Genomic DNA, 110,169 nt, shown 5'->3' with positions numbered 1-110,169 from the left:
TCACGTAGCTTCTTTTCAGGACACCCCAAAATACTGCAGAAAATGTATACATACTAAGATTCCTGTCACAGTCTCCTCTCCTCCATAATCACGAAGAAAAAGATTAGACAGTTATGTAGAATATAATAAAATAAGATAGGGTCCACCGCACACCTTGTGTTTCCCCCTTGCCCCTGGATGACCAGGTAATATTTGTTTGCTGTCATTGAACTTACGGGGAAGGTGGAGGCAATGACAGCGGGGCAGTCAGACAGTCAATTTTGTATTTACATTTGGTTGAGTTGTTAACTAACGTGAATTCAACCTGAAATCAACAAAACATTTCACAATTTCGTTGGATTTCCGTTCAAATTTACGTGAAAAAAAGAAGAAATTCCCAGTTGTCCACATTGATTCATTGATTCATCACATTGAATGTTTTGGTTGAAATGAAGTGGAAACAATGTTGATTTAACCAGGTTTGGGCAAAAACAACTTCTTCCAATTGGCTCATTCATCCCCCCTCTCCCCTGTAACTATTCCGCAGGTCATTGCTGTAAATGAGAATGTGTTCTCATTTAACTGGAGTGGCAAAATAAGGCTACGAAAGAAATATAATTGAAAGTGGAACCTATGTGTAAAATACATTGGATTTCCAAAGAGTCATCAATGTAGACTGTTGTTTTGAGGGTGAAATCTCAACCACAGGATTATGTCATCATGGTAACTCAATTTCAAAAGAGGCCAACCTTGTATAAAATATGTTTTTGTACCTTTAAAACAAAGTCAGATTTTCAATGTTATATCATCTATCAAAAAACAAACAATAGGCTGTGCAGCACCTCCTACTGGAGGTGTATATGTTAAAAATGTATAGGTTGGATTCAAGTCTCCATCTCAACCAAAAATACAAGTTAAAGAATAAGACTAAATACAAGTTAAAGAATAAGACTAAATCTGATCAAACTTTATTTAAAGTGGAATTTAGTTTTGCTTTGATTGAAATCATATTGATAACACAATGGAAAATCAACTAACTTTTGGCTGTCTTTTTGAGTGGGTGAATATAGGTTGTAATCACATTGAGCAATGTCTCAACCAAATATTACCTCATCATCCACATTGAAATGACGTAGTCAGACAGTCCTGAACTCCCTGAGTATAATCTTTGATTTTAAGTCTTACCAATTACATTAGACAGCTTTAACATTGTCCACTGTGTTCAACTAATTCTTAGAAACATTTCCTTGAAACAAAGAGGTATGTGTAAACTGAGAGTAAACCTCACATGTTGATGAAGTGTTGAAGGAAAGTGAAATGGGAGAAACGTGATCTTCACGTGGACATACATTAGACTCTGTAATCATATGGTAGCACAGTGCTCATAGTTTAAATAAATATATCCTTTGTTTCAAGCATAATTGAGCAAGCTGTAAGATTCCTCTATATGTCAAAGCCTGTCAAATATTATTGTGTCTTATATTGTATACATAGGTCTACAGGTGTTTGAAGTTGTTTGAGATTTAGGTTACATCGAGTAAATAGAGATTTTGATGTCACCTCCAACAAACAATCAACTGCACCCTTGACATGCAATCTACAGTTGAAATAGGAAGTTTACATGCACTTAGGTTGGAGTCATTAAAACTTGCTTTTCAACCACTCCACAAATGTTTTGAGTTTTGGCAAGTCGGTTAGGACATCTAATTTGTGCATGACACAATACATTTTTCCAACAATTGTTTACAGACAGATTATTTCACTTATAATTCACTGTATCACAATTCCAGTGGGTCAGAGGTTTACATACACTAAGTTGACTGTGCCTTTAAACAGCTTGGACAATTCCTGAAAATCATGTCATGGCTTTAGAAGCTTCTGATAGACTAATTGACATAATTTGAGTTAATTGGAGGTGTACCTGTGGATGTATTTCAAGGCCTACCTTAAAACTTAGTGCCTCTTTGCTTGACATCATTGGAAAATCAAAAGAAATCAGCCAAGACCTCAGAAAACAAATTGTAGACCTCAACACGTCTGGTTTATCCTTGGGAGCAATTTCCAAACACCTGAAGGTACCACGTTCATCTGTTCAAACAATAGAACGCAAGTATAAGCCCCATGTGACCAAGCAGCCGTCATACCGCTCAGTAAGGAGACGAGTTCTGTCTCCTAGACATGAACGTACTTTGGTGCGAAAAGTGAAAATCAATCCCAGAACAACAGCAAAGGATCTTGTGAAGATGCTGGAGGTATCTATATCTACAGTAAAACAAGTTCTATATCGACATAACCTGAAAGGCCACTCAGCAAGGAAGGAGCCACTGCTCCAAAACCGCCATAAAAAAGCAAGACTATAGTTTGCAACTGCACATGGTGACAAATATCGTACTTTTTGGAGAAATGTCCTCTGGTCTGATGAAACAAAAATAGAACTGTTTGGCCATAATTACCATCATTATGTTTGGAGGGAAAAGGGGGAGGCTTGCAAGCCGAGGAACACCATCCCAGCCGTGAAGCACAGGGGTGGCAGCATCTTGCTGTGGGGGTGCTTTTGCTGCAGGAGGGACGGCTGCACTATACAAAACACATGGCATCATGAGGACGGAAAATTATGTGGATATATTGAAGCAACATTTCAAGACATCAGTCAGGAAGTTAAAGATTGGTTGCAAATGGGTCTTCCAAATGGACAATGACCCCAAGCATACTTCCAAAGTTGTTGCAAAATGGATTAAGGACAACAAAGTCAAGGTATTAGAGTGGCCATCACAAAGCTCTGACCTCAATCCCATAGAACATTTGTGGGCAGAGCTGAAAAAATGTGTGCGAGCATGGAGGCCTACAAACCTGACTCAGTTACACCAGCTCTGTCAATAGGAATGGGCCAAAATTCGCCCAACGTATTGTGGGAAGCTTGTGGAAGGCTACCCGAAACGTTTGACCCAAGTTAAACAATTTAAAGGCAATGCTACCAAATACTAATTGAGTGTATGTAAACTTCTGACCTACGGGGAATGTGATGAAAAAAATAAAAGCTGAAATAAATCATTCTCTCTACTATTATTCTGACATTTCACATTCTTAAAATAAAGTGGTGATCCTAACTGACCTAAGACAGGGAATTTTTACTAGGATTGAATGCCAGGAATTGTGAAAAACTGAGTTTAAATGTATTTTGCTAAGGTGTACGTAAACCCCCAACTTCAACTGTACTGTACTTTATGTAAGAAGAACACCTAAACAGTGCATTCAGAAAGTATTCAGACCCCTTGACTTTTTCCACATTTTGTTACGTTACAGCCTTATTCTAAAATTGATTAAATACATTTTCCCTCATCTATGTATACATAATGACAAAGCAAAAACAGGTTTTTAGACATTTATGTAAATTTATAAGAAATAAAAAACACAAAAACCTTATTTACTTAAGTATTCAGACCCTTTGCTATAAGACCCGAAATTGAGCTCAAGTGCATCCTGTTTCCATTGATCATCCCTGAGATGTTTCTACAACTTGATTGGAGTCCACCTGTGGTAAATTTAATTGATTGGACATGATTTGGAAAGGCAAAAACCTGTCTATATAAGGTCCCACAGTTGACAGTGCATGTCAGAGCAAAAACCAAGCTATGAGGTTGAAGGAACTGTCTGTAGAGCAGGATAGTGTCGAGACACAGATCTGGGGAAGGGTACCAAATTATTTCTGCAGCATTGAAGGTCCCCAAGAACACAGTGGCTTCCATCATTCTTAAATGGAAAAAGTTTGGAACCTCCAAGACTCTTCCTAGAGCTGGCCACCCGGCCAAACTGAGCAATCGGGGGAGAAGGGCCTTGGTCAGGGAGGTGACCAAGAACCCTATGGTCACTTTGACAAAGCTCTGGAGTTCGTCTGTGGTGTCATGATGTTGCTCTGTTGGTGAGATTTATGACCCCCCATAAATACCTTTCCCCCTTTCTCTCTCTACGCTTCAGAATGGACTCTTGGAAAGCCCTTTGTTAACATAGAGAGAGTATGGTAACATCAAAAGGTTTGGAATGGAACAATCTTTATGTAATCCAACCAGTTGAAAATATCCATTGGTACTTAAAGAATATGATGACAGATCAGTTGGTGTCTAGGACATGATATCTGATGATAGGACGACATAAATTGTATCTTGGAAAGTCTACACATTGTAGTTATCAGATTCACATGGAATTGTTGTGCAATTTAATTATTTAAATGTTTAAATATGAAACTATTTGTGAAAAGATTCAATGTAATTTTAGCTTCTATATGAGATAATTGTTTTCATAAGTAAACTATGCTCGCTCAGTGGCCATGCCCAAATGAATAGACATTGGTTGAGAACTATGAAACGTCCTTCTCTCCCATGTGATAAAAGCCCATTGACGAAAGTCTACCTTGTGTTCCCGATGATGTGAGGACTAATGTCCATACGTTTAAAAGGGCTAATATCAACTACAACCTAACAAAATGAACTTGTGTTCCCTACGATGTGAAGACTGGTGTCCATGCATTTAAAAGGGCTAATTTCAATGTGGAGGTCACGATCGACAAGCTGGAAGGATGAATTTCGACTATAGCACGAGCATAGTATGGCAACTTGGTATGAACTTTGAACTCTTATTCACTAAAGAAGTGATACATCCTAGACTTCGAGTTATCAGCAGCAGCTGTAAACGTACGTGGTCTAGGAAAGGGGAGACAATTTCTTCAGAACGACAGGGTACTACAACATATCTGTTCTACCACAGAAACCTTCTTCAAAGGACAAGGGCGATCTCGGCTAGGCAAACCAGCCTTCCATCTTCGACCAATCTACCGAAGCGCAGCTCAGAGTAAATATATTTCTTGCATTTCCCTGTTTCAAATGGCCGGTTATTTAGAATGCATAAGATTCTGTTTTTACGATAGCATAGCTTCTCAAGGTCCAATAATGACCCAATCCTTTTGTTCCTCAGTCTTCCCGCTCTTTCATTCAAACCCAACCCCCTTTCTATGTGTAACCAGTCGTCATATTGGTTTCGTCCGCCAGGGACGTTTTGACATAATTAGTAATAAATGTCTGATCCATCCTGTGTACATGTAATTCTGTGTGATTATTTAGGTATTTAGTAAATAAATAATTCAACAAAATGTTGTATTGCTGATTGAACTTGTTAGCCAGGGTTCGTGAAGATAATCAAGAATTTTACGACGTTCAGATGAGACTGAATAAGGTGGCGATTAATAATTGACTGCTATTGATATCAAATATTACCAGATCTTTAAGAGTTTATTCGGAAGACAACAGCTCTATAAACATTATTCCGTGGTGCCCCAAATCCCTAGTTAATTACATTTACATGATTAGTTTAAACAGGTCATATTAATTACAGAGAATTGATTTGATAAAATAGCATGTCATAAATAATTTAATCCATAGTGAAGACACGACAGTGGAGATGGGAGAACCTTCCAGAAGGACAACCATCTCTGCAGCACTCCACGAATCAGGCCTTTGTGGTAGAGTAGTCACTCATCAGTAAAAGGCACATGACAGCCCATTTGGAGTTTGCCAACAGGCACCTAAAGGACTCTCAAACCATGAGAAACAAGATTCTCTGATCTGATTAAACCAAGATGGCCTGAAATCAAGCATCACGTCTGGAGGAAATATGGCATCATCACTATGGTGAAGCATGGTGGTGGCAGCATCGTGCTGTGGGGATGTTTTTCAACAGCAGGACCTGAGAGACTAGTCAGGATCGAGGGAAAGCTGAACGGAGCAAAGTACAGAGAGATCGTTGATGAAAACCTGCTCCAGAGCACTCAGGACCTCAGACTGGGGTGAAGGTTCACCTTCCAACAGGACAATGATCCTAAGCACACAGGCACGATAATGCAGGAGTGGCTTTGGGACAAGTAGCTTGTAGCGTCATACCCAAGAAGACTTAAGGCTGTAAATGCTGCCAAAGGTGCTTCAACAAAGTACTGTGTAAAAGGGTCTGAATACTTATGTAAATGTGAAAAAATATATAAAAATCAGTTTTTGCTTTGTCATTATGGATGTAGATTGATGACGGAAAATAACTATTTGATCAATTTTAGAATAAGGCTGTAACCTAACAAAATGTGGAAAAAGTCAAGGTGTCTGAATACTTTACGATTGCACTGTAGTATAAAGGAACAAAGATAAATCTATATACAGCATATGTACCTAAGCACAGTACATAGAAATACATACTCTTCTATTTACGATGGGAGATGACACATCTCTCTCTCCCAGGTCTACAGTGCCTTCAGAAAGCATTCACTACCCTTGACTTTTTCACATTGTGTTGTCTTACAACCTGTATTCAAAATGGATTAAATTGAGATTTTGTGTCACTGATCTATACACAATAACCCATAATGTTACAGTGGAATTTTGTTCATAGAACATTTTCGAAATGAATAAAAAATGAAAAGCTGAAATGTCTTGAGTCAATAATTATTCAACCCCTTTGTTATGTCAAGCCTAAATAAGTTCAGGAGTAAAAATGTGCTTAACAAATCACATAAAAAGTTGCATGGACTCATTGTGTGTTCAATAATAGTGGTAAAGAGTATTTTTGAATGACTACCCCATCTCTGTACCCCACACAGATAGTTATCTGTAATGGTCCCTCAAACTAGTAGTGAATTTCAAGCACAGACTCAACCAAAAAAAACAGGGAGGTTTTTCACTGCCTCGCAAAAGAAGGGCACCAATTGGGAGATGTGTAAAAAGATAAATGTAAAAAAGATGCCTAATATCCCTTTGAGCATGGTGAAGCTATTAATTAGGCTTTGGATGGTGTATCAATACACCAAGTCACTACAAAGATACAGGCTTCCTTCCTAACTCAGTTGCCGGAGAGGAAGGACTGCTCAGGGATTTTACCATGAGGCCTATGGGGATTGTAAAACAGTTACAGAGTTTAATGGTTGTGATATAAGAAAACTGAGAATGGATCAACAACATTGTAGTTACTCCACAATACGTACAAAATAAAAATATTCCAAAACATGCATCCTGTTTGCAACAAGGCACTTAAGTAATACTGCAAAAAATGTGGCAAAGAAATTCACTTTTTGTCCTGAATACAACACGTTATGTTTGGGGCAAATCCAACACGTCACTTCATATTTTTAAACATGGTGGTGGCTGTATCATGTTATTGGTATGCTTGTCATCGGCAAGGACCAGTTTTTTTAACCTAAAACACAAGGTCAAATCTACACTGGAGTTGCTTATCAACATGACATTGAATGTTCCTGAGTGGCCAAGTTACAGTTTTGACTTAACCCCCCTGTTGTGTTTGTTTCATGTTAATTAATTCTGTGTTCCCAAGACAAAATGACCGCCCCATTATAGCTGATTATAAATCCATAATAATACATATATTATCACCTAATGTTGAGTTATATCTTTTTATTAACTTAAGTTCTTGTGAACATTACAGGTTTTGAACTTCTATTTGCTATTTATGTCATGTAGGCCTCATTGACCTGAGCTCAAACTAATTTGAGTAAAAAAAGCATGACGTATGGATTATTTAGACTTTTATTTAACTATGCAAGTCAGTTAAGAACAAATTCTTATTTTCAATGACAGCCTAGGAACAGTGGGTTAAGCCCTTGTCAGTTCAGGGATCTGAACTTGCAACCTTTCATTTACAAATCCAACACTCTAACCACTAGTATACCTGCCGCCCCAAATACTCAGATGAAACATATTGTGCTATTTATCACAGACTACTTTGTGTCAAAGTTTAACAAGGACATTTGTTTTTAAACCATTTCAAATTTTTTAAATAGTGGCACAAAATAACATCTGTTGTGTTCCCAGTCAAAACTGACCGGTATGATTTTATTAGTAAAGAAAGGCCCATAACTACACATGAAAACCATATTGGGGAGGTTGCCCTCCTTTCCCCCGGCCTCCCTTTGCCAGAGCGAGAGGCCACAGTTCACAGACAAAGGTTTAAGGTTAGGGGGGCCTCCAGGTGCTCCGCCACCGCCGTCGCCGAAGGGCTGGTGAGACATTAAACCCCCACCTGCGCCGGGGAGCAGAGCGGTTGACTGGGTTCCCAGTGCCGCGTGAGGATACTGGGCGATACTCATTTTGTATTATATACCATATTACAAAATTAATGTCTGAACACATTAAAGAACAACAGTAACAATAACAATATTACTAACAATAACAAAAACCTAAAATGTTCACAATCTGTCAATCTGTCAATCATTGTGCTTAGGGTTACATTTTGGTTACATTTTGTGTTTTCTCATGCACATGTTGGACAATACGTGGTGGTTGCTGCATGTGCCTTGCAAATATATGCACTGCATTTATGGCACATAATGCTCGTTTTGACATCTCTTGGTGCATACAGATTGCACCTCTTCCTTTTGTCTCTTCTGTCTCTGGCGGCCGTAGATCTTGCTTCTGGCCCTTGTATATCTCTCACCAATCCAGCAGAGGATGGGGTTCGAGGAAGGTGTTGGTGCCTTTGAATGAGGGGTGCCACCATGGCTTTCCCCAACTCTTCTATGACGAATCTCCTCTTGAAGAATTTCCCCTGCTTCCAGCCTGGATTCACCTCCATCCACACCACAAACGCTTTGAAGGCCAGGATGTTGAAGAACACCACCAAGGGCCAATGTGCCGTCAACCTGTTACAAGAGTATGTCCCAGCAACCTGCAAAAGTGCATCAGTAATAAAATAATGAGTACATACAAGTGATTCTTCATGTCTTGCATTGTAACGTGAAAAATTCAAAGCGTTGTTTTCATTTATCACATTTAAAACATATTTACTTATTCAAATGAATAGAATTGACACCATATTGACACCATAACCTTTTCAAGGTTGTCAACTCCCCCTTTGTTCGTGTTGTAATCCAGGACAGCGTTGGGCTTCTTGTCCTCCCTGATACTCACAGCGGCATCCCTGTGCAGAGTTGTCATCAGGAGCACATTCTTCTTTCTTTCGGGCAGTAGGACACAAGAGAGTGTGTATCGGTGAAGGCAAATTTAGAGGATAAACGATCCATGTCCTTGGTAGTGAGTAAGGCAGGAGGCACCTCAGGCTTGTTCCTTCTGACCGTCCCCACCAAGGTCATTTTTTTGGGAGCAGCTCCTGGCCAAGAGCATACGAGGTGAATAAATTGTCACATGTTATGTTGTGCTCCTGGAGACCTACAGTCATTTCCAGGACCACCTGCTTCCCCTGGTTTCTTTCAGGAACACCGTCAGCAGGTTTCCCGGTGTAAACCTGCAAGTTCAAGGCATAACTTGTCTTGGCATCACATGCAGCTCATATCTTTATTCCATATTTAGACGGTTTGGTTGGCATGTACTGTTTGAATGGGCAGTGTCCCCTAAAAGCGACCAGACGCTCATCCTCTGTGACGTCTGGACTTGGGCCAAACCTCTCTGATCGCTGCCAGCTTGTCTTTTTGACGGCGGCCTGGTCTTGTATCACGGTTGTCAAAGTGAATCACCCGTGACAACACATGAAATGTCTGGAGTGACATAGTGGCATGAAAACTTGCCCTACCAGACTCTGCATCCCATACACTGGTGGTAGATTCTTTCTGGATCTATACACACCAGCCAAAATCAAGAGACCCACATATGCTTGGACGTCTGTTCGGTCTACCTCCTTCCAGTTGTCTTTGTAAATGTGTCTCCCCTCCAAGTTGGTCATGTTTATCACTATAGTTTCGATTGACTCTGTCAGGAACAGTTCGAAGCCGGATTTTATATCGTCAACCCGGGATATGGCGTATCTCGTTGGCCCTGGGGTCATCCTGATAACATTTTCAGTCGACAGCCGACCTCTCCTCTCAGGTGGGGATGAAGACCAGGACAAATTCCCATTCTTTGACCGGAATGTAACAACAACCTCAGCAGGGCCCTCTTCCTCATCACTGGATTGTTCCACATCGGTGGTCTCTTGGTCTGGATGATATTCTGTGTTGTCTTCAACCTCTGACACTTCCTTCTCTAATGCATCTTCACTGTTACTTTCCTGGCCTCTCTCCTCCTCACAAGTTTCATGATCAAAGATATGATCAAGAGCCTCACATACAGTATATTGTTTGGTCATTGTGCTGCCACAGAGTGAATTGTGAGCAAGGCCTCAAAATAGCTTTTACATACCAGAGCTGCGAGAAAAGTTCTATATATTATTAAAACAATGTTGCAGATTGTCTGATGAATGGGCATGTGCCTGAACTCAATTTATACACTAATTGTAGGATCACCCATTCATTTATAATGACCAGTCATTTTTGACCAGGTTCACCACAGGTGTACAAAAGTTAAATAAAACACCCAACATTTTATGAAAATCATCTAAATGTATTTTGTGTGTTCAGATGCCCTTTGTGGACAAAGTCATGGAACCTTATGACAACCAGATTAAATGAATTACATTTTCAGAGAGATCAATCGGTCCAATTAGACTGGAACACAACAGGAGGGTTAAATCGGTTTGAACATCTATGACAAGACTTGAAAATGGTTGTCTAGCAATGATCAACAACCAACTTGACAGAATTTGAAGAATAATTATTTTTTTTAAATGGGCAAATCCTGGTGTGGAAAGTTCTTAGAGACTAACCCAAAAAGATTCCCAGCTTGTAATCGCAGACAAAGGTCATTCTAACATGTAATGTCTCAGGGGCATGAATACTTATCTAATCAAGACAGTATATTCATTTTTTATTTTCTCATAAACGTTTGAATTTTTCTTCCACTTTGACATTACAGAGTATTTTAATGAGGATTAAATCCATTCTAATCCTACTTAACACAACAGAATGTGAACAAGGTGAAGGGGTGTGAATACTTTCTGAGTGCACTGTATGCTCTGTTTATCCTGTCATGCATTAAGTATAAATCTGCTTACAGGCCCCCTGAGGTATTAGAAAGATGCAAGACAGGTTTTACTTAGTCAACCGTCCTGGAGGTACAGTATATTACATGTCCGCAGTCATAACCACATACACAGAAGCACTGTGGGAGGAATGCTATAACTTCCCTTTGTAAACATCAGCCCATGTGACAAATTACTTTTTTGAGGATTGTGTGGATGTTTTTTGGGGCACAGGGGAGGGTAGTGTGTTTTTTCCCTAGTTTACATTCGCTATTTTGCAGGTTTTCCCATTTAATTATTCCATCATAGCCAACTTTTCCCCATCTGCTTTCATGTTCCTTGGCTATCAAAAGGTTTTCGTTCTTTCTTTATACACTAGCCTACGCCGTCTGTATTCATGTTAAACGTTTTCTGCATCAAGCCTCTGTCTGGGGTGAAAAGTAACTTTTTGAAAGTAGGCTCCAATGCTTAGAACCATATGATGTCTCAGATGTAGTTATTTCTCAACAGCGACAGTTTTGTTGCAAACAAGACACACTTTTTTGCCATCGGAGAAAGGTGGTGAGGTGAATGTAAGTGAGCTGATTGTTTTGAGCTAATAAAAAGTAGGGTAGGCGAACCGTTTTTCCCCAATCATCGCATAGAGAAATAAGACGTAAGCTACAAAACTAATTTACTAATTTACTAGAGACATTGGTGATTTTATCTAAATTATCATGTTATTGTCATTGAAAGTATTATGTACTAAACAGATGTGTTAAAATGGCTGTTTAAAACAGTGTAGGTCTATGAATTTGGCTGCTATGATATTATGTACTGGCCAGAAAAACGAATGTATTCAGTCATGTGAAATTACTAGAATTGCATTAAATAGATTTATTAAAGGCTTTTTTTCCCCGGAACCCGCAAATACTATGATAGATGCATGCAGATGATAATTCTTTCAATAAAGGTGATTTTCTTTCACCCCCTGATCGTAGTACTGAGGTAGGCATACTTTGTCACTGTTACTGTGGTCATAATCATTATTTTGAGTTGATTCAATGAATGGGGACTGTATGTAATTTTTTTCAAGCAGAAAGGGAGGGTAATGTGAAAATATTTTTCACATTGGGAAGGTGGGTGCATTTTGTTTCATAAATAGTCCCGTTAGAATAGGGCTTAAGTGGTGTGTGTTTGTAGGTTGAAGCTATTTTTCTTGCTCAACAAAGCCCCATAAGCTACTTCCAAATGAGATATTCATGAAAAATTTCCAGCCTAACCAGGCTTAGATAGTCTTTTATATGTGGACAACAAAACTGAACACAACCTGTCATCTAGTTAGTGCACAAAGAGAGTGAGTGGAAGGGTACCTTTTAAATTGGCCCTCCAGATCCTCCAAATCTGGCCCCAGGTAAGGGAGGGTCTACAGAGAACAGTGCCCCTGCACCTCAACACTGAAATCCCTGTGCATCATCCCTCTCACAACCCCAGGCAGGGCAGTCCGGTTGTGCCAGCTTTCAGCACAACCAGCTAGGGGAGTGTACAGTATCAATACTGTACATGGGTCGTTCCATGAAATTAGTGCCTTTTGCATTCCTTTGATATTTTAAGGGGGAAGAGGTGTGGTTGTGCCCTTTTCACAACTGTGTTGGTGTATGTGGACCATGGTAGATCCTTAGTGATGTGGATACTGAGGAACTTGAAGCTCTCTTGAAGCTAAGCTACAGTCCTGTCGATGTGAAAGGGGGAGTGCTCGGCCCTCCGTTTCCTGTAGTCCACGATCAGCTCCTTTGTCTTGCTGACGTTGAGGGAGAGGTTATTGTCCTGGCACTACACTGCCAGGTCTCTGACCTCCTCCCTATAGACTGTCTCATCGTTGTCGGTGATCAGGCCTACCACCGTTGTGTCGTCAGAAACCGTAATGATGGTGTTGGAGTCATACGCAGCCATGCAGTCGTGGTTGAACAGGGAGTACAAGAGGGGACTAAGCACGCACCCCTGAGGGGCCCCTGTGTTGAAGGTCAGCGTGGCGGATGTGTTGTTGCTTACCCTCATCACCTGGGGGTGGACCGTCAGGAAGTCCAGGATCCAGTTGAAGAGGGAAGAATTCAGTCCCAGGCTCATTAGCTTAGCGATGAGCTTGGAGGGTACTATGGTGTTGAAAGCTGATCTGTAGTCTATAAACAGCATTCACACATAAGTGAATCATGTCCAGGTGGGAAATCACATCATGTCCAGGTGGGAAAGGGCAGTATGGAGTGCAATAGAGGTAGCATTTCATGGCTACAGATGTGAGTGCTATGGGGCGATAGTCATTTAGACATGTTACCTTGGTGTTTTGGGGCACAGGCGGTCTGCTTGAAACATGTACAGTAGGTATACAGACTGGGTCTAGGAGAGGTTAAAATTGTCAGCGAAGACACTTGCCAGCTGGTTGGCACAAGCTCTGAGTATATGTGAATATCCAGACGAATGTTAACCGTACTCACATTGGCTATGTAGAGCGTGATCACACATTCATTCAGAACAGCTGGTGCTCTCATGCATGGTTCAGTGCTGCTTGCCTCAAAGCGAGCATAGAAGGCATTTAGCTCGTCTTGTAGGCTCAAGTCACTGAGCAGCTCGCGGCGGGGTTTCCCTTTGTAATCTGTGATAGTTTTCAAGCCCTGCCACATCCGACGAGAGTCAGAGCCGGTGTAGTAAGATTTGGTCTTAGTCCTCTATTGACACATTGCCTGTATGATGGTTCGTCTGAGGGCGTAGCGGGATTTCTTATAAGCGTCCGGATTAGTGTCCCTCTCCTTGAAAGCAGCAGCTCTAACCTTTAGCTCGATGAGGATGTTGCCTGTAATCCACGGCTTCTGCTTGGGATATGTACGGACACTGTGGGGACGACATTGTCAATGCACTTATTGATGAAGCCGATGACTGAGGTGGTATACTCCTCAATGCCATTGGATGAATCCCAAAACATATTCCAGTCTGTGCTAGCAAAATAGTCCTGTAGCGTAGCATTCCCGTCATCTGACTACTTCCGTATTGAACGAGTCACTGGTACTTCCTACTTTAGTTTTTGCTGTAAGAAGGAATCAGGAGGGTAGAATTATTGTTACATTGTTCAACTGAAATTGTTACTCTAGCAACATGTTTGCCGCAAATAGAATCCTTGTTGAACTCGCCTCAGATGTATGTCCTTGAACCAATTATTTGAAATGAGCACACATAAGAAGTTACAAGGATAACTAAACAATTGCTAATGGCAGCTTGCAGCACTCCGGTCGGCCTTCATCTAGAGTTACTCAAAGAAAGGTGGCGGCACTGAGCTAGCCTGCAACGTCACTTCCTCTGAATGTCATGTCTCATTGAGATACCACCTTAACTCACTTAATTTGACTTCAATGCGCTATTGAGTCTTCACATAGAATTGAATGGTGTCACGAGGGCGTCTGCTAAATGACTCAAATTAAGATTCTAAATATTAGCCAAAAACATCACATCCAGGTTGTATCACAACCGGCCGTGTTTGGGATTCCCATAGGGCGGCGTACAATTGGCCCAGCGTCGTCCGGGTTTGGTGATTTTATCTAAATAATTATGTTATTGTCATTGAAATGATTATGTACTAACCAGATGTGTTCAAAATGGTGTACAAAATAGTCATTGGTCTATGAATTGGGCTGCCCGCAGACTATTAGCTCAGAAAAACTGTGGTATAAAAAAATATATTCTGCTAATGTCTTTAGACATGTAAAATGACTGGAATTGCATGAAATATGTTTACAAAAGGCCTTTTGTCCGGGACCCGCAAATACGATGATAGATGAATGCAATGTAGTAATAAGGTAGACTTACTTTGTCACTGTTACTGTAGTCATAGTCATTATTTTGAGTTAATTCAATGAAATGGAACGGTATTGTAATATTTTTCAAGTACAAGGGGATGGTGATGTGAAAATATTTTGATCGTTGGGGAGGGGGGTGCATTTTCTTTATGACATCTCAAGTTGTGTTATTTAATAGTTTTGATGTCTTCACTATTATCTACAATGTAGAAAATAGTAATAAACCCTGGAATGAGTAGGTTAGTCCAAACATTTGACTGGTACTGAATATGGACAACAACATTTAACACACCTTTCAGCCTGTCATCTAGTAAGTGCACAAAGTGTTCAGTGAGGGGAAGGGTACCTTTTGAATTGGCCCTCCAGTTCCTCCAACCCTGGCCTCAGGTAAGGAAGGGTCTACAGAGAACAGTGCCCCTGCAGCTCCTCCAACCCTGGCCTCAGGTAAGGGAGGGTCTACAGAGAACAGTGCCCCTGCAGTTCCTCCAACCCTGGCCTCAGGTAAGGGAGGGTCTACAGAGAACAGTGCCCCTGCAGTTCCTCCAACCCTGGCCTCAGGTAAGGGAGGGTCTACAGAGAACAGTGCCCCTCAGGTAAGGGAGGGTCAGTTCCTCCAACCCTGGCCTCAGGTAAGGGAGGGTCTACAGAGAACAGTGCCCCTGCATTTCCTCCAACCCTGGCCTCAGGTAAGGGAGGGTCTACAGAGAACAGTGCCCCTGCATTTCCTCCAACCCTGGCCTCAGGTAAGGGAGGGTCTACAGCCAAATACACTTAAACTCAGTTTTTCACAATTTTTTTTTTTTATTTGTAATTTTACCTTTATTTAACTAGGCAAGTCAGTTAAGAACAAATTCTTATTTTCAATGACGGCCTAGGAACAGTGGGTTAACTGCCTGTTCAGGGGCAGAACGACAGATTTGTACCTTGTCATCTCGGGGATTCGAACTTGCAACCTTTCGGTTACTAGTCCAACGCTCTAACCACTAGGCTACCCTGCCGCCCCAAAATTCCTGACATTTAATCCTAGTAAAAATTCCCTGTTTTAGGTCAGTTAGGATAACCACTTTATTTTAACTAGTATTTGGTAGCATTGCCTTTAAATTGTTTAACTTGGGTCAAACATTTCGGGTAGCCTTCCACAAGCTTCCCACAATAATTTAGGTGAATTTTGGCCCATTGCTCCTGACAGAGCTGGTGTAACTGAGTCGGGTTTGTAGTCCTCCATGCTCACACACGCGTTTTCAGTTCTGCCCACAACTTTTCTATGGGATTGAGGTCAGGGCTTTGTGATGGCCACTCCAATACCTTGGCTGTGTTGTCCTTAAGCCATTTTGCCACAACTTTGGAAGTATGCTTGGGATCATTGTCCATTTGGAAGCTTTAACTTCCAGACTGTGCTTCACGGTTGGGATGGTGTTCTTCGGCTTGCAAGCCTCCCCCTTTTTCCTCAGAAGCTTCCATGACATCATTTTCTGGAATTTTCCAAGCTGTTTAAAGGCACAGTCCACTTAGTGTATGTAAACTTCTGACCCACTGGAATTGTGGTACAGTGAATTATAATTGAAATAATCTGTCTGCAAAACAATTGTTGGAAAAATGACTTGTGTCATGCACAAAGTAGATGTCCCAACCAACTTGCCAAAACTATAGTTTGTTAACAAGAAATTTGTGGAGTGGCTGAAAAATTTGTTTTAATGACTCCAACCTAAGTGTATGTAAACTTCCGACTGCAACTGCATATAGTTAAGCAAACTTTACAATGCATGTTGTTAACCTGCACATCAACTACATGAAGACGGTAAACAACAATTGGTTTCCGTTTCCCAATTGGTTTCCGTTTCCTGGATAACATCAATATGAGTAACATCAATATTGCTAAATGTTCTCTTTTTTTTTACAACAAAGGCAGACTCCACCTAACTTTGGCTTGTAATCCATGTCTGCAATAAACCTGAATGTGAACTGAATGTTTGTTTAATGTCTGACTGTCCATACCATAATTATTTTTTTAAATGTACATTCACACAAAGTCTTTCATGTGTATAGGTCTTTCGGGTGGCCCTACAAGGCCTTGTGTGGGGAGTGTTACATCTGGAGGTGCTTGACCTGAGATGTTTGGATCTTTTTGTTGAGGTGCAGCGTCCACCTCTGGGTTGTGTTCTGCACCCTGTTGGGTGTCAGCTAGGGGCTCTGTTTACTGGCTATGTGCTAGGCTCCTCAACAGTGGGAAAATCCCCTACTTCTCCACTTTTCCTCAGCTGTTCCTCCTGAACACTTGTCCCTGTTCTGTCTTCACCTCGTAGGACCTTTGCTCCACAGGTCTTACTGCTGTGGCCCACTGCCACCACTGTTTCTGTCCTGTGATTGGCTGAAATTTCACCCTGTCATTTTGTTTCAGCTTTGTGAGTTCCTTAGCAGAGGTATCATAGTATTTTGTCTATCTCTGCTGTATTTCTTTCAGATTTTCCTTCTGACAGTTTGTCATCACCGGTGTCAGCAGATTTTTACTCATTAATAGTAGTGTCTTTGTACGTCTTCCCATGAGCGCCATTGCAGGGCTGCTGTCTGTTCCTTGTGATGGTGTATTTCTGTGAACCAGCATGGCCAGTTATGGGTCAGCACCAGTGGAGTCTCCTCAGGGGAGGAAGGGGAGGACCGTCCTCCTCAGTGAATTTCATAAAAATGTGTAAAACATTTAAAAAGTTATCCTATTTAGATACAACTATACTAAATATGTTCACATTTCACCAAATAATTTATTAAAACACACTGTTTTGCAACGAAGGTCTACAGTAGCCTCAACTGCACTCTGTATGGTAGCACCATGGTTTAGCTCGAAGGACAGCTAGCTTCCATCCTCATCTTGGTACATTGACTTCAATACATAACCCTGGAGACTCTTGGTTCTCACCACCGTACATAGACTTACACAGTAATTATGACAACTTCCAGAGGACGTCCTCCAACCTATCAGAGCTCTTGCAGCATGAACTGACATGTTCTCCACCCAATCGAAGGATCAGATAATGACTCTAGTACTGAAAGCATAAGCTACAGCTAGCTAGCACTGCAGTGTATACAATGTGGTGAGTAATTGACTCAAGGAGAGAGAAAGACAACAGTTGAACAGTTTTCAACAAATTAATTTCTTCAAAAACGAGGCAAGCAAATGCAGCTGGCTAGTTTAGCCTATTCAAATACCCGGCTCAAACAGAGGGATGCTATGTTAGCTAGCTGGCTATGACTATCCAACACAACACTGGAACTCTTCCAAGTCTAGGTAAGCTTTTGGTTTTATTACTTTATTGCCACCTGGGGCATCTGTAGGCCAAGGCATCTGTCTGATGGCTATCACTTTTCCTGGATCCACTTTCAACCCATCGGATGTTACCAGGTGGCCAATGTAGGGCACTTCCTTCAGCCTGAGCTGCAGCATCTCCAGATTCATCTTGATATTGAGCTTCCTGCATCTGTCCAGGAGCATTATCAGGTTATTGTCATGGTCCAGAGTCACTGCTTCATGGTTGTCTCCTTCTCCCACAATCAAGATGTCATCTGCAATAATTTCAACTCCTGGAAGACCTTCCATATCCTGGTTCAATATAATCTGAAAGATCTCTGGGGGCTGGACTGATTCCCATTGGCATTCACAGCCACCTGTAGCATCTCATGGGAGTAGAGAACATGGTGAGACTCCTCATCTAGTTCCACATGCCAAAATCAGTTTTTTACATCGAAAACAGAGAACATGCATGCTCTGTTCAGGTTTGGCAGCACCTCTTCAATAGTGGATAGTGGGTAATGGCTCGTCTTGAGCGCCTTGTTGAGAGGTTTTGGATCAATACACAATCATAGTTTTCCAGATGGTTTCTGCACTACGATCAGGCTGCTAATCCAATCTGTGCTTTTTCAACTAATTTTATCGTCCTTCTTTTCTCTAGATCCCCAAGCTCCTCTTTGAGTGGTTTATATACTGGCACACTTTTCTTTGGCAGCTGGACAGGGTCCACTTGCTCATCCACTTCCAGCCTCAGTTTGCCGGGTCAGCATCCGTCTCCCTGGAAGTTATCAGCGTACTCCTGTTTTATTTGCTCTTTAGTCCAGGATCCTGTTATTTTCACGATGGCCAGGATGTTGTGATGCTGCACAGTAATCAACTCCATCGCCTGGATAGCATTACTGCCTAGAATGGGCCTGTGCACATTCTTGTTGACTACGAGGAACTCAACTCTGTAGGTTTTCTTATTGCGTGGATTGATCACTTTAAGAATGCACTTCCCCAGTGGCGTCAGTGTACTCTTGTTATACATCACCAATGGGCTCTAGGTGACTGTTTTTTGTGAGGTTTTCAGCGATAACATTGGCTCTCCGAGTGGCGAAGCAGTCTAACGCACTGCATCTCAGACTGCAGTCCCTGGTTTGAATCTAGGCTGTATCACATCCAGCCATGATTGTGAGTCCCATAGGGCGGCGCACAATTGGCCCAGTGTTGTCCGAGTTTGGCAGGGGTAGGCCGTCATTGTAAATAATAATTTGTTCTTTAAGTGACTTGTCTAGTTAAATAAAGGTTAAATTACAACTAGCGCTAGTTGACCAGCAAGGTTGCAAAGAGAACTGCATTGGGGTCTGTGATTTTCTCCTGTTGATGCAGGAGAACTTTGGCCCTAATGTGATGCAGAGAACATCCTCACCACTCTCTGAGTCTGCAGCTCTTCCAATCTGTATGCATTTCTCTAAACTGAGATCAGTCTCTCTGAGTAAGAGCCCTCTTAATGGGTCACATGTGCCACACACAATCCTGTCCCTGATATGAGAGTGTGTGATTACTCCAAAGTTGCAGGTTTCCACTAGAGTCCTCAATTTAGTGAGATATTTGTCTAAGCTCTCATCTTGGCAGTGACTGCGTATGAAAAAATTATATCTCTCAATTGTTAAATTTTTCTTGTGATCACAAAATGCATCCAGTGCTGCATTTACTTGATCAACAAAGAGATTGTATTTTGTACTGCCTGCACAGAGGGTCTTACACATCTCTACCTTTTCCCCCAATGAGATAATACAGTAGCTTAACTTTGTAGTGATCAGGTTTTTCTTCCATTGTAAGAGCCATGTACAAATGTAATTCCTCTTTCCATCTTTTCCAGGTCAGTGCTAAATTCTAATCATCAAAGGCAATTTTTCCCGGAGGTTTCAGTGCGTTTTCCATGGCCATTTATTTGTAGAATGGAACGTTAGCTTCTCACGAATCTGCTTGTGTCCAATAGCCAGTTAGCTTTTAGCACAGAGTCTCTCACAATAGCCAGGCAGCGTTGACGTTCGGTGCGATGACTAGCTTGTAAACGCGGCACTTTTCCAAACTGCCATCTGGGATGTATTGTTCATTTACATACATGAGATCCAGTTCATTTTGAGTACCGCTGCTACCATGTTTCAATATGCCTCGTGTTGTAGTCACGACAGACAAAGATATATAGTTAAACAAACTTTACTATGCATGTTGTGAACCAATACGTGAAGATGGTAGGTAAAGTAACCATTTCTATGTGTAACATCAACATGAGTACAATCAATATTGCTACGGCCTAGGTGTCTTTCTACTTCTCAAATAAGTTGGCCATAGCAAAAAAGATATGGAACTAATCAGGCTAAAGAATAAAACTTAACACAAAAAAGAAACCGAGGGTGCATTAGGAGAGAGTCATCATGTGTTTATTTTCTTTACTGTCTTTGTTCACTCCAAGAATACCAGTACAATGCCTACAGGCACCCGGAAACATGACCGAATACAAACAGTAGCTATTCTCTCCGAAATTGTTAGGTTAGCTGGTTATTACTGCATTGTCGGAATTAGATGTCTTGCTCCCAGACTAAACAACTTCTTTGCTCGCTTTGAGGAATATACAGTGCCACCGACATGGCCTGCTACCAAAACCTGCGGGCTCTCCTTCACCGCAGCCAACTTTAAACGTGTTAACCTTCGCAAGGCTTCTGGCCCAGACGGCATCCCTAGCCGCATCCTCAGAGCATGCGCAGACCAGCTGGCTGGTGTGTTTACGGACATATTCAATTCATCCCTATCCCAGTCTGCTGTTCCCACATGCTTCAAGAGGGCCACCATTGTTCCTGTTCCCAAGAAAGCTAAGGTAACTGAGCTAAATGACTGTCGCCTCGTAGCACTCACTTCTGTCATCATGAAGTGCTTTGAGAGACTAGTCAAGGATCATATCACCTCCACCCTACCTGACACCCTAGACCCACTCCAATTTGCTTACCGGCCCAATAAGTCCACAGATGATGCAATCACAATCACACTGCATACTGCCCTAACCCATCTGGACAAGAGGAATACCTATGATAGAATGCTGTTCATCGACTACAGCTCAGCATTTAACACCATAGTACCCTCCAAACTCGTCATTAAGCTCGAGACCCTGGGTCTCGACCCCGCCCTGTGCAGCTGGGTCCTGGACTTTCTGACTGGATGCCCCCAGGTGGTGAGGGTAGGAAACAACCCCGCTGATCCTCCACACTTGGGCCCCACAAGGGTGCGTTCTCAGCCCTCTCCTGTGCTCCCTATTCACCCATGACTGCTTGGCCATGCACGCCTCCAACTCAATCATCAAATTTGCAGACGACACCACAGATAGGGATTGATTGAATATGTCCGTAAACACACCAGCCAGCTGGTCTGCGCATGCTCTGAGGATGCGGCTAGGGATGCCGCTTTTTAAAAAATATATATTTTTAATTTTACCCCTTTTTCTCCCCAATTGGTATCCAATTGTTGTAGTAGCTACTATCTTGTCTCATCGCTACAACTCCCGTACGGGCTCGGAAGAGACGAAGGTTGAAATTCATGCGTCCTCCAATACACAATCCAACCAAGCCGCACTGCTTCTTAACACAGCGCGCATCCAACCCGGAAGCCAGCCGCACCAATGTGTCGGAAACACTGTGCACCTGGCCACCTTGGTTAGCGCGCACTGCGCCCGGCCCGCCGCAGGAGTCGCTGAAGCGAGATGAGACAAGGACACCCCTACCGACCAAGCCCTCCCTAACCCGGACGACGCTAGGCCAATTGTGCGTCGCCCCACGGACCTCCCGGTCGCGGCCGGTTACGACAGAGCCTGGGCGTGAACCCAGGGACTCTGATGGCACAGCTAGCGCTGCAGTACAGCGCCCTTAACCACTGAGCCACCCGGGAGGCCCACAGTGGTAGGCTTGATTACCAAAAACGACGAGACGGCCTATAGGGAGGAGGTGAGGGCCCTCGGAGTGTGGTGTCAGGAAAATAACCTCTCACTCAACAAAACAAAGGAGATGATCGTGGACTTCAGGAAACAGCAGAGGGATCACCCCCTGTCCACATCGACGGGACAGTAGTGGAGAAGGTGGAAAGTTTTAAGTTCCTCACATCACGGACAAACTGAAATGTTCCACCCACACAGACAGCGTGGTGAAGAAGGAGCAACTGTGCCTCAGGAGGCTGAAGCAATTTGGCTTGTCACCAAAAACACTTACCAACTTTTACAGATGCACAATCGAGAGAATCCTGTCTGGCTGTATCACCGCCTGCTACGGCAACTGCTCCGCCCACCACCGTCAGGCTCTCCAGAGGGTTGTGAGGTCTGCGCAACGCATCACTGGGGGCAAACTACCTGCCCTCCAGGACACCTACACCACCCGATGTCACAGGAAGGCCATAAAGATCATCAAGAACAACAACCACCCGAGCCACTGCCTGTTCACCCCGCTATCATCCAGAAGGCGAAGTCAGTACAGGTGCATCAAAGGTGGGACCGAGAGACTGAAAAACAGCTTCTATCTCAAGGCTATCAGACTGTTAAACAGCCATCACTAACATTGAGTGGCTGCTGCCAACATACTGACTCAAATCTCTAGCCACTTTAGAAATTACTAATCTTTACATTATTAATCTCATATGCATATACTATACTCTATACCATCTACTGCATCTTGCCAATGCCGTTCTGCCATCGCTCATCCATATATTTATATGTACATATTCTTATTCATTTCTTTACACTTGTGTGTAAAAGGTAGTTGTGAAATTGTTGGATTATTTGTTAGATATTACTGCACTGTCGGAACTAGAAGCACAAGCATTTTGCTACACTCGCATTAACATCTGCTCACCATGTGTATGTGACCAATAAAATTTGATTTGAATTTGATTTGATACATTTTGATGTGTACTTGCTCTCTCTATGTTGGTGTGTCTGATCCAGGGTCTGCATGTCTTGACCAATCAAATTCACGGAAATCACAAGTCGTGCAGTCCAGGCACAAAGCACAAGGCTCGCTCTCCACTTTCCTCAGATATTTATTTTGCAAGCCTGATAACACATCACTCCCGACAGACACAAGCAAAATCTCTTACATAAATGTAGCAGCCTATACACCTAAACATTAGCAATCACAACTTGTGAACTAGTTTACATGCTGCTGTGAGGTTTGTTGCTAACGTTACTTTGCTACTTGCCAACTTGACATTTTTTACTTTCTAAATTCTTAATAACCGTTTTATATTTTTATTTTTCCTTCGGTATACTTTTTTCATTCAACTTTTTTCACCTCGGACGCTATATCTGGACATGGTTCTACACGACCTCCACCAGATGAAGCTAAGTAGTAACATTAACATTATGCCTTCTAATTGCAGTCACTGTATTCATAATATACAGGAGAACTATCGCCTTATGGTGACTATAGCCATGCTGCAAGCCCAGCTACAGACACAATCGTTAGGCAAGGGTAATTTAACTGTAGGAAAGGATGAAACAGCGCCTGTGCCACCAATAAGTACAGATAGTAGTATATATCGTCTCGCAGAGTTCCCGCAGCCGGACAATTTTCTCATGGCTTCTGGAAGGAAATTCTGTTGGTAATGCTCAAGCGGTGTCACTCATTCAGCCGACAGAAACTTTCAGCCGGTTCTCCCCATTAACCAACGAGTCGGAGTCAGAGGCCGAGCCTTCTCTGGTCTCTCCTCAAAACGTTACAGGGTCTGAGCCACCAAAGCCTCCCACCATTAGCTCTGACAAACTGAAAACCCTAGTCATTGGCAACTCCATTACCCACAATATTAGAATTAAAAAGAATCATCAGCAATCATATACTGTTTACCAGGAGGCAAGGCTACCAACGTAAATGCTAATCTGAAGATGGTGCTGGCTAAGGCTAAAACTGCCGTGTGTGGACAGTATAGGGATATTGTTATCCACGTTGGCACCAACAATGTTAGGATGAAACAGTCAGAAGTCACCAAGCGCAACATAGCTTCAGTGTGTAAATCAGCTAAAATATGTGTCGGCATCGAGTAATTGTCTCTGGCCACCTCCCAGTTAGGGGGAGTGATGATCTCTACAGCAGAGTCTCACAACTCAATCGCTGGTTGAAAACTGTTTTCCTGCCCCTCCCAAAAGATAGAATTTGTAGATAATTGGCCCTTCTGGGACTCACCCACGAACAGAACCAAGCCTGACCTGCTGAGGATTGATGGACTCCCTCCTAGCTGGAGGGTTGCTCTCATCTTATCTATGAACATAGACATGGCTCTAACTCCTCTAGCTCCACAATGAGCTAGGGTACAGGTCAGGCAGCAGGCTGTTAGCCAGTCTGCCAGCTTAGTGGAGTCTGCCGCTTTCACAGTTAGTGTAGTCAGCTCAGCTATCCCAATTGAGACGGTGTCTGTGCCTCGATCTAGGTTGGGAAAATCTAAACATGGCGATGTTCGCCTTAGCAATCTCACTGGAATAAAAACCTCCTCCATTCCTGTCATTATTGAAAGAGATTGTGATATCTCACATCTCAAAATAGGGCTGCTTAATGTTAGATCCCTCACTTCCAAGGCAGTTATACTCAATGAAGTAATCACAGATCATAATCTTGATGTAATTGGCCTGACTGAAACATGGCTTAAGCCTGATTAATGTACTGTGTTAAATGAGGCCTCTCCCCCTGGTTACACTAGTGACCATATCCCTGCACATCCCGCAAAGGTGATAGCAAATTTCAATTTACTCCCCCCAAAAATGACAGCATTTTCATCTTTTGAGCTTCGAGTGATGAAATCTGCGCTGCCTACTCAATCACTTTTTATAGCTACTGTTTATAGGCCTCCTGGGTACAGGCCTACAGTGTTCCTCACTGAGTTCCCTGAATTCCTATCGGACCTTGTAGTCATGACAGACAATATTCAAATTGTTGGTGACTTTAATATTCACAAGGAAAAGTCCACAGACCCATCATCGACTCAGTGGGTTTTGTCCAACATGTCTCCGGACCTACTCACTGCCACAGTCATACTCTGGAACTAGTTTTGTACCGTGGAATAAATATTGTGAATATTAATGTTTTTCCTCATAATCCTGGACTATCGGACCACCAATTTAATACGTTTACAATGGCAACAAATAATCTGCTTAGACCCCAACCAAGGATCATCCAAAGCCGTGCTATAAATTCACAGACAACACAACATTCCAGACTCCCTCCACCTACCCAAGGACGTTGGAGTACAAAAATCGGGTTAACCACCGAACTGAGGAACTAAATGTAACCTTGCTTAATACCCTAGATGCAGTCACAACCCAAAAAACAAAAAACATTTGTCAAATGAAACTAGCTCCCTGGTATACAGAAAATACGCCCTGAAGCAAGCTTCCAGAAAATTGGAACGCAAGGGAGAGACTCAAGTTTTTAATCCAATATCTCTTGACACATTCATGATAATAATAATGGCCTCTAAACAATCATGCTGAAAACTGGACCCTATTCCAACTAAACTACTGAAAGAGCTGCTTCCTGTGCTTGGCCCTCCTATGTTGAACATAATAAGCAGCTCCCTATCCACCTGATGTGTACCAAACTCACTAAAAATGGCAGTAATAAAGCCTCTCTTGAAAAAGCCAAACCTTGACCCAGAAAATATAAAAAACTATTGGCCTGTATCGAATCTTCCATTCCTTTTAAATATATATTTTTTAATCTGTTGCGCAGCAACTCACTGCCTTCCTGAAGACAAACAATGAATCTGAAATGCTTCAGTCTGGTTTTAGACCCCATCATAGGACTGAGACTGCACTCGTAAATTACCTTTTAATGGCGTCAGACCAAGGCTTTGCATCTGTCCTCGTGCTCCTAGACCTTAGTGCTGCTTTTGACACCATCGATCATGACATACTTTTGGGGAGATTGGAAACCTAAATTGGTCTATACGGACAAGTTCTGGCCTGGTTTAGATCTTATCTGTTGGAAATATATCCGTTTGTCTCTGTGGATGGTTTGTCCTCTGACATCAACTGTAAGTTTCGGTGTTCCTCAAGGTTCTGTTTTAGGACCAATATTGTTTTCACTATATATTTTACTTCTTGCTGACGTCATTCGGAAACATAATGTTAACTTTCACTACTATGCGGGCAATACACAGCTTTACATTTCGATGAAACATGGTGAAGCCCCAAAATTGCCCTCCCTGGAATCCTATGTTTCAGTCATAAGGAATTGGATGGCGGCAAATGTTTTACTTTTAAACTCGGACAAAACATAGATGCTAGTTCTAGGTCCCAAAAAACAAAGAGATCTTCCTGTGACATCGGGTGGTGTAGGTGTCCTGGAGGGCAGGTAGTTTGCCCCCGTGGATGCGTGGGGCAGACCGCAGCAGACTTCTGGAGAGCCCTGCGGTTGCGGATGGTACAATTGCCATACCAGACGGTGATACAGCCCGACAGGATGCTCTCGATTGTGCATCTGTAAAAGTTTGTGAGGGTTTTAGGGGCCAAGCCAAATTTATTCAGCCTCCTGAGGTTAAAGAGGCGCTGTTGCACCTTTTTCACCACACTGTCTGTGTGGGTGGAACATTTCAGATCGTCAGTGATGTGTACGCCGAGGAACTTGAAGATTTCCACCTTCTCCATGGTGGTCCCATCGACGTGGATAGGGGTGTACTCCCTCTGCTGTTTCCTGAAGTCCACAATCAGCTCTTTTGTTTTGTTGACGTTGAGTGAAAGGTTATTTTCCTGGCAGCACTCTCCCAGTGCCCTCACCTCCTCCCTGTAGGCTGTCTCGTCATTGTTGGTAATCAGGCCTACTACTGTTGTGTTGTCTGCAAACTTGATGATTGAGTTGGAGGTGTGCATTGCCACACAGTCATGAGTGAACAGGGAGTACAGGAGGGGGCTGGGCACACACCCTCGTGGGGCCCCAGTGTTGAGGCTTAGCGAAGTGGAAGTGTTGTTTCCTACCTTCACCACCTGGGGGGCGGCCCGTCAGGAAGTCCAGGACCCAGTGGCACAGGGCGGGGTTCAGACCCAGGGCCCCGAGCTTAATGATGAGCTTGGAGGGTACTATGGTGTTGGGCTATAGTCAATAAACAGCATTCTTACATAGGTATTCCTCTTGTCCACTTGGGATAGGGCAGTGTGCAGTGAGATGGCGATTGCATCGTCTTTGGATCTATTGGGGCGGTATGAAAAAACCATGTGACCTGATTAGAAAAACTCTGGTCCCACCAAAGGCCATATTAAACCTAAATACAACAGGTTAATCACGTCATACCGTATAGCCTAAGGTCAGGTGTTTTGATAAGATCCTGGCTAGGTTACCAGATCCATGCATAACACCACGCACCTCCAGGAGTCAGGGTTTGAGCTTGGCATCCAGCAGGATGTTAAAGTCCAGGATCTCTGGAGCTGTGCCCTAGCTGGCTGGGGAAGCCTGTGCTGTATTTCTGCCTCAGGGTCGGGTGGGCCGTGATCAGGGTCTTAATGACCACATCTTCCCCGTCTGAAAAAGAGTGCCACCATGTCGTGGCCTCCAATATAGGTGCAGGTTTCGATTATAGGTGCAACTGTCCCAGAATCCCAGTAAGAGGACTGATAATGACCAGTTGGAGACATGGATACAATTCACACTTTATTGCCACAACAAAAAGATGGGTACACACACACACAGCAAACAAGAAGAGGAGACTAGTAGTAGGGTAAGTGTCCATGACATACACTGACCAGGTGAAAGATATGATCCCTTGTTGACATCACTTAAATCGACTTCAATCAGTGTAGATGAAGGGGAGGAGACAGGTTAAAGAAGGTTTGAGCCTTGAGACAATTGAGACATTGATTGTGTGTGTGTGCCATTTTGAGGGTGAATAGGCAAGACAAAAGTGCCTTTGAACAGGGTATGGTAGTAGGTGTCAGGTACACCGGTTTGAGTGTGTCAAGAACTGCAATGCTGCTGTGTTTTTCACGCTCAACAATTTCCATGTGTGTCAAGAATGGTCCACCAACCAACTTGACACAACTGTGGGAAGAATTGGAGTTAACATGGGTCAGCATCCCTCTGGAACGCTTTCGACACATTGTAGAGTCCATGCCCTCAAATAATTGAGGCTGTTATGAGGGCAAAAGGGGGTGCAACACAATAGTAGGAAGGTGTTCCTAATGTTTTGTACACTCAATGTATATTCCTATTTCCTACACATCAACTACCTTCACTGCAGGTACAGTAATCACATCACACTCAACTGACTTCCCAATCAGCAGGGCAGTTCATATGGATGAGCAGGTAGCCATGCCTTGCATGTCTTGGAATGGTTACCTTGGAGATGTAGTTCTGGCAGATGATGTGCTCCTCAGGGTTGATATCCCGGGGCTGATGGTTGATGTGATTCCCTTTGCCCTGGCAACCATTTTCGAGTTTGCAGATAAAGGTCTTTTGCTTCCACACTCTTACAGTAACCTTGAAATTCAATGTACCTGCAATGCAAGGGATGTTGTGTGGTTTCAAATTATTACATTTTATAGCTTATTGGTATTTAAGGCTTTAGTTCCTTCATAATATTTTCTTCAACCCTTGCACCCACAGTGTTGTGAACTTTGGTGCCTTTGGAAAATGTGTGTGTGTTTGCATGTGCGATTTACACAGTAGGCCAACATGCAGCTGTTCCACAGTCTCCCATGGTGAGCTTTTACCCTGCAAGGGGGCACCAGGTTTTGGGGAAGATGTTGTACTCTTTAGGGACGAGTCGAAGCATCCTGTTCATGTTCCTAGCCTGTAGATCCTTCCTGCAGATCTCATTCATCCCTGGGCAAAACTGGGACTCAGGTGTAGATGTAACACAGTAAATGTAAATCCGAGACACTTCATTAGTATGATATGTTACGTTTCGTATGGTATGTACATTTATTAATTTGTGGATGTCCATCGTCCATTTTGTATATGTTACAAATTACAATTCGTATGATATGTTACGAATTGTAATTTGTACAACATGTTATAAATTGCAATTCGTATGAAATGTTACATTCCAATTTGTTGTGGCTAATGTTAGTTAGGTGGCTAATGCGAATGTTAGCTAGGTGGCTAATGCGAATGTTAGCTAGGTGGCTAATGCGAATGTTAGCTAGGTGGCTAATGCGAATGTTAGTTAGGTGGTTAATGCGAATGTTAGCTAGGTGGCTAATGCGAATGTTAGCTAGGTGGCTAACGTTTGCTTTTTTTTAACCTTTATTTAACTAGGCAAGTCAATTGAGAACAAATTCTTGTTTACAATGATGGCCTACCAAGAAGCAAAGGGCCTTCTGCAGGGACGGGGGTTGGGATAAAACATGTAAAAAGTTAGACAAAACATACATCCCAACAAGAGAGACACCACAACACTACATAAAGAGGTACCTAAGACAACAACATAGCATGGCAGCAACACATGACAACAAAGCATTGTAGCAAAACAACATGACAACAACACGGTAGCAACACAACATAGCAGCAGCACGACAGGGGCTAAGCTAGGGGTTAGGGTTAGGGGTTAAGGTTAAAGTTAACTTTAGGGTTAGGAGTTAGGTTAGGGTTAGGGGAAGGGTTAGCTAATTAGCTAAGTAGTAGCTCAAAAGTAGTAAGTAATTGCAAAATGTAACTAATCATTCTTAATTCTAAGTATGAAAGAATAAAAATAAACATTTAAATGAACTGAATAAGAAATGTGTGAAAATGTATTGTTGCGTTTTTAGCATTATAAATTATCTTACCACACTTATACTTGCAGATTATGAGGTGAATTGCAAGTGGTCTGAAAATTGAAATAAACTGGTAAAGTGGCATTTGTGAATACTGTACCTTTCAGATGAATTAGTATATAGACAATCAATCACATTTATTCATAAAGCCCTTTTTACATCAGCAGATGTCACAACGTGATTTTACAGAAACCCAGCCTAAAACCCCAAAAAGCAAGCAATGCAGATGTAGAAAGGCAGGAACCTAAGAAGAAACCTAGAGAGGAATCTGGATCTGAGGGGTGGCAGGTCCTCTTCTGGCTGTGCCGGGTGGAGATTATAAGAGTACATGGCCATTAAGGCCAGATTGTTCTTCAAGATGTTCAAACATTCATAGATGACTAGCAGGGTCAAATAATAATTACAGTGTTTGTAGAGTGTGCAACAGGTCAGTACCTCAGGAGTAAATGTCAGTTGCATAGCCAAGCATTCAGAGGTTGAGAAAGCAGGTGCGAGAGAGAGAGAGTCAAAAACAGCAGGTCGGAACAAGGTAACATGTCCAGTGAGCAGGTCAGGGTTTCATAGCCACAGGCAGAACAGTTTAAACTGGAGCAGCAGCATGACTAGGTGGACTGGGGACAGCCAGGACTCAGGTCCTCTGGGAGGTTAGAGAGGGAGAGAGAGAGAGAATTAGAGGGAGCATACTTAAATTCACACAGGACCAGTGACGACTCGTCATTCAGGGCAGTTGGGGCAACAAAAAAATATATATTTATTCATTATTTTTTATTATTATTTTTTGTCTGTTTTGCATGTTATTTTGGCATTAATACGTGTCACATATCAGTTTGCAAACAATTTCAAATTAAAAAAATGATTGACTTGATAAAGCCGCATACGAACATGATCTCTTTTTTTGCTTTCTTGAGTAAGGCAGTTCCAAAATGCAGGTGTTTCAGACTAGCTCAGTGCTTTCTCTGGTGGTGTGGCAGCCTGTGGAAAATTCCTTAGTGTAGGGGTTGGTAATGTTCTCCAGTTGCGCCGTGATTGGCTCAGTGTTCTGTCACTCATGGGGACACTACGTCACCGCAAAATCTAAGGGTAGAGCAAAAAAATTCAAGCCCCTTGGGTGCTGCCATAAAGTTACATTAGAGTGCCCATCCAAGAGGGCTCAAGGCCATTGGCCACAGATAAAATGACATCAAATCACATAATATCAACCATAGCTTTGATTGGACTAATCATGTAAACATCATACTTCAAAATCTTAGCTAGCAAGCTAGCAGTCATCATCATGAATAAAGTCAACAATGTACTGGCAAATCCTTTTCAATCCTTGTCATATGAAGAGAAATTATAAAAAGAAATTATGGCCATTGGACATAAACATTATACAACAAGTTGGAAATCGCAAATCCTTCAGAATCCAGAATCAATCGGAAACCAAAAACGTACTTTCCACAACTTCCAAGGAACCAAAATGTGCAGGCTTGGAAACCAGATACAGTATTTTGGGAACTTGACTTGCATATTCCAATAAACATTCCAGTTGAGCACAAATTAAGTAGGCCTACATTAACAGTCACGCTGATTTTCTTCAGGTAGCATGTTTAAAAGTTCCTCAAATTTGCAGGATTAAATGTTATAGTTGGGTTTTTCAAAACTGAAAAATGTGATTCTGATCCTCCGTATAGGGATTTGGATCTGGTAATCCAATCTGCCCTTTAGTCAGGATCAAATGTCTTTATTGCATTTTTCAAAGGTGATTAGGATAGCTTTCATGCCGAAAATCGGGATTATCTTGGTCCTACTGGAAGGGTGGATTTAGAAAGGCGAATGAAAGAATGTATAAAAAATGTATATACCTTGTCACCTTAGTTACATTGAAATGTCTTGTTTGTATGTAATGTACTTGAAAGCAAAGGTTCATTATGTTAAATTGACCGCAATATAGGTATGTGGTCAGTTGCTATATTGAGAAGTGTCAAATAAAGGTTTGTACTTACATATTATTTTTACCTTTATTCATGTAGTTTACTCTTCTCTGTTTCCTTATGACAGAGTAGAAGTAGTACCATAACCTGTCTAGTAGATAGCAAGGTGTAGGCCTGTTCAAAGCCCTGAAAATCCAGATTCTGTGATCTTGATGGTGTGGTATCTGGATCAGAATGATCCTTTCTGACGTCTTTATAACAGCCAGATCGATCTGATCCTGGATTGCAAAAACGAGGTTTACAGAATCCGGATCATTCTGATCCAGATGTGAAGTTTCGAAAAACTGAGCCCAGAGCACAGATTCGATTCTGATTTGGATGGTGCCAGTGGGAGCCAGGATCGGCCTGTGGAAAGGAACGGTTGAGCCTGGGAATAAATAAACTGTGCCCGAATTCCAAAGGGTTCACGTTGGCCACCATCATTATTCTACAGGGTTCACCTGTGAATCTATTTTCATTGGGGTCCCCAGCTTGATGAATGGCTGTAGGTTTAGGTTCGATTTGCTTTATAGTCCTACTCATCTCAAACAGGATTTCTTCTGAAGTTGTACGGCTTGGCATCAAAGTCTTGTTTGGTGCTGAATTTTTTCCCCCCGGTTTTCTTTGAGCAACATACCGACACAGGTAAGAGTCTGTGTCTACAAGTTCATGCAAGGTGATGTCAGAACAGCCCTCTGTGCATCCTGTCAGTCCAACCAGCTTTTAAAGTTGTGTCAAACTTTGACTGTGTGGCCGTTATGTCAAACACCAGCCTGTAAACCTAATAATAATGGTTATGGACAAAATAGGCTATATTGGTACTGGCTACATTCACAACATGACACTGATATTCTCTTCTAGCTTGCATATGACATTAAAGTCAGGTTTGTTTTTGGTAGCAAATCAGCATATCCCCTGCCATACCGTCCACAATGCACACACACACTACCGTGTCTGGTGCAAAACGGCATCCAAGTGCCACTTAATGTTGCTGTGTCCCATTAATTTAACCTCTAGAGGGCACTCACACCTCAGCAATTCATGCAATGGGAGCTTTGAGTCAGGAGTTTAGACATAGTTAAGACATACACCACTGTAGCTCCCACAACTCATTACTTATCCTGACACCCACAGTACCAGTACATAAATGAAAACACCACACACATAGTGTGTGTGGATGTGTTTGTGTGTGTTTGGAGGGCTGTGTTACACATGATGTCCCACATACAGTACGACAGTCCATTCGTTATGAAACACTCTTGGTGTTTAAAAACACAGGACTAAATATGGCTAAGTGAATGGGCCTCAACTACTGTTGTTGATGTTGTGTTCTTCATGCTGTGATTTATAGCACTACTGAAGACAGGGGAATTATATTAGCTTTAGCTAATCTAGGGGATAAATACACATATTCCTCTCTCAATAGTTGTCTTCTGGTGGAAATGAACAAGCTATCCGAGCTGGAAAATATGAACATATGAACCACCCCACGAACTACTTCACTGTGTCATTTCCCAGTAAGATCCAGTTTCACGGTGGTGAAAATTGTTGGTTGATGTGTCACCATGTTGAATAGTGCTCTAAACCATTGTCTGTGATAAAGAAAGGACATTCAGTTTGACATATAATGTTGTATTTATACCCAATTCAAAATACCTGTTGTGGTTAAATGTATGGAGTATGAATAAGCAGAACATGAGGAGGGGAGGGTAGAGGATCGGTAAATGAGGAGCAAAGGGAGTTATATCACAATAGTTCAAGTTGTACAGTTACAGGGTTGGATAACAGATGTGGTTTAGCATGTTTCTTTATCGGTATATACAGTATACTCCTCTCCTCCCATAAGCACAGAAAGATACAGAGCCTTCAGAAAGTATTCATACCCCTTCCACATTTTGTTGTGTTACAACCTGAATATATATGTTTTTTCTCACCTGTCTACACACAATACCTCATAATGACAAAGTGAAAACATGTTTTAGAAATGTTTGCACATTTATAAATACAGAAATATCTTAATTTACATAAGTAATCACACCCCTGAGTCAATACATGTTAGAATCACCTTTGGCAGCGATTACAGCTATGAGTCTTTCTGGGTAAATCTCTAAGAGCTTTGCACAACTGCATTGCACAATATATGCACAATGTTCTTAAAAAAATTCTTCAAGCTCTGTCAAGTTGGTTGTTGATCATTGCTAGACAGACATTTTCAAGTCTTGCTGTAGATTTTCAAGCCGATTTAAGTCAAAACTGTAACTAGGCCACTTAGGAACATTCAATGCAGTCTTAGTAAGCAACTCCAGTGTATATTTGGCCTTGTGTTTTAGGTTATTGTCCTGCTGAATGTTGCATTTTTTCCCCAGTGTCTGTTGGAAAGCAGAATGAACCAAGTTTCCTCTAGGATTTTTCCTGTGCTTAGCTCTATTTTGTTTATTTTTATCCACCCAAATAACGACCTAGTCCTTGCTGATGACAAAAATACGAATAACAAGATGCAGCCACGACCATGCTTTAAAGTATGAAGAGTGGTACTCAGTGATGTGGCGTGTTGAATTTGCCCAAAACAGGACAAAAATGTGTTTTTTTAGGCAGTTTTACTTTAGTGCCTTATTGCAAACAGGATGTGTGTTTTGGAATATTTGTATTCTGTTCTTCCTTATTTTCATTCTATCCTATCACAGCTATTAAACTCTGTAACTGTTTTAAAGTCACCATTGGCCTCATGGTGAAATCCCTGATCGGTTTACGTCATCTCCGGCAATTTAATTTGGAAGGACTCCTGTATCTTTGTAGTGACTGGGTGTATTGATACACCATCCAAAGTGTAATTATTACCATCACCAGGCTCAAAGGGATATTCAATGTCTGCTTATGTTATTTTTTACCCGTCTACCAATAGGTGAAATTCACTTGTGTAGGGTACAGATATGACATCATAGTCATAATACAAAATCATGTTAAATACTATTACTGCACACAGAGTGAGTCCATGCAACTTTTTATGTGACTTGTTAAGCACATTTTTATTTAGGCTTGTCATAATAAATCGGTTGAATACTAACTGACAAAATTCATTTGTATTAATTTGTAAACATTTCTAAAAACAAAGTCCACTTTGACATTATGGGGTATTGTGTGTAGGCAAGTGGAACAAAATCTTGTATCATCCCATTTTAAATTCAAGCTGTAACACAACAAAAGGTGGATAAAGTAAAGGGCTGTGAATACTTTCTGAAGGCCCTGTACATGTGCAGAAGCACGATGTGCGCAGACTCACTCACTGATACACAACATGACCAGAAGTATGTGGACATCTGCTCTTCGAACATCTCATTGACATATCATGGGCATTAATATGTAGTTGCCTCCACTACTCTGGGAAGACTTTCCACTAGATGTTGGATCATTCCTGCAGGGACCGTCTTCCATTCAGCCACAAGAGCATCAGTGAGGTCCACACTGATCTCGACAAACCATTTCTATATGGACCCCGCTTTGTGCACAGGATGTTGTCAAGCTGAAACAGGAAGAGAGCCTTCCCCAAACTATTGCCACAAAGTTGGAAGCACAGAATCATCTAGAATGTCATTGTATGCTGTAGCATTAATATTTCCATTCACTGGAACTATGGGGCATAGCCTGAGCCATGAAAAACAGCACCAGACCACGATTCCTCCTCCACCAAACTTTACAATCGGCACTATACATTTGGGGAGGTAGCGTTCTCTTGGCATCCGCCAAAACCAAATTCGTCCGTCGGACTGCCAGATGGTGAAGCGTGATTCATCACTCCAGCCGACACTTGGCATTGCCCATGGTGATCTTAGGCTTGTGTGTGGCTGCTGGGCCATGGAAACCCATTTCATGAAGCTCCCGACAAACAGTTTTTGTGCTGACGTTGCTTCCAGAGGCAGTTTGGAACTCGGTAGTGAGTTTTGCAACCAAGGACAGATGATTTTGTCGCGCTTCAGCACTCGGCGGTCCCATCTGAGCCGTTGTTGCTCCTAGACAATTCCACTTCACAATAACAGCACTTACAGTTGACCGGGGCAGCTCTAGCAGGGCAGAAGTTTGACAAACTGACTTGTTGGAAAGGTGGCATCCTATGAAGGTGCTACGTTGAAAGTCACTGAGCTCTTCAGTAAGGCCATTCTACTGCCAATGTTTGTCTATGGAGATTGCATGGCTGTGTCCTAGATTTTGTATACCTGTCAGCAATGGGTGTTGCTGAAATAGCCGAATCCACTAATTTGAAGGGTTGTCGACGTACTTTTGTATATACAGTGTAGTTGCATACAGTACCAGTCATAAGTTTGGACACGCCTACTCATTCCAGGTTTTTTTTTTTTATCCTATTTTCTACATTGTAGAATAATACAGATATAAAAACTATGAAATAACACATATGGAATCATGTGGTAACCAGAAAAGTCTTAAACAAATCCAAATATATTTTATATTAGAGATTCTTCAAAGTAGCCACCCTTTCCCTTGATGACAGCTTTGCACACTCTTGGCATTATCTCAATCAGGTTCAAAAGGCCTGGGATGCATTTCAATTAATAGGTGTGCCTTTGTAAAGATAATTTGTGGAATTTCTTTCCTTCCTAATATGTTTGAGCCAATTAGTGTTGTGACAAGGTAGAGTGGGGTATACAGAAAATAGCCCTATTTGGTAAAAGACCAAGTCCATATTATGGCAAGAACAGCTCAAATAAGCAAAGAGAAACAACAGTCCATCGTTACTTTTAAGACATGGTCAGTCAATCCAGAAAATTTGAAGAACTAAAAGTTTATTCAAGTGCAGTCACAAAGACCATCAAGCCCTATGATGAAACTGGCTCTCATGAGGACCGCCGCGGGAAAGGAAGACCCAGAGTTACCTCTGCTGCATAGGATAAGTTCATTCGAATGCACCTCAGATTGCAGCCCAAATAAATGCCTCACAAGTAACAGACACATCTCAACATCAACTGTTCAGAGGAGACTGCGTGAATCAGGCCTTCATTGTCGAAATGCTGCAAGGAAACCACTACTACAGGACACCAATAAGAAGAAGAGACTTTCTTGAGCCAAAAAACATGCGCAATGGACATTAGACCGGTGGAAATCTGTCTTTAGGTCTGATGAGTCCAAATGTGCGATGACCCCAAACACACCTCCAGGCTGTGTAATGGCTATTTGACCAAGAAGGAGAGACCTGACCTCCATAATCACCCGACCTCAACCCAATTGAGATGGTTTGGGATGAGTCGGACCGCAGAGTGAAGGAAAAGCAGCCAACAAGTGCTCCTTCAAGACTGTTGGAAAAGCATTCCAGGTGAAGCTAGTTGAGAGAATGCCAAGAGTGTGCAAAGCTGTCATCAAGAAAAAGGGTGGCTACTTTGAAGAATCTCTAATATAAAATGTTGAACACTTATTTGGTTACTACATGATTCCATGTGTAATTTCATAGTTGTTATGTCTTCACGATTATTCTACAATGTAGAAAATAGTAAAAAATAAAATCCTTGAATGAGTAGGTGTGTCCAAACTTTTGACTGGTACTGTATATTTACAGATGTATTCGTAGTCTTATGTTTCTCTGAATCTGTTGGTTTTGGCTGTGCTTTCTCAGTCTTCTTCCTCTCTTCTCTCTCTTCCCTCTTCTTCTCCTAGATATATATCAACAGTACTAGTGTTTTTATGTTCTTTCTCAGAATACTTACACATCTTTTTTGAACAATCTAAACCTCATTTATACTTACAGCTGGAGTCGGAAGTTTACATACACTTAGGTTGGAGTCATTAAAACCCGTTTTTCACTCCACAAATTTCTTGTTAACAAACTATAGTTTTGGCAAGTCAGTTAGGACATCTACTTTGTGCGTGACACACGTCATTGTTCCTACAATTGTTTACAGACAGATTATTTCACTTATAATTCACTGTATCACAATTCCGGTGGGTCAGAAGTTTACATACACTAAGTTGACTGTGCCTTTAAACAGCTTGGAAAATTCCAGAAAATTATTTCATGGCTTTAGAAGCTTCTGATAGGCTAATTGAAATCATTTGAGTCAATTGGAGCTGTACCTGTGGATGTATTTAAAGGCCTACCTTCAAACTCATTGCCTCTTTGCTTGATATCATGGGAAAATCAAAAGAAATCAAGACCTCAGAAAAACAATTGTAGACCTCCACAAGTCTGGTTCATCCTTGGGGGGGCAATTTCCAAACGCCTGAAGGTACCTCGTTTATCTGTACAAACAATAGTACGCAATTATAAACACCATGGGAACACGTAGCCATCATACCGCTCAGGAAGAAGACGCATTCTGTCTCCTAGGAGGAATGGGCCATAATCCACCCAATTTATTGTGGGAAGCTTGTGGAAGGCTACCTGAAAAGTTTGATCCAAGTTAAAAGACAATGCTACCAAATACTAATTGTGTGTATGTACACTTCTGACCCACTGGGAATGTGATGAAAGAAATAAAAGCTGAAATAAATCATTCTCTCTACTATTATTCTGACATTTCACATTCTTAAAATAAAGTGGTGATCCTAACTGACCTAAAATTGGGAATTTTTACTAGGATTAAATGTCAGGAATTGAGAAAACTGAGTTTAAATGTATTTGGCTAAGGTGTATGTGAACTTCTGACTTCAACTGTACATAGGGGAACATCTATAACCATGTGTCATAGTATATCAACAAACAAACCTTAAGTGTCTGAACAGTGCAGAAACAGCTCTGAGCAAACCTCTGCCACTGCACCTGTTTATCAAACAAGCACTGGACAACAAGCTATCACAAGACATCAGACAGAATCACCCAGACATACCCGAGATATCCAAATTCATACCATAGAGTAGACATACCCAAAACATAACATAGACAGCCATTATGTAAACCGAGTTTAGCCACCATGTTGAAACCAAACGTTTCATGAGGATAGCAGTCTAATTTGGAACCTACTCATATAAAACCACAACCAACATAGATAGATACACATCTGAGCTGCATTTCATTCTAAGAAGTTGTCTCCCCTCTCCTTCTGCTCTGGTTCAGCCTCTGCACAGATCAAAGATGACTGGGTAGGTCTAAACAATAGCTTCACCTACTTTCACCTATCCAGTCCTATCAGATCTGTGAGTATCTGAGTGAATCAAGACAGCAGCTTCGCAGCCATGACCCCTGACCCCCTGGTCCTCATGACCTCATCGTGCGTATGTTCCTGTACTGGCAGAGCAGCAGCTGTCTGAAGGTGTTCTTGAAGGTGGTGTTGCACAGGGCGTAGCAGGCCGGGTTGACGGTACTGTTGATGTAGCACAGCCAGTAGCCAATGGTCCACAGCGAGTTGGGGATGCAGCTGGAGCAGAAGGTGTTGATGAGCACCATCACATTGTAAGGTGTCCACGTGGCCACGAACGCCACCAGAATGGCCATGATGGTGCGCGTCACCTTCTTCTCCCGGGACGGAGGGCCCTTTTTCTTCTTCGTCTTCCTCTTGGGGCTCTGCTTGGAGTTCGTCTTTGTCACCTGGAGACAGAAAAGTGATCGATTTTTTTATCAGTATGAATGCATTTTTTTTCATGATTCTACATTCTCCCCTACCACGTAAAATATCTTGTGCTTTTTGATTATGGTTATAAGTATACACTTAGTATACAAAACATTAGGAACACATACCTAATATTGAGTTAGGTTGAGGACTACAAGGTATCGAAAGGGTTCCACAGGGATGCTGGCCCATGTTGACTAATGCTTCCCACAGTTGTATCAAGTTGGCTGGATGTCCTTTGGGTGGTGGACCATTCTTGATACACAAGGGAAACTGTTGAGCGTGAAAAACCCAGTAGCGGTGTAGTTCTTGACACAAACCAGTGCACCTGGCAACTACTTCCATAACCCTTTCAAATGCACTTCAATCTTTTGTCTTGCCCATTCACCTTCTGAATGGCACACATACACAATCCATGTCTCAATTGTCTCAAGGCTTAAAAATCCCTCTTTAACCTGTCTCTTCACTTTCATCTACACTAATTGAAGTGGATTAAAGTGACATAAATAAGGGACCATAGCTTTCACCTGGATTCACCTGGTCAGTCTATGTCATGGAAACAGCTGGTGTTCTTAATGTTTTGTATACTCAGTGTATATATCTTTTCACTTTACACATACTTCATATTATTATTTAATGGAAGTTGCTGTCTATTCTGTTGTGCATTGTGTATATATATATATATATCAACACCTTTAACAGCGTCCGTGTCACCAGGCTATGTTTCTCTGTTGCAGGGGTGTAATCTGTGTTGCTGTGCGTGGCTTTGTATGTCTCTCCCTCAGGCCGGGAGTTGCTTCTGATACAGGAGAGTTTGGGCCCACAGCCTTTGGCCTGGTTCTGATAGCAACACCGCGTCTGGCTGGATTTGGCCTCACCGTTTGACCCCTTCTGTGATAGGCCAGGCTCTTTCTTTTGATTGGATGATGAGGCAAGGTTGCTGACTGTTGTGGTAGAGCTATCTCTGTCTGGCCCTTCCCCTCTGCAGGGCTCCCTGTCATTCTGCTGCTGGACCCCCTCCTCGACCTTCTCTCCATCCCCACCCTCCTCCTCCTCCTCCCCAGTCACAGTGCAGTCATTGGGCTGGGCCCTGCACCCATCCTCCTGGCTCTGCGATGGGCCTTCTCCCAGGCTATTCCCTGAAGGTTTCCTGCTGTTCCTCCGTACCCGGCTGCGACTGGCCTTGGATATGCGCCAGTAGAGACTGATCATGATGGCCACAGGCAGGTAGAAGGCCGCGATGGCCGTGCCAAACGTCACCGTTGCGTTGGAGAAGAACTGGATGTAGCACTCGCCAGGCGGCACCGTCCGCCCACCCGCGAAGAACTGCCAGAACAAGATGGCAGGAGCCCATAGTACGAATGACAGCACCCAGGCCGCCGCAATCATCATCCCCGCCATCATGGTGCTGCGGCGCACCGGATAGCTGAGAGGCTTGGTGATGCAGAAGTAGCGGTCAAAGCTAATGATGAGGAGGTTCATAACTGAGGCGTTGCTGACCACGTAATCAATGGACAACCACAGGTCGCACACGACCGGGCCTAAGGGCCAGTGTCCAATCACAATGTAGACAGTGTAGAGGTTCATGGAGCACAGGCCAATAATGAGGTCAGCACAGGCTAGGCTGAACAGGAAATAGTTGTTGACAGTCTGGAGGTTCCTATTGACCTTTATGGAGAGCATACAGGAGAATATAAGAAAAGACAATGATATGTGTAGAACCAGGAGTTTTTCCCGACCATGTGATCTGGCCAAGGTCACATGGTCAGGAGTAACTCCTGACCCTAACAATGTGCAATGCATTTTGCCAATATCTTTCAATCACAACACTAAAGAATAACAGGTCTCCAGTATTTTAGGTGCACTGAATATTGGCTATCCAATATGTGACCTTTTCAACTGTATCCTAAGAATATGATTAATTAAAAAAACTAAGTGATGGATCTTTAATCCAAACCTTTATGGAGAGCATAACCAGGATGTTGCCAATGATGGTGACGAGGCTGAGTGACCCGGCCACCAGGATGATGAGGACGATCTCTACCGTCTTATAGGGACTCCCAGAGAAGAGACTGCTGCTTTCATTGTCTGAGCCGAGGTTGGAGTAGTTGGTGAGGTTGAGCGTCTCCATCTTGTCTGGTCTTGGTTATCCTTTTCAAGTATGCTTTGGGGCCAATCTCAGAACTATAAGATACACCTGGTAATGACAAAGATTACATACGCTTTTGACAATAGATTCTCCATTAAGCCTTCTTTTTAGTCCAGGATAAGGCTTAATATGTGTCCAGGAAACCAGCCCATAGTGTATTAAGTCTAAGCATGAGTGCATCTCTTTTAGTGTGTGTGTGTGTGTGTGTGTGTGTTTGTGTGTGTGTGTGTGTGTGTGTGTGTGTGTGTGTGTGTGTGTGTGTGTGTGTGTGTGTGTGTGTGTGTGTGTGTGTGTGTGTGTGTAAGCATTTCTCTGTACTCCTCACAATCAACTACCTGATGATGTTGTACTTGGTTCCTTTGTGATTTCCGACACCAGCTTCCTGACTGGTAGAGGAGAGAACAGGTGTGTGTTCCTTTACCCAGGTGTGAAAAAAATGGCAGGTGAGCAAATAAAGGCCCTTTCTCGTAGCTGCAGGGTTTAGAAAATCCACACAGTAGTGTGCTATATCTCAAAATGAATATGCAGTATCACCCCTGGATATTTTAGGACAGGCATGAAGGAAGCACATTCTCAGATCCAATTTACAAAGGATTATTGGTGAGCAGCAATGACCTGACTCCTAATATTTATCCACCTGCTTCTGTGTTTGTAGAAAGTAGATTTGACCTGACTGTTAACTGCTGAACACTACAGACTAAATTAAAAGTAAATAGTTGACCTAATAATTACCTAAATTACAAAATTAAATGTTTGTTTCCTTATCCTGTAAGCCTTTGGATAAGGAGGGACAGCAATCCTTTCTATGGTTTTGATTACCTGACTGCTGTCTACTAATGCTATCATTTCTGTCCAAAACCCAATGCAAGTCAATATCTCCCAAATAATTGTTTTCATTTGTTTTTTAATTTATTTTTGTTTTGTTGATGAAACGTGTAGTACATATTGTGCTGTTCTATCGCGTCTGCAGTGAGGTCAGAGGGAAGAAGCAGTGTAGTGATTTGCAGTAACCTCTTTGTTGTTGTAGTATCCCAAACGGACGCGGCACTTTCACCAAATAAGGATTCGATCTTAAAGTAACGTCATTGAGCTACACAGTCAATTCCAGTCACATTGGGATGATTTTGAAATATTGAAACCATTTTTTAAAATGTGGCCTTATTTGTACTGTATTTGGCTCATCTATGCTATGAGTTTGAATGCACTTTAACTGTATGGTTTCCTGGACAAGGCTCCCCTCCTGGCTCTTTGATGAACTGAAAGTACTCACTGGGATAGGAAGTGATCTGACAGGTCGAGTTAGAACACATTATTAGGTCACCCTAACCTCTAAGACAGATCATTTACATGTTCTGGTTTACCTGGAAACATACATGTTGACAGCTAATCTGATTATAAGAGCCAAATTAATAATGTCAAGTTGTTCCCCTAATTCTATAGGCTTGTAGAAGTACAAGCAAGTAGCCTAGTGGTTAGAGCATTGGGCCTGTAACTGAAAAGTTGCTGGTTTGAATACCTGAGCCAACAAGGTAAAAACTTGTTGATATGCCCTTGAGCAAGGCACTTAACCCTAATTTGCTCCAGGGGTGCTTTACTACTATGGCTAACCCTGTAATCTTGAATCTGCACTGGCCAATAGCTAGCTACTGTCACAGCAAGAGACTACATTCATGCTGCCACTGTGGGCTAACTGTGAGGGGCAGATGTACAGATAGATAGAGGTCTATCAGCAAGCGCCTGTCTCCATGTCACGACAGCACAGATCCTATCAGGCTAAAGATGAGTAACTGACTGTGGGAATAGGGAGGGATGCTGTCCACTTTGAGAGAGTGATGTTGGTGCAGTTGTTCATCTTCCTTGCTGTATTTTATACTTTCTACACTTTGTGAGACACTAATCGCTCTCTGATCCTGTCTTGGCTCATCTCTAGCTCATCTCTGCACCAACCCAGCCCTCTTCTGTCTGACAGTAAAAAAGCAGATAGCTCGATTTACAGGTATAGCAATTCCCTATGACACAAAACAAACAACACCATAACTACATTTAGCAAATGGAAGAACACCACTGTAATAGCTGCTAAGGAACGACGGTAAGAACAAAAAGTATCTACAGCACAAACATTACTCAGACAGCGATGTGATTACCTGATCTATTCGGATCCGAAAATCAATGGAAAGACACTCAGGAGAGACTTTTCAAGGATCCTTGCATGTTACTGAAGCAGCCCCATAAGCAACTCCATTAGACTATGTGATAAGATTGTACCTAATAGAGGCTTCCTTCCTGCTTTTAACATCAGCTCAAATATCATTACAGTATGAGTACCCCCATCTGTTATCCCTCAGATACCCCATTTGATTCAATTATGAAACAGTGCTGTGCTGCACTTACAGGGTCATAACCATAGAAATACAGTATAGTTATAACACTCAAAAGATCAGGAAGAGAGCCTGCTCTGCTCTATTGATCTGTTTGCGTTTGAGGTGAAAGTAAGACAAACATGTTTCATATTCTTTCATATTCTTACTATTCTGACAAACATATTTGCTCATGAATTATTCATGAAGCCCCCTCCCACTCATATGCACGTACAGTAGGTGGCCATATGGAGAACCTCATATACAGACCTGGCATTAAATGTTATCGAACATTATGAATCAATCAGTGACCTGCTCGGAGTCATTGTGTTTTGCTTCAGGCAATAAGGGTTAACGCGGAGAGACCAAACAGCCGTTACACAACTGTCCAATTAGCTGCCTGAGTGACAACCACATTTATTTATGAATCTAAAATGAGGATAGGGTTCAGACCAATGATGTGTCTGAATATTATGCAATAATAATGTACATATGTATGTCTATGGGTCAGACAGAGCTCCTCTTCCCTCCCTCATACCACGTGCACATGTAGCCCCTCACACCCAGACCCTCTGATTCAAACATAACAGGATGATAACAGGACAGCTCCTACTAATTGTTATGGATGGAATCTGGAGAGAAAAAAACGAAGCAGTTCCTTGACAGGCCCACTAGCTTATCTAGCGTAATCTGATTCAACAGCTGCTTGCCCCAACAGCTGGTTCCGGTAATGTGCTAGTATGACTGGCTGTCTGGCTGAGTTGGTTTTTTAAGGCAATAATTATCTTCTCACTGGGACTCTGAGAAGGGCACCACATGCTGCTGCTACATTCTGTCTCACCATGTTACAGAGAACGAATCTGGGGCACTGGAACACAACTTGGAACATGTCTTGGAACGTGTTTGTCCGTGTGTGTGATCTTTCTCTTTTAGACCCTCTTGTGTTCAGTCCACTCAAAGCAAGTTACTCTGTTTTTCCATTGAGGGCCTGGATCACCTTTCGTCTCTCTGTACAGTCCATCGCAAATAAACAACCTGACAGTGTACGAGGCCAATAAAATTGCCACCACTTGTTGTAACGATTTCTGGGAAGTCTGTGCTACACTGGGAGAGGTGGGAAATTTTACATCCCTGTGTGCTCTGCATTGACGTAGGAGTGTAACAGAGTGTGGAAAAAACACACGCCACTCTGTATCACAGAGCCAAGCAGGAGAGACAGAAACAACCTGCTAACACCAGATTCTACCAAACAACACACCCTGAGAACAGAGGGGAGGAGGAGAGGAGAGGAGAAAGAGGAGGAGAAAACTATGGGACAGAGGAGAGGAGAAAGGGATGATCGCTGTACACACACAGGCAGAAAGACGGAGTCGGTCTATCTGAGCCAGGGCACCCTGGGGAGGAATATGAGATTTAATAGGAGAAGATTAGGAAACATAATCAGATCTACCATGTACAATTCCCAGGGAGGAGTCCGGCAGCAATCTAATTTAGCTGTTTAACACACACACAGTACAGCATGGGAGATTCCTGGTGAGAAACAATATAATTGTTCTGGCCTCACTTGACACTCTATCATTAAATCATGATATTAAAGGGTAATGGTACAGGACAAGAGTGAAGGGTTAGTCAAGGTTACATGAAGACTCGCGCCTCAGGGATATCGTGTGGAAGTCACAATGATACGACCTGGGCCGAAAAAAGTTGTATTTTGTAAACTACAAAATATCAACTTTTCAAATACTGAGGTAGTGTAACAGTGTTTCAACTAAAAGGCAACTTTTTTCTTTGATATTTTGAATATCTCACAGAAAACCAAATAATACTGAAGGTGTTTGAATATATGCAAGTGACATTTTAAAAAACTAAAATATATTTATTTGATGGCTGCCAAATACTTGATGAAGAACCAAAAACTACAACAGTTCATTGAATTAGTCTAAATATTTGATCATAAGCACATGGTTTGGAGAGCCCTTAGATATAAATCTTAATATAGCCTATAGCCTACAATGAAATACATGAGGGACATGGAATCACCTCAACATTAGAGTAGACCACTTAGGCAGCTTCAAAATTACTAACAAATATATGTTCATGAGTGAGACATCAGGAAATAGAGTAACACTTGACATCTAGTTCTTACACGTGGTGTAACTTTGGGATTATGACAATATCACATTGTTGTTACATAAGATGTTGGAAATGGCTTTATAATTGCATAACAATGGAGTTATTACATAAGTGATATAAGGAACAGTCACTATTATTCGTCTTGCAAAAACGTTCAGCTCATTGCTATCCAATTAAAATGCAATTACCAAAGTATTATGTAACAACATGCTAATATGATGTTTCTCCAATAGTACAGTTTTATTACACAAACACAAGAACAGTCATGTTCAAAGGGTCTATGCTCTGTTGAAACACTGTAAGTGCCAAAGTAGGCACAAATCCATAATGTACAAGTTTATTTTTCGGACAGAAACATTGTGTTTGTACAGTAATTTTATTTCTGAGAACAGTGTCACTTCATTCAAGAAACGTAGCTACAAAACTCCACCCAAAATTGTACATGCACCCAACTTTTAAAATGATCTGTGCGTTTTTATTCTAACCCTAACCCTAACCCTAACCACTTACAAACCAAACGCAGTTCGCGTAAATAATATAATATTTGATAGGATATGTTAAAGTTTGAACAGTCTCGCTGTGACAATGGTTGTCCCGGACTTACCTTCGACCAGTTGAGTCAGGTGGTGGATGGATCCAGTTGTTATGCCCATATCACTGTAACCGTCCAGAAAATATAGCTTCAACAACCTGGAGAAATGTAATGGCAGATGTCGACATACTTCTCAGGCTGAAGGACAAAGGGCGACTTTGCGTGTTCTCCAGTAGTCATATGTGCGAGAGCGAGAGAGAGAGAGGGAGAGAGGGGGGGGGGGGGGGGGGGCTCGTGAATGAATCAAGACGCTGCACCATAAAATGAAATTGTATTTCGACAAGTTTATGAAGTTGAGGAAACATTGTCAACACTAAAGATTCAAGTGTAAGCTATTTACCTTTGCAATAAGGAAGTAAAGTCTATTCCAGAACGCATTATTTGTGGTGCGTGCAAAATGTTGTTTAAGAACCATGGACAGTGCTCGCACGTGGTGCCAATATAAAGGCCGTGGGTAAACAACTTTGCATGCTTCACTGCATTAGCCATGACTTAATTTAAGGATAATATGACAAACAGAAAGCCTGCCAGTGCTTGATAATCCAAGCATGTGTGTTTACTGTGGAGTATTTATTCACAGGCATTCAAACACAGCAAGATTGTCGCGGCAGGTAGCCTAGGGGTTAGAGCCTTTTGGCCGGTAACCGAAAAGTTGCTAGATCGAATCCCCGAGCTGACAAGGTAAAGGTCTGTTGTTCTGCCCCTGAACAAGGCAGTTAACCCACTGTTCCTTGGCCGTCATTGTAAATAAGTCATTGTAAATAATGAACTTAGTTCATAACTAGCTTGCCTATTTAAAAATATATATGTGAAGTTAGTTCCATTCCGTGTCCCTTGTAGATGTCTAATATCACGGGCTTCTATACACATAACAGCCCTGACTTTTTAATAATTATTAAACATTCATTAATTAATTAAAGTGCCCGCTTTTTAACTTGAACAATGACAGTTAGGTGGAATATGGTGTTTGTTAAGTATACTCTATGTGACAATGCAAGCCTAGGAGTTGATTGTTATGGCTGAAAATTTACAAAATACCATTCAATAATGGTACTATTCACTCAGTGGATGTAATCTGTCCCTGCATCCATCCTATTTGCTGTATTAACCATGTATTCCATGTTAGTAGGCCTAGCTCACTTAATGCATCACAGTAATCAAATGAGGGGCTTTGCAAAAGTATTTAGAGCAAAGTTGTTATGGAAACTATATGAGGACCTAATAGTGAAAAATTATCCACAAAATGGATCCATGTAAAACAAATGGTTTTCCCTCTCAGCATAACGAGGGAACGAGATTCTGCTCAACTCCATAGTTATTCTGTAGCCGGAGGATTTTAACCTTTATAACTCTGTCATATTGACCTTCACCACGCGTGACGTACACTGCCCCAGTCTGAGTGTGGCCTTACCCTGATGGAATTACTAGAGAGAATAACAGCCTCCACACTCAAACTATTACAGACGAGATGTGGATCTGTCATCTAACAGGCTCATACACGGCACTTAAATAGGATTCAGGCTGAGAATGTCAGAGCTCACATATAATTATCATGTTATTCTTATCCCGAGTCATGGTTAATCGTAGCATAGTACATACTGTACATCAATGTATAACACAGTAATCTGAAATCCCACCAGATTGTGCCTCAGCTTTGGACATAAGTCGTTGTAGTTACAGTATGTCCAAAAATATACACACATACAGTGTCCATAACAGATGTGTAGGATCATTATGAGTGTAGAATTAGTGTATATGGGTCATTACCATTTATAAATTGGGTTTAGTGTTTCCATGCTGGAGTTTCTGCCTCAGACTACTACTGACCACAACACAAGCATGTCTGCAGCTTCCTCCCCATTAGACTCCATACACACATCCTTATTACCATATAATTAAATAGAAGATAATGTAGCAAAACATAATTGAATTGATCTCTATGATTATTACATTATGTTTATTGTTTGTGATCAGTCGTTATTACAATAAGCATCATGTTTAAAGACATGTGGACATCGTCTCTCCATGGCGACAAACAATGCTAACGTTGGTGACGACTCTCACACTGGAAATAAATAATAATAGGAAATGAAGATAAGTGTAATGTGAGTCGGGCTAAAACTGATGGGGATTATGTCATTCAACCCTGATTAGCATTAGTGATTGGTGTTTTAGACAGAGCGCATTGAGATGGTCACAAGCATCTGAAGCATAAACCAGTTTTCAATGACAGTAGTACAACGGGATATGGGACCCACAACCATATATAGAGACATATGATGATGCCTATGTTCATCACTGTCATAATATCACTAGAGAGGGACAGCTTTATTGTATGCCTAAGAGGAGAGCCAGTGGATGGACGGTTCCTGGTTCGAATTCCAGGTCTGGCACGATTACCTGTAGGGGTGTGAGTGTGCAACCTGAGGGTTGCTGCTGATATCACTGTCTCAGATGTTATCTACTGCCAAGCAAGAAACGTAACCAATCAGCTGCTCCAGTGGAGCATCTCTGTGTCTGCTTCCAACTTTCTGTATGAGTAGGTTACGTTGTGTCTCAGGGTGTTGGGTATTGTATTGTGACAGGAAAAATGTATTTATGTTTAACAATGAATAATAAATGCCAACAGGTGCATCATGCTGTGTTTTCTGTTACAGTGCTTGTGTAACACAGGTAGTTTCTCTGATGATTCACCTTTGCCTGAGACCTGAAGTGTTAGCTCCCAGCTCTTACACCTAGGCTTCGGCTCAGTGTGTTAATACAGTCTTGAGTAACGTAGATTTCCTAGATTTGATAAATGGTTGGTTAGACTAGTGAGACGACTGAGCCAAGCCTCCCGATCAACTACATGTCAGGCCTTGGGTTTGTCGCCCTGTTATTCTCTGTTGGATTTCTATCTGGGATTTCCTTTCCATTATTGTGTGTATGGGGCAGTGCCTTTATGTTGGGTGCTCTTTGATGAAGATGGTATGTGACTATGAGTGTGCAAATACCACACAGTACCTTTTACTTTTGGAGGAAATCTGTTCCTGTATTAGTTCTATTGGCCATTGGGGCAATAGGCACTGGACTCATTCCATAATAAACCTGTGCGAGAGGGATATAGCCTTCAGTAATATTTTTAGACCTTGGATAATAATACAGTGCTTCAGAAATTATTAATATATTAATCCATTTTGTTGTGTTACAGCCTGAATTCAAAATTGATTAAATTGTTGTTGTTTTTTCTCAGCCATCTACACACAATATCCTATAATGTCAAAGGGAAAACATGTTTTTAGAATTATTTTTCCAAATGTATTTAAAATGAAGTACAGAAATATCTAATTTACATAAGTATTCACACTCCTTTGCTATAACACTCCAAATTGAGCTCAGGTGCATCCAATTTCCTTTGATCATCCTTGAGATGTCGTTACAACTTGATTGGAGTCCACCTGCGGCCAATTTAATTGTTTGGGTATGATTTAGAAAGTATCACACCTGTCTATACTGTATAAGGTCCCACAGTTGACAGTGCATGTCAGAGCAGAAACTATACCATGAAGTCCATGGAACTGTCCGTAGATCGCCAAGATAGAATTGTGATGAGGCATATATCTGGGGAAGGATATAAAATCATTTCTAGAATTTCCAAGAGCACAGTGTTCTCCAACATTGGGAAATTGAAAATATATGGAACAACCCAGTCTCTGCCTAGAGCTGGCCATCCAAACCAAACTGTGGAAATCTATTTAATCCATTTTGAATTCAGGCTGTAACAGCAAAATGTGGAATAAATCAAGGGTTATGAATATATTCTGAAGGCGCTGTATTTCACAATGGAGTTACATAATCCCTGTTACTCAGTGGAGGTGCAAACATTCAGAAAAAACAAATGCTGTGTATGGTGTGTTGTGTGTACATATATGAGCTCTGATGAATGTGTTTTCAGAGGTAAAACAGTGGAAATATTATCATTATAAAAGCGATGCAGTTGTGCCGAAGGGGCATGAACTATTACCCAAGACTCAGTGATAACACCACTTTGACTCTACATGGAGAAATGCCCCAAGGTACCAAAGGAAATTAGGTCACTCTGTTACGATCTACAGTAGCTGCTTGAATGCAGAGAGGCCACATATAACTCGAGCAGGGGTGTCAAACATACAGCCTGTGGGTGATTTGAGTAAAAAATGTATTTAAAAAAAAAAAAAAAAAATTTTTTTTTTATATACCACTGTATATATATATATTCTCACTGGTCAGTTTATTAGACACCGACAGGGAGATTAAATTAAGGGGTTTACTGTTAAAATGGGTAGAACCAAAGCAACCCAATGAAAAAATGTGGACTCTTTTATGATATAATAATTGGTTGGACGAATACGTTTACAATCAGGGCGCCATGATCATATAGGCTACATTTCACCTTCTGGCTAGATCAGTTGTGTTTTAACGACACCGTTGCCATCTAGTGGATCATTATTTTTATATTTTAGTACTGACAGGACACCACCAGTATTGACTGATAGCAGTGATGGGAGTCAAGACTAGAAGAACCTTCAAGACCCAGACAAGAATCAGACTTGACCAATACCAGATCTGACCAAGACCAAACCAAGACAACATCTTCAGACACAGAGACCAACAATACCCTGTTTATCCAGACAAAGACCACTTTAATTGTGGACAGACAAGACCCATACCAGATCTGAGTGTGCAACTGGGTCCTGGACTTTATGACGGGCCGCCCCCAGGTGGTGAGGGAAGGAAACAACATCTCCACCCCGCTGATCCTCAACACTGGGGCCCCACAAGGGTGTTTTACCAGTCCTCTCCTGTACTCCCTGTTCAGCCATGACTGCCTGGCCATGCACGCCTCCAACTCAATCATCAAGTTTGCGGACGACACAACAGTGGTAGGCTTGATTACCAACAACGACGAGATGGCCTGCAGGGAGGAGGTGAGGGCCCTGGTGTCAGGAAAATAACCTCACACTCAACGTCAACAAAACAAAGGAGATGATAGTGGACTTCAGGAAACAGCAGAGGGAGCACCCTCCTATCCACATCGATGGGACAGTAGTGGAGAAAGCACCAATTGAAAGATATAGCACCAAGTGAAAGCACCAATTTGTAAGTCGCTCTGGATAAGAGCGTCTGCTAAATGACTTAAATGTAATGTAAATGTAATCTGACCAAGACCAAACCAAGACAACCTCTTCAGACACAGAGACCAACAATACCCTGTTTATCCAGACCAAGACCACTTTAATTGTGGACAGACAAGACCCAGACTTAGACTGGAGACCAACACTATTGACCAGCATGGCCATTCATAGTAGAAACATGGTCAAGATTAGTAAGTAAAAAGGATGACATTCTCAGTTCCAAAAGACTAACAGGTTGTGGTAAATCTTACTACCACACGGGGACACTGTTTCACAATACAACATGATGGCGCAATAGCAGTTCGATCTCATGACAATCTGTGTTACTCTCTCAGACAGTGATTTATCTTCATGTTAACCCCAACACCCCTTTCATCATGTGTAAGTGTATTTGAATAATTATACGGGTATAGTATAAGCTGCAGTTATAAATGTTTTTTAACTGGCCAACCCTGGTTTTAGAGGGCTGCTGTGGGGACAGCTTTTGTTCCCGCTCAGCACTACAAACACACCTGATTGAAATAATTGACTAATCATGGTCAATTGATCATTTAATCCGATGTTTTAAAGCTGGGTTGGAATAACATTCTGCACACACTGGTTCTCCTCTGGATCTGATAAGTTTATCCACCTCTGCTGTACAGCAATGAGTTACTGGATCTGGAGTGAGGCAGCAAAGGGGGTAGAGTAGAAAGAGATCAGAAATGGATATAGACAGAGCATCGAGAGAGGGTGGAGAGAGATCGAGAGGGGGAGAGAGTATACATTATCTCATCCCCCAGTTGGAAGACCAAGTAATCATAAAGGAGCCCTAAAGGAAATTGAATAGAAGCACATGGGCTGACTGCGCATCTCGCTCCACCCTATGGGACCCTGTGCACATCACACACACACACACACACACACAAACACACACACACACACACACACACACACACACACACACACACACACACACTAATCAGTCCCACATGGAGGCCAAGTTCACTTATGAGCATAATGAGTACCACAGTGCTAACAAGGCGCTAATTTAAACTCTCCATTCACCTCACACATACTGGGAATGCTATCACTTACTGTAAAAGAAAACAAGGCATAGCTGGGACCTTAGTGATAGGGTTGTTCACATGGCAATCCAGAAAATGGCACAAATGCTATTCTCAAATTGAACTCACTGTGTTAAAGTCTCATGAAAAATCACAGACAATCTTTATACTTTATAACAAGTTTGTTTACTCAGAATACAGTAGACACTGGTATGGTGTTGGCGATACGGTGGTAAGACTAATGAGAGCACAGGGGTGTGAGACAACAGTTTAAAAGGAAATTAGGCTTTGTGTTTGATTGTAAGCCCCTTGTGTTGATCCCTACTGAGCCTTTGTTTTAGTCTGTGCTCTCTTACCCTGTGTGGTTGCTTAGGAAAATCTTTCACCGTGAGTGGATTGGACAAATTATGCCACTAGTTTGCATAAAGCCCCATCTGAAATGGAAATGCCATGTAAAGCAAGGAGGTGGATTATGACCATATCTTCCATTGCCTTTATATACTCTATCCAATGCAATGTTCATAACCAAGTGGGAAGGTGATATTTACCATATACAACTGGAAGAAATCCACTTGAACGCCCCTCCAACTCATAATTACTATTGGGAAACTCGTCTATCGTCCCTGAGCTCCGACTTCTCCCACATGCTGACGTGACTTACCAAGGAAATTACCTCGATAACAGAATTTTTGGCAGTTAAATGTAATAACAAAACATGATTTATAAAAAGCAATCGAGTAGTATGTTTTTTTTAACACTATCATTTGTTTATAAACATAATAGCTGTACTTTTAGTTTATGGTTGACGCAGCTTGTTGGCCACTAGCCCATCTGCGTTTCTCAACGAGTTCAAAGCACGTGAATGCGTCCAACTGGTATTTACGACTTCACAACTGGTAATTACCACCTTCCCACGTGGTTATGAACACAGCATTAGCAGTGCACTTGCATGACAAGGGCATAATACTGAAGCCAAAGATATAGAATCAATAGAATAGAGCCTCCTATTTACACAATACTTAATAGAACTTGTATATGCCATAGCTGCAGGTGTGAAGCAAGGAAAGATGCTCATTATTCTGAGCAATGAGATAATCTGCAATTAATCAAACATTCCAAATGGTCCACTGTGACCCAATATGGCTGTGGTGGTCCATACACCACAGAGAATTGCTTTGAATGGAATGTCCATTTTTTATTCTACTTCTATGACTGAAGTTCACTCTCTATGTATTCTAGGAGTCATTAGGCGTCTGTCAGGATACAGTCATTTGAATGTCTAATCCCTCTGGATGTGGTTGGAGTGAAATAACTACCCAAGGGTTATGACCCTTATGTCATAGCTATTCCTGTCCAATAAGAAAGCTTATTTTCATTCTCAACCAATGGCTCTGAATAGCATCTCTGTCTGACAGTATATGGGGCTGCTGTGTATAACACTTCATATTATTGTGGCTGTAGCTTTCAATGCAAATCTGCTACTGCTCATAAACTCTGTCAGTTACCATGACAGGATCTATGAAATATTAGTTCAAACCTCCACAAACACTTGCACACAAACATGTACTACGAACACACAAGTCCACATTGAATGAAGATTCAACATTTGGACCAACATATGACTGGTAAACATTGGCTACTGTCTTCAGATATATTCATATTCCGATGTATTAACAGTGACAAGCAGCAATGGTCTGCAATGGTTATTGTTTTACGGCCGTTCTGCTGACATAGGCGAGCCCAAAAAATGTATCCCCCGCAAAACTAGAATAGTCCCAGTAAGCAAAGTTACGTTGAAAAGACATCTAAAATACGTATTTTCCAGAAGTTGAAGTTAGGTTCAATTTAGGTTCTGAATGAAAGGTGAAAAGATATTCAAATCAAATCAAATTGTATTTGTCACATGTGCCGAATACAACAGGTAGACCTTATCGTGAAATGCTTACTTACAAGCCCTTAACCAACAATGCAGTTTTAAGAAAATATAGTTAAGAAAATGCCAATAGTCCGGGTGGCCATTTGATTAATTGTTCAGCAGTCTCATGGCTTGGGGGTTGAAGCTGGGGGTAAGGAGCCTTTTGGACCTAGACTTGGTGCTCCGGAGCAGTTGCCAAACCAGGCAGTGATGCAACCGGTCAGAATGCTCTCGGTGGTCCAGCTGTAGAACTTTTTGATGATCTGGGGACCCATGCCAAATCTTTTCAGTCTCCTAAGGGGGAAAAGGTGTTGTCGTGCCCTCTTCACAACTTTCTTGGTGTGTTTGGACCATGATACTTTATTGGTGATGTGGAGACAAAATAACTTGAAACTCTCGACCAGCTCCACTAGAGCCCTGTTGATGTTAATGGGGGCGTGTTCGACCCTTCTTTTCCTGTATCCACGACCGTCTTGCTCATGTTGAGGGAGAGGTTGTTGTCCTGGCACCACACTGCCACGTGTCTGACCTCCTCCCTATAGGCTGTCTCATCGTTGTCAGTGATCAGGCCTACCACCACTGTGTCGTCAGCAAACTTAATGATGGTGTTGGAGTCGTGCTTGGTCATGCAGTCGTGGGTGAACAGGGAGTACAGGAGGGGACTAAGCAAGCACCCCTGAGGGGCCCCGTGTTGAGGATCAGTGTGGCAGATGTGCTGTTGCCTACCCTTACCATCTGGGGGCGGCCAGTCAGGAAGTCTAGGATCCAGTTGCAGAGGGAGGTGTTTAGTCCCAGGGTCCTTAGCTTAGTGATGAGCTTTGTGGGCACTATAGTGTTGAATGCTGAGCTGTAGTCAATGAACAGCATTCTCACATAGGTGTTCCTTTTGTCCAGGTGAGAAAGGGCAGTGTGGAGTGCGATGGAGATTGCGACATCTGTGGAATTGTTTCTGGGATGATGGTGTTGATGTGAGCCATGACCAGCCTTTCAAAGCACTTCATGGCTACCGAAGTGAGTGCTTCGGGGCGATAGTCATTCAGGAAGGTTACCTTCACTTTCTTGGGCACAGGGACTATGATGGTCTGCTTGAAACATATACAGTTGAAGTCGGAAGTTTACATACACCTTAGCCAAACACATTTAAACTCAGTTTTTCACAATTCCTGACATTTAATCCTAGTAAGAATTCCCTGTTAGGATCACCACTATTTTAATAAGAATGTGAAATGTCAGAATAATAGTTGAGAGAATGATTTATTTCAGCTTTTATTTCTTTCATCACATTCCCAGTGGGTCAGACGTACACTCAATTAGTATTTGGTAGCATTGCCTTTACTTGTTTAACTTGGGTCAAAAATAAATTGAGTGAATTTTGTCCCATTCTTGCTGACAGAGCTGGTGTAACTGAGTCAGGTTGTTAGGCCTCCTTACTCGCACAAGCTTTTTCAGTTCTGCTCACACATTTTCTATAGGATTGAGGTCAGGGCTTTGTGATGGCCACTCCAATACCTTGACTTTGTTGTCCTTAATCCATTTTGCAACAACTTTGGAAGTATGCTTGGGGTCATTGTCCATTTGGAAGACCCATTTGCAACCAATCTTTAACTTCCTGACTGATGTCTTGAAATGTTGCTTCAATATATCCACATAATTTTCCATCTATTTTGTGAAGTGCACCACCCTCGTGCTTCACGGTTGGGATGGTGTTCTTCAGCTTGCAAGCCATTATGATCGTTATGGCCAAACAGTTCTATGTTTGTTTCCTCAGACCAGAAGACATTTCTCCAAAAAGTACAATCTTTGTCCCCATGTGCAGCTGCAAACTGTTGTCTGCCTATTTTATAGCGATTTAGGAGCAGTGGCTTATTCCTTGCTGAACAGCCGTTCAGGTTATGTCGATATAGGACTCATTTTACTGTGGATATATTGATACTTCTGTACATGTTTCCTCCAGCATCTTCATAAGGATTCTTTGCTGTTGTTCTGGGATTGTTTTTCACTTTTCGCACCAAAGTACATTAATCTCGAGGAGACAGAACGAGTCTCATTCCTGAGGGTTATGACGGCTGCATGGTCCCATGGTGTTTATACTTGCGTACTATTGTTTGTACAGATGAACGAGGTACCTTCAGGCTTTGGGAATTGCTCCCAAGGATTACTCCCAAATTGCTCCCACTAGACTTGTGGAGGTCTACAATTATATTTCTGAGGTCTTGGCTGATTTCTTTTGATTTTCCCGTGATGTCAAGCAAAGAGGCACTGGGTTTGAAGGTCGGCCTTTAAATAAATCCACAGGTACACCTCCAATTGACTCACATTATGTCAATTAGCTTCTAATCATAAGCTTCTAAAGCCATGACATCATTCTCAGGAATTTTCCAAGCTGTTTAAAGGCACAGTCAACTTAGTGTATGTAAACTTCTGACCCACCGGATTTGTGATACAGTGAATTATAAGTGAAATCTGTCTGTAAACAATTGTTGGAAAAATGACTTGTGTCATGTACAAAGTAGATGTCCTAACCAACTTGCCAAAACTTTAGTTTGTTAACAAGAAATTTGTGGAGTGGTTGAAAAACAAGTTTTAATGACTCCAACCTAAGTGCATGTAAACTTCCGACTTCAACTGTAGGTATTACAGACTCGGTCAGGGAGAGGTTGAAAATGTCAGTGAAGACACTTGGCAGCTGGTAAATTGATGGCTATGAAAAATATAGATGAAAACTCTCTTGGTAGATAGTGTGGTCTACAGCTTATCACAAGGTAATCTACCTCAGGCGAGCAATACCTCGAGACTACCTTAATATTAGACATCGCGCACCAGCTGTTATTGACAAATAGACACACACCCCCACTCCTCATCTTACCAGACGTGGCTGTTCTGTCCTGCCGATGCACGAAACCCCAGCCAACAGTATATTGTCCATGTCGTCATTCAGTCACGACTCGATGAAACATAAGATGTTACAGTTTTTAATGTCCCGTTGATAGGATAGTCTCAAATGGAGCTCATCCAGTTTATTCTCCAATGATTGCACGTTGGCTAATAGAACAGATGGTAGAGGCGGGTTACCCACTCACCAACGAATTCTCACAAGGCACCCTGATCTCCGCTCCATGTATTTCCTTATTTTCTTCATGTAAATGACGGGGATTTGGGCCTTGTCTGGGAGCAACATTATATCCTTCACGTTTGACTCATTAATAAAACAATCTCTGTGCAGTTCAAAGTGAGTAATCGCTGTTCTGATATCCAGAAGCTCTTTTTGGTCATAAGAGATGATAGCATCAACGTTACAGTGCATTTGAAAAGTATACAGACCTCTTGACTTTTTCCACATTCTGTTAAGTTTCTGCCTTATTCTAAAATGGATTCAATAGTTTTTTCCCTCATCAATCTACACACAATACCCCATAATGACAAAGCAAAAACAGGTTTGTAGAAATTATTGCACATTTTTATTCAGACCCTTTACTCAGTACTTTGTTGAAGCACCTTTGGCAGCGATTACAGACTTGAGTTTTATTGGGTATGATGCTATAAGCTCGGCACACCTGTATTTGTGGAGTTTCTCCCATTCTTCTCTGCAGATCCTCTCAAGCTCTGTCAGGTTGGATGGGGAGCGTCGCTGCAAGGCTATTTTTGGGTCTATCCAGAGATGTTTGATCGGATTCAAGTCCGGACTCTGGCTGGGTTGCTCAAGGACATTCAGAGACATGTCCTGAAGCCACTCCTGCATTGTCTTGGCTGTGTGCTTAGGGTCGTTGTCCTGTTGGAAGGTGAACCTTTGCCCCAGTCTGAGGTCCTGAGCACTCTGGAGCAGGTTTTTATCAAGGATCTCGCTGTACTTTGCTCCGTTCATCTTTGCCTCGATCCTGACTAGTCTCCCAGTCCCAGCCGCTGAAAAACATCCCCACAGCATCATGCTGCCACCACCATGCTTCACCGTAGGGAGGGTGCCAGGTTTCCTCCAGGCGGGATGCTTGGCATTCAGGCCAAGGAGTTCAATCTTGGTTTCATTAGACCAGATCATCTTGTTTCTCATGGTTTGAGAGTCCTATAGGTGCCTTTTCGCAAACTCCAAGCGGGCTTTCGTGTCTTTTACTGAGGAGTGGCTTCCGTCTGACCACTCTACCATAAAGGCCTGATTGGTGGAGTGCTGGAGAGAGTTGTCCTTCTGGAAGGTTCTCCCATCTCCACAAAGGAACTCTGGAGCTCTGTCAGAGTAACCATAGGGTTCTTGGTCACCTCCCTGACCAAGGCCCTACTCCCCCGATTGTTCAGTTTGGCCGGGCAGCCAGCTCTAGGAAGAGTCTTGGTGGTTCCAAACTTCTACCATTTAAGAATGATGGAGGCCACTGTGTTCTTTCGGACCTTCAATGCTGCAGAAATGTTTGGTAACCTTCCCAAGATCCTGTCTCGGAGCTCTAAGGACAATTCCTTCGACATAATGGATTGGTTTTTGCTCTGATATGCACTGTCAACTGTGGGACCTTATATAGACAGGTGTGCCTTTCCAAGTCATGTCAAATACATTTAATTTACCACAGGTGGACTTACTTACGTAAATAAGGTATTTCTGTTATTTATTTTAAATATTTTTGCAAACATTTCTAAAAACCTGTTTTTCCTTTTTTATGTTGGGGTATTATGTGTAGATTGATGAGGAAATTATTTTATTTATTCCATTTTAGAATAAGGCTGTAACGTAACAAAATGTGGAACAAATCAATGGGTCTGAATACTTTCCAAATCCACTATATATACTAAATAAGTTACAAACAATGTGAAAAAACACACGAAATAGCACAATTGGTTTGGTAAAATGTCAGCCATCCCCTCCGGTACCATTCTTCTACAGTACGTTGACGTTTGTGATTGGTTCAGATTTGGTCCTTACCGGACTAAAGATCTATGTCCATGGACATTGAAATCAAGGCCGGTCTGGATCTCACCAAATCTGGAACCAAACATTGACGTCTATAAATTATTTATTTTCAACTTTCAACTTTTTGGGGTACTTGCCTGTTTTCTTGTTATTTTGGCATTAATACCTGTGTCACGACTTCTGCCGAAGTTGATGCCTCTCCTTGTTCGGGCGGTGCTCGGTGGTCAACGTCGCCGGTCTTCTAGCAATCGCCGATCCATTTTTTCGTTTTCCATTTGTCTTGTCTTGTTTTCCCACACACCTGGTTCTCATTTCCCTCATTATGTGTTGTGTATTTAACCCTCTGTTTCCCCCATGTCTTTGTGTGGTATTGTTTATTCTGTTTCATGTTATGTCACTCATGGGGACACTATGTCACCGCCAAGTCTTAGGGTAGAGCTCGAAAATTCCCAAGCCCAATGGGAGTTGCCATAGAGTTACATTAAAAGTGCCCATCCAAGAAGGCTCAAGGTCATTGGCAACAAATAAAATGATGTCAAATCACGTTGTAGCTACAATAGCTTTGATTGAACTGTCAACATCATACTTTCAAAATCTTAGCTTGCAGTCATCATCATGAATCAAGTCGACAATCTACTGGCACATCCTTTTTAATCTTTGTCATATGAAAATAAATAATGAAAAGATATTATAGATAAAACATATAGGTGCTCATCGGCCATTGGACATAAACACAGTAGTGGAAAAAGTAAAGATAACTTAATATAAAATGACTCAAGTAATAGTGAAAGTCACCAGTAAAATACTACTTGAGTATACGTCTGAAAGTATTTGGTTTTAAATATACTTAAGTATCAAAAGTAAAACTATAAATAATTTCAACTTCCTTATAATAAGCAAACCAGATGGCACAATTTTATTTTCTATTTTTTTATTGACAGATAGCCAGGGGCTCACTCCAAAACTCAGAAAGAGTTTACAAAAGAAGCGTTTGTGTTTAGTGATTCCGCCAGTTCAAAGGCAGTAGAGATGACCAGGGACGTTCTCTTGATTAGTGTGAAACTGACCATTTTCCTGTCAAAATTAAAAGAGTACTTTTGGGTGTCAGGGAATATGTATGGAGTAAAAAGTACATTATTTTCTTTAGGAATGTAGTAAATGTAAAAGTTGCCAAAAATATAAATAGTAAAGTAAAGTACAGATACCCCCCAAAAACTACTTAAGTAGTACTTAAGCAAGTATTTTTACTTAAGTACTTTACACCACTGCATAAACATTACACAACAAGTTGGAAATCGCAAATTCAACAATGAGGGGTTTGGAACGAATCAGTGGCTAACTGCAAGCATTGCAAAGCTATCATTATCCTGCTGTTCAGTGGAGTGGCTGTGTGGTCCTAAGTCTACGATTAAAGGTCTCTTTTCTTAGTTTAAAATTATAAACATTCAACATTGGCCATGCTGTCAATGAAGCATGATTTGTACCGCGCTCAAAACAACTGTTGACTTGGAGCTGCAAAATCTGACTTCAGTGAGTTGAAGACAACTGGGAACTCGTGAAAATATTCCAACTCCAACTCAGAATTGTAAATCGGGAACTCAGGCCTCTTTCTAGAGCTACGACCTGAAGATCACTGACGTCATCATGATTCAACCTTTTTTTTCAAGTTTCCAGTTGTCTTGAAAGCACCATGAATCCAGAGAATGTCAGACTTTGATGATAAAGTTTGATGACCATATTTGCCCACAAAGGACCGCCACACCACCTTCCTGTTCAAGTGAGCACAGCACAACAAGGTGAGTCCAAAAATGTACTGTATGCTGCTGCATAAATTATGTAATATGCCAGGGAGATATGTATACTCTAGCTAAAGAAGTAATACTAGTGTATGTTGTGTAGTAAGCTGTTAGTAGCCCTAATGCCTCACCCTAATAATTTGGTCTATTTGCACCTCTTAATTTTGCCTACTGTTCTGACTTGGTGGTGCACATGTAGCCTATAACCTGTTTTTGAGAAATGTAATCATTGAATATTGTAAGAGCTTTCATTGTCGGCTTATATCCCCCCTTTATTTATCCTACAGTTCTGACTTGGAGTACAGGGAGAACACTGTAAGAACAGCCCAGGTTCTGAATTCTGTCACTGTACATTTCAAAAGTGCTGAACAAATAGTTATAATGACTTCGTCCATCCTGGCTTGCTCATTCGTGTCTTAATCGAAAATACGGATTGCCTCTTATCCGCTTGTCGTCCCCTTATGCTATAGTTTGTACATCTCAGTTGTCAATAGAAAACACATTTGTTTAAGCAAGTCAGCCATATGCTTTTTTAAAGGCAGTAAATGAGGCTGAATTAACTGTTTCACTGCCAGACAAGGCTCCTCTCATAGCCAGGTGTAGCAGTGGTAAGGTGTTGGGAATGCTGTCTGGACTCTGCTGTTGCAACAGTTTTATGTAAGCCCTAACAGTTTGTGGGCACTGTTTGTCACCGTTATAGTGCAATTAATGTATTGTTTCGTGTTGTGTTGTGTAGTAGCTTTGCTGGCATTCATCCCACATTTTTGGGGGGATGCATGCCCCACCAAGATGTACATGCTAAAATCTCAACTGACCCTATCCTGTATCCGCTACATGATTTATGTTAGATAATTTTCTTGACAGAACATTGGTGGAGCACTTCAGAGATGCGTCTCTCCAACAGCACCATGGAGAGGCGCGCTGGGAATGGACAAGCAAAATATTTAGCGCCCCTGCCTTTGACAAAGTGGTCACTGCTTATCAAATGGCGGCATCAGCGCTCACCTTAAAAACCCACATGGCACTGGTTGAGAGAAATTGTCATTGTTTTTGGGCAGTACTATGTGAGGTTTTATGTGTTGACGTTGGAGATGCGTCTTGGTCAGTTTAGCTCAGAAAATGCTACCTTCGTCAATCTGCCACCATAGGTGACCACCTAATCCTGCCTAATGAGCGGGCCGGCTGTGCCTAGGATCCATAAAAACATTACAAAGTGTCATCATCTAAATGGCTGAGCATCTATACTGAGCACAAGCCACCCACCGCAGCCAACAAACAAACAGCCAGGCAAAGCCATTTATTAACTCAATGCCTAATCTCCATTAGTCTCCGTTAACTCCCCATAATCCATTTTAGATTACACTGGCTAGCCTCTCTGGATCCACTCCATAGGCCCTACACATTCAACCCCCAGCATTGGCGTTATAAAGCATATCATCACATAATTGAACAATAGTGTGAATTATTTGCATTGTCAAAATTAGGATTTAACATTGATGGAATACAATGACTATTATGGTGCAATAAATAGACCTTTATCCAGATATCTACCCTGTTTGCACTATTAGGTAGGTGGGCTACTTTCTTGACTTCTGCATTTCTGTAAAGATAAAACAGAGATAGATATGATATTGCATATAATGCACCCAACTGCTTTTTGAACCTGTCATGTATGTTATAAACTCACAGGTACAAAATGTTGCATTCATCTTAATGGGTTCCAGGGCATCACCTCAAGAGAGCAGCAATATTATCAGTTGCCAGACAGAAAATATAATTTGATGCGGGTATTAAAAAGTGCTGCGCGCTATCACGCATGCGCATACATTGGGTATTTGAAGAACAGGAAACAAACCTTTCAACAGCGTAAAGAAACGTGAAAATTGTGAACGCTGCCGAAACATCGGCAGATAACAGATATAGAAACAGCAACGAAAAGTAGTTTTCAAGTGAAGTTATAGTGCTGCTGAGAAACAATTTGTTTGGCTAGCCTGGGTGCGAGGCAAGGGTTGTGTTTGAATCTCCGACTCGAGGGAGGCGCCCTCCTTTTAGCTTGTGCATGTTGAACATTTTATCTTTTTAACTTTTACACCTTTTGGGGAATCTGCTTGAAGATGGGGTGTACTCTGAGCACGGGTGATAAGGCGGCGCAGGAGCGCAGTAAAATAATCGACAGGAATTTACGGGACGACGGGGAAAAGGCAGCACGGGAAGTCAAGCTGCTTCTCCTCGGTGAGACCAAGACGGGAGTGTCGAACGAATGTTTGAATGAAAAGTTAGCTTGCTGGCTAACCTGAGCTAGCTTATATTGCTTAACTATATATCGAACAGTCTTATACAGTTGGTGTACAATAGTTTGACAGTGTTAACATTGACAACTTTGCTGAATGAAATTGAACAAATCCAAATTGCTAGCTAGTTAACGTTAGCCTAGTCAATAGCTCGCTAACAAGCTACTTAGCTAGCCCTTGTTGGATAGCGAACTACTGGCCATGCAGCTAGCCAAGTACCCCATCATTAGTTAGCTTTTAACTGGCTAGCTAATCTCTCTCCGGTGTCACGGCCATCTAACTGTAGTCTCAATCAGGGCCCCGTTTCCCTATAGCGATGGAATTTATTCTTTCGAGTGTTTTTAACTGCATATTTCCTACAACGGCCGTACTGTCATTGCGTTTCTCAAAGCACCACGCAGAGAAATCGGTCGTTAAGTGCTTTGTTGGATCATGTCTTTACTGATAGCGAGATGAAAGGGAGTGCTGCTCTCGAATCATCTTTCTCAATTCAAATATTTCCTTAATATTATAAATATTTCACGCTACTGACGACGGAACATCTCATAGAGTTTACCCAATACATTTGATAAGTCACCGATTTGGAACATAGTGCACATGTTAGGCTACACATCATGAAATGGGCATATATTGAGACAAATTAGACAGTAGCCTAAAATAAGCAAATAACTCGATTGAACATGAAATGTATTTAAACATGCATATTTTATATTTTAATGTAGTCCGTTCGCTTTTCATTTGAAGCGTCTCTTCATACGTCGCTTGTTTGTATCCGTTGCAGACATCGGCAATATGGTATTGGTAGTCAACTAGTACTCCGCGGCCACAGAGGCACGGATAAACCATGTTATTCCATGTTTAGCGGAGATCTTTGTATAGAGTGACGCGGGAGGGCAGGAAAGCAACCAACTACGCATTCATTGTACTTTCAAGAGAACTGGGAGTGGGGAAATCGAGGTCAAATCGTCCGTGATCTTAGAGGCCGAAGTTTCCAACTTGGAATTCCGAGTCGGATGACTGGGGTTAAACGATTTCCCCCCCATGTTTTTTTCCGTTCCCAGTTGTCTTGAACACAATTCTAAAGTCGGCCATTTCCGAACTCCCAAGTTGTTTTGGACGCGTATTGGCTGTAATGCCTAGTTTACGTCGACTGGTGATGTATTTCATTACGCCGTACATCTTCAGTCTTGCCTCGCTACCGAAAGTGGCGTGGTTGTAACGCAAGATGGCGAGCCTTGCCATTTCATTCAAGACAGGATAAATGTATTATTTCAGGTGACAACTTGTTTTTCCTCAACTTGTTTCTCTAACTCTATAGGAAGTCAAGCTAGCCTGCACTGTAGTGCAGCTAGCTAAAGCTAGTCTAGGTTGAAGATGCCATTGTTTATGATGGTAATGACGTTTGTTTTTGGTTATAGTTATTAGGTAGAGGTCGCTTGCTACAATGGTATCTTCAGCCTAGCTTTTAGCTAACTAGCTGCTCTGCAGTATACGCTAGCTTGACTTGCTATAAACTTTGAGGAAAAGTATCTAAACAAAACATGTTTTATTATTACCAGAAACTATATATTTATCCTGTGTTGACAGTTTGCGGTGGAATACATGAAGTTGCATGTACTTTTTTAGAACTATAAACTAATATTTTCATAAGCATATTGTTTTTCCACTAGTGTATGATTTCTTTCATTACCGACTCTAACCACGTTGAGCCTCATATTGCCACAGAGAATGACACAGCAGCGTTGGTGACTGTGTACATTGACCTGGCCTAACCTCAAATTCCAAGACTTTCACAGCCTTAGTCCTGGGGCCTGATGAGGTTTTAATATAGGGCTCATAACATTTCTTTAACGTGGGGCTCTGGTAGAATCAGGCATTAATTTTCATGCCGATCGAAGCTCTAATCAAATCCAGACATTTATATGCCTGGATAATATTTTATATATTCTTGGGATGGGACATTTTGTAAAACGAAGTATTCAATATTCAACCATAACGTAAACTCACCCCATTCCGTACAAATGTGCGCAACCTCAACATTCAAACAAGGCTACAAAGAGAACTAATGGGACTGTTGACTTCAAAATCGGGGGTGTGAACTAGGTTTCTATTCAAGCGTTGATCGACATGGTAAGGGCTCTATCGACATGGACATGACTCTATAGTATTGGAGAAAAGTTGGGAAAAAAACAGACCCTCCCGTTACATTGGGACATGTCATGTTGGAACGTACAGCACGCATAAAGCAATTATTTCTGTCTTACAATCTCTCTCCACCAGGTGTAGCACAACTCATCGTTTAGAAACTAGAAATGGACAGTGACCGGGTAAGGGTGGGATACCTAGTCATTTTTTGCGTCGTCATTGAATGCTATCATCATTCTCAAAGCCGCCGTTTAATTCTAAGATCACTTTAGCACCGCCCGAAAAACCAGACTCAAATTCGACACAAACCTTCAAATAGGTGTGTAATGACACATTATATAAACTCTTTATAGTGTTTTATTTACATTTTAGAGACGATAAGTTGGACAGATCAAGTGATTAAGTGAAAAAAAGAAATTTTCCCACACGACAGCTCTCCTTCTCATGCATTAGTTTCGCTTCCCCATCCGCCATTTTTAAAAAGACCTGACGGAGCTCATTGCCTGCTTGAATTATGCAGAAACAGGCAGCGTTTAGGTCATGTAATTTATTCTGTTGGAAAGGGGAGAAATTGTGCTTTACAATGGTATTGACATTACAGTTGATCTGGAAGTATTACATTTTTGGGGTGCTAAAATCAGGGCAATTGTACGGACCTAGGCGATGTACGAGTTTACGTTAGTTGAAAACCCCATTTTTAATTTCCAAACTTATTTGAGAGCAAAAGTGCAAGGGCAACAATATACTGTATTTGGTACAACTGTAGTGAACATTAGAATCTAGTAGCAGCCATATGACATATCACACTAGCTAAAATATGAATCTATAACAATCTCGCTGGAAATGAACACCGATTCTTCTACTCTCCTTTTTGCTATAAATGATTCCCACAGCATAAGAATACTTTTTGTTGTCAGTCAACTACCCAAGTTATTTGTGGTGTGAAGTTCACAGGCTTTATAGTTTCTTCATTTGCTTCCCAAATAGACTTATGTTTTGTGTATACTACTGAAATATTAGATATGTTTTATGTTTTGCAATTGTATCGCTGTTGGTTTTGTCCATAGGGACTGAACTCAATCTCTGAATTTTTCATAAGAATGTTTCCTTTTTTCTTCCCCTGAGTGTTTGAAAGTGAAACCTGAAGTCCATGCGTGCTGTCTGTGTGTGTTTACATGCAAATACTCTGCAGCCCCAACCTGGCTTCCCAGAAAATGTCCATTGGCAGCTCAGGCAGTCTAGAAGAAGTGTGTGCCCTTGTGCACAATTAAGGCATATTCCAAGGAAGATGGATAGTGTCATGTTTATGATTCTGGTCTTGGGATGGTTTTTGCTAAATTTTGTCAATGTAACATACAATGATTACTAGCACTCAGTAACAAGCTACAGTACATTTGCAAGAAGTGCAACCCAAAGTCACTGTAGTAAACTTCATAATAGATCATTTGGATGATAACATGGACGTCTTTCTTCTCTAATCTTGTAATTTTAGCCTAAACTTGGATGGCCAAGATGTTAACTGAGTAGCTTGTCACTTTCCTCACCCTGTTGGTTTTCTTGATTCTCTACAACAGGCGGTTGCTTGGCAACATGCACAGGCTGGTTCACATTACCAGCTGTGAGGGAAACTGTGGGCTAAACAAATGCAACTGGGGCATAATGAAGCACTCTCACCTGACTGCTTCTGGAAGACCTAGCACAGTTAACCTCACCCGATTCAAAGACTTGGGGATTAACCAAATGTTACCTGGGCAGTGGCTCTAAGACGAGGCACGATGACCCAAACTTACATGGCTCTAAGAGTATGGGATGAATCTAACTTACCTACCTACCCCTATGAGCCAGTAGGGTCTTTGGCACAAAACAGCTTTCCCCAACCATTAGGTGCTCTGCATCCCAGGCATGTTCCAGTCCAGGTCGTGTTAGTTGCAGTATCAGATCTCACACCTGGGGCATAACGCAATGTGTGTTCTGTAGGGCTATCTTGGTCGACCGAAAGTCGTCTGTTCTTCCGACTAATTGATTGGTTGAAATGTTAGTGTATTTTTCCATATAGGCACACCCTGTGTTTTCAAGATTATACTATACTGAACAAAAATATAAATGCCACAATTTTACTGAGTTACAGTTCATATAAGGAAATCAGTCAATTGAAATGAATTAATTAGCCCCAAATCTATTGATTTCACGATTGGGCCAGGGGTGGGCCTGGGAAGGCTTAGGACTAAAATCTTAGGAGCCAGGCCCACCTACTCAGAATGAGTTTTTCCATACAAAAGGGCTTTATTACAGCCAAATACTCCCCAGTTTCATCAGCTGTCCGGGTGGCTTGTCTCAGACGATACCGCAGGTGATGAAGCTGGATGTGGTCCTGGGCTGGCATGGTTACATGTGGTTGTGAGCAGGGCTCGCAAATAACTTTTTCCCTCGCCATCCCAAAATGCAATTTCAACTGTCCCAAACTGAACGTGAACAGTGACAGATATAAATATAAATATATAATTCTAATGGGTCTAGGTCCTTTGCAGTGGTTTTAAAGTAATCGGTGTATTTCTAAAACAGTCTATATTGCTTAAACTTGTTTATAAACCATTTTGCATCTTAATGAAAACAGAGAAATAACCATTACATTTAATAATTATCATTGATTAATTGAAGATGTATACAATATCTCAGAACAATGTTATTGTGAACAGGTTACTGAATAAACTTAAGTTAGAGATGTTACATTCGACCACCAGCTGCCCCATTTTTAAACAAAATAGCTCAAATATCAAATAAAAAACATATGCGTGTGTTCCCCAGCTTTCACTTTCTCTGCTTCACCCTCGCCTTGACCTTGTTGAGAGCCACCACTTGCTAGCAGCCAGGGTCTAAAATCTAAAATTAACTTTTTGGTACACCAGCCACTGGCAGGTTGATAAAAAATAAATAAAAGAAATGTGTGTGTAATATATATATATATATACACACACACCTAGTAGCCACAATTTTTAGCAACTAGAATATATTTAGCTGAAATTACACATGGATTAGCATACATTGTAAGGTTTTGAAAACAATACATTTATTAAGTAATGTGATTTTTTTTTTGTGATCCTAGCCTTTTAACCAAAATATCAGTTGAGACAAATGTTCACCTTCCACTTTAAGGGTGGGAGGTTACCGTGGTAATGCGACTCAAGTCATGTTTGTTCCTGAGCGATTGAGTGACTAGTATCCACGTTGCTTCTCTTCCCTCGCATTTTGAAAATCTAACCTTGTTTTGTTCACAAGCTAGGTTGTTTAAAAAAAAATGGCCAAGGAACACAAAGACAACGTCTCACTTCAGTAGACTTACATTTCAAGTAAATTAAACTTATGCCTGTGTGCAGCGCTTTTAAAAATACATCTGACTCTCTGCTCTTCATGTGTGCACGCACAGCCCCCAGCCAGGCAGTGTTGCAGCACAAGGCAGAAATAGTTTGCACATTCTATTGTGCATTTGGTTCAGGTCAGGGAGATGCAACCATATTCTCTAGAATATCATAGGAGCTATCCATAGCCTACATACTATGCAAATGCACACGAAACCTCAGCTCTGGACCGGCGGGCCCGCAGACAGACTGGGAGAGTAAAATGTGTATACTAATAGGCCTATTTGCTCAACATTGGAATGATATTATACATTTCCATAACCAAACTATTTAAATTTGCGATGCCTAGCCAGCCATATCATCGTTTGAAACCTGGACGTTTTACATAGCCCATCTTACCTTGGCGCCGGAGAGGATGGCTGCTATTTTTATTGGCTCTTAATGAACCAACGTGCTATTTTGTTAGTTTTTTTTCCCCCGCATTGTTTAACTTTGTGTAGATGATTTTGCTGCTACCTTCTCTTATGACCGAAAAGAGCTTCTGGACATCAAAACAGCGATTACTCACCCCGAATTGGACACATTTTTTTTATTTTAATAAGTCTGACGGGAAGGATATACTCAACATCCTAACTATTATAGACTACAAAGGGAAGCACAGCCGAGAACTGCCCAGTGACATGAGCCTACCAGACGAGCTAAATAACTTCTATGCTCGCTTCGAGGCAAGTAGCACTGACACATGCATGAGCGCATCAGCTGTTCCGGAAGACTGTGATCACGCTCTCCACAGCTGATGTGAGTAAGACGTTTAAACAGGCCAACATTCACTAGGCCGCAGGGCCTAATGGATTACCAAGACGTTAACTTCGAGCATGCGCTGAAGAACTGGCAAGTGTCTACGCTGACACTTTCAACCTCTCCCTGTTGGAGTCTGCAATACCAACATGTTTCAAGCAGACCACCATAGTCCCTGTGCCCAAGAACACGACAGTAACCTGCCTAAATGACTACTGACCCGTAGCACTCACGTCTGTAGCCATGAAGTGCTTTTGAAAGGCTGGTCACTGCGCACATCAACACCATTATCCCAGAACCCCTAGACCCACTCAAATTTGCATACCGCCCAAACAGATCCACAGATGATGCCATCTCTATTGCACTCCACACTGCCATTTCCCACCTGGACAAAAGGAACACCTATGTGAGAATGCTATTCATTGACTACAGCTCAGCATTCAACACCAGTGCCCTCAAAGCTCATCACTAAGCTAAGGACCCTGGGACTAAACACCTCCCTCAGCAACTGGATCCTGGACTTCCTGACGGGCCGCCCCCAGGTGGTAAGGATAGGCAACAACGCATCCTCCATGCTGATCCTAAGCACCACTGTTGTGTCATCGGAAAACTTAATGATGGTTTTGGAGTCGTGCCTGGCTGTGCAGTCATAAGTGTACAGGAGGGAACTGGGCACACTAAGGGTGCATGCTCAGTCCCCTCCTGTACTCTGCTCACTCATGACAGCACGACTCCAACATCAAGTTTGCTGATGACACAACAGTGGTAGGCCTGATTACCAACAACGATGAGACAGCCTATAGGGAGGAGGTCAGAGACCTGACTGTGTGGTGCAAGGACAAAAACCTCTCCCTAAACGTGATCAAGACAAAGCAGATTGTGGACTACAGGAAAAGGAGGACCGAGCACGCCCCCATTAACATCGACGGGGCTGTAGAGTGGAGTAGGTTGAGAGCTTCATGTTCCTTGGCGTCCACATCACCAACAAACTAACATGGTTCAAGCACACCAAGACAGTTGTGAAGAGGGCACGACTAAACCTGTTCTCCCTCAGGAGACGAAGTATTTGGCATGGGTCCTCAGATCCTCAAAGTTCTACAGCTGCACCATCGAGAGCATCCTGACTGGTTGTATCACTGCCTAGTATGGCAACTTCTCGGCCTCTGACCGCAAGGCACTACAGAGGGTAGTGTGTACGGCCCAGTACATCACTGGGGTCAAGCTGCCTGCCATCCAGGACCTCTACCAGGCGGTGTCAGAGGAAGGCCCTAATAATGTTCAATGACTCCTGCCACCCTAGTCATAGACTTTCTCTGCTACTGCATGGCAAACGGTGCCGGAGCACCAAGGCTTCTAATACCCCCAAGCCATAAGGTTAAGGGCTTGTAAGTAAGCATTTCACTGTTAGGTCTACACCAGTTGTATTCCTTGCATGTTGACGCATACGATTTGATTTTAATAGCCTACAGCCAAAATCTGACCATAGATAACAAGCAAAGATTTCCTGATATGCCATTAAAACCAGCATTTATTCTACTATCCAAAGGCAGTAAGGCACAATCCTTGTTACATTTTAGATATTCCCTCTAAGTTTCTACAATTAGGCTGTATATCCATCCCTGTCGCATAAATTAAAAACGCTCGCATCAGGTGCGTGTTTTAGAATGGTGTTCTCCCATAATATCATTTTGGAAAATTCATGCAAATGGCTGAGATCAGGGAACACATTGCTGCGCTTGTAATGTAAATTATTCATAGTTTATCAATTTTGTAGCTATATGTTGTGATCTTTTTCATCACTCTTCTTTGTTTAAACATTTTAGTATGGCACCACTGCCTTATGCACTTTTGCGGCACAAAGGTGTTTAGGGACCAGGGAGAGAATGCAAGAACTTTAAACTACTATTTTGATGCAAAATTTCCAAATTACATCAGTTTGACCGGTTGTAAGTTAATAGAAGGTTGTGAAAACAACCCAACATATTTTGCTAAGATTTCAGTTTAGCTTGGATACATATTTTGTGGTTTGAAATAGTATCAGTCTTTATAAGCAAGTTTATCGTAACTGCACATTCATTCAAGATGCTGAAAGAAATCACGTTTCTTCACTCGTGTTCCTGAGTAACGATTAAGCTTACATTTTGGTGTATCACTTTACTGCAAGAAATGGTCTAGATTTCAGTTCCCCTTTAACACCTCTGAACAGTAGGCTACAGTTCCATTGACGTGCCTTCAGAAAGTATTCATACACTGGCTTATTCCACGCTTTTGTTGTTACAGCCTGAATTCAAAATCTATTAGTCTCATCTACACAGTACCCCAAAATGTCAAACTTAACCATTTTTTTGTTTACATTTTTGCCTGCATTTGGCTTAGGGGTGGACGATATGAAGTAAAATTCAAATCACTATTTTCCACTGTCCGCACAATAACAATATATATTTTTTAAATTCAGGGGTAGAACAACAGATTGTCAGCTCGGGGGATCCAATCTTGCAGCCTTATACAGTGCCTTGCGAAAGTATTCGGCCCCCTTGAACTTTGCGACCTTTTGCCACATTTCAGGCTTCAAACATAAAGATATAAAACTGTATTTTTTTGTGAAGAATCAACAACAAGTGGGACACAATCATGAAGTGGAACGACATTTATTGGATATTTCAAACTTTTTTAACAAATCAAAAACTGAAAAATTGGGCGTGCAAAATTATTCAGCCCCTTTACTTTCAGTGCAGCAAACTCTCTCCAGAAGATGATGATAAATACAATCCACCTGTGTGTAATCAAGTCTCCGTATAAATGCACCTGCACTGTGATAGTCTCAGAGGTCCGTTAAAAGCGCAGAGAGCATCATGAAGAACAAGGAACACACCAGGCAGGTCCGAGATACTGTTGTGAAGAAGTTTAAAGCCGGATTTGGATACAAAAAGATTTCCCAAGCTTTAAACATCCCAAGGAGCACTGTGCAAGCGATAATATTGAAATGGAAGGAGTATCAGACCACTGCAAATCTACCAAGACTTGGCCGTCCCTCTAAACTTTCAGCTCATACAAGGAGAAGACTGATCAGAGATGCAGCCAAGAGGCCCATGATCACTCTGGATGAACTGCAGATATCTACAACTGAGGTGGGAGACTCTGTCCATAGGACAACAATCAGTCGTATATTGCACAAATCTGGCCTTTATGGAAGAGTGGCAAGAAGAAAGCCATTTCTTAAAGATATCCATAAAAAGTGTTGTTTAAAGTTTGCCACAAGCCACCTGGGAGACACACCAAACATGTGGAAGAAGGTGCTCTGGTCAGATGAAACCAAAATTGAACTTTTTGGCAACAATGCAAAATGTTATGTTTGGCGTAAAAGCAACACAGCTCATCACCCTGAACACACCATCCCCACTGTCAAACATGGTGGCAGCATCATGGTTTGGGCCTGCTTTTCTTCAGCAGGGACAGGGAAGATGGTTAAAATTGATGGGAAGATGGATGGAGCCAAATACAGGACCATTCCGGAAGAAAACCTGATGGAGTCTGCAAAAGACCTGAGACTGGGACGGAGATTTGTCTTCCAACAAGACAATGATCCAAAACATAAAGCAAAATCTACAATGGAATGGTTCAAAAATAAACATATCCAGGTGTTAGAATGGCCAAGTCAAAGTCCAGACCTGAATCCAATCGAGAATCTGTGGAAAGAACTGAAAACTGCTGTTCACAAATGCTCTCCATCCAACCTCACTGAGCTCGAGCTGTTTTGCAAGGAGGAATGGGAAAAAATGTCAGTCTCTCGATGTGCAAAACTGATAGACATACCCCAAGCGACTTACAGCTGTAATCGCAGCAAAAGCGAAACGCCCAATTTTTCCGTTTTTGATTTGTTAAAGAAGTTTGAAATATCCAATAAATATCGTTCCACTTCATGATTGTGTCCCACTTGTTGATTCTTCACAAAAAAATACAGTTTTATATCTTTATGTTTGAAGCCTGAAATGTGGCAAAAGGTCGCAAAGTTCAAGGGGGCCGAATACTTTCGCAAGGCACTGTAGTTAACTAGTCCAACGCAATAACGACCTGCCTCTCTCTCGTTGCACTCCACAAGGAGACTGCCACGGTAAGTTGCTAGCTAGCATTAAACTTATCTTATAAAAAACAATCAATCATAATCACTAGTTAACTACACATGGTTGATGATATTACTAGATATTATCTAGCGTGTCCTGCATTGCATATAATCTGACTGAGCATACAAGTATCTGACTGAGCGGTGGTAGGCAGAAGCAGGCGAGTAAACATTCATTCAAACAGCACTCTCGTGCATTTTGCCAGCAGCTCTTCGTTGTACGTCAAGCATTGCGCTGTTTATGACTTCAAGCCTATCAACAACCGAAGTGAAATGGTTGGCTAGTTAGCGCACGCTACTCACTCTGAGCCTTGGGGTGGTTGTTTCCCTTGTTCTGCATGGGTAATGCTGTTTCGATGTGGTGGCTGTTGTCGTTGTGTTGCTGGTTCGAGCCCAGGGAGGAGCGAGGAGAGGGATGGAAGTTATACTGTTACACTGGCAATACTAAAGTGACTATAAGAACATCCAATAGTCAACGGTTAATTAAATACAAATGGTATAGAGGGAAATGGTCCTATAATTCCTATAATAACTACAACCTAAAACTTCTTAGCTGGGAATATTGAAGACTCCTGTTAAAAGGAACCACCAGCTTTCATATGTTCTCATGTTCTAAGCAAGGAACGTTAACGTTAGCTTTCTTACATGGCACATATTGCACTTTTACTTTCTTCTCCAACACTTTGTTTTTGCATTATTTAAACCAAATTGAACATGTTTCATTATTTACTTGAGGCTAAATAGATTTTATTGATGTATTATATTAAGTTAAAATAAGTGTTCATTCAGTATTGTTGTAATTGTCATTATTACAAATGCAATTTATTTTTTAATCAGCCGATTTAATCGGTATCGGCTTTATTGGTCCTCCAATAATCGGTATCGGCATTGAAAAATCATAATCGGTCGACCTCTAGTCTGTATGTTTCTCAGTTCACCATGTAACAATTCACTACCTCTTCACAAGTTCTGTGCCAGGAACACCAGCCTATTGACAGGTTCTGGCTTCAAAGTTGCCCTGTGGTTTGTGACCACACTGCCCCCAGTGCTAAATGCCCTCTGAAGAAGCTTCCAAGACTAGAATCGACTTATTTGCTGATTGTGGAGCAGTGGCAGCTTCTTTCTCTGCCTGGTCCTCTTCAAGAGCGAAGTCTCCCAAAGCTGTGTTCCCTACCAGGAAGGCTTCTGTCTCGGAGGCAGTTCACCTCCACCAGCTTCTCGGTGGTCATGAACCTTGGATCCAGAAAGGTAGCCATGATGAGCAGCTCATCTGTTTCAGGGTCGGTGTATATGTCATTCAAGTAATTGAGGACCCTCATCTTAATCTCTCTGGTCAGTTTGGCTTCGCCCTCATTTGATTTCAGAACCTCGTCTTAAGCAAAATGGAGAACCGGCTTTAGGTAAGACACACGCGTATGTCTCTCCTGACAGGGCATCTGTGAAAAGCTGGAGAGGCTTAAGTGCTGCCGTGAACTTGTGTGATGGCCTTTTCCTGCTTCAGGACTCTTTCCATCTGCAGTCGGGATTCTGTGATGTGCTTGTGGAGGGGCAGGCTCAGTTTATACTGTGCACTTGTCAGGGCCTTCTGCCTCTTCCACCTCGGAAAATGTGCTGACCACTTGCTCACTTCTGTGTCCTGGGAAACCCGAGGTTAGTTTTGAACGCTCCTCTCAGAAAAATAAAATGGTGAGAAATAATTATGTATGAATCACAATCATTCAATAGAAATAACATTACATCTGATGTAATTATTTATTTATCTGTTATTTTACCAGGCAAGTTGACTGAACACGTTCTCATTTGCAGCAACAACCTGGGGAATAGTTACAGGGGAGAGGGGGATGAATGAGCCAATTGTAAACTGGGGATTATTAGGTGACCGTGATGGTTTGAGGGCCAGATTGGGAATTTAGCCAGGACACCGGGGTTAACACCCCTACTCTTACGATAAGTGCCATGGGATCTTTAATGACCTCAGTCAGGACACCTGTTTAACGTCCCATCCGAAAGACTGCACCCCAGTGTCCCCAATCACTGCCCTGGGGCATTGGGATATTTTTTTTAGACCAGAGGAAAGAGTGCCTCCACTGGCCCTCCAACACCACTTCCAGCAGTATCTGGTCTCCCATCCTGGAACTGACCAGGACTAACCCTGCTTAGCTTCAGAAGCAAGCCAGCAGTGGCATGCTGCTGGTAATTACAACAATTTACGGCATGGACACTGGACTTGATTACAAATTTAATTCATCTATAGATTTGCATACAGCTGTAGTGATTGTGAGAGCGCTATATTGCTTTAGAAAACAAACATTTATTGAGTAGGCTATTATTAAAAGAGGATATATTGAAACCATAGGCTAATGTATCAATTATAAATAAAAGCAATGTCATGTTTGTATATTGCACACTCTTACAAATTTATAGATTTGCATAGCTGTATATATTCGGCTTAACGTATAAGAAGGATCCGACAGGGTAGTCAGCTATAACTTTTAAGCAGAGATAAGGGATACAATAGTTATGTATTTCAAGTTATTTTTCTACCTCGCTTGGTGTTTTGGACGTTGAGACTTTACCGCTAGCGTGTGTGTGTAGCCTGTCTGAAATACCCTAGTCTTGTCCATTTGTTCAGCTCCAATGCTTTGACGGTGTTCTGTCGGTAGTCATACATACTTTGCGCTACTCTTTCAAGCCCCAGGATGAAAATGCCTCCCTCAGCATAGATCAGTCTGAGTAGACTTTGCAAATTCACTGTCAAGCAGCCTCTGAGTGTTAAGAGGGAAAATGGAGCAGAGCTTCGCCACAGGCATGCTTGTAACTTTACAGCAAAGACAACTGCTTGTCTCTAGCCTAAACGGTGCTTGTTTGCTTTCTGCTCATTTTAGAGAAATTCACAAACCATGTTGCGGGCTGTTTTAAATTAATCCCGCGTCACAGATGATTGTTTTGATAACAAACGTTCAGCTATGTTAACTAGCTAGCTAACAACCTGTTAACTTGACAATAAGTTTAGGCAAATTTTGATTTGGCACAGGAAAAAAGGAAAATGTTCTGCTACCCGTAAGTAGTGCTTCAAAAGGTAGTTCATATAGGCCTAAACTATATCAATTTCTTTCTGGTGTGTAATATTTAAAAGGGGAGCAATGTGTGTTTGTGAGCGACAGGTGTGTATGAGAGTGAGGGAGATGGTGTGTGTCTGTTATCTGAAGAGTGACGGTTTCATGCATTATTTTCTCCTTACTGACACAATGACATGCAGATAATGTATACGTGTATATCACAAATGCTAAGTCTTCAGCATGCCAGAGCTATAAGCTCATTGGTAGGAAGATGCAGTTAATTAATCCTATTAAACTAGAGCCTGACGAACTCCCTTTAGGGCAGATCAGACACTTCATTTCCCAACGCTGAATACCTATGAGCTACTCAGTCCCTGGACAGGTTAGTCTCATAGGGCCTTGTGCAAAGTGTGAGTTAGGCTTACATGTGTGGATCTCAAGTTAGGATCTAGCCCAATAGCTCAAGTCAAAACAGCCATGAATGAATGGAGAATGTTAAGTCTATCACTCATTAATTGGCCTCCTTCCTTCTCTTTCCCTCTGTCCCTGTCTCTCTCTCAGGTGCTGGGGAGTCAGGGAAGAGTACCATTGTCAAACAGATGAAGTAAGTTCCTCGCTATCTAAATAGAAATGTTCACTTTAGGTGTATCAATGTTGTTCAATGACACATTTGAATAACAAGCAATAGGCCTAGTTTATTCATGCTTTCTTTCTCCTGTTGTCCAACTCTGCCACGTCTTGCTACTTTCCCTTGCTCTCTCCCTCCCCTCCCAGGATCATCCATGAGGCGGGCTATTCAGAGGAGGAGTGTAAGCAGTACAAGGCAGTGGTGTACAGCAACACCATCCAGTCCATCATCGCCATCATCAGAGCCATGGGGCGCCTCAAGATAGACTTCGCTGAAGCAGCCAGAGCGGTGAGTAGAGTAGGACACTGGGAGATCTACATAATGATTCAAGAGCAGTTTTTTTGCTTTTTAAAAATATATATTTTTTATTCCTTATAGTTAAGATTAGGTTTTGTGAAGGCAAGCTGATCCTAGATCTGTGCCGGGGAGTTCAGGAGTGGTGATGGTTAGTCTATGGGGTCAAATGGCAGGGGATAGGGTTTGGCTATAAGAGGCATGGGGAGGGTTGATGGTAGTTTTTTAATGGAGAGGTGAAGAAAAGTAATTCCCAGCTCAACCTCTAGCCCTGACCAACAAAAAGATACAAATTTGTGCTATTTCATAGATGGAAGAAGTTAATAGGTGGAAGTAAACAATATAGCTCACCTTCACCCAGCCAGGTTACTAGAAGGTCTGTGTGGAATCTTAGGTTTAAAACCATAGGGAGAATGTCTGAATAAACCCTACCTTACTGCTTCTGCCTCCTAACCATTAGTTGTTTCATGTCCCTTACCAGGATGATGCTCGTCAGCTGTTTGTGCTGGCGGGATCGGCAGAGGAGGGCTTCATGACCGGTGAGCTGGCCGGAGTCATCCAGCGCCTCTGGAAGGACGGTGGGGTCCAGGCCTGCTTCGGCCGCTCACGAGAGTACCAGCTCAATGACTCCGCCGCCTAGTGAGTAACACACACAGTCCTGCTTCAGAAAGTACATTAACCTCCTCCATACAACTGCAACATTCAACAAACTGCTAACACTGTCCTCCCTATCCATCATTCTCTCCCAGTTATCTGAATGACCTGAACAGGATAGCCCACGGAGCGTACGTGCCCACCCAGCAAGACGTGCTGAGGACCAGGGTGAAGACCACCGGCATCGTGGAGACTCATTTCACCTTCAAAGACCTCCACTTCAAGTGAGACAGTCCCCAGTGTACCCACTCTAAGGGTGCATCTTAATAGTGTCTGAAACCACATTTAACAGCTGTACCCACTAGTGCTCCTTTTTGACAAACACCAATGTTACACTAGTGTATACACCCTTGTGTTATACAAGGACAATTGTGACAGTAAAGACTTGTGAAGAGCAGCATCAAAACCTCTGCATAATCAAAACCTCTACTTTGTGAGAAGGTGTTAAAGTTCAGTTAGCCATTATGTGAAAGACCAGTGGTCTGGCTTTGGCCCCATGTGAGAACAGGTATGTCAGCGCCATGGTCCAGTGAGGCACGTGTGCCGGCCCACGTAGATGTAAACAGAAAAGTCTGAACCTTGTGGGTAAAACACTGAGGTAAATCCTGTATGGAGATACGCCATAAGGGGGTTTCTCAACAGGACAAAAGGCGTCGGCATGCTTTAATTCGGCCGGCGGCAAAGCGAACCGAACGAATGTGCTCACATACTCCCTTAAAAGACCTTCGCTTGGAAAAACTAGAACAAAACAACAATAGTACTTTGTCCATTTTGAGACCCTGTAGCCAGTATACACTTCCTCAAAGTCAGAATGAATCTAAGAACTCTGAAATCTGTCATTCATTTTGAACTTTTTCCAAGGAGATCTTAGTCGTGCAATTTTATATCTAAGATGTTTGGTGTAGTATTTCTCAATGGAGGAAATGTCCATGAAAACGAGTCGTCTCGTTGAATGACAACTAAGACCTTATTGAAGAATCCTTACAGTTGACCAATCAGATAAAGGGGTGTAGACTTCGGCTCCCGACTTCAACTGGCCTCCAAAAAAAACTAAAACAAATCTGTGCTCGAACAGCCCCCTAAACCTTACCGACTTCCAAAACTAACAAACGTCAAATGTTATATTTGCACAAACTCATCCGAACTGTTTTGGCTGGGAAGCATGCGGACGCCTTAAGCCAGCTGATGACACCCTCTAGTCTACAGAGGGTTCAGTTCAGGGCTAAAGTTTGCCAGCTGTAGTGTTCATGAGGAGTGTGATGGTTTGTGAGAGAATGCAAAACGTTTAATGTGGAGATGTTTGAAAATACTTTTTGAAAGTTTTGTGTGCGTGTTTGCTCATGTATGTGTATTTTCTACCCAGAATGTTTGACGTGGGGGGTCAGAGGTCCGAGAGGAAGAAGTGGATACACTGCTTTGAGGGAGTCACCGCCATCATCTTCTGTGTGGCGCTCAGTGACTACGACCTTGTGCTTGCCGAGGATGAGGAGATGGTGAGACTCATCCCTTGCGCATCAGTCATTGATATTACTCTCCCTCTGTAATCCTTATACATTCTCACTCACGCTTCGGTCATCTTTCTCATCTCATTTACTGCAATCCCTCAGTCATCTTTCATTCTTTCTCATATGAAAAAAGTGTTCATTTATCCACAGATCGAGTTTCACATTTTCTGACCCTATTGCGTCAGGAAGACTGAACGACATCATCAGAACCATAGCAACAGTTGTGAAATATCTGTTTTATATGCCTTTAAAAAAAACATTTTTATTTCAAATAACGAATTTGCATGGTGTGATACACATGTTTGTGGGTAACTAAAAGCATTGTGTGGTCTCTGTCCCTCAGAACCGGATGCATGAGAGCATGAAGCTATTTGACTCCATCTGCAACAACAAGTGGTTCACAGACACCTCCATCATCCTCTTCCTCAACAAGAAGGATCTGTTTGAGGAGAAGATCCAAAAGAGTCCTCTCACTATCTGTTACCCGGAGTACGCAGGTAAGAGAGTGATATATATATCATTATCAGCTACTCTACAAATAATCTTCAATCCCACATTTTAGTGAACGGTGCTAAGCCTTGCTCAGGTTGAACGCACAGCGAGTTCCAGGTCATCTTAATTGGAGTCATGTTGTGAAGATTATCAGATCTCACCACACCTGCAGTCAATTCTGTTTTCCAGTGTTTTTATATCATACTGTAAAATAGCTGATGAAACTAACATTTCAAAAGTGTAAACATTTGTTCAGTGTTATTTCCTGATAGTTGCTGGTTGAAAATACACTGTTCAAAAAAATAAAGGGAACACTTAAACAACACAATGTAACTCCAAGTCAATCACACTTCTGTGAAATCAAACTGTCTACTTAGGAAGCAACACTGATTGACAATACATTTCACATGCTGTTGAGCAAATGGAATAGACAACAGGTGGAAATTACAGGCAATTAGCAAGACACCCCCCAATAAAGGAGTGGTTCTGCAGGTGATAACCACAAACCACTTCTCAGTTCCTATGCTTCCTGGCTGATGTTTTGGTCAATTTTGAATGCTGGCGGTGCTTTCACTCTAGTGGTAGCATGAGACTGAGTTTACAACCCACACAAGTGGCTCAGGTAGTGCAGCTCATCCAGGATGGAACATCAATGCGAGCTGTGGCAAGAAGGTTTGCTGTGTCTGTCAGCTTATAGTGTCCAGAGCATGGAGGCGCTACCAGGAGACAGGCCAGTACATCAGGAGACGTGGAGGAGGGCAACAACCCAGCAGCAGGACCGCTACCTCCGCCTTTGCAAGGAAGAGCACTGCCAGAGCCCTGCAAAATGACCTCCAGCAAGCCACAAATGTGCACGTGTCTGTTTCTGACCGTTTGAGCAGACTCCATGAGGGTGGTATGAGGGCCTGACGTCCACAGGTGGGGGTTGTGCTTACAGCCCAACACCGTGCAGGACGTTTGGCATTTGCCAGAGAACACCAAGATTGGCAAATTCGCCACTGGCGCCCTGTGCTCTTAACAGATGAAAGCAGGTTCACACTGAGCACATGTGACAGAGTCTGGAGACACCATGGAGAACTTTCTGCTGCCTGCAACATCCTCCAGCATGACCGGTTTGGCGGTGGGTCAGTCATGGTGTGGGGTGGCATTTCTTTGGGGGGGCCGCACAGCCCTCCATGTGCTCGCCAGAGGTAGCCTGACTGCCATTAGGTACCGAGATGAGATCCTCAGACCCCTTGTGAGACCATATGCTGGTGCGGTTGGCCCTGGGTTCCTCCTAATGCAAGACAATACTAGACCTCTTGTGGCTGGAGTGTGTCAGCAGTTCCTGCAAGAGGAAGGCATTGATGCTATGGACCGCCCGTTCCCTAGACCTGAATCCAATTGAGCACATCTGGGACATCATGCCTCGCTCCATCCACCAACTCCACGTTGCACCACAGACTGTCCAGGAGCATGCCCAGGCATTGTAGGGAGGCCATACAGGCACGTGGAGGCCACACACACACTACAGAGTCTCATTTTGACTTGTTTCAAGGACATTACATCAAAGTTGGATCAGCCTGTAGTGTGGTTTTCCACTTTAATTTTGAGTGTGACTCCAAATCCAGACCTCCATGGGTTGATAAATTTGATTTCCATTGATAATATTATAGTAGTAGTATTTTTAATAAGAATATTTCATTCAGATCTAGGATGTGTTATTTTATTGTTCCCTTTATTTTTTGAGCAGTGTACAATCTACACAGGACCTTCTAATCAGCAGGTTTGCGTGGGTGGAGGTTACAGCTTTCCATGGTGAAATCACCATGTGCTTAATTGTTTAATATACCAATAACGGCTAGTTTTCAGTTCTCTCCACTCAGGCCACTCCCAGACACTCTGAGCAAAATTCTACAAGCTATTTTTGCCCATTTTTATTTTTATGGAAATCTTTTACAGTAAGGTACTTCATTGTTACCCAGAAATGATTTGAAATTGATAAAATGGCTGCATAGGGCCTTTAACATCTCGGGAACTCACAATGGTGACGGTAAAAGACTAAACTAATTTATGGTTATCTCTGTCTCCCTTTGTCCTTGCCCTGACTTTCCAAGGCTCCAACACGTACGAGGAGGCAGCAGCCTACATCCAGTGTCAGTTTGAGGACCTGAACAAGAGGAAGGACACCAAGGAGATCTACACCCACTTCACTTGCGCCACCGATACCAAGAATGTGCAGTTTGTCTTCGACGCAGTCACCGATGTCATCATCAAGAACAACCTGAAGGACTGTGGCCTCTTCTAGGGTAGTCTGAACATTAATATATCTTATAACATGTTAGAGACTCAATGATCTTGAAAGGCAATTACCTGTTGTAATAATAAAGGGGTTGTAATTAAGACTGTCTAGAGTCTGGCCTGGACAGATGCTCAATTCCAAATCAGCCCCCCTAGCCTGATGCCATTGTGTAGGTCTGAAACTTTTGCATAGGCATTATGGCATGGTACCTAGTATAGCAGTGACGTTTTCTAAACATTGTTTTACCCTCTTTCTATACAGGCAGTGTGGTGGCCAGCGTGTGTTCAGTGACCATTTTCTTTGGGATGTCTGTGGCTGGAGGGGGTTGGATCATGGACACTTTGTAGAGAACTTCACTTTTAACCTCTTAACTTTAAACTCAGTTTTTAAAATGCCATGTAGAAAAATGTTTGTGTAAAATATTTGTACAACTGTCACTATGGCTGGAGATTTTCACTGTTTTTAAGATGTTTTTGTTTTAACCGGTCAAGTTATTTAAAGGATGGAGGGGGACTTTTCATTTGTTTCTTCTAGGAAAGGTATGGACATCTTTCTGTTAGGTACTTGTGCCTTTGCATGCCTTAGTTCCAGTGTTTTGTTTTTTGGGCTAGATGGTAGATGGTTTTTTTTGGGGGGGGGGGGGGGGGGGGGTCTTCAATTAGAACATCTCAATATTTTGTTTCTGTGACTGATGGCTTCTGAGAATTAGTGTCCATGGAAATAATGAAATAGACCAATTTTAAGACCAACTTGCTCTTGATAGACCAATTCACACTGACACTGTGAGCGCTGTGTGTCTGTGCGCATGACTGTGTGTGAGTGCCTTTGCTGCATCACTGTTTGCCTGTGTGAGTGCGTGCAGCTGTGTGACTTAGTGTGCATGAATGTGTGTGGACATACAGAATCAGTGAAGTTTTGACACCTACTCATTCAATGGGTTTTATTTTATTTTTACTATATTCTACATTGTAGCATAATAGTGAAGACATCAAAACTATGAAATAACAGATATGGAATCATGTAGTAACTAAATGTGAATCAATCTATTTAAAATGTTTGTTTCTTTGAAGTATCTACCCTTTGCCTTGACAGCTTTGCACACTTTTGGCATTCTTTCAACTTGGTTCACCTGGCATGCTTTTCCAACAGTCATGAAGGAGTTCCCACATGCTGGGCACTTGGCTGCTTTCATTCACTCTGCAGTCCAACTCATCCTAAACCATCTCATTTGGGTTGAGGTCAGGTGATTGTGGAGGCCAGATTATCTAATACATCACTCGCCTTGGTTAAAAATCCCTTTCCCTAGGAGTGTTGGGTCATTGTCCTGTTGAAAAACCAATGATAGTACCACTAAGTGCAAACCAGAGGGGATTGTGTATTGCTGTGAGAGCCATGATGGTTGTGCCCCCTGAATGATAAATCACGACAGTGTCCTATCACACCACCGCCTCAATGCTTCATGGTAGGAACCATGCATGCAGAGATCATCTGTTCACCAACTCTGCATCTCACGAAGACACGGTGGTTGGAAAGCAAAACTCTCAAATTTGAACTCCACCGGTCTAATGTCCATTGTGCATGTTTTTGGACCAAGCAAGTCTCTTATTGGTGTCATTTTTAGTAGTAGTAGAACAGTTGATGTCTGTTACTTGAACTCTGAAGCATTTATTTGGGCTACAATTTCTGAGGCTGGTAACTCTTAAGTCTTCCTTTCCTGTTGCGGTCCTCATGAGAGCCAGTTTCATCACAGTGCTTGATGGTTTTTGCGACTGCACTTGAAGAAACATTCAAAGTTCTTAATTTTCTGCGTTGACTGACCATGTATGCCGTAAAAATTGAACTGTCGTTTCTCTTTGCTTATTTGAGCTATTCTTGCCATAATATGGACTTGGTCGGACTATGTTCTGTATACCAACCCTAGTCACAACACAACTGATTGGCTCCAACGCGTTAAGGAAAGAAATTCCACAAATCTACTTCTAACAAGGCACACCTGTTAATTAAAATTCATTCCAGGTGACTACCTCAAGAAGCTGGTTGAGAGAATGCCAAGAGTGCAAAGCTGTCAAGGCAAAGGGTGGATGCTTTGAAGAATCTCTAACTTTTTTTTCGTTATGACATGATTCCATGTGTTATTTTGTAGTTTTGATGTCTTCACTATTATTCTACAGTGTAGGAAATAGTAAAAATAAACCCTTGAATTAGTAGGTATCAACTTTTGACTTGTACTGTAAGTACAAAGGGACTTTCTTACTTTTACTTGTCATCCTCTGTCTGGTTTCTGGAAAAGTGACCAAAAAGGCGACTTAAAATGTAATTTGACGTCACATCGTTGAGGTGATGTTGCGGGTGGTAACATTCCTACACCAAATCATTTTAAAGAAACTTTGAAAAGAGGATGACAACTACAGCATTGTAGCAGACAGGATCATAGATATAAAGTGCAAAGCTAGACAAAGGGAGGTGGATGGGTGGGAGTGCACTGTTATGACGAAGACGATATGATTCGTAATGGTTTCAGGTTACATATCTGCCCCCACCCCTCGGTTTCCATTGGATGGGGACGTTAGTAAACTAATTTCCATAATTTTGCTAATAAATAGTTGCTGTGGTAAAACCACAGCATCCTTCACAATGATGACCTGTGTTTCTTGTCAATTTTGGGTGACTGAAAAACAAACAAACTGCCACCTTTTGGATTGCAACATTGACATACAACGAGTATACCAAACATTAGGAACACGTTCCTAACGTTGCAGTTCTTGACAGACTCAAACGAGCGTGCCTGGCACCTACCACCGGTCAAGGGAAACAAAATCTTTTGTCTTGCCTATTCACCTGTAATGGCACACATACACAATCCATTTCTCAATTGTCACAACTTACAAATTCTTATTTAACTTGTCTCCTCCCCTTCATCCACACTGATTGAAGTGGATTTAACAAGTGACATCAATAAAGGATCATAGCTTTCCCCTGATCAGTATGTCATGGAAAGAGCAGGTGTTCTTAATGATTTAAAGTGGGAAATGCACTCCACAAATTTGCATTGCACAATACATGTGGTAATTTATAACATTACTTCACAGCACCATCTATAGGTGATCAATGCATACTACATACGATACTGCTGGTCTGTTGTAGTCGTACATACTGTAGGTAGTAGCACATTAACATCAGTGATTTTTCTTCTGCAAAAAACAAGCACACAAGAATCCTCAAGAAGACTAAACTGTTGGGCATCACAGATACATTCAGAGGAAGTTATCCACTCCGTTGTTCTACATCTACAAGACAAACCCAGGGCTAAATTTGTAGATATGCCAAACAGCCATTATGACTTGTTACTCACTTTGTTCTCTAGCATACACTTTAACCCACATGCATGTCTGTGGCAATGGTTGGTTGGATTTTGGTCCCTAGACCACTCAAGTCTCAACAACACCTTTCCCTTGTGTAAGTTCAACTTCTCAGGCACCACATTATGATAAAGAATTATGCATGCACACATATCAGTAGATTGCTATGACACTGATGTGGTTCCTGAGAGTTTAAAACTATTTTCCAGGGATTGTGGGCTATCATCTTAAAACAAGACCAAGTCAATAAAAACTCCCAAGATGCAATACGTACCCTACATCCTGGTAAACATGTGCTTACAACTCAATGTGTTGCATGGCAATACCTAATTCTGTTTTCTAATGTTAACTAAGTTCAGTTTGCTTTATTGTTTGCTAAAGTAAGAACACTTAACTACTGGATTCACCATATTTCAGATTTCAACTTTCATTGGGTGATTTTATTTATAACAAAGATTCAACCCTTAGGACTTCATCAGGCATGATGAATCAATATGATCAATATGTGCAGTTATATACACAGCACCAGTCAAAAGTTTGGACACTCCTACTCATTCCAGGGTTTTTCTTTATTTTTACCTTTTTCTACTTTGTAGAATAATAGTGAAGACCTCAAAACTATGAAGTAACACACATGGAATCATGTAGTAACCAAAAAAAGTGTTAAACAAATTATTCAAAGAGATTCTTCAAAGTAGCCACCCTTTGCCTTGATAACAGATCCCCTTTGTAGAAGTTTCCTCTCAATGTCCCCTCCCCTGGGTGACGTCTTGACCATTTCTATTCCAATGTATCTCAGAGAACTAATAGGATGTCCAGCTTATACAAAATGAACAGCAACCAGACGTTTTGTTAATCTTGTATAAGCTTCACATCCTATTAGTTCTCTTGAGATCATTTGGAATAGAAATGGTCAAGACGTCACAGAGGAGAGGGGATGTGCGTATGTTCTTCTTTTGTACGCCAACCATGACCTGTGATGGGGTCATGATAGGGGCTGCACCAAATGATTGATGTATTATAATAATTGATTATGCTTATGTTGTATTAATAGAAGGGGAAGGGCTATAAGACCCTCCCCACTACATTTATAGGGTCCTGGACCACAGAGTAGCAACATATTCATTATAAGGTTTAATACTGTACCACAGTTCTTTTCTAGTCTCTGCCTCTTATAAGAAACGGTCTGAGAGATGTGTGAGCTATTGCAGTCAAAACAGGGTGTCTGTGAGAAAGCGCCTCAAGGCTAAAAGAGATACATAGTCAAACACACCATTGTAAATCATACGGGAATGGAGAATTACTGCTGAGCCCTTAGAAAACACTGGGCTATTGTTTTCTCCTGCAAGTTTGTATAACTGTATATGCATGGGCGTGGTCTCATTAGTAGAAGGTGTTGACGTAGGCAGTTACATCACTAGGGGTTGACTGCAAGCATATTAAAGCAACTTTGATCTTTTTTATTTTGCAGAACTTATTCTGAAACATGTGTGCTATGTTTCCGTTGTCAACTTCTGTCTGCAATTGCATTAATAAAGGTTTGATTGATTTACTTAAAGAAGATATTGTCTAATTGCTGATTTCACCAATAAGCCAATGATTGACAAGGAACAAGGAACCTACCCCAACACCTGCCACCAACCTCACCTGCCCCCTTCTTGGCAACAGTTTTTCTTGTGAATGCCCAAACGAATGTGGCAATTGAATCTGACATGCACTCAGTCCTAGTGCCAAGGCCAGCTGCTCTCAGACTGGGCTGGATTCTGGCCATTGAATGCCGTCAGAGGAAAGTGGCAGAGTGGTCTCTGGAGATGCTAGATCAGTGCTCTCCAACCCTGTTCCTGGAGAGGTACCATTCACTCCAACCTTAATCTATCACACCTTATTTTAATAAATAGCTGGTTGATAAGCTGAACCAGGTTAGTAACAACTGAGCGAAAACCTATAGGATGGTAGCTCTCCAGGAAGAGGTTTGGAGACCCCTGTGCTAGATCAACTGCCTCCAGGTTGTCATTTCCAGCAATCCTTACCTCTGGTAAGTTTTTCTTTCTCTGGTCCAGATGGGGCTCAACTAAGTATCTAAAGAGGAGGAGAGGAAGAGAGCGATAACAGTGGTCCGTGCCTCGTAGCATTACTACCTCAGGACAGGAAAACAAGAAGATAAAGACTTTCACTGCATCTTTACCCATCCGAAGGTGTGGCATTTTCAAACCAGAGTTGACCAACCACAGACTGAAACCAACCATACAGTATATTCAATCAGATAAAACCAACCAAAGAGGGGTCACACCTTAGTGTGATAACCTGCAGGGGTAGCGTGAGTACAATACAAATTACTACAGAGAAATATAAAACATCACACATCCAAATAAATGACATCAAAGTTTGCCTCAGAGCACAAGGTTCAGACCAGTACCAAACATTTCAGTAGTCAAACCTCTATACTGCCCTACCAAGCAAAAAGGCAGTAACTACTCATTTGGTCAAAAATGTGTTGTCATTTTTGCTACATTAAATACATGCTTAATCATGTGGACAAGTATCCTGCCTCTATTGTGTTTTGGAGAAAAAGGGGGTAATGTTAGCAGTAACTGCATAAGGTTACTGAGAAACCAAGGTAAATAAAAGCAATTTTTCTCAGTTCCACGCTACTAGCAGTTACTGCCTTTTTGCTTGGTAGGGCAGTATACCAGGCGGTGTCAGAGGAAGGCTAAAAAATGGTCAAAGACTCCAGCCACCCAAGCCATAGGCTGTTCTCTCTGAGGAAGTTATCCACTCCACTCTACCGTTCGACAGCAGTACCAGTGCACCAAGTCTGGAACCAACAGAGAACCCTGAACAGCTTCTGCATTGATCCTTTTTTGCACTGACTCTATGCACACATACTGCCCACAAACTCACACACATACTGACACTGACACCCCAACATACACTGACACCGACACCCCAACACACACATACTGACACCGACACCCCAACACACACATACTCACACAGACACCGACACTCCAACACACACATACTCACACGGACACCGACACCCCAACACACACATACTTACACTGACACCGACACCCCAACACACACACATACTTACACTGACACCCCAACACACACATACTGACACTGACACCCCAACACACACATACTTACACTGACACTGACACCGACACCCCAACACACACATACTTACTCTGACACCCCCACACACACATACTTACACTGACACCGACACCCCAACACACACATACTTACACTGACACCCCAACACACACATACTTACACTGACACTGACACCCCAACACACACATACTTACACTGACACCGACACCCCCAACACACACATACACCCCACCATACACTTTTTTTCACCAACTCCCCTGCACTGACACAATGCATACACTGGACTCTACCCACACATACACACACACTACATATGCCCACACACACAACACGTGCACACATACATACTGACGCAACACATTCACACTCACCACATACGCTACTGTCTTATCTATCCTGTTGCCTAATCACTTTACCCCTACTATATGTACATAGCCACTTAAATGATCTCGTACCCCTGCACATCGTACCCCTACTGGTATTCCCTGTATATAGCCATGTTATTTTTACTCTTTATAGTTATTCGTTATTGACTGTGTATTTTTTCTATCATGTCACTATTTATATATATATATATATATAAATAAAACTCTGCATTGTTGGAAAAGGACCCATAGGTAAGCATTTAAAATTTAAATGATAATCTACACCTGTTATTTCTGAAGCAAGTGACAACATTTGATTTTAAAGGACACAGGTGGGGGGCAAGGCCTGCAACAGGTCATCTCTTGGAAAGTCTCACCTAAAGTTTGTCTGTCTGCACACCTGATAAACTAATGAGGGGATTCCATGAATGCCCTGGGCGCTCCCCGAGTGAACCGGGTTAGTGTTGATTGCATTATTTTTGGGACCAGGCTGCCTCCTGGTCATGAGCTGACGGCGAAGTCGTCGCAAAACAAAAGTAACGTAAATTAAGAACGTGGAGTAATGAGTGGGATTCTATGTTTTCACGTGCAAAAGTGATTGCTTTTGATATAAATGCTTTATCTGCCTCCCCAATGAAAACTAGTTTGAAACCTCGAACAAATACTGAGTGTAAAAAAACATTAGCAACACCTGCAGTTTTCATCACATAGACTGACCAGGTGAAAGCAATAATCCCTTATTGATGTCACTTGTTAAATCCACTTCAATCAGTTTAGATGAACCGGAGGAGACAAATTAAAGGATTTTTATGCCTTGAGAAAATTAAGACATGGATTGTGTGCTATTCTGAGGGTGAATGGGTAAGACAAAAAAATGTAAGTGCCTTTGAACGAGGTATGGTAGTAAGTGTCAGGCGAACCGGTTTGTGTGAAGAACTGCAATGCTTGTGTATCAAGAATGGTCCACCATCCAAAGGACATCCAGCCAGCTTGACACAACTGTGAGAAGCATTGGAGTCAACATGAACACTTTCGACGCCTTGTAGAGTCCACGCCCCGACAAATTTAAGACTGAAGGCAAACGGGGGTGCCACTCAATATTCCTAAAGTCTTCCTATTGTTTTGTACAATTTAATGTATATTTTATGGTAAAAAGTTGGTCTGTTTCTCAATGTCATGTCATGCTGCCCTGTTGACAACATAACCGAACAGTGCTTATTTCTGTTTGATTTGAGAAGGGAGCTCCTCCCTCACCGCTTTTGCCCATTCACATCACGGGCCATAACCCAGTGCACTGCGGTTCAGCTTAATCAGAACTCCCTCTTCTACATTTATTGCTTCTGCTCACTGATCCTGTCTAACCTTTGCTGTGTGTGTCTTCTTTTTTGCGTACAACAGCTTGTCTTACAACAAGACGGTGATGGCGATAATGCGGGGAGAGAATCTCACCGGGTTCTACAGGATGCTGCAAATACAACAGAATGAGACTTGGATGACTCGCATCATGGAATACATCTCTGTATGTGAGAATTGTTTTGCCAACTGATGCCACGCCACCATCAGCGATGCTGTGTCAGGTACTGCAGGATTCCTGGGTCTCTGACAATACTGATGATAGGGTTGAGTCGGGTGACTCCCACCCAGATGAAGAGAATCAGGAGGAGTTTCACTCTTTCTATGACTGCACAGTCTTCCCCTTCATGCTGATGCCCCATAATGGCTAAGGCAAGAGGAGTGCCTTTAGGAGTAAAGAGTAAAACATGAATGCTATATTTGGAGGAGTTCTTCCTGCCAGGTTCCATGTACTGTCTGGGTGAGTTTGAGATCGACTGCATTGCTGTTGATCTGCTCAGAATAACTATTCTACAAGTCACTTTGCATTCCAAATAACTACTCATTATGTGATCAGGACTAGTGATTCTGTGCCTTGCCTTGCCTTGCTCAAAATGATCCCTTCAAACATGCTAATTATCTCCAGTTTAGTCCTGCTCCAACTCTTGAACTTTCTTTGAAACATTGGGACCCCTCTCCCTTAGCAAAGTGCCCTCCCTTCAATACTGTTACTTTCAAGAACTAGAAGTGTCATACATTGTGTACTGGTATGCATAAATAGTTAGTTTTACTCTGTTCACTCTTTGTTACATGACCTTTGTTTAGTTCAGTATCAGCAGTCCTTTGGATTGTTGTGTTTAGATGGTAATGTTTGACCTGTATAATTTCAATGTATTGGCATGAAGACAGAACTCTGACCCATAATCAGGCTCAATATTCTATGTAGTGTGTTTAAACAACCTGTCTCCATGGACAGGAAGTAAGAAGAGGGTTGAACATTAAATCTGTCATTCTTTTATACCAACATATACTTTTTCAAACCAGATTTGACCAACCATAGACCAAAAACCAAATATATCCAATTGGATCAAACCAACGTTCACTAAGATGGGTCACACCTTACTGCAGGGGCAGAGCTGGCCAGTATTTGAAATAGATGGAGACCTGCACACACTGTCCAAAACTGAGGCTTGAATGCTAAACAAAGATATTTATGATAACATCATGGTGCCCAAAAAATCATAGTGCATAAATGAAAGGTGAAAACTCAACACAAATGTTTCGGTCTCAGGTGAAATGAGTGTGTTCAGCAGCTCTGCCAATGGCAAACAATACACTACCCAACAGTTCCTCGCATGCAGCTCTTCTAGCGTCATATACCTTATCTCCTGTCCATGCAATAAGCAATACGTGGGCAAAACCAGTAGACAGATAACACGTATTATAGAACACAAGAGTGCTGTAAGGAGAAATGACCCTAAATCCCCTATTGGATGTAATTTCTCAAAGGCCGGTCTCATCTCCGTGTCCTTCTGCGCTATACAGCAGATAAAACATTCACGTAGGGGTGGTAATCTGGAACTCAGTCTTCTCCAGACAGAACATGCACCTGCATTCTATTTACAAACTCTCCACCCATCGGGCTTGAGTGAAGAATTGTTATTGAAGTGTTTTCTCTAAGTGGTATATTGCCTCTTATTGGTGTTTGCTACCTCCATCTAGTGGTATCTCTAACTCCCTACTCTTACCACCCTGTGTTATTTATTCTGAGGACATTTTCACATGGTACATGTTAACGCAGTAATTGAGGATATTTATCTGTCCGCTTTTGTATGTATTTGTATATAATCTAGATCATGCATTCTATTCTACTAGTGTGATTCATAGTATGTGTTTCCTTGCTTGATCATGTGACACGCAATTATCCTTACGTTCACATCTGATAATGGCCTACGGCTGAAACTTTTGTTTTCACCTTTCATTTATGCATTTTCTTGCACCATGATTTTTTGGGGGGCATGCACCATGATGGTTTAATAAACATCTTTATTTTGCCTTCAAGCCTCCATTTTTGGATTTATTCCTTTTTATTTTTAAATTACAGTTTGCGGGTCTCTGCACACTGTCAAAATCTCTTCCAGTATTCTTATTTTGACTCCTACACATCTGGAACAGAGACTATTTAGTAGTAATGACCTTAAAAGAGTGCAGACGGCCTCGTAATTTTTGTTATATGTATTTAAATTACTTCTGAGTAATTTGTATTACACTGAACTGAACTCCAATGTATTTTGTAACAAGATACTTTTGAGAGCTATAATTAGTATTTTCAAAATACAAACTACTTTTCTGTTAAAGAAATGGAACGGTTCACAACTTTGTGGCCCCCTTTCACCCTGCATTGGTATCAGAAGTCTGATGGCCCTATGGTGTGATAAGAGTGTCTGCTAAATGAACTAAATATAATGTCAAAATAAACAATTGCAAAGCATGCTGAGTATTGTTCTAATGAGCCCCCCCCCCCCCCCCCCCCGAAATAAGGCCAATACTAATTTTGGTATGTTAATATACATTTACATTTTGGTCGTTTTATTTATTTGACATATTTTACATATTTAACTAGGCAAGTCAGTTAAGAACAAATTCTTATTTACAATGACGGCCTACCAAAAGGCAAAAAGCCTCCTGTGGGGTCGGGAGCTGGGATTAAAAATAAATTAAATAAAAATATAGGACAAAACGCACACCACGACAAGAGAGACAACACTACATAAAGAGTTGTCCACCAGAGCTGTTGCCAAAAAATGAAATGTTAATTTCTCTACCATAAGCGCCTCCAACATTGTTTTAGAGTATTTGGTAGTACTTCCAACCGGCCTCACAACTGCAGACCACGTGTATGGCGTTGTCTGGGCGAGCGGTTTGCTGATGTCAATGTTGTGAACAGAGTGCCCCATGGTGGCGGTGGGGTTATGGTATGGGCAGGCATAAACTACGGACAAAGGACACAATTACATTTTATCGATGGCAATTTGAATGCACAAAAAACTGTGACAAGATCCTGAGGCCCATCGTGAGGCCCATTTTGTTTTTAAAGGTATCTGTCACCAACGATACATATCTCTATTCCCACTCTTGAAATCCATAGATTAGGGCCTAATTTATTTATTTCAACTGACTGATTTCCTCATATAAACTGTAACTCAGTAAAATCAAGGAAATTGTTGAATGTTGCGTTTATATTTTTGTTCAGTATTATATTCTACTATGCTACAACATTATATAGTACGTACTACACAAGTGATACTACAGTGCGTAGTCTGCTAAATGATCAAGGGATACTCCAGTGTGTAGTATAGTATTCTACAGTATACTACATCATTCTATATGTAACGTATGTGAAACGGCTAGTTTAGTTAGGTGTGAGCTAAATAGCGTTTCAATCGGTGAAGTCACTTGCTCTGAGACCTTGAAGTAGTGGTTTCCATTGCTCTGCAAGGGCTGCGACTTTTGTGGAGCGATGGGTAACGGATGCTTCGTGGGTGACTGTTGTTGATGTGTGCAGAGGGTCCCTGGTTCGCGCCCGGGTATGGGCGAGGGTGACGGTCTAAAGTTATACTGTTACATATAGTAAGTACTGTAGTATTCTATAGCAAACTGAGTATGTTTGTAATTTGATGGGGTATTTTTATTTATTAGGATCTCCTGGCAGCGGCTACTCTTCCTGGTGTCCAAACAGGAAACAAAACAACAAATAAAATACATACATATAATATAATATACATAACACTACAAAATGTCCTGTTTCTGCCACACGCTTCAGAAACAGGAGATTGCTCCAATCCTGTGAGCCAGGCCACTTACAGTTTTACTGTCTTTGGTGAAGACCATAGTTCGACTTCTTGTATAAGTGAGAATGAGAGATAACAATTGGAATCTAAAGCAGTAAGCGAACAGTTTACTGACTTAATACATTCACACATTTATCTCCAAAGCGTTCAGCCAGTGTATCCTCAATCAGACACTGGAACGCTCTGTTTGATATAGAATAAATCTAACTCTGAATGTTGTACTTTTATTGCACACCTTACAGTGTGCATTATATAATGTAAAATACAAAATGTTTATTATTGGGTTGTTCATAGGCCACAATTGGGGGATTTAACTTTTTTCTGTGGGGGTTCACACTTTAATCGTAAAATAACAGTTCAGGGTAGTTGGCAATAGAATATGTTGAATGGCATTACCAAAGATTGTGTGATACTGTAGGTTTAGTAATTGTTTGTGGCCTTATTGTTTTTAGTGGCCTACCCTTTGGGACGAATACTACTGAGCATGCTAAAAGGAAGTATCGCGCACAACCAATTGAATTTGTCTATTTCTCGACGCAGCCTTCTTCTCTACTAACGTTGTGAAAAACCTTCCTCCACACTTATCAAATAGGCTAGTTTCTGAGTCGAATTTATCCAGACTTTTTATTTGATTACACATCAATCTGTAATCACAAACCAGTAAATCATTCATAGTAAGAAACGCCGTATATTGTTTCATTTAAATGTGGATTATATAAATAGGGCTCTTCACGAAGGAGGACGAGGGATCGAGGGACGCCGCCATATTTGCTTTTGCTAGCTAGTGCACTACAAGATACGGGCTTTGTTTCGAGTACCCTTCAATTTAGTACCCTTGTATTTGTTCATGATGGATGCGATGGATAAAAGACCTTTTGGTGCAGAATATAACTATAAAAGTAAGTGTTTGCTATTGTTAAAATTGAATGTCGTTTTCAAATACAATGTTAATATTGTTAATGCCATAATGTTAACCATGTTATTTTGCGACGTCGCTGAGTTGGGGTCTGTCAAAGTTATGCTTGTGCTGACGGATTAACACTGTTGTATTTTTCCCCAATAAGTGTCGGAAAATGACATATCCAGATTAATAAAATTGCGTGCAACGAATGACGCCATCTTCACTGGGAAGAGAAACTCTGCCATGCCTGCCTGGAGGTGAGTGAGAGTGATACAATGATGCACTACTAGTGAATGTTCTGTTTGTTGGTTTGATATCCCCAGCACAGTTTGTTTTGGCTTTTATCTGTACCTCAATGACCTGTCACATGCCATTTGTTGACTGTAATTGATGTCTAAGGAAAACATTTGATTCATTTAATTGATTCATCAATGTTGATTCACTGACTCACTGATGTGCTTTTACTAACAATGGTATTTGAAAAAGCCCTCCTCGAAGGTCATTGTATTAAGAGCTGGTTATGAAGATGAAACCCTATCTGTAGTATCTGACTTGTCTCACTTTGATTCCGCAGAGCAATGTTAGTAGAGTTGGGTCTCGAAGGGAAGCTTACAACCGGGCAATTGAAAAAGAAGTGGGAAAACCTTAAAAAGAAATATAAGGTAATGATTATGAATCCATGTGAGAGCAGGCAACAGCCTTGGTCCTAGTGCAACATGTATTCTCTTTTGTTTGAATTCAGTCTCTTAAACACAGATTCCAGGCTTTTGTTCCAGTTAAGTACTAACCTGGTTCAACTAGCCAAGGGCTCAATGATGTGTTGAATCAAGTGTGTCATAAGGCCTGCCTGGAATAAACTCCAGCAAACCCAAGACCAATATAGAGCTTTAATCTTATTGTACCCCTTGTCCCTTTTTCTGTGTAGGATTTTAAGTACCCTCCTCTTGGCATGGAGAAAGTCAATCCAATGTCATGGCGTTGGTTTCACCTCATGGACGATGCCATCGAGGGCCGCCTAGCTGGGTCTGCCCGTATCCTAAACCCTTCACTGTTTGATTTTGGGGAAGTTGGGGACGTTTCATTTGCGTCCTCTCCCACTACCTCTCCCATAGCCAACAAGAGACTATGTATGAGGCCGGAGGGAGGCGAGGGAACAAACATTTTTGAGTTCTGGGCCAAGGCACAGCTGGGGGATAGTGTTGGTGCTGCGAGCACGGTAGCAGATGGACAGGTGGCATACACAGACGCAGCTACAGAGGAGATCCGGAGGGCAGCAGTGGAGTGCGAGAGGGCCCTGCGAGAGGAGGGCAGGGGTGCAGCTCAGAATGAGAGGGCCGCGCCTGACAAGATGCCAGTGGGTGGGTACGGGAGGACCATGGCTGAGGATGTGGAGACTATAGCTGAAGACGGAAGAGCCATGTTGGTGAGAAACCCTGGCAGGAACATTGAGAGGGAGACTGCTGAACTAGAGAGGCAGATAGCAGATTTGGAGAAGGAGCGAGAAGTGTTAGAGAGGGAGCAGGCAGACTTTGACAGGGAGAGGTTGATACTGGACAGAGAGCGGGATGTGGTGAGCAGAGAGCGGGTGGCTGTTGAGCGAGGCAGAGCTTCACTAGACAAGGACAGAGCAGCGATGGACAGGGAGCGAGCAGCAATGGAACGGGAGCGAGCCATACTGGACAGGGATAGGGCGTCAATCGAGAGAGAGAGGGCAGAGCTGCAGAAAGAAAAGGAAGCCCTAATGAAAAGCAAGGTTTCCAGGAACAACGGCTCCACTGATGTGGAACTGGACTCATCCACTATAGAAAAAAGAGAGAAACTGCTTTCCATATTTGAGAGACTTGTTGATAAGCTGTGAAAGATGAACAATAAGTAAAGGTTGAATAGGTGAAGGATGTACTGTAGGTGAGAGTGCGCACAAGTCATAAACAGGTTTCTATGTCACCAGTCCCCTATCATTTTGTGATCATTTTAGTTTAACCCGCACACACAGGAAGTGCAAAGTCATTCAATTGGTGCTGGCTGTAATGAGCATTGAGTGCGTTTGTGTGAGGTTGCACCCTGAAAGAGAAGCTGCTACAATGTTTGTTGCGCTCATTTCATTTTTTTGCTTGCAGTGTGTATGTATAAATATCAGTCAAGTTTGGACACACCTACTCATTCAAGGGTTTTTCTTAATTTTTTATTTTCTACATTGTAGAATATGGTGAAGACATCAACACTGACATAACACATGGAATCATGTAGTAACCAAATAAGTGATAAACAAATCAAAATATATTTTTGATTCTTCAAAGTAGTCACCCTTTGCCTTGATGACAGTTTTGCACACTCTTGGCATTCTCTCAACCAGCTTCACCTGGAATGCTTTTCCAATAGTCTTGAAGGAGTTCCCACATATGCTGCACACTTGCTGGCTGCTTTTCCTTCACTCTGTGGTCCAACACATCCCAAACCATCTCAACTGGGTTGATGTCGGGTGATTGTGGAGGCCAGATCATCTGATGCAGAACTCCGTCACGCTTCTTCTTGGTCAAATAGTCCTTACTCAGCCTGGAGGTGTGTTATGGTTCATTGTCCTGTTGGAAAACAAATTATAGTCCCACTAAGCGCAAACTAGATGGGATGGCGTATTGCTGCAGAATGCTGTGGTAGCCATGCTGGTCAGGTATGCCTTGAATTCTAAAGAAATCACTGGCAGTGTCACCAGCAAAGCACCATCACACCACCTCCATGCTTCACAGTGGGAACCACACAGCGGCGATCATCCATTCACCTACTCTGAGTCTCACAAAGACACAGTGGTTGGAACCGAAAATCTCAAATTTGGTCAGACCAAAGGACACATTTCCACCGGTCTAATGTCCATTGCTCGTGTTTCTTGGCCCAAGCAAGTCTCTTCTTATTGGTGACCTTTTAGGAATGGCTTCTTTGCAGCAATTCGACCATGAAGGCCTGATTCATGTAGTCTCCTATGAACAGTTGATGTTATGATGTCTTTTACTTGAACTCTGAAGCGTTTCTTTGGGCTGCAATCAACTGCCGATTTCTGAGTCTGGTAACTCAAACTTATCCCCTGCAGCAGAGGTAACTCTAGGTATTTCTTTCCTGTGGCAGTCCTCATGAGAGCCAGTTTCATCATAGCGCTTGGCGGTTTTTGCGACTGCACTTGAAGAAACATTCAAAGTTCTTTTAAGTTTTCCACATTGACTGACCATGTCGTAAAGTAATGATGGACTGTCGTTTCTCTTTGCTTATTTGAGCTGTTCTTGCCATAATATGGACTTGGTCTTTTACCAACTAGGGATATCTTATGTATGCCACCCCTACCTTGTCACAACACACCTGATTGGCTCAAATGCATTAAAAAGGAAAAATTCCACAAATTAACTTGTAACATGGCACTGCTGTTGAATTTAAATGCATTCTAGGTGACTACCTCATGAAGCTGGTTGAGACAATGCCACAAGTGTGTAAAGCTGTCATCAAGTCAATGGGTGGCTACTTTGAAGAATCTCAAATATGAAATATATTTTCATTTGTGTAACACTTTTTTTGGTTGCGTGATTTCATGGTTTTGATGTCTTCACTATTATTCTACAATGTAGGAAATAGTGAAAATAAAAAAAAACTGAAATGAGTTGGAGTCCAAACTTTTGACTGGTACTGTATATACAGTGCATTCGCAAAGAACTCGGACACCTTCGCTTTTTCCAAATTTTGTTACCTTACAGCATTATTATAAAATGGATTAAATAAAAAATCCTCATCAATCTATACACAATACCCTCGAATGACAAAGCGAAAACAGGTTTTTATTTATTAAACCTATGTAAATAAGGTACCTGTTTTGTAAGTATTCAGACCCTTTGCTATGAAACTCTCAATTGAGCTCAGGTGCATCCTGTTTACATTGATCATCCTTGAGATGTTTCTACAACTTGGAGTCCACCTGTGGTAAATACAAATCATCAGGATTCAAATCATGTCCAATCAATTGAAAAGGCACAGACCTGTCTATATAAGGTCCCACAGTTGACAATGCATGTTCAAAATAATTGTCAGTAGAGCTCCGAGGCACGATTGTGTCGAGGCACAGATCTGGGGAAGTGTGCCAACAAATGTCTGCAGCATTGAAGGTCCCCAAGAACACAGTGGCCTCCATCATTCTTAAATGGAAGAAGTTTGGAACCACCAAACTGATATCAGGGGAGAAGGGCCATGGTCAGGGAGGTGACCAAGAACACGATGGTCACTCGTGACAGAGCTCCAGAGTTCCTCTGGAGATGGGAGGACAACCATATCTGCAGCACTCCACCAATCAGGCCTTTATGGTAGAGTGGCCAGACGGAAGCCACTCCTCAGTAAAAGGCACATGACAGCCTGCTTGGAGTTTGCCAAAAGGCACCTAAAGGACTCAGACCATGAGAAACATGATTCTCTGGTCTGATGAAACCAAGATTGAACTATTTGGCCTGAATGCCAAGCGTTACATCTGGAGGAAACCTGGCACAATCCCTACGGTGAAGCATGGTGGTTCAGCATCATGCTGTGGGGATGTTTTTCAGCGGCAGGGACTGGGAGACTAGTCAGGATCGAGGGAAAGATTAACAGAGCAAAGTACAGAAAGATTCTTGATGAAAACCTGCTCCAGAGCGCTCAGACTGGGGATAAGGTTCACCTTCCAACAGGACAACGACCCTAAGCACAAAGCCAAGACAATGTGGGATTGGCTACAGGACAAGTCTCTTAATGTCCTTGAGTGGCCCAGGGAGAGCCCGGACTTGATCCTGATCGAACATTTCTGGAGAGCTTGAGGTGATCTGCTGAGAAGAATGGGAGAAACTCCCCAAATACAGGTGCCAAGCTTGTAGCTTCATACCCAAGAAGATGCAAGGCTGTAATCGCTGTCAAAGGTGCTTCAACAAAGTACTGAGTAAAGGGTCTTATGTAAATTTCATTTTTTTCATAATTATTTTTATAAATTTGCAAAAAAAATCTTTAAACCTGTTTTTGAGTTGCCCATGATGGGGTATTGTGTGTGTGTGTGTAGATGAGGGGGAAACATTTTTTTTTAAAATTAATTTTAGAATAAGGCTGTAACGTAACAAAATGTGGATAGTCAAGGGGTATGAATACTTTCCGAATGCTGTGTGTGTAATATACACACACACGTCATCCACACCACTTGATAGGCACTCCTATACAATACTATTTAAATGTTTACACTGGCAGAAATTACAGTCTGTTCCCTAGGTGCATTTGTTAAAGTGCATTTTGGCAATTATTTGTATGTTCTGTTCGACCTGCCAGAGTGCCCGTGTAATGCTATACTGATAATAAAGCCTACACTTTTTTTTAGACATTCCTGTAGTTGTCATATACTGCTGTAATTACCCTGTACCAAGCTAGTAAATATAGTCCTTTACAGTAAGCACTAGGCAACGGCCTATATTTACATACCTGGTACAATGTAATGTTCCTCTATATCACCTTGGAATAATACCACCCACTGACACCTTGTCAAAATGTTCTGGTAATTTCATTATTTACTTTTAAAGGGTGCTTGAATCTTGCAACGGGAAGGGATCACTGCCAATACTTTATGTTCCAACCAAGGTGTATAAATTGGGGAGCAAACCGGGAGAGAGAAATAAAGCTTTATTGTGAAAAGGAGAACCAATGCATTTTCGGCTTTTGGCTTTCAGGGTTTTTATAGTAATAAGTCATGAGGCTTTTAAAATGACCTCCGGGAACGATAAAGAATATACTAATAAAAACGTGGTTGGTTAAAACCGTTGTAGCAAGATGAACCAATCAATTGTTATTAGCAAAGACTGACCAATAGATTGTGATAAAATGTGAACTGACCAAGAGAACAGGTATATATGCTTTCAACATGTTCTATTGGTCAGTACAACGGTCTATGCTAATAACAATTGGTCCGTTGATTGGAGGCTTCCAAAGGTGTCCCGATCCCTGCAAAGGCTCACATTAGCTCCTGCCATTCAATCTGTACCGTGCCACCAGTCAACTCAACAAGGAAGTTCCTGTTGCCAGACTGGAGGAGATGATGGGTAGACTGGGCAGAGATTGAGGGTCGAGTGTGCTGATGTGTACCTGCTGTGTATCATGGTCCAAGGATATTCCAGCACGCTCGTGTCTTTATTCACTCCAATTGTCCAGTCATGTTTGAGGTGAGATAGTAGTGCCATGCAGGGGAACTGTGTTCTGGTACAGGCCCAAAGTTGTTGGTGTAGATGGTGACTAGGCTGGGTTTGGGAATGGAACCCATGATCCCCATGGGCATGTTCTACCAACTGAGCCACAGAGAACCAAAGAGTTTCTCGTTACCCTTTTCCATTTGTTGTTCCATCTCACGTCATCCTGGATCCCAGCAGTTTAATATCAGATGTTTGCAGAGTGTCCCATTTAGTTACTAGGGTTCCAAAGGGGGTGGGTTGTTTGTAAAGCAAACATGCATTGCTTTGCACTTGTTTGGGTTGAGCTGCGTGGAGTGCTCATCTACCTAGGAGCGCAACTTTTCTAGACCATGTTGAAGGCTGGAAAGCTTCCCCACTCTAATGCACTCTGCAATGTTCATGTCATCAATATATTTCCACCTATGAGCGAACTTCTGAAGTGCACCGTGGATGAGGGCCAGGAAGACAAGGGGTCCAAGAAGTGGACCTTGAGTCACTCCACAGGTCAGATGTTGCCATGGTGAAAGGGTGCCTTAGTACCTCACTCTCTGCTTCCTTTTGGAAAATAAGCCACAGCCCAGGGGAGAAGGGGCCCTGACTCCTAGCTGAATCAGGCACTTTGTTACCACTGTATTATACATTTTGTTGAAGGCTTAAGCAAAATCTGCTGTTACTATAGTGCATATATAATGGTCTTACTTGCATCAGTGGATTTTACATAATGTATAGGAGGCTGACCAAGACATCTGTCGTCGACCTGCCCTTTTTGCATCCAAACTGTCTTGGGTCAAGCTTGTGGCCTATGTCCTCCATTATCCAATCGATGGCAAAACTGTCGGCCACCTTAGCTCTAGTATTCCAGACTTGTTCCAGTGTTCTACAGATGTAATGGCTGTAGACCCATTCAGTCTGCGTTCATGACGTTTCTTAATTATATTTACTTCTGTCTCCAAGACGCCTAAGTTCCGACCGAGAAATGAGAGCTGTAAACAGTGGATGTTCCAATTCTCACGCTGGCAGTCCATTTTTTTTTAAATAAAAAAAGGGAAATGGCATTATGACCATTACAATTCCACAGTAGCAGTACAATGTTATTTTGTTGTTTGACAGATATAGTGACAATATAGGTATTTAAAGAAGAATCATAAATTAAGGATAACAAATCATTTGACCTTATCTAAGAGTATGTTTTAAATAGAATATAGTCTATATTTGTGACTTTAGATCACATCGATAAAAAGACAGCATATCTTTTGGTTTACTGGATGATTTATGTTACCACCAGAACTGCATGGCGGTGTAGGGAGAGTTAGGAGAGGTGTGGCCATTCACCTCTTGTGAATGCCACTTGGGTTCACTTCCCTACAAAAGGGATTGAACCCACATGGAGCCATGTAGGTATGTTATTAACAATCATTAGATACACATTTCACATGGAAAGTGAAGTCAACATAACATAGTAATATTTTGCCCAAATAATACACGTTCTACCCAAATAAATACTATAATAAATTGTGAATTGAAATGACTTTCTTTTGCAATTGTTCATACTGCAATGTTTGATCTGTTCATGTTATTTTGTTAATCCGGGCATTGTTCATGATAAACAGTGTCTTTTGAAGTAACATTTGCTGGATGTCCTTTGGGTGGTGGATCATTCTTGATAAACACAGGAAACTGTTGAGTGTGGAAAAACCAAGCGGCGTTGCAGTTCTTGACACAAACCGGTGCGCCTGGCACCTACTACCATACACCGTTCAAAGGCACTTAAATATTTTTGTCTTGCCAATTCACCCTCTGAATGCCACACATACACAATCCATGTCTCAAGGCTTAAAAATCATCCTTTAACCTGTCTTCTCCCCTTCATCTACACTGATTGAAGTGGATTTAACCAGTGACCTCAATAAGGGATAATAGCTTCACCTAGATTCACCTGGTCAGCAGTATATGCCAGGGAAAGAGCAGTTCATAATGTGTTGTGTACTCTGTGTATATGACTTTACAAATGTCAAGTTTATTCAAATTACAGCTTAAATACTTTTTTCCCTTAATGGACCTGTCCGTACACACTCAATGTGTACAACTGATATTTAAAGCATTTGGCACCGGCTGTGTAAATATGTTGTGCCAAACAATTTATGAGCGTGTATGTGGACAATATGTGTTTGTTTTTCAGGTTGAAGTTGCCCTCCATCCAGCCCTCCTCAAGAGTAGGAGTGAGGAGAATGATATCAAGTCAAATGTGTGTATTTACAGGTATGTTACTTCAATATGAACAAATCTAAAGTCAGATGTGTCTTCTACATAAAACATTTAATTTTAATTGATTGGACCATGGGACAGGTAGGTCTCCATAAACCATGTTATAAACTGATTGACCTCATAAACCATATAAACAAGTGTGCGTGTGTGAAGACAGTTCATATACTGTATGAAAAACTACCTGATTGAATAAACTATTTTATGAAACCCTTGACTAAGACTCATGAATCCCTGAAATTCAAAATGAGAAAAATATATTGTTCCTTCATAGGCCGATTGCTTTGTGAGGTTGAACCAACCTTTTGTTGGTGTCTCCATATTCTCAGAAAGAGGAACATTGGCAAATCTGAATAGCTAAGGCCTGACAAAATACGAACTCTATATCCTGTGGTATACATCCTGGGGTTTACCAAGGACCTCCAGTATTACTGTCATCACCACAGCAGCCAGATAACTGCCGTTGCAAGACTCCAAGCCAAACATACTGCAAGCTAAATATGTTGAATAGCAGGTTTATTCATAGGGTAACAGTCATCATGACTCCCTAATGGATTACAAAGAAAACCTTCTAGACTGACATGGAACACTTTTATCCAAAGATGAATGGCTTTAAACAGCCTTTCTCTCATGATGTATATAGTATGTGTCATAAGTTAAGTTGGGAACCACTATGTCATATCTCATAACATGTTTAACCATCATGTGACACCTGTCCTTATTATTCTCATTACACAAAGGGCTGTGAAAAAAATGAACACTATATTTTAGGATGTAAACCAAACCAGAGATATCAATCACTGTTGGTCCATCCTGTTCTGATCTAATGAGATGGATGTAATGGAGGACAGAAACATACAGCTGGGCACCTCCCTGAAGACCACTACTGAATTGGGGGAAGGTTGGAGTACATTAATTTTTCACGGGTTAGGCATGATATTCCATGTCAGACTCATCAATGCCACTTTTCTTAACATATTAGACCCCTAAGGTTGTTATTTAACCCATTTTAAGCTCATATGACTTATATTTTGATAGAACGCTGAAAACCTCAGCCGTTTCTCGTACTTACATTAAAATAATGGACAAAAAAAAGGGTGGTGCAAATTAAAAAATGTATGAGTAGTCTTGAGCGAATAACATGAAATCCCACTTTTGTATGTGCAATAGGTTACGAAAAGTAGCAATTTAACATGACCTTATGGTAAGAGTGAGAGTTACAGATGTAATGATGACCTGAGACAAGACGATTGGATTATTATTTACATCATTTAATTCAAGTGCTGAAATAAAAATATGAATGAAGAAAAGATCCACGGAATGGTGATCCAAAACGCAATGTTACTTGGTTGTATCTAAGTTACACGGTGAAAAACATATGATTATTTGGCTTTGTATTCAGACACATCATTCCCTGCTCTTAAGCAAGAGGCCTGAGCTCATTACATTTTCCATGGTCTTAATGACTTAAATGGATCAAGTTTAGACCAGTTCAAAAGCCAGGCTGAAACTCTCCCCCAAAAGAGTCTATCAATATGATCATATTGCCCTGTCAGGTTAGAATGTGGTTTAAACATCAAGAAGTAAAACTGTGGGTTAAATGAGACCTCTGTTGTAGTGGTGATTTTAGCATGTAAATCTTGGTGGGGCAAACAAAAAATATATATTTTTAGATACATGCCAGCAAACCCACGATAAAACACAAAAAATTAATTAACATTAATTGCACTATAACGGTGACAAACGGTGCCCACACACTGTTAGGGCCTACATAAAGCTGTCCCAATAGCTGCCCCAACAACTTACCATTGGTACTCCTGGATATCAGCGGAGCCTTGTCTGGCATCGAAACAGTTTATTCAGCCTCATTTACTGCCTTTAAAAAAACATAGCTAATATGGCTGACTTACTTTAACAAATGTGGTTTCTACTGACAATTGAGATGTACAAATTATGGCCTAAGGGGACGACGAGCGGATAAGAGGCAAACTGTAATTTCGATTAAGACATTAATGAGCGAGCTACGACGGATGTAGTCAATATAACTATTTGTTTAACACTTTTGAAATGTATAGCGACATAATTCAGAACACGGGCCATTCTTACAGTATTCTCCCTGTACACCATGTCAGAACCATCGAATAAATAAAGGGGGCATATAAGCAGACAATGAAAGCTCTTAAAATATTTGATTACATTTATCTAAAACAGGCTGTAGGCTACATTTGCACCACCAAGTCAGAACAGTAGGCAAAATTAAGAGGGGAAAATATACCAAATTATTAGGGTGAGGCACATGGGCTACTAACGGGCTACTAACAGTTTACTACACAACATACATTTAGTATTATTTTCTTAGATAGAGTAAACATTTCTCTCTGGCATATTACATAATGTATGCAGCAGCAGACTCGCCTTGTTGTGCTGCTCTCACTTGAACAGGAAGGTGGTGTGGCGGGTCCTTCATGGGCAAATTTTGTCATCAAATTCTGGCATTCTCAGGATGTGGTGTTTAAGACAACTGGGAACTCTGAAAAAAACAGGGTCGAATCATGATGACGTCAGTGATATTCAGGTTGTAGCTCCAGAAAGAGGCCCGAGTTTCCAACTTACAATTCCGAGTTGGATGACCGTTCAAAGCGTATTTTTCCAGTTGGAGCTCATTTTTTCGTGAGTTCCCAGTTGTCTTGAACTGAAGTCAGATTTCCCAGTTCTGAGTTAAGTTGTTTTGAGCGAGGCAGAAATCATGCTGGATTGACAGCATGGCCAATGTTGAATGCTTAACATTTTAAGCTTGGAAAAGAGACCCTTAAACCGAGAATTGGGACTTCACACCCACAACAAATGATTGTGGGGGCTGTCTTGTTAGACTTCTGTGCAGCTTTTGACATTATTGATCATAGTCTGCTGCTGGAAAAACGTGTGTTATGGCTTTACACCCTCTGCTCTAATGTGGATAAAGAGTTACTTGTCTAAGAGAACACAGAGGGTGTTCTTTAATTGAAGCCTATCAAATATAATCCAGTTAGAATCAGGAATTCCCCAGGGTAGCTATTGAGAGCCCTTTTTCAATTTTTACTAACGACATGCCACTGACTTTGAGTAAAGCCCGTTTCTATGTATGCGTATGACTCAACACTATACACGTCAGCTACTACAGTGACTGAAATGACTGCAACTCAACAAAGAGCTGCAGTTAGTTTCAGAGTGGGTGGCAAGGAATAAGTTAGCCCTCATTAATGCTAAAACTAAAAGCATTGTATTTGGAACAAAACACTCACTAAATTCTAAACCTCAACTAAATCTTGTAATAAATCATGTGGAAATTGAGCAAGTTGAGATGACTAAACTGCTTGGAGTAACATTAGATTGTAAACTGTCATGGTCAAAACATATTGATGCAGTAGTAGCTAAGATGGGGAGAAATCTGTCTATAATAAAGCGATGCTCTGCCTTCTTCACAACACCATCAACACGGGAAAGGCCTAGTTTTGTCGCACCTGGACTACTGTTCAGTCGTGTAGTTAGGTGCCACAAAAAAGGACTTTCAGCGTTCTATCAAAATTGCAATTGGCTCAGAACAGGGCAGCACGGCTGGCCCTTGGATGTACACACAGAGCTAATATTAATAATATGCATGTCAATCTCTCCTGGCTGAAAGTGGAGAAGAGATTGACTTCATCACTGCTTGTATTTATGAGAGGTATTGATAAGAGGATTATGTTCTCCAGGTACATCACCCAATGTAATTATATTACTCTCAGTCTGCAAACCAGAATGTGTAAGATCCTGGTCGAATGAAACAGACGGAGGCCCAGCTAATTGCAGATGTGCTCCTATTAACTGCCACTCAAAATATAGCTCAGAGAGGTCATCGAGAGTCTGACTCTCACAACGGTATTTTTTTTTTGACAATCTTAGAGGAAATAGCAAAGCATGACCTTGTCATAGAGAAAAGGATGAATGCATGTGGCAATGCTAAGTACCAAAGCCACAGGTAGCACGCCCAGTGAACAGGTCAGGGTTCCATAGCCGCAAGCAGAACAGTTGAAACTGGAGCAGCAGCACGGCCAGGTGGACTGGGGACAGCAAGGAGTCACCAGGCCAGGTATTCCTCAGGCATGGTCCTAGGGCTCAGGTCCTCTGAGAGAAAGAAAGAGGGAATTAGGGAGAGCATACTTAAATTCACACAGGACACCGAATAAGACAGGAGAAATGCTCCAGATATAACAGACTGATCCTAGCCCCCCAACACATAAACTACTGTAGCATAAATACTGGAGGCTGAGACAGGAGACATATCACACTTGAAAATAGTGGTGATAGATCAGTGGAGGCAAGGGGCCTTCTTTCTCAGACATATTTCCATTTCATAGGGCTCTTGGTTACCTTTTGTAAAGTGCTTGGTGATGCCAAATGTCTTTCTGACATGCTCCAATCAATCTCTCTTGACCTAACAAGGACTGTGGATCTAGTAGGTGCCCTTACAGACACATTACAGGACTATAGAAGTGAGGGTTACTTTGGAGAACTATGGAAAGAGGTTGAAGAGATGGCAGAGCATTGCAAAATAAGTGTACAAACAGTGTGTAAAAGACAGCCTAAAACAAGCTTAAGATTTCACGACTCAACAATGAGCACTGTAGGACAGAAAAATTGTGACCAAAGTGATGGTGAGAGCTTCCAAAGAGGGCACTGCGTTCATCCACCTCTGGCCTGCTCGCCTCCTACCACTGAGGAAGTCCAGTTCCCGCTCAGCCCAGTCAAAACTGTTCGCTGCTCTGGCCCCCCAATGGTGGAACAAACTCCCTCACGACGCCAGGACAGCGGAGTCAATCACCACCTTCCAGAGACACCTGAAACCCCACCTCTTTAAGGAATACCTAGGATAGGATAAAGTAATCCTTCTCACCCCCCTTAAAAGACTTAGATGCACTATTGTAAAGTGGCTGTTCCACTGGATGTCATAAGGTGAAAGCACCAATTTGTAAGTCGCTCTGAATAAGAGCGTCTGCTAAATGACTTAAATGTAAATGTAACCATTACTGTATTATCACAATAAAAATGCCACAGCCATCAAAAGAAGAACACACATGAATCAACAACCAACACTTTAAAGTGAGACTTAATCTGACAATAATTTATTACAAACTGAAGCTAAACTTAAATTCTGAACTCGGCATGTGAGTGACTGCCTGGTTGATGGTGGTGGTAGACTGGGTCCTTGCAAATTCTGACCACACTGACTAGCCTCAGGTTAGGGAGCTGCTCTGGGGTCGGTAGGGATGCAAGGGCTGGGATCCGTTTGCACCTGATCTGCCCGTTTGTGCTTCTTTAAAAATTAGTCTCATAGCTCTTTCTTTTCATGTTTAATTGACCTTATGCAAAAATAATCCATAGAGACGTGAAGGAGAAGCTCATCTAAGCATCCAATTACCCACATTTTAGTCAAATCTTAATTGCAAATCTCCATTATCATAATTGTACCTTAAAATCAACTACCAGCCTAAATTACTAGTTAGATCATGGCTAGCCTGACTCTGCAGTAAATCATTTAGCTAGCTATAATTTCTTAGTGTGCAGAGATGGACACAGAGATAGGGAGGTTTTAGTCCGCAAAAACAACTTTACTAGGACAGAACATAAACACAACAATGAAAATCACTTAAGTTTGGCTAGGTCCTTCTTCGCTACTTTTGCTCGGTTTCGGTCCCTCCCCGTTCCTTTTCGCGGTGTGCCACAGTGCTCCTTTTATTTCCACGGCTGGTTGGCACTTCCCCTAATTACCTCCACTTGGAGTTGTTCGTGTCGCGGCGCCCAGCTCCCGTATTCCCAGCAGAGGGAGCCAACGTCGCCTCACGTACCTCCCCTCTATTACCACC

General features: G+C 41.8%; 3 protein-coding genes and 1 long non-coding RNA gene across 5 annotated transcripts; 3 read left to right on the top strand and 1 right to left on the bottom strand.

Annotated features, from left to right (window-relative positions):
* Positions 1-33,260: 33,260 nt before the first annotated feature.
* On the bottom strand, positions 33,261-41,432 carry LOC115108958 (muscarinic acetylcholine receptor M2-like). Its single transcript, XM_065009798.1, has 3 exons — positions 41,197-41,432; positions 39,933-40,907; positions 33,261-39,217 (listed from the first exon to the last, which is right to left on the bottom strand). Exons 1-3 carry the CDS (start codon positions 41,368-41,370, stop codon positions 38,888-38,890), a joined length of 1,479 nt encoding a protein of 492 aa, XP_064865870.1. The 5' UTR covers positions 41,371-41,432; the 3' UTR covers positions 33,261-38,887.
* A 21,663-nt stretch (positions 41,433-63,095) lies between these two features.
* On the top strand, positions 63,096-83,328 carry LOC115109538 (guanine nucleotide-binding protein G(i) subunit alpha-1-like). Its single transcript, XM_029634529.2, has 9 exons — positions 63,096-63,500; positions 77,599-77,641; positions 77,812-77,953; positions 78,441-78,598; positions 78,709-78,837; positions 79,977-80,106; positions 80,462-80,615; positions 82,707-82,898; positions 83,153-83,328. Exons 1-8 carry the CDS (start codon positions 63,383-63,385, stop codon positions 82,895-82,897), a joined length of 1,065 nt encoding a protein of 354 aa, XP_029490389.1. The 5' UTR covers positions 63,096-63,382; the 3' UTR covers position 82,898; positions 83,153-83,328.
* A 6,930-nt stretch (positions 83,329-90,258) lies between these two features.
* Positions 90,259-93,125, top strand: LOC115108957 (uncharacterized). The gene is made up of 2 exons (XR_003860440.2): positions 90,259-90,614; positions 91,137-93,125. It is a non-coding gene; the product is annotated as an uncharacterized LOC115108957 (long non-coding RNA).
* Positions 93,126-95,462: 2,337 nt separating this feature from the next.
* Positions 95,463-104,468, top strand: LOC115109537 (uncharacterized). Of its 2 annotated transcripts, XM_029634528.2 has the most exons (5): positions 95,463-95,820; positions 95,986-96,079; positions 96,397-96,484; positions 96,748-97,245; positions 104,205-104,468. In XM_029634528.2, the coding sequence occupies exons 1-5, from the start codon at positions 95,769-95,771 to the stop codon at positions 104,301-104,303; spliced, it is 831 nt and encodes a 276-aa protein (XP_029490388.1). In that variant the 5' UTR covers positions 95,463-95,768; the 3' UTR covers positions 104,304-104,468. The 2 variants fall into 2 exon arrangements, with proteins under 2 accessions (XP_029490388.1, XP_029490387.1); XM_029634527.2 differs by lacking the exon at positions 104,205-104,468 and having other exon boundaries at positions 96,748-101,185.
* The last annotated feature ends 5,701 nt before the right edge of the window (positions 104,469-110,169 follow it).

The sequence above is a fragment of the Oncorhynchus nerka genome, linkage group LG25 (genome assembly GCF_034236695.1).
Source record: "Oncorhynchus nerka isolate Pitt River linkage group LG25, Oner_Uvic_2.0, whole genome shotgun sequence".
Lineage (NCBI taxonomy): Eukaryota > Metazoa > Chordata > Actinopteri > Salmoniformes > Salmonidae > Oncorhynchus > Oncorhynchus nerka.
The sequence above is the reverse complement of the archived record's forward strand: the minus strand, read 5'-3'. Positions and strand labels throughout refer to the sequence as shown.

Bases quoted from the DNA above. Each gene is read 5' to 3' on its own strand.
- LOC115108958 (XM_065009798.1), bottom strand. From the start codon at position 41,370: ATGGAGACGCTCAACCTCACCAACTACTCCAACCTCGGCTCAGACAAT. The intron at 40,908-41,196 runs GTTTGGATTAAA...CTCTCCATAAAG, and splicing joins TGGTTATGCTCTCCATAAAG to GTCAATAGGAACCTCCAGAC. The intron at 39,218-39,932 runs GTGTTGATATAT...TTCTGTCTCCAG, and splicing joins TGACACGGACGCTGTTAAAG to GTGACAAAGACGAACTCCAA.
- LOC115109537 (XM_029634527.2), top strand. From the start codon at position 95,769: ATGATGGATGCGATGGATAAAAGACCTTTTGGTGCAGAATATAACTAT. The intron at 95,821-95,985 runs GTAAGTGTTTGC...TTCCCCAATAAG, and splicing joins TGCAGAATATAACTATAAAA to TGTCGGAAAATGACATATCC. The intron at 96,080-96,396 runs GTGAGTGAGAGT...TTGATTCCGCAG, and splicing joins TCTGCCATGCCTGCCTGGAG to AGCAATGTTAGTAGAGTTGG.
- LOC115109538 (XM_029634529.2), top strand. From the start codon at position 63,383: ATGGGGTGTACTCTGAGCACGGGTGATAAGGCGGCGCAGGAGCGCAGT. The intron at 78,599-78,708 runs GTGAGTAACACA...ATTCTCTCCCAG, and splicing joins CTCAATGACTCCGCCGCCTA to TTATCTGAATGACCTGAACA. The intron at 80,107-80,461 runs GTGAGACTCATC...TCTGTCCCTCAG, and splicing joins TTGCCGAGGATGAGGAGATG to AACCGGATGCATGAGAGCAT.